This window comes from Amia ocellicauda, chromosome 22, assembly GCF_036373705.1.
Source record: "Amia ocellicauda isolate fAmiCal2 chromosome 22, fAmiCal2.hap1, whole genome shotgun sequence".
In the NCBI taxonomy this organism is placed as follows: domain Eukaryota; kingdom Metazoa; phylum Chordata; class Actinopteri; order Amiiformes; family Amiidae; genus Amia; species Amia ocellicauda.
In genome coordinates this window covers 2,699,479-2,804,321 of record NC_089871.1, presented here as the reverse complement: position 1 = coordinate 2,804,321, position 104,843 = coordinate 2,699,479, and the positions used below count along the sequence as shown (strand labels likewise).

The 104,843-nt window shown below is 44.5% G+C and overlaps 2 protein-coding genes and 1 long non-coding RNA gene across 4 annotated transcripts; all 3 read left to right on the top strand.

The window, feature by feature from the left end:
• Nucleotides 1–41,554: 41,554 nt before the first annotated feature.
• LOC136717948 (uncharacterized) lies at nucleotides 41,555–56,740 on the top strand. The gene is made up of 4 exons (XR_010805247.1): nucleotides 41,555–41,711; nucleotides 48,193–48,246; nucleotides 52,649–52,755; nucleotides 56,209–56,740. It is a non-coding gene; the product is annotated as an uncharacterized LOC136717948 (long non-coding RNA).
• A 562-nt stretch (nucleotides 56,741–57,302) lies between these two features.
• tada2a (transcriptional adaptor 2A) lies at nucleotides 57,303–67,828 on the top strand. Of its 2 annotated transcripts, none has more exons than XM_066695606.1 (15): nucleotides 57,303–57,404; nucleotides 58,294–58,400; nucleotides 58,598–58,657; nucleotides 58,798–58,889; nucleotides 59,076–59,233; nucleotides 59,696–59,784; nucleotides 60,052–60,124; nucleotides 60,317–60,380; nucleotides 60,934–60,977; nucleotides 63,638–63,748; nucleotides 64,258–64,329; nucleotides 64,713–64,845; nucleotides 65,350–65,393; nucleotides 66,085–66,164; nucleotides 67,017–67,828. In XM_066695606.1, exons 1-15 carry the CDS (start codon nucleotides 57,380–57,382, stop codon nucleotides 67,200–67,202), a joined length of 1,338 nt encoding a protein of 445 aa, XP_066551703.1. In that variant the 5' UTR covers nucleotides 57,303–57,379; the 3' UTR covers nucleotides 67,203–67,828. The 2 variants fall into 2 exon arrangements, with proteins under 2 accessions (XP_066551703.1, XP_066551702.1); XM_066695605.1 differs by lacking the exon at nucleotides 57,303–57,404 and adding an exon at nucleotides 57,490–57,662.
• A 17,310-nt stretch (nucleotides 67,829–85,138) lies between these two features.
• Nucleotides 85,139–97,910, top strand: dusp14 (dual specificity phosphatase 14). The gene is made up of 2 exons (XM_066695895.1): nucleotides 85,139–85,474; nucleotides 96,806–97,910. The coding sequence occupies exon 2, from the start codon at nucleotides 96,955–96,957 to the stop codon at nucleotides 97,588–97,590; it is 636 nt and encodes a 211-aa protein (XP_066551992.1). The 5' UTR covers nucleotides 85,139–85,474; nucleotides 96,806–96,954; the 3' UTR covers nucleotides 97,591–97,910.
• The last annotated feature ends 6,933 nt before the right edge of the window (nucleotides 97,911–104,843 follow it).

The window sequence follows — 104,843 nt, the reverse complement described above, 5'->3', positions numbered from 1 at the left end:
TAGCGTTTTCTGCAAGCAGCGCATTTCTCTATTTAATAACCGCAGCCAGCGATTTCATAAAAAGCTTTGTGGTTATCGGCGCAGATTTTCACATTTACAAGAACCCTGACATCCAAATTCAGTCACTGTTCAGAAAAATCTAAACGGAAGAAAAAAAACTAAACAAAGCACACTGGAAAGCAGTTCACAAGCAAAACCACATCAGTGTTGGCTGTGTTGCATGTGGGGCCCCTTTCATATGATACCATTGAACCTCGGCATTAATTGGGCGCAGTCTTTACTAATTTAATTTTGTCCATAACGTCAATCTTTCTGACTGAATGATTTTCTAGGAAGAGATCTGAGAACGTCGAAGAAAGCCATCTGTGTTTATGTCTGCATGCATTCGAGACAAATGTCTTGTCAGTCACTTGCCCGTGGACAGTGTGCGGTCGCAAATGTTTACCAATCCCAGTAAAACAATGGTTGGTAAACTTTTATGCCAAATCAAAAGCTAAGAGTTGTTTTGTTGCCTTATTGTGCATTATTTTTCTGGTTTCCATTTAAATGCAGTTTTTCCCAAACACACACACACACACACACACACACTGGGAAAGTAGAATTGACCCCAACCCTGTCCCCAGTGCCATGATTGTCATAAAGCTAGGACAACCTGGAAATTTGATTGACTAAGAACTCCCTGAAGTAACAGAATGGCGTCTTTTTGTGCCGGTTCTGTCTTGTTCTGTTGCTCGTAATTGGCTCCCTCCCCGTGTGTAATTGACATTTGGTTAACAAGCAGTTTTATTTTAATGAATATATTAGCCGAGGTCCTCTTTGTGTAATCCATCGGTGTACTGCGGCCCAATGCCATCATGTATGATGCATTTCAGAAAGGCTCCCATTAATTTCTGGCAGTGTGTGAGTAATTGAATTTGATGGGGAAGTAAAACAATGGCCCTTATTGCATTATCCTATCCCCCTGGAACAAAAATGGACCCTGTGATGCTCCACTAATTGGACATGTAAATCAAAGCTGTTCCGCATCAGGAGGGTCAGAATTAATGTGTTGTTTAAACAGAAGAATACGCCTGCAATTAGCAAGTGTTGACAGACCCTCACGCCTTCCGCTCTGGAGGTAAATGTGTGTCCTAATGGAGATGAGTCTGGGCTCATGCTGATATCTTTATTACTGCTCCTTTTATCTTTTTGTAAAGGTTTTTGAACCTGGAATGCTCCCTTCTAAATAACTTTAATTATACTGAAAGTGGGTGTGAATAATAGTCGCTTGTTGAGCTGTTCTTAGTCCTCGTCTCATTCATTTAGAACACCTCTGGGATGACCCAGAGTGGAGATCCGGAAAAGACAGCAGAGCCCAACGTCTCTCACTGCCCTGGATACTGCACTGCAAGGAGGAGTGGCCCATGAATAGGATTGGAGCTGTCAGTAAGACCAAGTTAAGATGCCTATGCTGATAAACCACCAGGAGCATGATGTCAGAACATCACACAAGACACTCTCCCTTCTCCCTTTATCACAGCATGCCAGAGTTCACACTGAGCTGTGCACAGCGCGCACTCTGACAGCCTGATATGACAGGGATGAAAGCAAATGTTTCTGACCCACGGTGTGGCAAATAACACCGCTTTGTATGGAAGAGTGGGGAGGTTTTGAACCCTGAGCCCGGGTATAACAGCTTCTCTTAAACAGAAAGAGCGTGAACAGAACTAGCATGAAGAGCGCTGGGTCGCGCACACAGACGGTGCACATCTGGAGTGAGGGCTGCTCTTTGGGCTGAGGCGCCAGAGGAGAGCTCAAAGCCAGGACCACAGAGCCACACAGCCACATGACAGACGAGAGCACAGAGAGGGCTGGAGCGCTGGAGCTCCTGTCACACAGATGCACACACACAGGGCTTTAAACTGCCTTGGAGAGCAGGGCTGCGCTGTGGGCCTCATGCTGGCTCAGTGTTGCCACACAACATGAGGAGACACTGGATGAAATCAATGCCTGCAGCTTCACCTCATCTGGTGCCTGAGTTAGATATGGGTCATTTCCAGTCTGAGTTCTTGTCCCGCAGTTCTCCACTGGGGTTTTAGTTGCATTGGGGTTTCTTTGGTTGTCTCTTGATGAGAAACCCTCTTCCTGGCCCATTTGACACACTATTTATAGTCTTTATTTTTGCCAGATTTGTGTGAAAAGCTATTTAAAGTAAATTGGATAAAAAATCCAAACTTCAACTACGGTGCAGCTTGACACTGGTTCCAGTCTGTGTCGTCTCATATGACTGGGAGGCAGCACAGAAGCGGCTGAGCATTGCCAGAGTCAGTTGGGCCGGAGTCGGCCAGGGTTACCCCGTCTCGCCACCCAACAGAAACTTCTGCGTCTCTCCAGGAGTCTGTGAGCCTTGCAGTGTTGTCAGCGAGAGCTCAGTTAGTCTTCTTAACATTGTAATAGATCTGCTGTTTGCGCTGTGAGACTCCAAAGTGTACAAAATAAATGACTCGACAGTGCATGTTTCAGAGTGTGTGTGTGTATGTATGTGTCTGCTCTGTCTTTCCTGCTTTGGTGCAGGAATCGTAGCAGTGAGTAGAGTTCAAATTAACCATTTGTGATTCCAAATGCGAAGAGTTACAAAAAAAACTAAAAAACCCTGCAGATTCCAGAAGTAATTTCCCACCACAAATTTAAATGTAAGTGTTAAGTATATGCCTTCAGTGAAGCAAAGGATTGAATCGGGGGAGAAATTCTGATTTTTTGAACTTGTGTCAGCCCATATAATAACCTTAAAGACAGAGAAAAGCTTAATCGGTTTCATCCTTCCTTCGTTAGACAGACAGACTTGCTTCTTAAGTCTTTACAAGCCTTATAATTTGGTCTTTTTTATTTTTTATAACATGGACATCAAATCTGGGCTGGCTGGCTGCTTCTAATTAAGATGAATGCCATGTGCTTCTTATCTCCTAGCCTTCTGACTTCTGAACCTCAGAGTGTGCGTCTTAGTTGGGGGTGTGTACCAGTAATGTGCTTTATTGCTGCTGAGTGACAGCCAGAAACCTTCTTCCGTTAATCTTGGAACTGTAATTACCTCTGATTCGTCACAGTGTCGAAGAAAAAAGAAGAGGGAAAAAAAAAGATCTTCAGCAATTACTGCAATATAGGAGGACTGTGACTGATAAATAAGCCAGCAAGTAGACTTGTGAATAGAAGAGATTTAAAGTTGATGGTACTTGGAGGTCTTTGACCCATGTTTGCATTAATCTTCCACTTGGAAAATTTGCCAGTGTGTCTGTGTGTAGTATAGGAGGATAGTGTGAAAGAAAGCACAGTCAAATCTTACAAACAACGGGGTTATAAGATATTTTGCTGCAACCACTGGCAGACCACAGTTGAAACAAGGGGCTTTCGGGAGCCTTGAGACTGGAGAGAGATGCAACTGTAGGGAAAAGTTTTCAAGCAAGTACTGCATTTCTAAAAAAGAAATGTAGTGCTCTGCTGTTTAAGCAACGTGCCTGTCAGTTTTATTTTAATTCACCTCCTGGCAAGTTTTGAAACTTTTAAAGATGTCAACAAGCTGTTGTGCACTGCGGTTGTGAATGAATCTTTTCTCTGGCAGCTGGAAGTGATTCCAGTCAAATGGACAGTGGCCTTCAGGACGTATCCTCAGCACCAATGGAAGCTGACATCCTGAAAGACAGTGTACCTGAAGTCATAATGTATGTTAAAAATATATGAAAGAGTTCAGTATGTTGTTAGGAAGTCCACAATGCAAAATCACTTAAAAAGGATTGTAGCAACAGGCAATTATGTTAAAACACAGTGGGCCTCCATCTCTGGTCCTAGAGAGCCCCAGTCCAGCAGGCTTTTTGTAGGCCACCCTGACCAATTGATAAAGACTTGAAAATAATTAATTCCAATCATCTTGATCAATTCAGCCGTTTAGAGATCTTTGGGAACTGAGACCCGAATAGAACTGCAACCCCTCCAGGAGCTGAGTACACTTCACTGAACAAGTGGCTCTCCTTAATAACTCTGTAATTTACAACTGAAACAGCAAGTGATACAGCTGACTGGATTTATGGCTCTCCAGAAATAGGGTGACCATCTCTTTCCTGTTACCTAGACCAGCAGGTCTCAATGAAGTCTCCTAGATTGTGTGCCAGTTGACTTCTCAGTTCCACTAAAATGGCTTAATCCCTTCTTTCTGTCAGCGGTGAAATCGTCAGAGATTGTTGAAGTTCAGGACAGCTCAGCCAATGATAAACTCTTGCTAACTCCCATCTCTTTATCCCACTCAAACACTAGCTTGTCAAGCTCCTAATCTGCGTATCTCTGTAAAGCCCACCTCTGGCACTGGACTCTGCATCGGTGGATTGTCCATCTCCATTGTCCTCTTTATCATTTGGCCAACTTGACGCTGTTGTTAATCAATCCACGGCGGAGTAGCGTTTTCGGCATATGGCATCCATTATTCTGACAGCGTTTACACATTTACAGCCCCGTAAAACTACGCTGAGTTATGCAAATAGCAGGGCTAGATTTATGCCTTTCTATCTGTAGGGCCTTTGTTCCATCCTTGAAACGGCGGGTAAATCGCATCTGTACCGTCGCAGAACAAGCGGCAGCAAAGCCACGGTTGTTACTGTACAGCAATAGCGAGGAATTAAGATCAAAGCGCCGGGAATGGCGAATTAGGAAATTAAAAGCGGGCCTTAAAGCAAGGGAAATGAAGAGGAATTTGAGGTCAGCTGTGAACAGCTACACGCAGGGCAGGGGAATACATTAAAAGTGGTCAAATGAAGTTCTTTGACTCCGATTGTAGAGCTCTGATTTGTTGTGTTCTAGTTTGTTTTCATCCCTCTGTCTTATTTCAAATGTTTTTGTTTTTTTTCATTGGCAATCCTGATCCGCCGCAGCTCGTCGCTTCAGCCCAGAGGCAGGAGAGATGTATGCTGGTAATATATGTCCTCTGAAGCATCCGTTTCTTCTCACAGTGCCAGTCCCACAGCGCAAATCACAGTCGCTGTTGTGCGGCAATCCAAGAAAGTCCTGCCCCACTTGAGCCCAGCCAGCCCTGGCAGCACCTGTCTCATTGTCCGCTGCCTTGTGGGCATTCCTGCTCACAGTGGGCTACAACACAAACCAGACTGGGGTCTCTCTTCTATCAGATCCAAGCTACATTTTGACTGGTTGAGCCTCAGGGGAACCCTCACATGATTAATACCCTCCTCAGTAGAGTAAACATTCCTATTGTCAGTTTTAAAGTTTTATGGGCCTTATGATTGACTTCATCTGAACTCCACAGGACCCATCTGAAGAGTTATTTTGACCTATTTGATCCCATTGATCGAGCAGTTCCCTTGATTAGACCTTCCTTTGCTGTTTTCAACTTGGTTGAGGTTCATCTTTGGCAGTTTACCATTGGATTTGTGCACATTTTACATGGTTTTATTGTGGTTTTACGTTACAGTGGTTTCTGTGGTTTTACCACCCCTTCACTGTGCCTTACTAGACTAGGAATACTATGATCCTCTACTAAATTTACCAGGGTGAACATGCACAACGATATAGGTATATTATAGTAAATTAATGAATAGGATAAATACTGTGTATGACTGCTGCTTTATTTTCCTTTGTTCTGCAATGCTTGTTAAGGGTAGGTTAGTTGCATAGACATCTGAGTTAATGAAGATCAAAATTTATATTGAACTACTACAATAAATAAAATTTAACAAGAAAGGGAGAATCACGCGTCTTCTCAACCTTAAGTAAGGAGATTAGTTTTCTACACTAACAATAACACCTAGGTTTAAATTAAATAGCAGCCCAGGCTTTGACAGATTAAAACCCTTATACTAGGTCTGCAAAAAAAAAAAAAAAAGGCAATTTATTGGGCTTTCACATTTAATTCTTCCTAAACCTGTGTAAAATTAGGTTTGGTGATCGTCTCGTTAGGTAAGATAAGGTGATCATTCAGAGTTGGATTACAAGGTCACGTAAAGTTTGCAACATCTCCTGAAGGAAAGTGTAATGCTGGCATCAGACAACAGTGTTCATCGCTCTGCGCCTGCATGGTGCACGTGCCCACAGCGATCGATGGAGAGCAAGAGCAACAGAGCAGGGAGACGGAGTGAGCGAGCGCTGAGGACAAGGAGAATTCCCAGAATAGCCCATTTAAAACAGACGACAGTAGGAAAACGCACAACATTTTAACTTCCTCCACAGAACATGTGCTAGGGTACAGTTTTCCTGTTTGTTATTCTTTTAGGTATATCATACACTCTTAAAAATGCTTTGTGGGAGTGACTCAACTAGTAAACACTTCTGCTTGGAATCCCCTGGTTCTAATCTGCGCTGTGTCATAGCCACCTGTGAGTGAACTTCTCCATCTAGGCCGTGTGTCATTCCCAGGGTTGGGTGGGCTCCCCTCGGCCAGCCCCCTATATCCTACTCGGTGCTTGTGCGCTCTGCTGGGTTGCCAGTGAGAGCTGCGTCAGTCCTCCATAGTGTGCAAGGAAGAGGATGGCAGGACAGCGCATGTTCTGGAGAACGCCTTTCTGTGTGTGTGTGTTCACTATCTACATCTCTCCAGTGTTAGTAGAGGGGTTGTAGCACTGATACATTTTGCAGATCCAGTGTGTGTGTTTCTGCCTCTGTACTGTTTGCTGCGCTAGACAAATCCCTGTTTCACCCAGTCGTGTTAGTGCTGCACACACAGAGGCGCAGACCAACCACGAGCTCCACTAACAGCAGGTTGCGTTTCACCCGTCTTTTTCCCAAACCAGCCACACATTCCATTCTACTTGAGAGAACCCATTCAGCCCGGGCCACATTTTTCCCCCCATTCAAACATTAACCAAAGTAAACGGCTTTATAATATTGACTCAGGCTTGGGCTGTGGAGGTGCTTTGAAGGACACTCAGGCTTTGACCTCCCCGTCCTGCCATACACCAGCTGGGGGGGGACTGATAGAGCTGATTCAATTAACCTCTCACTGGCAGGGACTGTCCTCGTCTCTGACATTGACAGATGCTGGGCTTCTCCTTGCCTTTGCTCCGAGCAGCTGCACCGCTCCCCGAAACAGCCCATTGGCGCTATTGTTTTACCAGTACGGCTTGTGATCTCAGCCACTCTAGCAGACTTGAAGGTCTTTGGAAGTCTAAACTGCCCAGATTAATTTTATTCTGAATCATATTTAGTATCCTGATTTAGAGTGGATTTTAACATGGAGGTGAATGTTCCTCTTTAACACCCGCCTTACCAAGCATAAGTATCGCCAACAAACGCTCTTTCCCAGCATTCAGTGCTTCACATCCTTCCAGCAGTCCAAATACCATCTTTGCAGCAGCTTTTTGGCTCCTTCCACCCAGTTGTTTACTACTCTGATCAAGTCTCCTTGCTCAGTCATCCAGTTTGGAGAGAGAGCCTGATCTAGGCAGACCATGCTCCAATATATTCAAGACCTTGATATTTTTTTATAGCCATCCCCGATCTGTGTGTGATCTGTGAGTTCTTTTGAAAGCTTCTTGGTGCTCATGGTTGAGTCTTTTCTTTGAAATGTGCTACCCTGCAGAGGGAACCTACAGGAACTGCCAAATTTATCCTGAAATCATGTGAATCACTAACACGGGTGGAGGCCACTTAATTTGGTGTGTGATTTTGAAGGCGCGATGGCTTACACCTGAGCTAATTTAGGATTGCTATTACAAAGGGGGTGGTCACAGTTTTTATTTTTAACACATTTTCTACACATTTATAGAATATTTTTTCCACTTGGAAGTTGGGGAGGTAGGAAGTATAGATAAATGAAAAAAACTCTTCTAATACATTTTAATTCCAAGCTATAAGGCAACAAACGATGGGGTAGACTTTCTTTCGACAATATTATGTAGGTGGTCATAATGTTATGGCTGATTGGTGTATATTTATGTGTGCTGTACTGCTGTAGAAGGCAGAGAGGTATGAAGAAATGCAATAGCTGATATATATTTGTTTTTTCAGGTGTTTGAGGATTATGTGATGCCATACTGTTCCAAGCGGGGATGTTGAGTTTCCACTGGATCGTCTCCGGACGAGCCTCTGCACACGTTTCCTCTGGGCATCTCGGTAAGAGTCGCTGCAGGTGTACCCACACTGGAGAGAACGGCGGGCTGGTGGGGGGCGGAGGGGGGGTAATTGCGGGAAAGCTGTGCCAACGGTGTCTTCAACAAAAGAGAGTGTGAAAAAGACGAGAGAAACGAGAGCTCGGAGCATGAAGGAGACTGACAGGGCGTGTAATTATACCAGCGCGCGACTGGAGACCAAAATGCTATAATTAAGATAAAAATACTGCAACAGTTTTGTTGTTTACTTTCGTCACCACGGTTCTAAAAAGGCTCCTTTCTGCTGTCACTGGGATTATTTCTGTATCTTGCTCTGTGTTCACTTCCTCCTCCTCGCAACGCCTGACCTCGCTGTCTTCAGGCACTTGAAGCTACAATTATGGACGTGTTACAAATGGCTTAAAATAGATAATGATGTATAATCTTATGCTGGTCTGATAGTTAACTGAGAATGTATATAATAACATAAGACCTTAGGAAGACTTCGGCATGGGAAGATGGTATTTAGTCCTATTTGCTTTGTCAGAAGCGGAATGTGTTGCATATTTTTCCTACATTGATGCATATTTTATATATGTATCTATATATGTGCTTTTCTTTATTTTTTTCTTTACTTGTTCGTTTTAATGGCTGCCAACTATAACAATTAGCACAGTGTGAAGGTTAAATAACGAAGAGGGCTTTAACAAACATGTAGAATACACTACAGCATAATTACATATTTTATACAGTCCCTTTTATTGAAATCCTATGTAGCTGTTACAAAAGGTAATGGAGATTGAGGTATTGCCAGTATAATTGTCCCACTGCAGAAATGTAACTATCTTGTATGTGTGACATGCTTTTCATTATGTAGGGCACCATATATGATGTCACAACCTGTGTCAGCATGTTTAATAGTGTAGATCTAAAGTTACCTTTCTGCAATGCAGGGACACATTTTATAGCATCAAACTGTCACTCAGTGCTTCACATAATAGTTTAACAGTGGGATTTACTTTAAAGGGGGATATGGCATAAAATTACCCAGGCAGATTTTTTTGTTGGCTGTCAGTGTTAAAAGTAATGGCTTTCCGCATCTGTTTTACGAGTTGGTTTTGTGCTAGCCATAAAAAAAAATTAAGAGTCTGAAAAGCAGAAAAATGATATCTGTAGATTATGACATGCTATAAACCAAAAACTGCCTCTTTTTTTAACATAAATCATTTAAAAAAACATTAAGCCACCACCATGCAAGATAGGAGCTGTGGTGTTGCATACACAATGAGCTTTTTTCTTTTGCAGTTTGTCAGCGAGGGATTGATTTGTAGAATCAGAATGGCTTATTAAGCAAGAAGCGAAATACGGTTTCAATTTTTTGCAGATTTATTTGCTCTGAAAGCTACAGGAGTCATTGTGTAGTACTGCAGAGCATTCCTCTCCCCTGCTCCTCCTCTCTCTCTCTCTCTCTGTCTGCTGTCATGACATGAAAAATGTCACAGAAAAAGGAAATATGGTTTGTGAAATTCTGAAAAACATTTGCATATCATCCCTGTTATTTACTTCAGATTGCAATCTGTTCCCCTCTGTGCCCCGTTCCCTGAGCAGGTTATCATAGTACAAACTGCATGGTAATTTCTCACTTTCTCCCTAATTTCACTTGATGTTTTACTTCCAATGTACTTTGTCTCCTCAGGTTTTTTTCACATTTTGCAGCATGTTACTGAACAAGATTAAGATAATACCATGAGAGGAATTATTTATAGAGCATCATACGGTACATACGAATGGGGTAACACGCCGTGGGAAACACAATCCACGAAAGGTACATTAGTGGAAAGTAGTGGAAAAACCTAGGAAGTGTTCAGTGATTGTGATAAGGCTTCAGTCTAATTTTTATGGTATAGCTGCAGTTAGAAAAACAGTACTTTGCATGGTAGCACAATTTGCACTATAAGTCTCAGTAAACATATTATTCCCTCACAGTATTCACCAGCATTTCAGTATTGGTATGAATTTGTTTGACTGAATTTGTTGTAGACAAACCATATGCCGTCACAAGGTCTCCTCAAAGCAGCATTTTGAATTCAGCCTGATATTGATCAGAGATTCTTCCATATAGTTACATTTTTTAAAGAAGTATTCAATGACATCCGAGTTTATTAATTCTGGGCAGAGTATGTGTATTGAGACAGGCTCAGGTTAAGCTGATTATGAGAATAAAAGAGAGGAATAAGGTCTGTGGGTGTTTACATGAATGAGGCCTGAAGGCCACCAAGCAATTCATATGAATATTAATTGGAATGAAGCCCAGTTCACATAAATAAATAAGGATCAGGATTAGAGGCAGCGCGAGGATTGATAGGGAGATTTAAAGCTATGAATAGACCCTCTGTAATGAGGACTCAAAGGTGCTTTTACAAAAGCGCCACATGAAGTTTGATTATGTTACTTATTATAGGCCTAACAAATCAATTAACAGGTTTGCTAATTGTAATTATTATTAATTTAGCTTAAATGTGTATTTTGTCTCGTTAGAAAATACACATTCAGGTGATGTTTTTTTGCACTGCATAAATAAATCGGCCTTGTTTAATAGTAAGACAGTATTCAATGACTGTACACAGCTGCTCTCTGCAGGAGTGTTTTTCAATCTCTGAAGTAGACGCTGGGATGATTGACAGCTGTGGCTGAGACAGACAGTGCTATTCCCTAGTAGGGAAATTAAGTAATCTGGCTGAAATATAATTAAAGTTGTCCCTACGGGTTGTATTTTGCAGTAACCACTGTATGATTTACTTCAGCAGAAGTGATCTGGCACAAGTGATGCAGTTCTGTGTTAGGTATTTTTAACGGTTCTTCTGGATGAAGTCAGGGGTTCTGGGGTTCAGGGGTTAAAGTGTATGTCAGATGGCTGGATTCTTAAAGCAGCACCAATTCCCATTGCCTTCTCAAGAGTTTAAACCCACAGGATATATTAGAATAGCGGTCCCCAATCCTGCTCTTGAATGTGCCACAGTTCTGCAAGGTTTCATACCCTCTTTCAAACCCCCTGCATCCTCAGAACTGGGAAGAGAAGTCGAATCGGTTCTGTTTAGACAATAATGAGTTAAAGTAAGGTAGCTAAATGCTTAGGGGGAATGAAAACCTGGTGAAACTGTAGCCCTTCCAGGTTTGAAATCAAGAAACTTAAACCTTTTACTGTATAAAAAAGTACACTTTATTAAACTAATAGCGAAATAAATGCTTCTATTTCTCAGACACCTGGAGCTACACATACCCAAACAATGTCTCCTAACTTTAAGATGCGTAACCACCCACCTCTGTCAGACATCACATAGTCTGACATTCTTAATAAGAAAAAATATTAGTGCCTTGTTATTTTCCTTATTATTTCCGCTTCGTCTCGCGAAACCACAGGCCTGGAGCCTTGACAGGACTGCTTTCTGAGCTTGCTCTTTGGCTTTTTTGTTAATTTTATGGACAGGTCTACTGAGAGAAAGAAAAGCAACAATAAACAAAAGGAAAACAAGTCCTGGCCGTTTCCTGCACGGCAGAACAGGAAAGCCCTGGCCTGTCATCAGGTGATTTTTTAAATTGTCCTCCTTTATTAAAAAAACCTGTTTAATCACATATGTATTTATATATGCATTATACTCTTTGTTGATATCCAGACTCCCTCCTGCACCCTCTCTGATGTGCTGATTCGCAGCGGCAGGTGTGTTATTCAAGAGACTCGGCTTCAGCAACAGGAGGGAAGCTGTGAATATGAGATCTGTCAGACAGCAGTGCGTGTGTCATAGATCTGCTTTTTTCCGAATACTGCTCTCTCCGTTAATCCGTCAGAGTCCTTTATTTTTGTCAGTGGTGTGATTCTGTTAATTTATCTCACTTCGGTTCACATTTAAAACATCTAATCGGTGTTTGACTTGTATTTGCGGCAGTACACTCTACACTAGTTACACTACTGGCGCTGTTGGGAATGCCAGGTTGTGGATGTAATTTCATTTGTGGTGAATTTAATATCACATTGCCTCTTATGTATGTATTGCAATAATGAGCGTATCTTATGGATATCAATCAGAACATGTGATTTTAATAGAAACCCATTCAAAATCCATGCAAAATCATTGCAATTTGGTGAAGATTTGCTCTTGATCTGTTTAAGGTCAGGCTGCCATTATGTTTTCTGGGGCAAGGTAGCATGTATATGTGTACACTGTTTGTAAATCTATTTATATATAGGGGCTGCTGACCCAGTGCTGTAGAGACCATGTGACGCTGTGACCCCCACAGTTCTGCTCACAGATACAGAGAGGATGGGCAGCACCATACCCCTTGCTAAGAGCAAATAGACCGATTTGGCTCTGGAATGGATAAAATGGTCAAATGAAGCAGAAAAAACAACAGCTACAACAGAGACAGAAACGGTTTCATTCTTAATGGGCAACTGTTTTCTTTTGACAATGCCAGACTCAGGTTCATGGATGTACATTATGGCATGCAGCCAGTTCATCCGAGGAGCCATCGTCTTGTTCCTCTCGCTCAGCTCCTGTAAAACATACAGCAGGGATGCAGCGCAGCGTGTCTCACCGAGAGAATGATTTTGACAGAACAAAACAGTAAAACAAGAAAGGGAAAGAAGCCAGCCGTACACTGCACACATGAGAGTTCGAGAGGATTTTAGGCAGGCGTGAGAGATGCCTTTCGGTTGGGGGGTCAGCATTGAGAGCAGAATAATTTATTTCCCAGGCTGTGTTTGATTGCTGTTCTGCTGGGGCCCAGGGGTACACTGCAGCGCCTCTGGGTTCCTGCAGGAGGCTCGGTGTAGGGGGATAAAATACGAGGAAGTTCAGGGAAAATGAGGGGAGAGCGGGGCTTGCTTTGAGCACCACAGGGCAGGTGGTGGTGGTGGTGGTGGTGGGGGGGGAGCTGAGTCAGTGCAATCAATGTGCTCTTCTCTCGTCCGCTCTATAACCCTTGGGGGGTCGTCCACAACTTGGTGAATGCACTATAGCAGGCATGAACACAGGAAGCTGTCCTTTCCAGCACTGTAGTTAAGTTTGGCTGTGTTCAGATGCAGGATCCGTGCAAACAGAAAGGTCAATCTCTATTCTCTAAGTCGAAGAGAGCTATACTAACCTGATTCTTCTTCCCCTGTGCTTCCCCTGTCTCCCTTTCTGCCTCTCCTCTCTCCCCCGCTGGTAATTGTGCTTCTCTCCTGACTCCTGCATCTAGAAGTGGTTTTGCGAAGAATTCAAATAAAACATCTGTTTGTTGTTTGGACTGTGTGTGTGTGTTTTTGCAGGGAGTGGCAGTGTATCCAAATATAACCATTTCTTCCATGCTTTTTTGAAAAACATGAAATAAATTCATAAAGGCAAGACAGCATCCGACCAGGCAGGGATTTCCTAATGAAATTCATTACTAAGCTTAGCGCCCTTTAACAGTAGGCATAAAAGCAGAAGCAATTACATTATAATGACCTTTCCTCTGTCTATAAATCCCGGAGATCTGAAGGCAGTGGAGGCAGTTCAGACTGATAGACCCCCCGGTCCCAAGGTCGCAGCCTGTTCCCGTGAGGTCTACGGTGATGCTGGCAATGAAGATGGATGTGCCTGGAAAGCTGACCACTAACCCTGTGCGTCCACACTGTCAGCGGTCACACTCCGCACAACGGCCCAGGTGACATGCCGGCGTGGTGAGGGCTTGGATATCGTCGTCCCCTGTTTGCTAGGCTCAAGCAGCTCCTTCATTCCTCGCTGGATATGGGAGGGGGGGTGACAATCGATACAGGTCTGTGGTCAAGGGGGAGTGATGTGGCATGGTCTGCCCAGCCCCTGCTGAAATGGATTGGATTTAATGGAGGCATCGCTGTGCTTTGTAAAGATCCCAACTGTTTAGTGCAGGGAAATGCTGAACAGAAAGCTGTGCACAGATTGCAAAAGCATGCATATACGTGTGCATAGTCCAACCACTGCAACTGTGATTTGGATGGGGGCGGGGGGGGGGGGGGGGCTTAAATTCTGCTGGACATTGTCAGTCAGCTTCACCCCCTCCCCTCAGTAGTACTTGAAGCTACAGACCTGATTGTCTTTGATCCTGTTTAATTAAATTACCTGCTTTCTCCTAATCCTCCTTTTACAGCCTAGGAATCGATCTTGGCTTGCATTATGTCTCTAAGAACAGTGTGCACAGCTTCAGGACTCGGTGTCCTTACAAACCAGGTTCGCTGTTTGCCCAGATTCTGTACATCTGTAAGTCTCTTAGTTTATTTCCTTTTTAAGCCCAAGAATTAAAAAAAAAAAAAAACTTCTTCTTATCTTGGCTTTTAATCAATAGTGACTTAAAATTGCTTTAAATTAAATGTTTTTATTGTTCTGTCTGTGTTATGCAGTGCATTATGATTGCCTTAAAAGCATATTATAAATGAAAGTTGCTAAATGTAGCAATTGCGTATGACAGTCTGTGTTTTTGAACTTGCAGAGCTGCGCAAAGCAATTATTTGATCAATCGCCTCTTTCTGGGAGCGATTCCCACTTAAAACTAAAGAATAGCTGCCTAAAATTGTACCAGTTAATTATGGCTTTTTGCAGAAAGAAATGAAAGGCAATGATTTACCTGGCCAAGGAGGAAATACATTATTCTTCATGCGTACCATCGGGCTTATTTATATTTTATTTGTTGGCCCTAATCAAAGGAAAGACTGTTTTCTAGTTTTTTTAATTAAGCTAGCAATTCCCTTGATTGCATAATTGGAATAAGCTGACAAGTAATGCAAGGGGAAAATCAATGCATCAAATCAATCAGATCAATAGTTCTTAACACCTCAAGATGAAGTAGTCATGCAAGATGGAAAACAGGAGACACTTCTTCACACAAAGAGTTGTCACAATCTGAACAAACTCCCCAGCGATGTGGTTGAACATTTGGGAACATTTAAAAATACACTGGATAGTATCCTTGGATCACTTAGTTATTAATGGACACCAAACGAGCACGATGGGTCGAATGGCCTCCTCTCGACTGGACACTTTTCTTAACTAAATCCTCATAATCACATATAGCTGCTCCTAATATTTTGCTCCAGCAGATTGACGGAGAGTAGAAATACGTGTGGTTATATTATAAGTATCAGTACCACAGTGGGGTCATGGAAATGTGAATATGCAGATTTTGAAACTTGAACCAATACAGCACTGGGTTGCCTTTTCATCTCCTGGGAAATCTCAACACTCGCAAAGTCTGTCAGGGAGCAATTGATAACAATAAACCACGTTTCATGTGGCAACTGGAAACCGGAGCTGTGGTAACCCTAGATGATAATAACAGGACCATAGGCGAATCGATTTCAAGGTGCAGATGGATAAAGCGTTCCCTCGGCACCACGAATAAACGTCCGTTTCCTCCTTGTGGGTGTGGCCTACTGTGACCCTTGACACTTTCAGGACGTATTTCCTGGGAGGCTGTCACCTCCTCCCCCAGGGACCCTGCTGCTCAGTACAAGCCTTTGGGAAGATAAACGACTCTGAGAGGAAGGATGCTTTTGTGGTTTTAGACTGCAGTCTCTCACGGTTGTAGACAGAGATTAGTCGATGGTTTTTAATGAAGCCTGTGGAAGTGGTTCCAGAAAGTTACTTGCCTCGCTTCCCTCTGCTGGTAATGGATTATATGAGAGGTTATGTACTATGATGTATTATGTAGAAATTGTGTTTGTGTAAGGGAACTATGACTGCTAGTATATACTGTGATATTTTGGACAAATGCTTATTGTGGGAATGTACTGGATTTTACAGCTCGTCTGCCAGCAAGATATGGAGGTATAGCACAGCAGTCCAAGCAGACGATTGCTGCAAAGACAATTTAATGTCATCCTCCGCTCTCTGAAGGGAGTCCACATTTCGCATGCCCACACTTAGCTTATTTTATGCAAACGGCAACCAAGCTCTGTACCATAGAGCACCTCTGGGATGAAACGGGTCGCAGGAACTGGGACACAGGAGGGATGGCACCATATTCCCCCAGCTGTCCTGTCTAATGCTGTCTGCACCCAATTAACAACCCCTCCAACAGCTGGTTTCCATATTTTTGTCTTTTGTCCCGAAACATTGATGTAACATAGTGTCGTTTTGGCAGCAACAGCAAGTACAAACCAAAGGAGGGTTGTGGTATGTTAAATGCACAGATGTTTGCTGTTCTGAAAGGCATGGACAAAAAAATAAAGCCCACTGAAATGGAGCCTCCACTGTGTGTCTAGAGGTGAAGCGGAGACACTGAAGAGCGCATAGCAGCCACGGGGCTTGGGTCAGAGAACCATGTGCAGTACTGGACTGCATTGTGTATGTTGCTGTGTTGTGTTGGGAGCCTTTATAAACTTGTTTGAAAACATGCCTAAAGACTAAAAGCAAAACAACACCAAAGCCTTGTGAATAAGAAACTAAATCCCAATGACTCGCACACAAGACTATGCAGGGTTTCCTTCAGCCCTGATCTTGGCACTAGCCCAATCGAACTTTTGCCTTAAATTATTCAGTCCCCATTATGATTTATTGATTTATCTTCCAATTCTGAACTCACGGTGCTGTGGGAATGCTATCAAAGATGTAGTCGGCAAACCTACAGGCTTCTGGGAGTGACAACCGATTTAAGGTGCATTGGTGCTTCCCCAGGTAATACAGAGAATCGGTCTCGATTGACTTCTCTTGTTCTGGTGAAATCTATGATGCTGTAATTTGACAGAGGAACGATAATCCTGATCTGTGAATTACACTCTTAATTCAGACTGAGGGTAGTGGGTTACAGGTACAATGCTGGGCAGGTGTGCGTGTTTGGGTGAGGCAGGTGAGTCACTCCCAGAATCACACAGGCATGCCAGGAATGCGTCATGTGAAGCACTGACACTGGACTTGCAAAAGAAACAGCATTTCTAGCAAACACGTGTTCGAAAGAGCTGTGGAAGCTTATCATAAGCAAATGCTACAATGTTACCATAACAGACGCTGTTTATATTGTTTTGTGTGTGACCACTTGATGGATGAAATGACTTGACTGTGGCTACTAAGCATTAAGCACGTGGAATCAATAAACCGAAGATGCAGTCTTCTTGATCTTGATTTTTGTAGTTCCACTGGTTTCCTTTCCAGATAGACTTTTTTTGGCACTTTATATACCTGCTGTATAACTCATAAACCCCACACAGTGAATCAACCTGCTTTGCCATGGATTCTTATTCATTCTCATGTATATATATATCTGTGACTATCGCAATGATCATTTTGCCGTGCTGTGTGTTCTTTACAAATCTGTGTAGCTCTTAACAGCTATGAACACTTGGCCCTGTTTGCTGCGTTGCACTGCTGTGAGTCACTGAGGAAAGTGTGTCATTTATTCTCAAGTTGCGTGTTCCTCGCCTGCTTGAGTTAAAAAGCTTTTGATTGATTGCTGGCTGGATGGGTAGAGAAGGGGGAGGTTGCTCCCTATTGACTATGTGCAGAGACGCATCAGGGGCAAAAGTGACTGCGGTTTATGTTTTTGTCTTGCTGCCACAGTGCCAAAGCAGGTTTGCCAAACCTCACAAGACTCTTAACACATTGGGTCGCTGTTGTCTGCAGTGCACGCAGGCAGTGAAGGGGAGTGAAAAGCAATGGAGGTGTGAACTGTAGCTGTTGCCGCCTGTTGCTTTGTTTCGCCGAGCTTATGTGATGGGGAAATTCCACCTTTGGTCCTCCATGTTTTAATTTGCCTTCCACAAATAAAATCAACTTACCTTTTATGTACCGAAGCATTCACACCCTTCATTTGAAAACATCCTTATGAAGTGAATCATACTGGAATCAATGTTTGTGAAACTATTCTGGATTATCAGTGAGAGTGTTTTTCATTGTTTGCTGAATGCTGCTTCAGCCCCAGAGGAAACGGTAAAGGTTGCAGCGGATCAAACCGAGTTAAGACGAGGGGTGTGGCGGCCACGTGCAAGTCAGTGCTGTAGCAGTCAGATATTCCCACAACCCCTGTGTGTCAAAAGATATGATTAATAAAGAGTTAATTAACGTTTGATGAACAGTAACAGAATCACTGAAGAGCATTTTCTCGGACGACGAGGTAAGAATATTTCAAGTCTATCTGTAGATTCCAGCTTGCACTTGTAATGCAGGCGGACTGTCAATGAGCTTACAGGTACAACTCTCTCTCTTTCACCCCCTCGCTCTCTCTCGCTCTGTCTCAGCCCTGTGTCTCCCGCATGCGATCACAGTTAGGGCTCTATTCTGTGAGCGGAGTCTGCCGAAGCCCGACAGCACTCATTCATTTATTAATGATTCGAGAACAAGTAATAAATGAATCTGAAAAAAAAAGAAACACTTATGTAGAAATAATGAAGTCATTATGGCATTACGGTCTGGACATGCTAAATGAATTTGTCTTGTGTGAAGTAGTGCCATTTAAATTAAAATATTACAGAAAAAAAAATTTGATGTGTTCAAAATGATTTAAAAGCCAGAGTTACTGAGTTTCATAATCCATCAGGAAGGAATCACAGTTGTCTTAAGGCACTTAACACTGGGGACACTTCTGTTTAACACTTCACAAAGTGCTTGAGCCGATTCGAGTGCTCTGCATGGCACTGTGTGGGAAATGAAATATGCCAGGGAGAATGCATCACCAAAGGCAAGGGTCTTTTCTAATGTGTGCTGTACAGTGGGGTGGATTTTACCAGATGGATTTTTTTTTTTCATATCTCTTATGCCATCAGCAAGGAGCACTTAATAATTGAAGAGGGAGGGAGTGGAGAGGAGAGGGGAGGGGTGTCTTTGGGACAGAATTAGACTTAAAAGCACTAGGGTGAGCTGTCTTCTCATGAATAAAAGACAGCACCATCAAAAGCCAAAACGAGCCTATTCCTTAATTATCTACAGGCGCTGCAGCCGCGCTGTGATGTTTGCACAGTAGGAGCCTTCAATTGCCCCGTGTCAGTGGAGGGGCTTGACTTTTGGGCTTGTGAAGAAATGCAAAAATGTCCAGATCCTTTTCTGCCTCAGTTCAGGGCCTGCATCCCAGCGGGCATCTGGTCCTCTGGCCAAGCTTCAGCAGTTTTCAGGACTTTGATTTAACATCTCGGCAAACTTTTACATCTCTCTGTATTCGTATGTATTTCCTTTAATTTACGTGCTTTGTTTTAAGGTCTGAAATGGCAGGGGTGTGTAAAAGCCTCATAGCACTAGTGGTTTTATACTTTGTAGATTAATGAACACCACATACATACATTATATATGCGCTGTAATTGGACAGGTTATTATAGAACAGATCCAATGAAATGAAGGGTGCCTCAGTTAACACCTTGTTTTGCTGATTAACACTATTACCTTAATAGTACTGTAATAAGCTTATGCGCAGTTTGATTTTTATCTCATTTCTGGATTAAGAATTAAAACGTGTCTGACGTCTGAAGACGTTGCACAGCTCAGGCACCGGAGATTATCGGGACTGAATTGAAGAAAGGTCAATTGAGTTCTGTTTCAAGCACTGTACCTCCTTTTGCTGAATTTATTCTCTTAAGTTGTGATCTATATACTGTTTATTTTTTACTGTTTTTTGCTGAGCATGTTGACTACAACTGCACAAGTTTGATACTGCATTTTCAGTAGGATTTTGTGTGTGTGTGTGTGTGTGGGGGGGGGGGGGTGCTCAATAAGGTTCATCAGTTCTTTACAGACTTCTGGACTCCAGTAGACAGTATAGTGGTGGGAGCTAATGCCTTTGTTTACTTGCTTCCTGCCTGGTGCATTAAAGTGCATTTGCATTTCTGTACAGCCGTCCCAGCTTTGTTGACTCCGAGACACGGCTTGGTGCGTTTCAGTATTAAAGCCCATTAGCCAGAGGAACAGCACAGCCAGCGATTTGCTCTTAAAATGCAGCCTGAGCAACCGCCAGCATGCTTGGCACCCACACAGCCCTGCCTGACTGTACTTTACAATAAAGCCTCGTCTTTCCAAGCCAGTATAATGAGTCAATGAAAACTAAAAGCTGGATGCAATAACAGTCAGCTCCAGGCTGCTGCAGATCTTGCATCATCATGACATCCTCTCTGTCGATGCTAGGTACTGAATGCTCTTGGCTTTAAAAGGATCACAGTCCTGACACACAGCTGACACACTGACAGACCACCCGCTAGCTCCCCCTCTACCCCCCCAACAATCCCCACCACACAGCCTGGTACCAGCTGGTTGCTATTCATTCTCAACAGCACCCCTCCCTCTGTGAGAAGATAGTCTTTACCAGTATTATGTTTCCACACAGGTCAGTTCTCATTGTACAAGCCAAAACACGGTGGCAAAGAGACATAGGCCATCCGAGTCCCATTGCCACTATACCTGCCTCACTTGTCGGTCGTAGACAAACTCTCTGTTAACCTCGTAAATGTGTGCCAGATTTCAGCGGACTTTGCAGGTTGAAGCTGATGTACCGTAAACGTCTTTGGCTCCTGAGCCGAGTTGTCGTGCCAAAGAGCAGGAGACTGGACTGGTTTTTGAGCACACTGTAGTGTCAGGACCCTTCTCTTTGTAAGAGCATTTTTCAAACAAGTCACTCGAATTGAAGGTAGAGTGTAAATACCCCACCAGGGTTGGTGTTCTGAGGTACGCAGCAGACACACTGTGACTAATGAAATGAAATGTGCTATTTTTGGAATTCATACCTTTCAAATAAGATAATAACATTAGTTTTGTTTAAGCCCCCACTTGTGAATGGCTTTCTCAGTCCGGTTGAGAGGTGGAGACTTATCGCTTTCATGTGACCACTCTGTATTTTTCTGGATACGGTTTGATTGGCTACAAAACAATCTGTGACTTGTAATGAACATGTTTGAATGATCAACTTAGGAGAGACAGGTCTGCTTGTTTAGAAAGACTACTATATTCCCAATATAATTTTTAACTAATATAGAAAAACAGTGTGCTGAACTATAATAAGCACACTAACCCTGTCCCACCTCAGAGCCAAACCTGGCCTTAGTCCTAGCCAAGCTCTCACCTTATAAACCATATCTAATCTTAACCCCCAAACTAAATATAGAATCAGTACAGATCCTCTCAGTGGTGAGAACTAAAAGGCCTCTCAATATGCTGAGGTAAGAATTTATAATTTTTAATGTTTGAACAACTTATGTGTGCTCCCCAGACTTGGAGGAAGCGACAGAGCCCAATTTTCAGGTGATGGATGATTGAGAGCATAATGGTGTTCTTGAACAATGCATCCAGCCTTCCTGGCCTTCCTAATGGGCTTAGACATCTTTGTCCCTGAGCAGTATACTGAGGGAGATTCCCTTACAGAAAAGGTATCGGTAACTGTCTAGTCCTGGAAGGGACAGTTAAGCAACACACAGCTCCCAAGGAAAATACACCACCGGCTCCAGTAAGTCTTACTAATGTCCTCTAATGATGATGAGTTTAGGAAGTGTGTAAGTTGAGCACATAAAGGGTGGGGGGTGCAGGTAGTGATGATGGGAGATGGGGAAATCTTCTATGAGTGACAGAAAGTGTCTGAGACATGGTCACCTGATCCCAGTGGAAGCTAAGCAACATGTGTGGCCACCTTTTTTCTTTTACATTATTTTACAATGCGTTGACAGCATCCCCCAGAGTCTACGAATTAATCTTGCCCCAGTGCCATCTTGTTCTGCATTCACTTTCTTGTAATGTTGTCACAGCGTCCTTTGGTTAGCTGTGAAGACACGTTTTCTAGAATTGCAGATCTTTCCTGCCCTCTTATCGATGAGGCAGCTATGAATTAAAACTACTGGGAGAATGGGGAGCCAAGGCCTTGGCGGACACCAGGCCTTCAGCACTTGTTGGGGTTTATTTGACATGGGAGTCTGGGAAGCAAACTCACAACCTGGCTCCAGTGCTGACTCGGGGGTCTACTGCCTGCTCCAGTTGCAGCCCACCTGCTGCAGAGGAAGACTGACATCGATACTGTGCCATGGGTGGTCTTGTCATGCATTTTCAAATGGCTGAGAGGAGAGAATACCCATGTTCCCCCATGCTCACCTTGTTTTGGGGGGCTGCCTAAATGGCTGCTAAAGAAGACTTAAAGGAAAGGGATACCCACATCAATCCTTGTATGCACCCCCCAAAAAACAATTATGTGAAATTACCTTTCTGTGTGTAATTTAAATATTTTAATTGGATTTTGTGTAATACTTTCCCCAAAGAATAGTCCAGAAAATCATGAATCTTCCAGAGAAAGTTGGCATCATTTCTAGTGCATTGCAGTTGTTATTGGTGTGCCAGAGCAGCGGAGGAAAAGGCAAAAGCAGTGTTTTGTAATATGTGAAGCGAGCCTGGGGCCGAAACAAGGCAAGCATGAAATCAGACGTTTTGTCGCTTCAGTTTGCACGGTGCTGAGGAAAAGAAGCCGAACCGGTTTCACAGCAGTGGAATGAATTCCTGAACAGACTCCTCTACCCTCTGCTTCAAACGGCCGCGATGGGGCACGCTGTGTCCCCAGTGCAGTGTGGCGTTGGCCTATTTTTGCATAGAAATGGTTCTTCTAATTCGTGTCCACAGGTCAGATTTGTGTCACACCACTCTTTCTGTTTAACACGCATTAAATCCCTGCTCATTTCCATTTGGTTCCTGTCAATATTACTAACACCCTTATCCAGGGTGACTTTCAATTGTTACATTATAGTTTGCCTTGTTAATTCGTGTACTGCAATTCATTTTTTCCACTCTTTTTAAATGTCACTTTCTAAGCATGAGTTGCAAATATATTTGTCACACATAATGGGAAAGAAACGAGTTCTGTATACAGTAGGTGTAGCATGGATTAGAGTTTTTGTTGTTGCAAATTAAACTTTTTTGGCAGCTGTTATTGCATTACATTAGTGTTGTGGCAACATCCCAATGGATAAGGGCGTCTGCTAATAAATACATAATAATTAAAATAATAAAGACAACGATAAAGCTCTCATATTGTACAGTCTAGTGGCATGTGGGAGAGCTTTGTAAAGAGTTTTAAACTCAACTGTTTGGCTCCCTCTGCCTACAGCCTATGGAGCTGTCAGTCTTAGTCCGGCCTCGCAAAACACTTTTCGTTTGATGTGATTGCCAGGAAGGTTAGAGGACTCCACTGAAGCCGAGACGTGTGTTCAAACACCTGTCTGCTTTACAGAACGTCCTGATCTTTTTAAACCAGGTTCAACTGCACCACACCAGGCCATGCCTCACCTGAACGTGTTGCTGCCTCGAGTTTCCACAAGTGCCCAGATCGCACACAGGTACTTTAATTCACTGTGGCAAAGCGCTCTCTCACAGGCGCTCAGTGTATAAAGGTTAATGAAGTCTGGGCTTGTCCCAGAGGGCTGATTTCTACCACTCTGTTTAATTTGCTGCCTGTGCCGTTCCCTCCGGCCCTGTGTTTCTTGGCCGCCTGTGAGGGTTGCCGTCGATTCTGCTGTGTGCACTCGCTGAGAGACATCGATCGCTGGGGTGGGCTGCCGGCTTTCTGTCTCGATCGCGATCCTTTACTGTGATTATTAAGTAAAGGCCCATACGTGCTAAACCAAGTATTGGCATATCTGTGACTCAGGAAATATGTTTTTTTGTTGTTGTTGTTTGTTTTTTGTCCAGCCAAACCGGCTGAAGTCTTGTCAAGCACTATCCTTCTTAACAAGCTGCACAGGTATGATCGGGGCTCTCTAAATACAGCACCTTTTCTCCCATGTCTATTTATAGGCCACTGAGGTCTGCACGATATGCTAGAAAGGCAGTTGAAACTTATTTTTAAGGATTTCGGCTCTACTAATGAGATTGCTGGGGGGGCAAGTTCCCTCGTCACCTAATTATTTGTGCATTTTAATTGCGAGCTCGCTGCGTTCAGAAGCTGGGAGTGTTTTAGCCAATTTATTTGATTTTCAGTACAACAAGCACGCGGACCTTGCAAGCGGTACAGTGTGATTTATTTGCAGCAACCAGAGTTATGAATCATAATGGGTCCCAGTGCTGATGGATCGTTCCCTAGGGGCAGTGGAGGGGGTTTGGCTTTTCAATCCACCCTTAGCCCAGGCTTCCCCGCTCGGCGTTAGGCCGTTAAAATCCCATTGCGCTCTGATTTCTCGCCTTCTCATGGCCCCAGTGTCCTTAATAAGTCATATGAAGGCTCCAGCATGCCCGATAAGGGAGAGAGAGAGAGAGAGAGAGAGAGAGAGAGAGTGGGAGATGGTGGATGGTGGATGGAGCAACTATGGTTTCAAACTTTGGCATGATCTGAACTCAGCCAGGTTCTGCTTTGGGATTTAGAATAATCTCCCCAATTGTGATTATGATGCTGTTACTGTTGATTTATATTATTATAGATTTGGCTGATACTTTATGTCAGCCAAATAGCAGATAAAACCTGAGTACGGTTAGCGTAACTACAGTGACATCATGGTTTTGTTTGAGGAAGTTGCTTTCCTTGGCGTGACCTCTGTTAACGCTTTGCTTGTCTCTTAACGAGCCCCCTGCAAAAAAAGAAAATAAATAAATCCTCCCCTTGCCTGTCTTGTGATTTATCACGCTCATGCTGTATCAGGGACATCCAATTCATTCTGAACGAGAGCGATCTGACAGGTGGCCGGGGACACGTTTGTAATTTCCCTCCTGGCCAGCGCACTATTAACCTTCAGCTCAAATATATAGGAGGCTGCCTTGTGTTTATGGGCAGCCTTGAGGGAGGGCGGATTTGCATGCCTCACAACATTAATAACACAGAGAAGCAACTCTGATCACAGCGGGGTGTAGGAGCCGGGCTAGTGCTCTATCCAGAGACTTGACTCGAATCGGCGGAGATGCACAACATCGCTGCAGAAACCGAAAGGAATAGGTGAAGTGGTAACAGACTCTCAATGGAGGACAGAACCTGGCGATCAGAGAGCTGTAACTTAACAGTTTATTTTATTTTTGTCAAACTTTCAATTCCACTGCACTGTCCATGGCCCTCTGCAGCTTCTTGCCTCCCTTCATTGAGTGTTAATGCCTCATTCAAGTTGCCCGCTTCCCTCTAATAGAGATAAATAGCTGCCCGGCAGACTCCACGGTGACAACTAGCCTACCGCCCCCCTGACAGATTATTAAAGCCACTCCGAGACAGAAAGAAAAAAAAAATCACCCGCCAGAGAAACACAGATGCCTAACAGAGAGACGGTTCCTAAACGTGACAGTGTGAAGGAAAACATAACAGAGGGAGAGAGAGAGAGAGAGAGAGAGAGAGAGAGAGAAGGACGAGGAGGCGGGTATCTGATCCTCTGGAGCTTATTAGACTTCCCTAATGTCAGCTGTCCTGTACTAACACACTACTGAAGAGGAGATTAGTATAGAGACAACAGGTTCTGGCACACTTCTAGTGGGGATAATGTTTAATTAAAAAAGTAATAATTCTAATAACAGCACTCTCATTTTCTTTATGATGTGTCATTATCATTCTGTCTCACTTGTTTGCTTTGTCTCGTTCTGGACATAGAGTGGTTACTAGTGTTAATATTGATCATCGGTGCTATCTGTAATTACATTTTCTTTCAAAGGGGTCGTTTTCTCCATTACTACCGGAGACTAAATCCAATTAAATATACTGAGTGTCTCGGTCTTGCTACTCTTTCTACCCATTATTGTGCCTCAGACTGTCTCAGGGGACTGATCAATAGACATTTCAGTGGTGTCTATATTCTTATATTTTTGCTCAGTAAAAGGTATTTTCCTGATGCGTCCAGTTCCTTAAAACACCTGATGTATGTAAGTCAATGTCACCAAAAATCTTTTCACACTAAGAGTGCAGAGTAGCCAACATGCTATAGACACTGACCACTGAGAAACTTGACGATCCTCAGTGTGCAGTTCTGTGGGTAAGTGACTTCATATGTAGTGTATTGACCTCCTGTTAAGGTAATTTGTGCAGCACAAGATCAAGGGGAATCTAATATAAGGGCAATCTGTTATTTTATGCACCTTGGCCAAATGATGTGCCTTGATGTGAGATGTCAGTTACCGTTTCATTGTACGCACCCCTACATCAGATTTTCTGTCTTGCTTCAACTGTTTTAAATTGCGCTGAGGCATTAAGCCTTCCCGAGATAAGAGATATCGCTGATCTCTCTGGAAAGCAATGGTTTTCTAACTGACACACAGTCTGTCTAATCTTTGATAGAATCACTGCATCAAGGCATAGGACTCTGGCTCTTGGAATCAAGGATGTCCACACTAGCAGGGAGACTTGACAAAATATTACTTATGAACAAAGCTCTGAGTACTGTATAGAGCGAATATATGTACAGTGTAGTACAGTGCAGTGCAGGGAAAGCTGTTCAGTTTTACATCACCACCCACTGGTTGAAGAAGCAAGTGTTGCTCTGTGTGTGCTATTGAAAAACAAGACATTTGTGCTATTTAATTCCAGCATACTGTGTGTTTGAGTAATGCACCTGCCCCTGCTGATAATTCATATCCTGACCAGTTTTCACATTTCTACATTCTAAGGCCAATGGTATCACTCAGGGTTAGTTGTGTCTGTCTGTCTATCTGCCTGTCTGCTGTCAGCTGACAGAGAAGGGTCTTTCCTGCAAACCTTTATGTAACAGAAGCTCCTGTAGTGTTTCTCCAGTTGCTACACAAGAGACAGACAGACAGATATAGACAGCAGCATTGAGGCAACACCCCCTGCACCCTACTGCACCAATGCAGGTGGCCATGTTGAAAGTGAGTGCACTACACACAACTTAACACATTGTGAATTAGGATGTGATCAGTTACAAGACAAATAACAGAGATTGGAATATTCCTTAATCAGCTGAAACACAAGATATTTAACATTATCTTTAGAAAACTTACATACATACAGGAATTGTATTTGAATCGGAGCCACTACTAGAAAACTTGCATTCGGATTAAACCAAACTCCCTCTTCTGGAAACCTGCACCTTTTTTCAGATTTTGGCTGCTGTGTCCTAAAATTTACCTAATCTACCCCAACTACCATATCCAGTCTTCCTATAATGCTAATTTATTCAAAAGTTAATTAATTGTTATTTAATCAGGACGGGTGGGAACCCTGCCAACCGTCGGTACTGAGAGAGAAAAGGAATCGCTGGCCTTAATGAGCTGCCTGGTTCAGAGAGATAAGCTGTCGCAGTCCCCTTAATAAACAGTCTGCAATGTGCTGATGAGCCTGGGGAGGCCTCAGTCAGTCAGTCAACCTGCCAGCTGACTCCCATCTTACACCTCTGTGACAGGGAGCACCTGTAATGTGGCACTGTCCTGCGGCAGTATTAAATACCAAAGGCAGAAGCCTCATAATGCAGCTGGGGAACAAAATGGCACCAGAAAACTTTGTGTAAATAACTAGTTAACGAGGCCTTTTATCAAGTTCTCCCGGGTTGCTCTCCTTGTTTTAGGTTTCACATAAAGAGTATGAGCCCCCCCTCGCGCACATGCATTCTGCCTTTGACTTGTGTATGTATATATAGAAATTTTATTTATATTTATTTTAATGAACATATTGGTGATGTATATTTTTTCTCTTATTGGCTAAATCGCAGATCCAGTGAGGAGAGGGGAAATGTACTCACAAGCCATTACATGCATGTAGGTTCTAATAAACACACGCACAGTGACGTATTCACACTTGATAGTCAATTAATTGACTGTTTGCCAACCTTGGGGCGAGAAAAGAAATGTGTGCCAGTACTGCTGTAAACAAGGCTGTACTTATCCCTCATTTCATCAAAAGAGAAGTATTCTTTCACATTCCCCCTATTTCCTATTCCCTGTGCCTTAATGTATTGAGTGTGTTTATCCCGCGGGCATTCCACTTGTGAAGAAAATACAGGTTGGATACCTCTTACTGCTGCTCTCTCGATATCCTGTTCCTTTTTGAAACTGAGGATTAGCATTTTATTACATTCCCGGCAAATGCTGGATCCCTGTACTGGGAGCTAGCAGACCTACAAAGCCTTGCTGTGTTTTAAAAATGCCTGCAAGAAGAATTGCCCAGCTTTCCCACAATGCTTCAGTGGAATACATATCAGTCACTTGCCTGACTACATGGAAATCATTACCCAGGTATTGGTGTGTGAGTTGTTGTTCTCTAGAGAGCTTGTAAACCTTTGCCTAACACTTGCCTACGGGCTGTCCGTGTTTCTGTCTTCTGTGTGCTTGGCTTGGTGTGTGTGAAGATCTGCAGGGAAACAGACACCAATTATGTCCAGTTTACAAACTGCGGCTTTGAATCAATCCATCGCTTCCCTGTCACAAGCAGAGAAGATGTTTATTCTTTGTAATATGTGTTCCTTGAGGGCTTGACCGCAGCAAGAAAAAAGAAATGCAGGAATTGCTAATTAAGAGTGTCAAGAGCTTGGTTGTGCTTTTTTTTTCTCTTCCTCCAGACAGATACAAAGACCCATCGTGATGCACAGTGTATGAAATCTGCATAGCGTGCACCCCTGCTTCTAATGCGCTGTCTGGTGGGACGTGATAAGACTGGGTACAAATTGGTCAGGAGAGGTTCTCGCTCAGCTAGCAGGCAGAAATGCACAAGGGGTATGAAGACCCCCCCAACACACACACACACACACACCCCTGCCCACCCCCAGTCCCCTCTCTATCTAGGCCCCACTCCTTCAGATTGGAAATCATGTCTCTGACGGCATGATGTGAAAGGTTTCCACAGATTCTTACTGCTAATTCTAACAGACAGGAAGGAAAAATATCTAATTTAGCTTATAAAGATGGGTGGAAAGGGTCTTGAACCAGCAACTCCCTGAGAAAAATATTTGTTCTTGCGTTGGCCTTTCGTTGGCCTCCTCTTCCAGCCGTAGGGATCTAGTGTTAACTCTGCAGAAGTACATTTACAGAAGAGATTTAATAGACCTCCAGTGGTACTGTAATAATTAGCACCACTTTGTTACACTGTGCTCTCATGGCTTTTGAAAACCAGCTCTACTCTACCATACCAAGCAAAGTAAATAGGCTTTTTTTTTTCTCCCTTCCTGTTTAATTTCCCCCCCAGTGTCAATTTAACTGCTTAGTGACCCAGGTCAAACACAGTCAGAATTGATTTAGGGAGCCCTGATCCCGCTGTCCTTGCCCACAACAAAGCTGCATTGCAGTGCCAGGTTAAACTAACTGCTCAGCCCACTTAGGGCCTTCTCCACAGTTCAGACAGGGTTACCAGGGACATGTGCTGGGTGTGGGCTGAATCGCACAGCCTTGTTTATCCTAACAGGCATTGACTGCTTTTTATTAAGTATGTGTGGCCTTGAGCTGAACCTCACTGGCAAAGGTATTAAATGGCTTTCTGTTACAACAGGATGTATGGACGTGAAATATTATTATGTTAGTTTTATTATTAGTTAGTATTTTTACAAAATAAGCAAAAAGTAACTGAACTGGGCAGTATTTCCAGGTGCACAGCACACTGATATATGGCATGATGGTGCCACTGGAGTGCTAACCAAATGTCTCTTGGCAGACACCATTAAAATTAAGCCATGGTCACTTTTCCGGTGAAGATCACTTGATTCTGATTAGCCGTCAGAGTGTGTGGGTCTCAGAGGTGAATCTCAGAGGTGGAAATCCTTTCCCTTCCTTTGCAGGGCTTGATATTCAACTACTGCTGAAAAAACACAAGGGAGAAACTTAAATACCACTTTCAGGCAGTGTTTGTAGTCAAGTATCTCAAGAGAAATCTCTTTCCAAGTTGATCCTTTGACATGTCGTTTCTTAAGCATCATCAGTGCTTCATATTAAGTCTTCCTTCATTCTTTCAACACCTTTTGACAGGAGTAAACTTTTAGTATATCAGTGCAGATATGCAGAGACTCCACTGCAGATGTTAAGCGATAGCAGAGTTGGTCTCAGCGAGAGGGAGAGGAGGTTTCGACAGCGAGAAGGAGAGTAACACAGTGCAGCAGACACTGCCTCATCTGTAACCCAATGACTCTTACATTGTTGTGCTGTCAGGGAGATTTTTCTTTTTCCTCTGCATATTTCAGAGCTGGATGTGTTTTTCGTTCTTTTCTTTTTTCTCTTTTGAACTCGTGCTGATTTGTTCAGTCCGCAGCAGGAGAATAACGAAAACAATTTTGTAACGGAGGGCTGTGTTGATATTTTACACCGTTGGGGCCGAGTCAAGCAGGGAACGGCACAGTAGGAACAAAAACACCGATTCTAAATCTGATCTCTCTACACAGCACTGATACCAGCCTGGTCCAGACCTCTCACTTGTGCACCTGTACCCATATCTGTCACCCATGTGTCGATTTTACCCATCTACCTTTTTTTGCCCTTAATTTCTGAATGATCAATTTGCTGCCTTTTGGGGACTCCCAAAGATGGCTTATTATTATATATTCATAGAACAGACACCCTCCAGCATTTAGAGTTAACAGTCCCACCTTAAGTGAGCTTTATTAAACAGTCCGGTACTGTCTGTATAAGGAGCCCCAATGACTGTTAACATACTGTTAATTGCTTACTGTGGCTTCTGTGTCCTGTCTCTGGCAAACTAGCTTTATCAATCTGCACAACTACCAGCTGCCTCAACCATTGACTGCCATTTTTCCCACCCCACATTGTTTGAGTCCAGGTTTTCACCACATGTTGCAGCTAATGAACTTTCCCTGTTTCCCCTCTGGCATTCCCCATTCCAGACATTATGAGGGTCCCCTCAGATGAAGTCTGCAGAACCCACTTGTAAATCTGTCGCCCGGTTAAGTAGTTTCCTCAGGTCAGGCGAGGGGACACACACAGAGGGTGAGGTGACTATGGATCTCAACAGGCTTGGTTTGATGCACGCTCTGCAGTTTTATTTTTATTTTTTCTCCTCTGTTTTGCTGTGCCAGGCCACTGCACTCCTCTAACATGTGCAGCTGGTCACAAAACAGGCAGAGGTCACAACCCTCCCACCCCAGGAGGGTCACGGCAGCTTCCTGTGTCCTTGGGAGGGCAGGCTGAATTCCACTCTTTCCTCCCAGTTTGGATCTCTCGTGTTCCTGACCGAGACGCGGTTGGCCGGTTTATTTTTAGATGGCACATTTTCCCTGAGCATGCATGAATGGCTACTAAGCTCCCGAACGCACATGGCACATCTCCGCTGAACCCCAGCTGAGGTACACCTCTTTTCATTTCACAAGATGAGGCAGCTTCGACTTCAAGGCTGCAGCGTTCTCGTTAAAATCCTGTCCAATGCGGTGTCGATCACCTGGGTCAGTAGGGTCAGTGCCACTAACGACAACTCAGATTGTCCTGTGCTGGGCTTCATGGCACCCTTGAAATGGGGTCACTTATGCTTGTTTTGTCTTAATCATAACATTAATTGAGCTATTCACTTGATTAGATCTTTATGAACTGTGGTAAAAAAAAAATAATAATAATAATTTACCAAGTTTTGCGTAAGAGAGGCTTGGAAACTGGGGGAGGCAGTGCTGCTCACTGAGCTGTGATAGAAGGGGTTTAAATCACAAAACCGCAACCACACACTCGCACAACATGGCCGGGGGGAGAGAGAACTGGGAAGGGTGGGGTGATGGGAGTTAGGTGCTGTGACAGCCGCTCTCCTGATCCCCTCTGACAGTGTTGTTGCACAGCCGCTCTGCTGTGAGAGACACAGCGCGGTTCACACGGGTATCTCTTTGTCCCTGTGCAGCGCTGTCCTGGGGGGTAGGGGGGGCAAGTCACTGGATTTCCTTTTGCCAGTGGCACATACCTTGCATTGCTTTTCGCTCTCTCTTTCTCATACTCAAACACACAAATGCTGTCTCTTTCTCTCACACTCCCTCTCTCTGTTTTATGGGACAACAAAAAAGTGACCTAAAAAACTAACCAATGGGCTCCTGAATAGGAAAACCTTTTAGTGTGTGGATGTCTACCAGAACATACCGTCTATTCCTCATACGTGCTGTCGCTGACTGTCTATCTGTCGGTCTCGGTCACATTTGACATTTTATTGTATGTTCTAGAGCTGCATCTGGAAGCACTTGGCAATGCCTGGCCTTTTCAACAGAGCATAGAGCGAGACATAATCTTCAGACTGGTTTTCACAGCAGGGTGATTAAAAAGGCTGATTGAAGGTAGAGGGCCTATATCCCATTTATTTTCAGGCCTCGAGAGAAATGGTGAGTGTGTCCGCTGAATAGAGCAATTAAACCAATGTTGAGCTCTGAAGGAATGAAAGCCGGAGGACTGTGTGGCTCCAGGAATTGAGTTGGACTCCCTTGAGCTACAGAATGGAAAGACCCCCCAAATGAATGTGTCACTTTCTTTTTAGATCCTGTGGTCAAAGGGGACCTTGGCTTTCTCAAAAAATAGTTGCGTGGGAAACGCACATTCCACACTGTCCTTTCTCACACACACACACACACACACACACACACACACACACACACACACACACACACACACACACACACACACACACACACACACAAACAAACAAACACACACACACACACACACATTATCACTGATGTAGCTGGTTTCTTCCTCAGCCTGAGGGGAGTTTCAGGGCATGAGTTCATACTTCTGATGGGAAAATCTCTCCATGCAAATTCAGCTAAAAAAAGGCTTTTGTTACAGAAGCCCCAGTTTTTATTGCACCGTTATATCTCAAAGGCTGGCGAGGTGCAAAGCAGGGGGAGGGGGTGGCGGAGTGCTGTGTGTGTGCGTGTGTGCGTGCGCAAACACTTTTGATTTCCCTCGATTTCAGTTACTGCGGGGGTGGAGGTGAGCAGTGCACAGTGGTGGGGATCACAACCGTGCGTTTGATCTGTAAAAGCAGTATTTCTGGGATTAAAAAAATAAAAAAGTATTTATAGATGTTAACCTTGAAAAGCATTTTTCTCAGATAGTCTACCCGGGGGGTAATTGAAGTAAGTGACCTCTGTCCTTAACCAAGGCATTAATTAACTTTCTGTATTTGGTGGGAGGGTTGGTTGGTGGTGTGGTACCCTCATCCCATGAGTCTGGGCAGACAGTGAAAGGCTGGGCATTACAACACTGAAAGGAGACATCAGGGGGGTTTGTCTCTCCTGCTGAGCTGTTTCCTAAGCGTAACTGAGAAAATGCAGAGACGACACATTTTCTCGCTGAAATATAATGCGGAAAGATTAGCTGCTGTTTATTTACTGTTGAAGCGAGCTGTGTGCAGAAGCAGGCTTTGATCCCTGCCTTCGTATGGTGTCAGAGTGCACTCTCTGCATAGCTCAGTGTGAACTCTGCCGTACTATGATAACGGGAGAAGGGAAAGTCTGTTCTGCGATGCTGTAACTTCATTCTCCTGGTGCTTTATCGGCACAGTCATCTTAACTAAAGTCACAGGCATCTCAGTCTATGGAGAATCTGTTTTTTTTCCAGGAATTCACAGTTTAATACCAACCATATTGGGGCAGCAGCCAACACAGAACAGTATGCAACGTATGACGTGTGTAGGCCAACTCTTAACCGTTAAATCATTGTTGCAGTCCTCTTGACATGGACAAATAGTGTTCCATTGCTCCCAATGGCAGCTGCAAGTCCAGTCTCTTCCAGGTTTGCTACTCTAGGAGCTCCCACGGCTGTTCCATGGGACTGAGGTAGGGACTCTGAGCCATGAAATGTGTTTGATGCCATTTTCCATGAACTCATTGCCTTTTCACTCCTGGTTTTGTGTTGGTATGCAGTGTACCCACCTCTTAATACATATCTATGCTGACAGTACAGCTGTTATACTCAATATCCTAATATGGTGCCCTTCACTAAAAAAAAACACCCTGAGCATAGAAGCCAACACTTTAATTTTATTTTGGGTTGTGAATTGGATCCCAGTTCTTCCCTGCTCTGATCTATCCTCTCTGTGGCAATCCCTCCCTCCATCTATCAGCCTAGTGCTATTAATCACCCCCCACCGCCCATCCCCTGCCCTCGGACTCTCAGCCCTGCAGCCTGTGGGCACACACACCACACATGCTAAATGACCCAGGTAATACAGTATTAGTATTCCTACACTAACGCACTGCAGGCTACCAGAGATTAATGGGGGAACGGAGCGTTTTTCCTCTGTGCCACCACTGAGCTCTCATGCGTCTGCCACTCTCTATGCTGATCATTATTACTTTCCTTTCTTTTAATGAAAGATGGATTTTTATCATCTGTCACGAGACGGTTCTCCCACTGTGACATATTCAGAGTGTTTCAACTGATTCAGTTTTTCTAAAAGAGCTGAAGAAGAATGTTCTCGGAGTGCTGCTCTTAGTAATTTCTTTAATTCCTCTTGCAGCTGAAGCATTATCCTCAGTGTGGTAAACAGAGTGGTTGAGTGGGAGCCACGGCTGGGTAGATAGGCTCTTGCAAATCACCTCCACAGTCATTAGTTGTTTCATAGCGTGCGCATTCCCTACGATACAGTAAAAGTCTGTGCCTCAGGCAGCTCGTCTTGAAGGGCAGAGTCAGTCGCACTGAAATTGGTTAAAAAATGTCTTGTAACACTGAGCAGGAATTGAACTCGGGTCTCATTACATTGAAGCCATTAGCACAGAATCGAACACACACGTACACTCCCACACATACAGAATTTTAAGAAATAGCAAATAGCAAAGATCTTCAGAATACATATGAAGTTCTCACAATATTAAGTCGTCTTCAACAATCAATTAGCTGGCAGACAGGAAAATTTTAGTTTCCCACGCCCTGTATATTCCTGTAAATTGAGTACAGGAATCAGAACAGCACAGCCATTGTGCCATTCCTGATATCAATATTGTGAGTTAAACCAGTTACCAATGACCTTTTGGCTTCAGAGTTACTATCCGTTCATTCTTTGGTAGTGAAGATGGTGTATCACTTCTAACATCAATATTTTCTTCTGAGTGCACAGTGTAATTATAGCAGGCTTTATTTGCCATCTAAATTACAGGGAAAGCAGTGGACTGCATTGCAAATTGTAAAATAAATAAAGGAAATAAGTAAATAACAGTCTCAGAGGCAGGGAATGTTCCCAGCCGTGATTATAGGTCTGAGATGTTTTGTATTCTGGGGGAGCTCAGTAAACTGCAGCGCACGAGAAATGAATTGGGTCATTTCCTTGCCTCTGCTTTAATTGTGAATCGACTCGCCCCACGATTGGGAAGTGTTGCCTGCCCACTTGACAGCCTTAACTGATTTACTGCTCTTAACCCTTTCTTTCACAATTTTCCCAGTCACAGACAGGAGTAATCTGTTATTATAGGCCTGTGTTTATATACTACTTTAAAGTGACTTGTTTTTTTTTTGTGGTTAATACTGGGTAAGAATCCCTGTTTTAAGATAGTGTTTTGTTATTGATTTGTGTCTCATTTGCATTCAAACATACACCAAAACTATTTAAACGTGGACCCAGTCAAAACCACCTGAAATAGCACCATTACAGTCTTGACTTCTTTATAAGGTGAACAGATCCCCTGTGAGATGCCCATTGCAGATTTACCTTACTAGTTTGCATCATAACTCCCACTCAGTACCACAATGTGGATAGATGTTCCTGACCGATTGAAATGTGTAAGGCTGATTTCCACAGCACTAGTACACAGACAAGCACCTACCATTCTTTGTCCAGAGGGCCGCTTTGTGTTCTTGCAGGTCTCCAGGCTCCCCCGTTGTCCTGCGGATTGCTCTAAGAATGAGCATCAAACGGTTGGACACTTAAAATGTCATTACGAAAAGCTCATGAAACCAAGCGGCACTAAACATGTGCACATGGACAAAAGAGGGAATTAAAGCACGATTCTCCTCTTATATTAGTGTCATTATGGCTTTATCCCATGTTTTCAGACCTAATTACGGTACTGTGGAAGCAGGTGCTGTTCAAAGCACGTCAGACTTAAGTTTCCCCTCAGAGATGGGGCTTTACTCAGAGCAGCGTTGCCAACCCACCTGGACAAGAAAGGCAAGGACTGGCCTATCTAACACCGTTACAATCCAGCCTTCCCATCTAAATCGGTCACTTAAAGCACAGCATTTGTCATCACTGAAACTCTCCCGAGTGAGCAGCCTTAAAGGGTATTATGGAGAAAGTGACCGGGCTACTCCGCTGGGAGGCAGAGCTGTGCAGTGTAGTGTGGCAAATGAAGCTTAATCCATTGCTGTCCAGAGGTGTCCCACACGCAATACCCTCCATCCCCCTGGGCTGAGAGAGCTCATTAACAAGCAGCTCAGTGTTAATTAGACCTGGCGAGGCAGATAGAAGCAGGTAGCTTAATTAACTTGAACGAAGTCCAGCCTTTAATTGGCGCTTATACAACTACTTCATATTAGCTAAATAGGACAGGTGATATAACCTGTGTTAGTCACTTAAAAGTATAGGTGCTTTATAGCATATAGAACTTCAGAGCAAATAGATAGATTGATAGATGGGTGTATGAAAGATAGATAGATGGATGGATAGGGACAAAAATACAACTTTTTTAAGTTAATTGTTTCATATGTTTTCTATGAAGCTACCAGCATTAATAGAGTGTGTCTGTGCTCTTTGCCTCTCCATTGCTTTCTATAGAGTGGTGGTTTGAAGTTTAATCCAGTTACCTGGAATCTTAACCCATTTGTCTTTAGGCTGGATCAGTTTCCAACCAATTCTGAAAATACATAATTGATAAGCAACCACCGTTAAATGAACAAATGTGTGTTGAGACAATCAGACATGGGACGGGGAGATTTAACAGTGAATTAGCTTCTCACTCGGTCTCTCTGATGGGGGGGCAACTGGACCTCGACTGGAGACTTCGACTGGAGATACCGGCTCACTTATTTTTTTCGATCAGGCCTCCAGGCGACGCCGCTGCAGGTCAGTGTGAGTTCATGTTTGTTGACCAGTTCACTCAACTCTTCCAGTGACAGATGCTCACTGTCCAGTTTCAACACAAAGGAAACAAAATGGTGATGTAACGTTGCTGTAATGAACATCACGTCCAGATTCTTACGTCATTTAAAACAAAAAACCTCTGGCTTGCCAGTGGATTTCATTTCCTCTGACTTGTTAACGTGAGACACCATGAACTGGTCTTAATCTGGCCCTTGGTAGTACAGTAATTATAGTTTAGCGTGACGTGTTCTACAGCTGAATTACTCGGCACGGACAAAAGATAAGAGGATGATTTTTTAGGTCGTACAGCTATCCATGTTTCCTGGCTCGCAGACCTTCCTATATAATTCATACTGGCCCTTAATGGGAATTGGCAGAGAGGGATAACAGAGGGAGCATGGATGACAATCTGTCAGTTTTGGCCAGAGCCAGGCTCCTGGGAGTATTTTTTCACTGGTGCTGTTGTGTCACAACCCATTAACTGCTGACCCTACAAAAGTAAAACACACAGTCTTTATGTAATAAACGGAAACCAAACAGAGCTTAATAGACTTTTTTCTCTCTCTTCCCCCAAAAGATGTAGCTCAGAGAATGAGTAATATCCGCTGTGAAGATGATTTTCTTTTTTCTTTCGGTAATCATGGGAATTTAGTGTGCATCTGGGTGGGAGTCGGGGATTGTGTGTCTGTGATTGTACGCAGCGAGGGAGTGATAACTCTCCGAAATTCATACATTTATTATATTATTACCCAGAGGCAAACAACATAATTGTGGGAGAAATGGAGAAAGATATGTGGCCGCAGTCTGCTTGTGGCCGAGACTGTGAGCAAACACAAACCTAAGGTGGTGTGTCAGTGATGTACCAGTTAGCATCCCTCCCCGCCTGCCACTGCCTTTCTCTGTGTCCACTGTCGATGATCTTGGCAGGTTTATTTGTCTCTGCAATGGAAACAAACACCCCTATCAGACTCGAATCAGCCACTAGTCATTAGCAAGTATCACATTCATTCAACGGATGCCATTTAAATTTAAAGACGATACGACAGATGTACCTTGCCTTTCTCTTCGGTGCCTCCACTCAGCAGGTATCAGTTCACCTTAGGCCATATCAGAAACGTTGAACATCCCTGCAAATAACGATATATTATTTTAATGAGGGCAACCCAACTTAAACTGGGGGAGCTGTGTTTTAAATGAGCACGGGTTCATTTCAGGATTTGAGAAAAAAAAAAAGCAGTCGTTCGCTTTATGAAATTCTGGCTGTGAATAGTGGCTGTGAAATTCTCCCCTCCTACTTTTAAAACTCAATTAAGTGGTGCGAGTCTCTATTTCTTGCCCAGTAATTGAATGACACTGCTGCTGTGGCTGACGGAGGCTGCCTGTTCTCAGTTGAGTGTGGAAGCTGTGAATTCGCTGTTTTTGCTGAAATGACAGTAAGACTCAGAGGGTGACAAAAGAAAGAGCCCAGCGATGCAGCAGGAGCAACTCACCGCCTCTGTAAATGTTTGACGGAGCAAATCCACAAGGTGATCATATGGGATTGATATTTTGGAGGGGCAGGATAAGAAGTTGATTGCAAAAGTGTTTTTTAAAGCCAACAGAATGAGTAATCTTCATCATTTTAAATCAGCAGGCTGGGGATGACGTGTTTTCTATAAACTTATATTTTGCTTTTTGTGAATCACATTGAAAGTTTGGTGATTTTTTTTTTCCGCATCTTGGAACGTAGGCCTACACCATATGAAAACTTAGACTGACTGTCCAATCAGAAATCAGAGACACAGCACTTGATGCCAGGCACTACATTTGGTGAGAAATTCCCTGCCAAACGAACAGACATCATTTCCAAATTGTTTTCAATGGGTGTTTGGGGACAAAATGTTTCTGATTTGGTCCAGATAATAATATTGGAAGAATTAGTAGGGGCTTGAAAAAAATCAAAGCAAATTTTGCAAAATGTGCAGAGCGATCTAACGAAGCAGATCTATATTGAGCAAAATATTAAAGACAGAAAACCCACCACAATTGAAAGAAATCCCTGAAGAATCGTATATGATTTTTTTTTTAATATAACATCTCTCTCCAAACAGAAATATTACATCCACTGCTGCAATTTTAAAAGAGGGGGGAAGAGAAAGCCCTGCACATTACATTACAGCTTGCTTTCCATTTTAATTATTTTTTCCAGCCCTGGTGAATGAGATGGGGTTTGTGCATTGTGGCAGCTGCCTCCACCCCCCTTTTAAAACATCCCTCCTTTCCCACCCCCACCATCTTCTCTTTTCCTCTTTTCCAGTGCTCTCCTGGGTGTCTCTCCCCCATTCAGTGGAGTTTAACCCTGTCTTGCTCTCAATAGCTCTGGGGCTGCCAGTTCAGACGGCTGTATCAGGCAGCAGCTGGGAGAGTAGTCCATTGTTGGCAGACATGGAGCCTGGCACACTTACGGATAACCCCCCCTGCGGTTGATCAGAGAGACAGGGCTGTTTCGGGGTCTGTCGTCTGCGTCTTTCGTCTGCTCCCTAAAGGCAAACCCTGGCAATATTTCACGCTCTTTAATTGAGTGGGGATGAAAATGTCACGTGTTCTCATTGCATACGGCTCTCGGTCACTTCAGTTAATCCGCACTTTCCCTGACAGCAGCGGACCGTTCTGTATCCAGTATCATACACACGTGCGTCTTCGAATAATAACGCCATGTGGAAAGAGACTCATATTTCTGAGTTGTCTTTCAGATGGATCGGGAATGGGGGCTTGCACAGCCCAAAGGCATGGAAGGCATTTTGAGGTTTTATTACGAGGGTTTCATATGTGTCCATTCCATGCAAGTCTTCATTGCTTTGGTAGGAGAAATGAAAGAAAGAATACAGCAATTCAGTGGGATACGAACCCGGGGAATCCCATAGATTCGTATCCAAAAGCAAATGTGTGGTATAGGAATGTGGTGGATAAACATAATTTCAGCAATTAGCTCATGGTGTCATTAAATTTATGTTGTTTGCAACATTATCAATTGTGACTTTCTCCTCACCACGATGACAGATTTGGTGTTGCAACCCAGAGCAAGCTGCCCAGTCCAGTGATATGAAAGAGCTCCATATTTGAGTCACTCTGGCAGCTGCCCCAGCCCTCATTAAATCACTTGCAATCAAGCACACTGTCCCACAGGGCGAGTCAGCGGGGCCTCTCAAGGGAGCAGTTCCCGGTCTCCGTCCCGAGCCCTTGCTGCTGCCCCTGGGGGGTGTTAGGGCTGCTCTCTCCGGGCCTAATCCGCTGCCTCCCTTTGTCTCCCTCACAAGCTGACAGCCAGCAGCCATACCGCACCAACCTTGTGGGGGTTACCTCCCGCTAATGAAGCGAATTCGCCTCGCATTAACCTCACGCCATCGAGCACGTCCGAGGTGCACACAGTCGTCCTCCATGACACAGTGTGCATATGGATACCTGCAAGCTTGTAGTAAAATAAATAATTCAGCCATTTTAGTGCAGAGGGGGGACAAAAACAGATTGCTTGTTAACAGATTGCTTGGCTTTGTATCTTTTGTTTGGGCCCTGTTTTGTGATTAAAAATAAAAAATAAACATGGATTTTATTTCATTTGTGAATAGTGTAACAGTTAGATTGGTGGGTTGTTGTTTTGTTATATCAGAATGCATTTATTTATTTTTAAGATGGTGGTTTTTGCTCTGGATTTTAATAAAAAGGAAATGAAGCGTGTTTGTGGAAATTGTATTGATTCATGTAGAAAAAAGGAAGCATTTGCATATTTTCTCAGTTGACTCATGAAAGCAAGTGCACTTACTGACGTATCGAACAGAGCACATGTCAGAAATGATGAGCTGCAGTACTTCCTTATAAATGGGCAACTCCATTTCTCTTTGTTCGTTTTTGTTTCGATAAATGATCAAGCACATACACACCCATACTGTTACATGTCCATGATAGTCATATTTTCTACTAGATATCTGTATGAAAAACTCCAGGTATTGTTCTGCTTATTGCTGTATTTGAACACTAATATTAGAACTGTAAATTCATTTTGTGAGATAACACTTAACCTCAATACAAAGAGATTAATAGATAGAATCTGTGTATATTCCTCTGTGGTACAACTTGGAGGTGAATTCCCAGTCCAGTAGTACAATTTATCTTTGTAATGTATCTGCGGGTTGTGTTTTGTCTCAGGTATTAGTGTGTGTGCATACTTGGTGTCTCCCATATCTCCATGGAATTATATCTCCCCCTGTTGGCTATTGTGGGAAATACAGCCCAGCCATGAAATAAATAATTGTAATATGAAGTATGTTGGAAAGTGTCAGTGTGCACAGTTTCACTCACTATTCTTTAGGCTTGGCAAAACATATTTAACTCAAGTGTTACTAAATTCCTTCTTTGGCAAAACATTTTCAGGTTGATTTAGTGTTGTTTTGTTTGTTTTATTTTTTATCTATTCCTGTCTAAATAACATTTTTACCCCAGAACGTCATGTCATCAGACTTTTAAACAGTCACTGTTGGGAGCATTGCTTATGTACTATTATTTAGGGAAGATGGGAAATAGAGTGTATCTTTTATAAACAAATATCTGCAAATGAACAGAATGGAATGGAAATGTTGATTACGTATATTTTTGTCTTCCTAGATACTGAGGAATGCATCACATCATCATATTTATAGTTCCACATCCTCATTCTGGGGTCTTAATATTGCACTCCTGTTCAGTCTGCAGGCAGATTCTTCCTCAGTTTTCAGTGGATTAGTACACAAGAACAGCAAAATGAAGAAACACTTGACGTCCACAGACTGACGGAAACAATTGTATGTAAGTGAAATAAAAGTCTACATGGTCTTTAAATATTCCTGTGATATATTGCTGTGTATTTAATTAGGAAACATTGAAATTTAAGCTTGGTTTGCATTAATATGTTTTATTAAGGTAACAAAAATGTATATCAGTATACAGTGGCTCTCAAACGTATTGCACATTTTTCTAAATGAATTACAAATTCAAAACATAAAATAATTGAATGCATAAGTAATCACCCCCTTTGCTATGACACACCTGATTGAGCTGTGGAGAAGGCAATTGTCTTTAGAAGTCATGTAATTAGTTGAATGGAGTCCAGCTCTGTGCAATTAAGATGTGTCACACGATTTCAGGTTAAATATACCCGTCTCTGGGAGGTTCCGCAGTTGGTTAATACAATTCCTGACAAAAAGTACATCAGATCCGGAATAAGGTTCTTCAAAAGCACCAATCAGGTAGGATATAAGAACATTTCCAAGGCATTGAATATCCACAGTAAAGTCCATTTTTAAGAAATGGAGAGAATATGGCACAACTGCCTAGATCAGGCCGTCCTCAAAAACTGAGAATCCGGGTGAGAAGGGCACTAGTCAGGGAGGCCACCAAGAGGCCTATGGCAATGCTAGAGGAGTTATAGACTTGCACGGCTGAGCGGGGAGACACTGTGCAGACTGCAACAATAGTCTGGGTGCTTCACAAAAGTGGCCTATATGGGAGAGAAGAAAACTCACCTCAAAAGTCGTCTAGAGTTTGCCAGAAGGCATGTGGGAGACTCTGAGACCAAGTGGAGGAAGATTCTCTGGTCTGATGAGACCGAAATAGAGCTTTTTGGCCTCAACGCTAAGCGCTACATTTGGCGCAAGCCTAACACCGCACATCATCCCGAGAACACCATCCCTACCGTTAAGCATGGTGGTGGCAGCATCATGCTATGGGGATGCTTCTCTGGACAATGACCACAAACATACAGCAAAAGCCACACTGGAGTAGCTTAAAAAAAAAAGGTCAATGGCCTGGAGTGGCCCAGTCAAAGCCTGGTCCTCAATCCAATTGAGAAAATGTGGAAAGAGTTTAAAATTGCTGTTCACTAAAGGTCCCCATCCAACTTGATGGAGCATGAGCAATTTTGCAAAGAAGAATTGTCAAAAACTGCTGTGTCCAGGTGTGCAAAGCTGGTAGAGACTTATCCACATAGACTCATGGCTGTACTTGCTGCCAAAGGTGCCTCTACCAAATATTGACTGAAGGGGGTGATTACTTAATTTAGAACAATTGCAGATTATATTTTTCACTTTGACATTATGGACATTTTCTGTGTTGATCAGTGGCAAACACTCCTGATTAAATCAATTCTGATTTAATGTTGTAACACAATGAAATGTGGAAAAGTCCAAGGGGGGTGAACACTTTTGAGATCCACTGTATATTGTAACATGGCCCGGGGTCGAGTGATAGAGGCGCGATATATTTCAGCCTGCATCTTTCACTTCCTCACTGTCAGGACTGCAGATCAAGTAAAGGACTACAAACTCCGGAGGAGGGACACACAGTGGGGAAACGGGTATATCACCAGTCCAATGATATAAATACCTGCCAGCTTCACCTCTAGGCATCTCAGTACCGAACCACGAGAAAGGACAAGGGATAGAGACAAAAATAGTAGAAAATGTTTTTTGAGAAGAATTTTACCGACCTACGAACCCTGCTTTGGATCTGAACATTAATTTGGGCACTGATCCCCACTTGTATGAGAAACCTGCTCCCGGAGAATCACTAATAGCCAACTGTTGACCACAAGATCACCTTTGCCGTTTGTACTGTTGTTCACATTAGCAATCAGCCAGCCATCATAGCTGTGGGAAAACACTCAAGCTTAGCTATTTGTCCATCAAAGAGCTAGTAGTCATTTTCCCTGATACATTTTATTTGACAGGTCGATATTCTTTGATAAAGCTCTCTAGTTTCAGTCTTAAGCCGTGAAAATTACCTTTGCATACACACACATACATACACTCACCTAAAGGATTATTAGGAACACCATACTAATACTGTGTTTGACCCCCTTTCGCCTTCAGAACTGCCTTAATTCTACGTGGCATTGATTCAACAAGGTGCTGAAAGCATTCTTTAGAAATGTTGGCCCATATTGATAGGATAGCATCTTGCAGTTGATGGAGATTTGTGGGATGCACATCCAGGGCACGAAGCTCCCGTTCCACCACATCCCAAAGATGCTCTATTGGGTTGAGATCTGGTGACTGTGGGGGCCAGTTTAGTACAGTGAACTCATTGTCATGTTCAAGAAACCAATTTGAAATGATTCGACCTTTGTGACATGGTCCTGCTGGAAGTAGCCATCAGAGGATGGGTACATGGTGGTCATAAAGGGATGGACATGGTCAGAAACAATGCTCAGGTAGGCCGTGGCATTTAAACGATGCCCAATTGGCACTAAGGGGCCTAAAGTGTGCCAAGAAAACATCCCCCACACCATTACACCACCACCACCAGCCTGCACAGTGGTAACAAGGCATGATGGATCCATGTTCTCATTCCGTTTACACCAAATTCTGACTCTACCATCTGAATGTCTCAACAGAAATCGAGACTCATCAGACAAGGCAACATTTTTCCAGTCTTCAACTGTCCAATTTTGGTGAGCTTGTGCAAATTGTAGCCTCTTTTTCCTATTTGTAGTGGAGATGAGTGGTACCCGGTGGGGTCTTCTGCTGTTGTAGCCCATCCGCCTCAAGGTTGTACGTGTTGTGGCTTCACAAATGCTTTGCTGCATACCTCGGTTGTAACGAGTGGTTATTTCAGTCAAAGTTGCTCTTCTATCAGCTTGAATCAGTCGGCCCATTCTCCTCTGACCTCTAGCATCAACAAGGCATTTTCGCCCACAGGACTGCCGCATACTGGATGTTTTTCCCTTTTCACACCATTCTTTGTAAACCCTAGAAATGGTTGTGCGTGAAAATCCCAGTAACTGAGCAGATTGTGAAATACTCAGACCGGCCCGTCTGGCACCAACAACCATGCCACGCTCAAAATTGCTTAAATCACCTTTCTTTCCCATTCAGACATTCAGTTTGGAGTTCAGGAGATTGTCTTGACCAGGACCACACCCCTAAATGCATTGAAGCAACTGCCATGTGATTGGTTGGTTAGATAATTGCATTAATGAGAAATTGAACAGGTGTTCCTAATATTCCTTTAGGTGAGTGTATGTATATGCAGTGCCTTACAAATTAATTCAGACCCCTAACCAATTTCCTCATATTGTTGAATTACATATGGTACATTGAAATTTTGTTCTGTTTGATATTTTATTTTAAAACACTGAAACTCAACATCTATTATTGTAAGGTGACATTGGTTTTATCTTTGTAAGAAAAAATTCAAACTGAAATATGTTGCTTGCATAAGCAAAAGTATTCATCCCATGTGATGTGAAAGCTCCCAGTTTACACAGATGAAAGAAATTGCCCTAACGAGGACAAAATTACCTGATCGTTGGCCTCCACCTGTGAGCCATTAAAGTTTGTCGTTACATTGTCTGGATTAAAACCCTGCTATTGAAGGGTCATTGGTCATGCTGTGACTCTGAAGGAAAATGAAGACCAAAGAGCATTCTACAGAATTTAAATAAATACAAATGCATAGATAAGGATAAAGGATACTATCCATGTGTTTGGATATCCCAGGGATCAGGAAGTGGAAGCTGCATCTCACCACCCAGGTACTGCCAAGAAAAGGCCGTCCCTCAAAACCCAGCACTCAAACAAGAAGGAGACTTGTGAGAGAAGCCACAGAGGCCAACAATCACTCTGAAGGAGCTACAGAGTTCGGTGTCTGGGAGTGGAGCAGTGGTGCACCTGTCAGACTTATCAAGAGCTCTGCATAGCCCTGTCCTGTATGGTAGGGTGGCAAGAAAGAAGCCTTTACTCAAAAAGTACCATCTGAAAGCACGTCTGGAGTTCGCCAGAAAGCATGAGAGCTGCGATGCGGGAAAAGGTTTTATGATCTGATGAGACCAAGATAGAGCTTTTTGACCAAAACTCAAAGCGCTATGTGTGGTGCATACCTAACACTGCCCACGCCTCAAGACACACCATCCCTACAGTAAAGTATGGTGGTGGCAGCATCATGCAGTGGGGATGCTTCTCATCAGCATGGACTGGGCATCTTGTTACAATTGAAGGATGGATGGATGGAGCAAAATACAGGGAAATACAGCAAGAGAACCTTCTTCAGTCTGCTAAAAAAGGTTTGGGAGGAAATATACTTTTCAGCAGGACAATGATCTCAAGCACAAGGCCAAACCAACAATGTAGTGGCTGAAGAACAAACATGTGAGTATCCTACATTGGCCCAGTCAAAGTCTCAATCCTGTTGAGAATCTTTGGCACTATTTGAAAATTGTGGTCCACAAGTGATGTCCAAACAACCTGGAGCAAATCTGCCAAGAAGAATCAGACAGAATCCCTCTGACACTGTGTGCAAAGCTGGTACAGTGAGGGGAAAAAGTTTTTGATCCCCTGCTGATTTTGTACGTTTGCCCACTGACAAAGAAATGATCAGTCTATAATTTTAATGGTAGGTGTATTTTAACAGTGAGAGACAGAATAACAGCAACAAAATCCAGAAAAACGCATTTCAAAAAAGTTATACATTGATTTGCATGTTAATGAGGGAAATAAGTATTTGACCCCTTCGACTTAGTACTTGGTGGCAAAACCCTTGTTGGCAATCACAGAGGTCAGACGTTTCTTGTAGTTGGCCACCAGGTTTGCACACATCTCGGGAGGGATTTTGTCCCACTCCTCTTTGCAGATCCTCTCCAAGTCATTAAGGTTTCGAGGCTGACGTTTGGCAACTCGAACCTTCAGCTCCCTCCACAGATTTTCTATGGGATTAAGGTCTGGAGACTGGCTAGGCCACTCCAGGACCTTAATGTGCTTCTTCTTGAGCCACTCCTTTGTTGCCTTGGCTGTGTGTTTTGGGTCATTGTCATGCTGGAATACCCATCCACGACCCATTTTCAATGCCCTGGCTGAGGGAAGGAGGTTCTCACCCAAGATTTGACGGTACATGGCCCCGTCCATCGTCCCTTTGATGCGGTGCAGTTGTCCTGTCCCCTTAGCAGAAAACACCCCCAAAGCATAATGTTTCCACCTCCATGTTTGACGGTGGGGATGGTGTTCTTGGGGTCATAGGCAGCATTCCTCCTCCTCCAAACACAGCGAGTTGAGTTGATGCCAAAGAGCTCGATTTTGGTCTCATCTGACCACAACACTTTCACCCAGTTCTCCTCAGAATCATTCAGATGTTCATTGGCAAACTTCAGAAGGGCCTGTACATGTGCTTTCTTGAGCAGGGGGACCTTGCGGGCGCTGCAGGATTTCAGTCCTTCACGGCGTAGTGTGTTACCAATTGTTTTCTTGGTGACTATGGTCCCAGCTGCCTTGAGATCATTAACAAGATCCTCCCGTGTAGTTCTGGGCTGATTCCTCACCGTTCTCATGATCATTGAAACTCCACGAGGTGAGATCTTGCATGGAGCCCCAGACCGAGGGAGACTGACAGTTATTTTGTGTTTCTTCCATTTGCGAATAATCGCACCAACTGTTGTCACCTTCTCACCAAGCTGCTTGGCGATGGTCTTGTAGCCCATTCCAGCCTTGTGTAGGTCTACAATCTTGTCCCTGACATCCTTGGACAGCTCTTTGGTCTTGGCCATGGTGGAGAGTTTGGAATCTGATTGATTGATTGCTTCTGTGGACAGGTGTCTTTTATACAGGTAACGAGCTGAGATTAGGAGCACTCCCTTTAAGAGAGAGCTCCTAATCTCAGCTCGTTACCTGTATAAAAGACAGCTGGGAGCCAGAAATCTTGCTGATTGATAGGGGATCAAATACTTATTTCACTCATTAACATGCAAATCAATTTATAACTTTTTTGAAATGCGTTTTTCTGGATTTTTGTTGCTGTTATTCTGTCTCTCACTGCTAAAATACACCTACCATTAAAATTATAGACTGATCATTTCTTTGTCAGTGGGCAAACGTACAAAATCAGCAGGGGATCAAATACTTTTTTTCCTCACTGTACATGCCTTCACCAAAATACTTTTTTCTTACAAATATTTCCCAACATAAAACCAGTGTCACTTTACAATAATTGATTTTGAGTTTCAGTATTTTAAAATAAGATGTCAAACAGAACTAAACTGCAATGTGCCAACTGTAATTCAATAATGAGAGAATTGATCAGGGGTCTGAATACACTTCCAAGGCACTGTATGATATCCCACATTGTAAAAGGAACGGAAATGTTGGTTATGAAATATATTTTTGGCTCCTATAGTAACTGAATATGGAAGTTTTCCACAGCTGTAGATCACCACATCATCAGATTTATAGCTCCCGTCATTCTGGGTGAGCCCACATTTGTTTATAATTTGACTGACTCTCGCTTCCTGATATTTCTTTTTCAGGGGGAACTCAGAGGAAAAGCAAGGAGATTAAATCCATAATTATACGAATTATTGGTGAGTAGAAACAGTTTTCCTTTACAAGTAACATCTAACAATGTCAAACTTCTTTCCATTTTTTAACTATATAAAAAAAAGGTGGAACCAGTGTTTTTTTTTAACCGAAGGGGATGTGCAATGTTATTGGCCTTCCAAGTTCAGAAAATTCCAGAAGCAGTCCTTTCAGGATTGTGCCTTCGTTTGATTACAGCCGAGTAACAACATTTGACATGATTCTTAACGCCAGAAAATAGATCGTTGGTTTCATCTGTAAAACCTCATTTGGATGACTTTTTGCAAAGGATTCATACTACATGTTTCACGTGTCAACGTTGCTTAATTAAAAAAACAAAAAATATTGACCGTCTGACAGGAAGTAGCAAGTTGCCGTGCTTTCACATGTGAGAGTCATCATGACGGTCCCATTTATCGATGAAGGAACAGCAGAGGTGGGAGATTTTTGATGAATTTTGGGGTTCATTGGATTAACATCTTGAGAACAAGTTCCCTAAAGCTTCAGTTGTGAGGTTTTCTTACAGTCTAACGTATTATGTAGTCTCACCAGTGTGGTTTATCTAAACTGTTATTTAAGCGTGTTTGGATCTGTGTTACCATGTTTCACTGTAGTGTTGTGGATTTTGTGGTGTCTGTGGAAGAATTTGCTTAATACATGTGAATCATTTACTCTTCCAGCAGAGCACATGTTGTGGGGCTTGAGAAAAATGAGTTTTGGAGATTGCGTACAATTACATACTTTCTAGATGCATTGGCAAGTTTTTATTCCAGATTCTTGAAACACATTTTTTAATCGCGCATTCCAAAGCCAGCAGAAAGCGTGAACTAAATTATAATATTCCAATTTAAATTGTTATTTTTAGCTAACCAAATAGCATTGTAATGTGAACTTTGAATAATATGATGTGGTAACACCAAGTTGTAGACCCCAGGGGGTGTTGTCAAAACATGGTAAAGTAATTTTATAAAATTACATTTATTAAACTACATTCCAGAGAAACAGTATTAATAAACAGGATTATTAGGAACACCTGTTCAATTTCTCATTAATGCAATTATCTAACCAACCAATCACATGGCAGTTGCTTCAATGCATTTAGGGGTGTGGTCCTGGTCAAGACAATCTCCTGAACTCCAAACTGAATGTCTGAATGGGAAAGAAAGGTGATTTAAGCAATTTTGAGCGTGGCATGGTTGTTGGTGCCAGACGGGCCGGTCTGAGTATTTCACAATCTGCTCAGTTACTGGGATTTTCACGCACAACCATTTCTAGGGTTTACAAAGAATGATGTGAAAAGGGAAAAACATCCAGTATGCGGCAGTCCTGTGGGCGAAAATGCCTCGTTGATGCTAGAGGTCAGAGGAGAATGGGCCGACTGATTCAAGCTGATAGAAGAGCAACTTTGACTGAAATAACCACTCGTTACAACCAAGGTATGCAGCAAACGATTTGTGAAGCCACAACACGTACAACCTTGAGGCGGATGGGCTACAACAGCAGAAGACCCCACCGGGTACCACTCATCTCCACTACAAATAGGAAAAAGAGGCTACAATTTGCACAAGCTCACCAAAATTGGACAGTTGAAGACTGGAAAAATGTTGCCTGGTCTGATGAGTCTCGATTTCTGTTGAGACATTCATATGGTAGAGTCAGAATTTGGCGTAAACAGAATGAGAACATGGATCCATCATGCCTTGTTACCACTGTGCAGGCTGGTGGTGGTGGTGTAATGGTGTGGGGGATGTTTTCTTGGCACACTTTAGGCCCCTTAGTGCCAATTGGGCATCGTTTAAATGCCACGGCCTACCTGAGCATTGTTTCTGACCATGTCCATCCCTTTATGACCAGCATGTACCCATCCTCTGATGGCTACTTCCAGCAGGATAATGCACCATGTCACAAAGGTCGAATCATTTCTAATTGGTTTCTTGAACATGACAATGAGTTCACTGTACTAAACTGGCCCCCACAGTCACCAGATCTCAACCCAATAGAGCATCTTTGGGATGTGGTGGAACGGGAGCTTCGTGCCCTGGATGTGCATCCCACAAATCTCCATCAACTGCAAGATGCTATCCTATCAATATGGGCCAACATTTCTAAAGAATGCTTTCAGCACCTTGTTGAATCAATGCCACGTAGAATTAAGGCAGTTCTGAAGGCGAAAGGGGGTCAAACACAGTATTAGTATGGTGTTCCTAATAATCCTTTAGGTGAGTGTATGTATGTGTGTGTATGCAAAGGTAATTTTGACTGGGCCACTCCAGGCCATTGACCTTTTTTTTTAAGCTACTCCAGTGTGGCTTTTGCTGTATGTTTGTGGTCATTGTCCAGAGAAGCATCCCCATAGCATGATGCTGCCACCACCGTGCTTAACGGTAGGGATGGTGTTCTCGGGATGATGTGCGGTGTTAGGCTTGCGCCAAATGTAGCGCTTAGCGCTGAGGCCAAAAAGCTCTATTTCGGTCTCATCAGACCAGAGAATCTTCCTCCACTTGGTCTCAGAGTCTCCCACATGCCTTCTGGCAAACTCTAGACGACTTTTGAGGTGAGTTTTCTTCTCTCCCATATAGGCCACTTTTGTGAAGCACCCAGACTATTGTTGCAGTCTGCACAGTGTCTCCCCGCTCAGCCGTGCAAGTCTATAACTCCTCTAGCATTGCCATAGGCCTCTTGGTGGCCTCCCTGACTAGTGCCCTTCTCACCCGGATTCTCAGTTTTTGAGGACGGCCTGATCTAGGCAGTTGTGCCATATTCTCTCCATTTCTTAAAAATGGACTTTACTGTGGATATTCAATGCCTTGGAAATGTTCTTATATCCTACCTGATTGGTGCTTTTGATGAACCTTATTCCGGATCTGATGTACTTTTTGTCAGGAATTGTATTAACCAACTGCGGAACCTCCCAGAGACGGGTATATTTAACCTGAAATCGTGTGACACATCTTAATTGCACAGAGCTGGACTCCATTCAACTAATTACATGACTTCTAAAGACAATTGCCTTCACCACAGCTCAATCAGGTGTGTCATAGCAAAGGGGGTGATTACTTATGCATTCAATTATTTTATGTTTTGAATTTGTAATTCATTTAGAAAAATGTGCAATACGTTTGAGAGCCACTGTATACTGATATACATTTTTGTTACCTTAATAACACATATTAATGCAAACCAAGCTTAAATTTCAATGTTTCCTAATTAAATACACAGCAATATATCACAGGAATATTTAAAGACCATGTAGACTTTTATTTCACTTACATACAATTGTTTCCGTCAGTCTGTGGACGTCAAGTGTTTCTTCATTTTGCTGTTCTTGTGTACTAATCCACTGAAAACTGAGGAAGAATCTGCCTGCAGACTGAACAGGAGTGCAATATTAAGACCCCAGAATGAGGATGTGGAACTATAAATATGATGATGTGATGCATTCCTCAGTATCTAGGAAGACAAAAATATACGTAATCAACATTTCCATTCCATTCTGTTCATTTGCAGATATTTGTTTATAAAAGATACACTCTATTTCCCATCTTCCCTAAATAATAGTACATAAGCAATGCTCCCAACAGTGACTGTTTAAAAGTCTGATGACATGACGTTCTGGGGTAAAAATGTTATTTAGACAGGAATAGATAAAAAATAAAACAAACAAAACAACACTAAATCAACCTGAAAATGTTTTGCCAAAGAAGGAATTTAGTAACACTTGAGTTAAATATGTTTTGCCAAGCCTAAAGAATAGTGAGTGAAACTGTGCACACTGACACTTTCCAACATACTTCATATTACAATTATTTATTTCATGGCTGGGCTGTATTTCCCACAATAGCCAACAGGGGGAGATATAATTCCATGGAGATATGGGAGACACCAAGTATGCACACACACTAATACCTGAGACAAAACACAACCCGCAGATACATTACAAAGATAAATTGTACTACTGGACTGGGAATTCACCTCCAAGTTGTACCACAGAGGAATATACACAGATTCTATCTATTAATCTCTTTGTATTGAGGTTAAGTGTTATCTCACAAAATGAATTTACAGTTCTAATATTAGTGTTCAAATACAGCAATAAGCAGAACAATACCTGGAGTTTTTCATACAGATATCTAGTAGAAAATATGACTATCACGAAAGGGGGTCAAACACAGTATTAGTATGGTGTTCCTAATAATCCTTTAGGTGAGTGTATATATATATATATATATATATATATATATATATATATATATATATATATATTTTTTTTTTTTTTTTTTTATATATTTATTTATTTATTTATTTATTTTAACTGACTAAATGGTTCAAATCCATAATCGAAAAATGTTACAAGTCAGGCTTTGTATAAAGAAACCAATAATAATACAAATATACTCCATCCTGCAGGTACCAGTGCCTTGTGTTGATGATCCATATGGCATTAACGATGTGGTGCTTTACGGTGATGTCTCCGTGCCAGTGAAGGACATTTACCCAGAACAACTAGAATATGTGTGAGTGTTCGTTCTTCGTCTGTCGCATTGTCTGGAGCTCCGACAGCCCAACATATGTATCTGTCATTCAGCTTGAAAGCTGAATATAAAATTAATTGAATATACCGGGCAGAATAATGCCCCCTTTTGAACATTTGCCCTCCCTCAACTCAGTCAAAAAATCTCTATGAATGTAATGTAATTTATAACCATTGTATAATAATGTATGAGGAGCAAAGATTAGAAATATATTTACAGTAAAAAAAACATGTTTATTTTAGTAAAATATAACAATCAACAACCCCTCTTCCCGTCTAACAATGTCCAAGATCTGCTGTAATGGCCTGCAGTTGTTGATCTATGTTGTGTTTTCCTGCTAGTTAAACACAACAAAACTATCTATTAAAATCAAATACAGTGAGGGAAAAAAAGTATTTGATCCCCTGCTGATTTTGTACGTTTGCCCACTGACAAAGAAATGATCAGTCTATAATTTTAATGGTAGGTGTATTTTAACAGTGAGAGACAACAAAATCCAGAAAAACGCATTTCAAAAAAGTTATAAATTGATTTGCATGTTAATGAGTGAAATAAGTATTTGATCCCCTATCAATCAGCAAGATTTCTGGCTCCCAGGTGTCTTTTATACAGGTAACGAGCTGAGACTCTCTTAAAGGGAGCGCTCCTAATCTCAGCTCGTTACCTGTATAAAAGACACCTGTCCACAGAAGCAATCAATCAATCAGATTCCAAACTCTCCACCATGGCCAAGACCAAAGAGCTGTCCAAGGATGTCAGGGACAAGATTGTAGACCTACACAAGGCTGGAATGGGCTACAAGACCATCGCCAAGAAGCTGGGTGAGAAGGTGACAACAGTTGGTGCGATTATTCGCAAATGGAAGAAACACAAAATAACTGTCAGTCTCCCTCGGTCTGGGGCTCCATGCAAGATCTCACCTCGTGGAGTTTCAATGATCATGAGAACGGTGAGGAATCAGCCCAGAACTACATGGGAGGATCTTGTTAATGATCTCAAGGCAGCTGGGACCACAGTCACCAAGAAAACAATTGGTAACACACTACGCCGTGAAGGACTGAAATCCTGCAGCGCCCGCAAGGTCCCCCTGCTCAAGAAAGCACATGTACAGGCCCGTCTGAAGTTTGCCAATGAACAACTGAATGATTCAGAGGAGAACTGGGTGAAAGTGTTGTGGTCAGATGAGACCAAAATCGAGCTCTTTGGCATCAACTCAACTCGCCGTGTTTGGAGGAGGAGGAATGCTGCCTATGACCCCAAGAACACCATCCCCACCGTCAAACATGGAGGTGGAAACATTATGCTTTGGGGGTGTTTTTCTGCTAAGGGGACAGGACAACTGCACCGCATCAAAGGGAGGATGGACGGGGCCATGTACCGTCAGATCTTGAGTGAGAACCTCCTTCCCTCAGCCAGGGCATTGAAAATGGGTCGTGGATGGGTATTCCAGCATGACAATGACCCAAAACACACAGCCAAGGCAACAAAGGAGTGGCTCAAGAAGAAGCACATTAAGGTCCTGGAGTGGCCTAGCCAGTCTCCAGACCTTAATCCCATAGAAAATCTGTGGAGGGAGCTGAAGGTTCGAGTTGCCTTACGTCAGCCTCGAAACCTTAATGACTTGGAGAGGATCTGCAAAGAGGAGTGGGACAAAATCCCTCCTGAGATGTGTGCAAACCTGGTGGCCAACTACAAGAAACGTCTGACCTCTGTGATTGCCAACAAGGGTTTTGCCACCAAGTACTAAGTCAAAGGGGTCAAATACTTATTTCCCTCATTAACATGCAAATCAATGTATAACTTTTTTGAAATGCGTTTTTCTGGATTTTTTTGTTGTTATTCTGTCTCTCACTGTTAAAATACACCTACCATTAAAATTATAGACTGATCATTTCTTTGTCAGTGGGCAAACGTACAAAATCAGCAGGGGATCAAATACTTTTTTCCCCCATTGTATACATTGTGTGAAACTTTCACCACTGGCATTTAAGTGTCCTGAAACATTGTTGGTAACTGAAGATTTTTAAATACTGGTGACTTTCAATTTGGCACTGTCATACGATGCCACCTTTCCAACAAGACAGCTCGTCAAATTTCTGCCCTGCTAGAGCTGCCCCGGTCAACTGTAAGTGCTGTTATTGTGGAAACGTCTAGGAGCAACAACAGCTCAGCCACAAAGTGGTCGGCCACACAAGCTCACAGAACGGGACCCCTGATTTCTGAAGCACATAGTGCGTAAAAATCATCTGTCCTCGGTTGCAACAATCACTATCAAGTTCCAAACTGCCTCTAGAAGCAACGTCAGCAAAAGAAGTGTTAATCGGGAGATTCATGAAATGGGTTTGTGTGGCCGAGCAGCTACACACATGCTTAAGATCACCGTGCGCGATGCCAAGCCTTGGCTGGAGTGGTGGAAAGCTCGCCACCATTGGACCCTGGAGCTGTGGAAACACGTTCTCTGGAGTGATGGATCACGCCTCACCATCTGACAGTCCAACGGACGAATCTGGGTTTGGAGGATGCCAGGAGAACGCTACCTGCCCGAATGCATAGTGCCAACTGTAAAGTTTGGAAGAGGAAGAATGATGGTCTGGGGCTGTTTTTATTGGTTTGTGCTCAGACCCCTTAGTTCCACTGAAGGGAAATCTTAACCCTACAGCATACAATTACATTGTAGATGATTTTGTGCTTCCAAATTCGTGGCAATGGTTTGGGGAGGCCCTCTCCTGTTTCAGCAGGACAATGCCCCCGTGCACAAAGCAAGGTCCATACAGAAATGGTCTGTTGAGATCGATGTAGAAGAACTTGACTGGCCTGCACAGAGCCCTGACCTCAACCCCATCGAACACCTTTGGGATGAATTGGAACGCTGACTGTGAGCCAGACCTGATCACCCAACTTCAGTGCCTGACCTCACTGATGCTCTTGTGGCTGAATGGAAGCAGTTCCCCGCAACAATGTTCCAGCATCTAGTGGACAACCTTCCCAGGAGAGTGGAGGCTGTAATAGCAGCAAAAGGGGGACCAATGCCATATTAATGCCCAATGTTTAGAATGAGATGTTTGACGAGCAGGTGTCCACATACTTCTTGCCATGTAGTGTATCAGTGTATTAGCTCAATAGTTCAATTACAGTCCAAAACTAAACATAATGCCCTTCAGTTAAACTAGATCTGATGTTCGCATCTAAGTGATAGAATTGAATCCTATGAATTGACGACCTGGTGAACTGGCCTTTCACTAATATGACCCACAGGCAATCAGTGAGCCACAGGAGAGACTAATGCACAGCTAGCACTTAGCACTCACTTTCTGTATCAGGAGTGACAAATAAGATTCACAGTCTTTTGCTTACAATCAGTTAGCCAGCTAGGTAGAAGGTGGGAGTATTTTGCCAGTGCTGACACAAAATATTTTAATTGTTTTTGCCTTTCAGAGCGGAGCTGCAGGCTGAAGATGAAGTGTGAGTGGACAGGAGCAAAATATGCAAAAGAAAAGTATAATAATAGGATTGTGTCAGTCTGGACTGTCAGTTGGGGTGGAGCCCCTCACCTTGCTCACCTACCTAATGCCAGAATCAACCAATCAGGGGCTGAAGACCCTGTAGGTATTAGGGGAGGTGTTCTCACCTAAAGAACACCTGATTTGATCTGATCTGTTCCAAGAAGCATCATTTGTATTTAGGAACTGTGTTCTCTTTGATGGGTTATGACTGATTGCATTCAATACCTGAGTGTGCGTGTGAGTGTTAGCTGTCGCAGTGAGTGGAGTCAATCAACCACCAGGACGGTATAAAGGAAGATTTGTTTGTTACACAATGTTATGTAAATATGTATCAATGGAAAGTGTAATATAAGAAATGTTAAATGAAGTTCCTATTTTAAATTAAGTTTGTTTTGTTGTTGTAAGATTAGTGGTTTGACTTTTTTGAACACACATATGAGTCTTTAAGCTACTAAGATGTAAAGATGTGTATTATTATTATTTTTTTAATAAAAAGTATTTCTATGAATTCCACTGTTGTTTGTTTGTATGTTTTGTGTGGATGATTCAGTAGCAGCACACTTTGAAGACATCTTCTGTTATCATGGATAAATAAGGGGCACTGCCTTTACTCATTCGGTTGCATCTTCTGTAACCCACTACACACTGTGTAAATGTGCACTAAAGCCTTACAGTTCTGTGCAGTTTGAGAACGGAATAAAAGTGTTGAATGTGAGTCAACAAAATAGCGACTATGATGTTATACAGCACTGCCAATAATTAAATACATATCTAAAGTAATTGTAAAGACAATTAAACAGACAGCACAAAGAAATAAACCATTCACAAATAACCTCAAACAAGCCTTCCAATTGTCCTGAATGTATATTATGTATACAAGATGAACAATAGCATCTACACAATCCTTGCAAATGATTATTTCCTAACATAAAAGGTTGCATGTTGTGGTAGTGATGCCCGTGTTTGCTAGGTGGCGCTGTGGCACCAGACTCCCGTGTTGATTGCTCTGGTCTGCTGCGGCTCCACTCGATTGCTTTTCCTGGGAGGATTCACAGGAAGCGCTGCAGCACATTGTGAAGATAAAACATCAGTTTTGCGGCAGGATGGATCGATTAGCTCCTTTTGGAAGTAAGTTTACATGTTTCAATGTCCGCAGATCGCTCCCTGAGCTTCTCTGCACAAAACCCACTGCAGGAGTTACTTGGGTGCAGTTTGTGCATCGATCCTGTGCATGGCTCTGGAAACGCAGTGGTCGCTTTTATTGTCAGCAGTGGCGTCTCCCTTTAATTGTCACCATGAGCTGAGCAGAAACAGACGACACCCGTGACGCTTCTGTAGTGCTGGTCTGTTCCAAAGCGATGGGCAGATGCATGCAGCTCAATGTGTGTGAGTTTAGTGCAACCGATTCATGTGTTTGTCTTGTATTGCGACGTCACCGCGTTTATTGAGACTTCAGTACATATGGCTCGTTTGGTGTCTAGTTAATATTCTTTAAACCAGATTTTGTAAGAACCTACAAACTATTTAATTGTAATGCACATTGGGTTACTATTACTTAACAGGTCCCCAAATGTCACTCAGGCTTTCTTTTTAAAACCCCACAGTGGCAGGTGGTTGTGGGTGGTGCCACCCTGCAAATGACTACCATGCCTTTGTTGCAACCCAAGAAACAGAGTCCCCTCAGCCTTGGCACTGAGAGCCTTGTCTGAGAGTCATCCGGAGTCCAAGAGCACTGTTGGTTGCACTGTGCAAGAGCTATGAGCTGTTTTGTCTTTCCTGTTATTTTATGATACAGAGCTTATGGTGACCGTCCTCATCAATCAATTAGTCAGTCAAAACAGGAAATGCTTCCATGGCTTGTCCTGTTTTGATTGACTAATTGATTGATTAAGCTGATGGTTCACTTTAGACACCTATCATGTCTCCAATCCCCCGAAGCGATTGGGGCTGGGTAGCTAGCTCGGGCAGGATATTTTTTTCTAACCACCACTAACACTCATTCTCTGACTCCTTCCAGATGATCCGTTTGACAAGCCGCCATGCCGGGGCTGCTCCTCCTACCTCACCGAGCCCTACATCAAGTGTGCCGAGTGCGGCCCCACTCCCTTCATGCTGTGCCTGCAGGTCTGTGCCTATAGTCACTCCACACTGCCGGCACGCAGCCTGAGCCTACGCATCAGTGCTGAAAACTCAACCGTATGAAATGCTCTTTATGGGCTCGGAAGCGGTGCACATTTTATCAGTCTCCACCCAGAGACAACTGAATGGGGGTTTTGCCATGTTAGCACTCAAGTGTGATGTCTGTCATTACCTTTTTGCAGTGTTTCACCAGAGGGTTCGAATACAAGAAACACCAGAGTGACCATAAGTACGAGATCATGGTAAGAAACCATCCTCTTCGGTTTGAGGGCTCCATCTCTTTTCTGATTCCTGTGCCCCAAACTCCCCCATCGGCTTTTACACGAGATCTGACGTGATGGCCGGCCACCTGATGGTACCGTCTTCCTCTCCTCTCTGGCAGACCTCTGACTTCCCCGTGCTGGACCCTGGCTGGACAGCACTGGAAGAGATGGCCCTGCTGGAGGCAGTGATGGACTGTGGCTTTGGGAACTGGTGAGCAGCTACACGAACCGCCCTGTCAACATCTGTTCTGCCCACAGCTGGAGGCAGTCAAAAGTGTGTGCATGTGTGAGAGACGTCACCGAGCACCAGTGGTTGTATCAGTATGGAGTTGGACAAACGTATGAGGCTAAGGACTAGATTCAGTTGTGTTTTCCGCCCTCTCCTGTTCTCCTGCAGGCAAGACGTAGCCAATCAGATGCGCACCAAGAGCAAGGAGGAGTGTGAGAGCCACTATATGAAGCACTTCATCAACAACCCCCTGTTCTCCTCCACACTGCTCAGCCTCCGACAGATGGAGGAGGCCCGCACCGCCGACACCGCCATCCCCTTCAGATGTGAGCAGCCGACACACACCTGCCCGCAAGCGGATACGGATTCATGTGTCCGCTGGCAAGGACGCTGCATACAATACTGTAACCCCTTCAGCCACTGTGTGCACAATTTTGATCACCACTTCTATCAGGGGAAAAAGCGATCGTTATGTCTGAAGGGGATATTCTCAACGTTGCACCACTGCCGTTACATAAACACAGAGTGTAACATCATATTAATATGAAAGAAGCGCACAAAAACACTAGAGACCATCTACAAATGCAGTCTTCAGTCCACATTACATTCATCCAGTGAGCTTTACGTGACTTGTGTGTAACGAGCTTCGCTATGCAAAGGCTTGTCGTGGTAAAATCAAAACCACAGACGGGTTCCAAAATAATTAAAATGACATCATAATAGAATAGAGTGATATAGTGATTTATCTTGCTTTACACCTGTCTCTCTGTCCTCCTGCCCTCCATCAGCCACAGACGACCCCCCCAGACCCACGTTTGACTCGCTGCTCTCCAGAGACATGGCGGGGTACATGCCGGCCAGAGCGGACTTTGTGGAGGTGTGATTGAGTGGGAGGGGGTGGGTGGTAAGGGTTCCACATTTGGCTCAGTTCAGTTCAGGTGATTCCCTTCTTGTTTGCTCAGTTCGCCTGTTCCTGCATTGCTGGGCTGAGGTGTGTGTGTGTGTCACTGCTACCCCGGGGACCTCTGTGTTCACAGCTCTTATTACAATGTTGAGAAATCAATTCAGAGCTTAAATAAACCGTCTGTGATTTTCGATCTTACACTCTTTCTTTTTAATTATTTTCTGTCCTTGCTCTTGACAGGAGTTTGACAACTATGCAGAATGGGACCTGCGAGACATTGATTTTGTGGACGATGACTCCGATATTCTGCACGGTGAGGAAGGTTTCAATGTAAAGCATGGAACTACATACATACACACGGCCGTGACTGTCCCCAGTTGTTCGTTCTGTTAGCTGATGCCTTTATCTAGGCAGGACCAACAGGGATTGCAGTACAAATGCATTGTATTTAATTGAGTTTTATAGTGAATATGGTTGATGTAAAATTATGTTGTCCCCCCCCCAGCCCTGAAGATTGCAGTGGTTGACATTTACCACTCCAGACTAAAGGAACGACAGCGCAGGAAAAAGTGAGTCCCTTTCCATCTGCACTTGGCTCTCAGGTTGCTTGTAGTGCATGAGTTACACTGACAGGGGGCGCTAGAGCACCAGGCTGCGGGCCGCCTGGGTGAGGAATGGTGCCGGAAGAAGGCGGCGGATTTGGGGAACAGATCGGGGCAGAAACACTCAGAGATTAGTCAAGGCATCAAAGGGATGCGCCAACCTCCCTCATCAGCGTGTGAGCTGAACACGCCACCAGCAACAGCGTTAAACCCAACTCCCTCCTTTTTCCACGGCTGCTTCCCGTTTAATTCCCCCGCTGTGAGATTGCCCATTTCTGCCAGAGCTTTGAATATCTGCAGAACGTGTCTGTCAGGTAACCTGGCATGGGGTCGGATTGTCAGTATGTCTAACCGCCGTTGTGTATCAACTCTTGGTCATTGAAATGTATCTGTGATGCGACCGTAATGATCATAAAAGCCACAACGGGGGAAATCGTGAATTAATAGATGCAATGAATAGTGATCCGAGAGTAATTTTACTACTGTCTGTTTTCTCCTCTCTCTCTTTCTCATTTCCCAGGATAATTCGTGACCATGGCTTAATCAATTTGAGAAAGTTTCAAAGTAAGTTCCTCTGTGTGATCTCAAAGGTCTATCTCAACCAATAAATATTAACACTAACCAGTGTATATACTTAGCTAGTATTAGGATATCACTTTCCAGATGTCTGAAGCAGCCTTATCCAGTAAACTGCTTGGCTCTCGTACAAACTGATGTCATGGATTGCAAAGGCAGGTGGCCGTGTCTGAAGTGACATCACTTCTCCAAACCTGGGACATCTGTACAGTTGAGCTCCAAAACGGATGACACATAATCCTAATATTAATATGGCAATAGAGAGCTTACAGTTTTAATTAAATACCACTCAGTATACCTTTAACTTTGGATTTGGATATACATAAAGTGGGTTCTTGCGCTGACATCTGCATCAGTTATATAAGTGCACTGCCACCACCATTGTTGCGATCAGAAACTCGGTGCACATGGCCGGGCTTTTTTTGTTAGTGTCTTCAAGTGTAGATGTCTTAAAAAATTAACCAACCCCAGACACGTGGGCTTTGATTAAATCCTGGAGCAGATCCACGTGGGACAGGTTGGGAGACTTTTCATGTTGTGCTCGCCTAACCTATTTTGGTGCTCCAGATACACTCACACTGTCATCTGGGTTTGTATCTTAGGGAAAAGCTAAAGAGATGTTACTTATACGACTGCAGGGATTTAATTTGATTATTTATCTTTTTAATGTGTCACAGTCCTAACAAATGGTAGTGCTAGAGCAGTCTCGGCTTAGAAGTGGCCTGACAGCGGCTGAAACAATGAATATGTGCAGTTGTATGATTATTGATATTTAGCAGATGCTTTTATCCAGTTTGACACTGAGGGTGAAATGTATTTCGGTAACTACTGCACAGTCACTGATACTGCCTCCAGCCAGCCAGGGTCTGAACTGGTAAAAGGCCTTGATCCCAACTGTCCTGACAGGGCAGTTCTCCAGCAATTACGTATTTGCTGACAGCTATGCAGGCGTACGATCGCAATCGCCAAAACTGGGCACTGCTGACCCAATCCATTAGAATGTGATTTGTCGGTGTGCCAATGAAAGTGAATCACAGCTTGATATATTTACTTCAGAATGGCTTGCAGAATATATATATACAGTGCCTATAGAAAGTCTATGCCCCCTAGAACTGTTTTCACCTTTTGTTGCGTCAGCGCCTCAGAGATTCAAGCATTTCAATTAGGATTTTTTCCACATATCTGTCCTTAGCCACTGAAGGCTGTCCAGCTGAAAGGTGAAGCTTCAGCTTTCTTACAGAGGGCAGTAGGTTTTCCTTTTGCTCCATTTATGTAAGTGCCCCAGTCCCTGCCAGATGAGAAACTGCACTGTGGTCACCATGCTTCACAGTAGGGATGGTAGTTTTGTTAGACCACAAAACGCTTTGCCACATGGCTACAGAATCTGAGCGTTCAGGTGGGCTTTCTTGAGGAATGGCTTCCTTCTTGCCACCCTACCATACAGATTTGTGGAGTGCTTGGGATATTGTTGTCACATAAAAGCCTCTAGCTCTTGCAAAGTAGCCCCTGGCCTCTTGGTAGCCTCTTGGTGGAAGGGGGTATAGACTTTCTACACACCCCTTTTTTGTTTTGCTTTTCTAATTTCAAACCATGGCGCTGTGAAATCTCATCTGCTCTCCTCCTCCTCCCGGTTCTGCCCAGGCTGTAGTGAGACGTGTATCTCTCTTTCACCTGTGTGGATACAGAGACACTGAGGCTTATGATATGATAATCTTTTCCTTGGCCGTTGTTTCTGGCCTCTTCGGTGTCTGTTTACTGAAATAGGAAAACGGCAAAGATCAGAAGAGGGCCTCGGCTCTGTAGCCCAGTTGCCATGGAAACTGCGCTCCGTGAGAGAGGGTGTTCGGGGGGGGGGGCGGTGAGGGAAGAAGCCTTTTAGGAGCACGAATACCGCGAGACACTCTTACAAACAGTGTACGTGTCTCCGTGGTGTGAGTCTCGCAGCCCCTCTCCCTCCAGATGTGTTATTAGCAACTTTCTCTTCTAAAGTAAGCTGCCAGTAACCCTGCAGCTCCCAGCCGAGCCGCGTTAACCTCCTCACGTTAACCGTGCCTGCTGTTGGAACCCCATCGGCCCAATCGCACGGCCGCTTTATGGGAAACTTAAAATGCATCGTTGAGGCGTCGGCTGCCACCACAGGAAAAAAAAAAAAAAAACACGCTGATGGATGGTGTCGGTATGCCATGCTTTGTCCATAAGGGATAAACAGAGAAAGCTGGTGAATCAGTGAAAACACACTGGTTTCGAGAGCAGTTTCTTCAGAGATGCTGGATTATACCCACTGACTCAGTACATCCAGTCTGTTGTGGATGTTAACCCATTTCTGCCGTACTGACACCATATCCATGACTGTCTTATCCACTTTAAGGAGTAGATTTAGCCAAAAGATCAAACAGTGTCTTCACACAAATGTTGTAATTACAGAGAATGTATATGATCTGAGACCTGTGATGTCTGGTATAATTTCTTACAGATTATATAGGGGGAATCAGGCACCGTTTTATTATTTTATGACCTGTGGAGCCAGTATGAATCGCATTAACAGGAAGATGAGGTTGATGCGTAGCGCTTTACATTCCTCCCCGCTGTGTGATGCCAGTGTCGGCCGTGTGTGTGTGTGTGTGTGTGTGTGTGTGTGTGTGTTGCAGTCCTGGAGAGACGCTACCCCAAAGAGGTGCAGGACCTGTACGATGCCATGCGCCGCTTCGCCAGGGTCTCGGGCCCCATCGAGCACGACAAGTTCATCGAAAGCCATGCTTGTAAGTGTCTCCCCACCCCCACCCCCCACAACTCGCCAACCCTGGCTTTCTTCCCCATCATCCCCATCCTGAAGGGATTAGGATAAGCCGTGTCCTGTATTTTGATCTCCTGACGCTCTGTGGAGATCACGCGGGGATGAAAAGTTCATGTTTCCGTACCTTCAGGGATTGCAGCTCCTGGTTTTGAGGATTGGGGGAGTGTCTCAAGCCTGGGTGTCTATTTCAGTAAAGGGCTTTTGAGCTTTGCCACATGTTCAAAATGAGGTCTGTACATTGCCAACTTGAGAGATGGACCCTAGCTACTAATGTGTTTTGGTGAAATTAGCTGTACATAGAGACCACAGGGGAATTATAAGCAGGGATACAGTGAGTGACTCCCTTTAGTCCCATTATCTCCAAGTCCTGCACTGACAGCTTTTCTCATAAGAGAAGGAGGCGGGCAGGGCAGGGCAGGGCAGTTCCACCTGTACTCCGTGTCTCTGACTTCCTGTGCTTTTCTTGTCCTCCAGTGGAGTTCGAGCTGCGGAGGGAGATCCGGAGGCTGCAGGAGTACAGGAGAGCGGGGATCCAGTCTTTCTGCAGTGAGTCACTCGCACATTGGCCTCCATTTCAGTTGTTCATGATATCTAGTGTGCGTCAGAGAGAGTGTACAAATATATAACAAAACATGTTCCAGTGCGCTCTTTTCTATTGCATCCATACTATAACCTTGAAGTTGGTGTGGCCTACACACAGTCTTCTGTTTCCCCCTGATAGATACAGTAATAATAATGAATGGAGACTGAATGTCTTGGAGCAGTCTGTTGACTTCTGCTGTTTCTCACTGTGTGTTTCTGTGGGAGTGCCTGTTTTGGTCCATCTGTATTGTGGGTGGGTGTCTGTCTGACTATCTTGTGATTCTGTGCCTTTGATTCCCTGTGTCAATGTAAAACTCTGTCTATGTGTCCGTGTCTGTGTGTGTCAGGTGCCCGGGTCTACGAGCGGGTGAAGCGTGTGAGGGAGGAGGAGCGCAGGAAGAGGACCATGCTGTCTGACGTGCTGCAGTACATCCAGGACAGCCAGGCCTGCCAGCAGTGGCTGCACAAGCAGGCTGCCATGTGAGACTCCCTCCCCCACCTTACTGTATTGACATGTGCCAGGGCTCCCAAACCCTGATCCCCGAATAGCCACCATCCAGCAGGTCTTATATAGCGTCCTCGAGTCAGGGATTTCGAACGATGCCTTGTATTACACTTCTAATCTGGAAATTGTGAAGACAGGAATGAAAGTGATGGTGACATGACCTACGTGTCTGAAGAAACACAAGCATGTATGGCACTATATCTCTGTGCTCGGCAATCAAATCGTACTGTTTTTCAATCAACAATGTCCTTTTTAATTGGGTTGTTACTGTACTATTTATTATTTTGGCCCCCACTTTCTTCTCAAGCATCACCTTAGAAAAACTGACACTACTGGTAGAGTTTGAGCAGTAGTTAAGATCCATGCTTCTGGTTCTGCGCCGACACGTTGTTCCCTTCAGACTCCCCCAGGTGCGCACAGTCGGTGTGTGAGGGATGTGTCGTCTGTCCCTGTGTGACGTCATGTTGTCTGTTTTGCAGTGACGCCGGCCTCAATCCCGTGGTTTCCACCATCACTACCTCAGGTGAGGGGCGACTGAGCACGGGCCCTTGGCACCACGTCACTCTCTCCTCCACGTTGTGCCTCGCGGTGCAGTTTTTCTGTGTTTGTTTTTGTGTTTGCTTTTCTAAATCTATTGGCATGGCCTCAGCAGAAGGAATGCATCATCATCAAACACTTGATAAGCAAAGACTGCTGTGCCGTCTCCCCTCCCTCTCTCTTCGTTTCTCTCTTTCAATGTGTTTTCTGCCTCCTATTTTGAAAGCTCCCTTCTGCCTGGGTGAACTGTTTCCAAGTCCAGCCCGTTATCACGCTTCTCTCCTTAAATTCGTTGCGTTTGCTCTGTTTCCGTCAGCTTTCACACGCTTTTTAAGCTCTTTAGCAGCGTTGACGTTCATCTGCAGTGTTTTTGTTTCCTCTGTGAAGCCTTTCTATTTGCACTTCTCATGATTTATGTATTTGTTTAAGTTATGATCAGTCAATTACTTTTAGATGCCGTCCAGTTTTCCCCCAGCGGAGAGTTGTGAGGGTCTGTTAGTGCCAGCCCAGAGGTCTGCAGTCTGACTTCACTGCTTGAACCTTTTGGCATCCCCTCGGATTCATTTAGCTTTGCCGCTTACTGCAATCACCTATACCTTCAAATTTTCAAATTTCAGATGATAAATTTGCACCTTCGCTGGTGGATGTGTGACAGTTGTGTTGTCTCTCCTCTGCAGCAACAGGAAGGAGAAGCGCTCCCCCTCTGAACCTGACCGGCCTTCCAGGAACTGACAAACTCAACGACAAGGAGAAAGAGGTATTGTACTGTGTTGCCTGCGTCTCTGTAGAGCAGGGCTGTCCGAATCCAGTCTGTTGGGACGCAGTGATTTACCTTGATTGGTCTAATAGTTGTCTAATCTCTCTAATCCTGCGAACGACCGATTTGATTCAGTGTACAGCAACCTGTAAAACATGCATACATTTTTAAATCTTTCAAATCACAAAGGTGGGACATTTTCTTAGTCCGGAAGGGGATGGCCTCTAGTTTTCAGTGTGTTGTGACTCTCAGCCAGGGGACGCAGTGTAGCGCTGTGGTTTTAATGGCAGTAAGATTTCACTGTGACAAGGGTAGCCCTGTGGCAATATTCCCCTGCTTACCAGGAGAACAGAGAGCAGGGCGGGCCGCAGCAGTGTGAAGTGCTGTAAACCCCTCTGTGATTTGCTCTAGACGCCCGAGAGCTCCCATTAAGTCCAGAATCCACATCGGCTTCCTCATGTTGCGCCCCCGAGCGAGAGATCTGTCAAACGCAGCCGCGAGTGCAAGAAGCCAGGATGATTTCTGTTTCTCTCGCCTGTTTTGGGGGAAGAGATGATGAAAGGCTTAATTTTTGCTGGCTGTCGCTGTTCCGCTTCTCCTTCCCCTGCTGCCCCGTGGAGCAGAGCAGAGCGCTGGAGACCTGACGTCAGACGTGACAGTCGAGCAGCGTGTTTGTTTCACACAGAGATGCATTAACCTGAGTTGCTCCCTCCCGCTCCCCACACACACACTCACACCCACGCATTGTTCAGCAAGCGTTCCCTTCACTCAGGAAGAGCGGGCCAAGATTTCAGACCTGTGTGTGTGTGTGGCGTGTGACGGGGCGCGGGTCCTCTGTTGTCTCTGTCCCAGCTGTGCCAGGTGGTGCGCCTGGTGCCGGGGGCCTACCTGGAGTACAAGGCGGCCCTGGTGAACGAGTGCCGGCGGCAGGGCGGGTTGAGACTGGCGCAGGCCCGGGCGCTCATCAAGATCGACGTGAACAAGACGCGCAAGATCTACGACTTCCTCATCAAGGAGGGCTACATCAACAAAGCCTAGGGGTTCTGGATAGCACCGACCCCCCCCACAACCCCAACTCCTCCTGCAGTGCCAAGGGAAGGCAGACCCGACAGCGAGGAATCTGTTGGCTCCCTCTCATCGTCGGTCTGAACGGGCTGCTCTGTTGTGACGCTGAAGAAGTGCACTGTGGGTAGACTGAGGATGCTGAGGCTCTGTTCCTGGGGACCGCTCCCAGACCAGGCCTGGCTATGAACCCAGTTCCTTTTGTGGTGTTTTTACTCCTGTTGTTTTTTTTGTTTTGTGTGTGTGTGTGTGTTTTTGTTGTGTTTTTAAGTCTTGGTTTGCCTTATCGCTACTGACATTAAATCCAAACTGACATGGAACTGAAATAAAGTTTCTCGTGTAATGAGGCTTTTGCCTCTGAGCCCCAGCTGTCCTCAGTCTTATCGAAGGGCTGAAGCTGTGGATGTCTGGTTTGTGCTCACTGTCTGCCCTTGCGTTTCAGTTTGATATGCCTGGCCGATACAGTCCTGGATTAGCCGGGGGGGGGGGGGAGTAAGGAGAGGTGGGAGTGAATCCAGTAACGAAACAAAACATTAATGTATTTATTGTACATTCTCTCATGTCTGTTTTGTGCTGTAATAAATCTGTGATATTGGAAACAATTACTGCTTCTGTTTTTGTTTGGTATATGAATTCTTGATTCATGCATTGATTTGTAGCGAGTCTCTTCTCGCCTGTACAGGTACAATTCTTAAGCCAGTTGCTTTGCAATCAGCGGTTGCATTTACCATTTTGTGAGGCTTTTTCACTTATTTAGGCTTTCTGTTTTAAAACCCTGCACAGCTCTCCTTGTGAGATGGAGACCGTGGTGCTTTTCTCCCCTCCCTCTGAAGCGTGTCCACTTTGCAGCTCAGTCGCAGCTCCCGAAGGAGTTCATTAATATCAGTAATGGGAGGCGTTGCTGTTGGGGAGGATCGATTGGGTGTCTGGGCCAGGGTGCGATTGCCGTCGCTGTCCCTGCTGTGCAGCTAATGAATAGGTGTCTGTGTCTGGTGGCGGTCGATGAGCTGCGACTGAGGGATGGAGGGACTGGCCTGGTCCCAGCAGTGCCCTGATCCTTACTGGAGGCGTGGGCTCCTCCGTTTGGGTTTCCCAGTGTGCTCGTCTCTCGTCATCCCCAGGTAAATCTCTCACCATTCAAAATCGGTTTGTTGCTCACATGCACCAACCATTTCCTTTCCCCTGTAAAAGAGATGGAGGTTAGTTTGTTCCCTGGCTACCTTAGACTGCCTTTGAAGGATAGAGTTGTCCACGAAAATACTTGGCTATCTGTTAGAGTTGTTTCAACCTGATCTGTGGGGGAAAAGAGACTAATTATGATTATTAATGCCCTCGCTAACACTGACTCATGTGAGAGATAACAGCCTGAAGAGAAATTGCAGTCCAACTCGGGGGGACGTGACTAGAGTTGTGCGAGGATTGTGTATAATAGAAATATGGGCTGCCGAGACGTGTCTCTTCAGGCTGCGCTGGACTGACATGGCAATTAGGCTCCTGGTTATTGTTTGTGTTGAATAGTCATGCTGTGTAATTAAAGCTGTGCTGTATTGTCTCAGGTTTAAAAAGTCGCTGCATTTATAATTTTGTTGGCTTTTATGGCATGGAGATCCAAGAGCAGACCCAGGATGAAGGAAGTCGGCTCAGATCTGGTGAGCATCACGTCTGGGGAACGATCTGTCAAGAATCTGAATGGTTTTTTTGGGGGGGGAGATTTGTCATTTTACTTTCATTGCATTTGTTGAGTCTCAGAGTAAAAATCAATCATTACATTTACAAAACAATCACCACCCAGATACAGTTTGTCTGTAAGGGATACATTTCTCCAGCTTGGCAATGCGGGGTTTGAATCAGCAGTGTTGATAAATGTTTTTTCTGTTTGTTTTGTCTGAATAATTTTTCCAAAGCAACTGACAAGGAACTGTGAAACACAACAAAACAAACCCAAAGTGACCCAGTGCTATGGTTACAGATGATTGAGTGCTGTAACAGAAATGTGCGATACAATGCTCTGAATTCGGCAGGGAAAACACAAGACGGCAATCTAACGAGTGAGATATAGCGATGTAGTGGACCTAACGGGTAAAATTAAAACGTTTATAGCGTGATTCATGGTTCTTTCTTTCTAAAAAGAAGTGTCACTCTGAGACTGCTTTTATTTTTTCCGATATGCTGTCATTCGAACGGAAACTAAACTCGGAGATGGAAAGGGCTATTTTTATTTTGAATCTGAAAATCACTGCTACCTAACTTTCATAATAACAGACTCAAGCCAATTACCACTTCTTTTTTTAATGCAACATGAAAGAGCTTAACTGAGATCTGAGTGTCTTTGCGCATAATACACGTCAAGCACTCTTCCCAGGGATTTGACGGTGAGGATTTTTTTTCTCCTCTTCTCCTCCTGTTTCCTGTGTTGCCAGAGTGATCCTGACGTTTGTGCGCGCTGGTTGAGTAATGCCAACTCCAGCTATTTTTACCCGTGGAGCTGAAATCCCATGCTTTAACACGCTTTCAGGGGGAAACGCGTGACATCCGTGGCAGGCGTTAACTGCGTGAGTGGTCGCCCCGCAAGCCCTGGATTGGCAGCCAGGGGGATGGAGTTTAAAGAGGGAATGAGAAAGCCGGGGCTGTAAATCATGATGGGCGGAGCCTGAGAGGTGAGCTCACCACCGTTGCGCTCATCTGTGCGTTGTGCCGCCGCTCCCCGGCCAAGATCGATCCCAGTGATTTCATTAAACAAGGCTTTGCGCCAGCTTGCCCACAGATCTTAGTCCTCACAAGAGAGTATGAGCTTAGTCTTTTTTCTTTGGTTGCTATGTTTTTTTTCCCCAAAGCCAGGAGAGAATACAGGGATTATTTTTTCCCCTTATCCATGTACATAATTTTGATCTCAGGCATTTTCAAAGTGTGGTCGTCAGTAGTGTGAGGTTCACAATTCTGCAGGGAAAGGAAACCTACACGGAGTGATAAAGACCGTGAAACATAGATGCCCCTCGCCAGTCCAGTGGATAAGAGTGTGTGGGCTGTTGCATTAAAACGAATTTCCCATTTGTTTTTCACGAAAGATCACAAAAGGGAAATTGGATGGCGTTGAATTCCTTTGCACAGTTCGTCTTGTGTTTAAGGCTGTTAAGCAGTTAAGAGCTCAATACACTGCTGTGCTGAACCCCCCTGTGCTCCATCCTTCAGAAGTGCGGGCTGCTGTCAGTGACTCTGAAACAGCAGTTGTTGATGCTGTTTCTCCCCCTCGTCTCTCCTGGTTAAAGCATCTACCCAGAGACCTAGTTATTTTTACAATATGACAGCACTGCCTCCCACAGTACTTTCTCATTTCAATGCATCTATTTTTTGGTCTGTCTGCAGATGTACTTCTCTGCGGAAGCAACAAAATCCAATCCAGGGGTCTCCCACCCCAGGCCTTATGAGCTTACAGGGTGTTCTAGATTCGAGCCCAGCCGATATCTCGATCACACAGCTGGCACCAGTGAAGGGCTCAGTGTCAGTCGACACAGACGCAGACCTCAGCCAGTGTAGACACCTTTGGATCGGGGCTGGACACCACTACTCTGACAGCACAGGTCCATAACCCTGCCTCTCTTGGCCTGGGTGTTTCTTCCTTGCTGGTGTTACTTTGCAAAGGAAGTGCGGAGGAGGAAGAGGGTGGAGGAGGATGGGTCCCGGGGGGGCGGTTAGGGCGCTGTTGGAGCTGTCTTGTAGCCCCCTCTCTTCCTCCCCAGCCCCATCTGTGAGCCCCCCATGGTGCGCCGGTGCCGTCCCTCAGCCGTGCGGCAGCGAGGAAGACATCTCTGTAGGAACCTGGCGCTGACAGGCACCCGATTGCTCTGCCTTGCTGATATGTGAGTGATGCACATATGGCTTTTGCTGAAAGGATGTAGAGGGAGGTTGAAGACACTGATATAGGAGATTCGCTATCAAAGTTTTACTTTTTTTTTATCAAGGAGGGGAAGCAGAGGATGGGATTGAGGGGAATACACCAGTAGAGGTGCAATGCTTTAACACATAAAGTGTTCACTGCATCAGGTCGGCACTTGTCTGCTTTGTGTTTTATATGAATTGTTCTACTGCAGTTTTGCACTGCTTGTGTAAACTGTAAGTCACCCTGGATAAGGATGTCTGCCAAGAAATTAATATAATTATAATAATAATACAGGATCTGGAACTTTTTTCCCCAAGCCTAGCAATCAGGTACCACTGATCCATATCAAATCTTTCAAATTCAAATTCGCCAAAGTGTTGTAATTTAGCACCTAACGTGTTGCAATCCACAAGCAATTAATCTTCTTCACTGCTTTTATGTAATCAGACTTGTTCACTGCCTGTTATCACACATAGGAAAAAAAAAAAGAAAATCAAACACATATATGCTGTTAATTAAATGTGTGTGTGTATATATATATATAATATATATATAATTTTGCTGATGTCAGTTGAATTTTTTGTAAAAATGAAATGTGCTTTCTATATGAATGCACTTTGCATTGGCACTTCTGAGTTCGTTAACTACAAGTCAATAGGGCCAGTAACAGTTATTTTCATTAACATTATTAACTGGCTTGAGCAACTCCAACACAACATATTTCTCGTGACTGGAACTGCAAGGATAGATATGTACTTATGAATTGACATTGCAGTTGTGTTTCAGCTCTTAGGACATTAATGGGGATGACTGCTCTATGATCAAAGTACATATCTGCCTGGGTAGTTTACTTAATGCCAGCAGATGTGATTTGCTTAAGATGCTTTTAATATGAAACCTGCTGTAATTGCCATTCAACAGAGCGATACTGAAATGCTAATCAAAGTTGTGAGTTCTGAGAACGAGTTGCACATGATTAATAGCCACGACTGATCTGTAAACGATTGGTTATCTGCATTACCTGCCATGCATCATGTTTTAAGAAAATGACAGTCACAGAGGTGTTTCAGGGTAGTAGTAATTGAAGTTGGACATCTGCATTCCTTTATCTTACAATTCAAAATGTCATTGACCACAAAGGAAGGCTGTTTATTTAAATTTGTTTCCACTTTTGTACATTTAATGTAGCTAGAGTGAAAGAGGGTCTCACAGGGCCGTTGTGTTGTCTTCTGATTTTGCTCATCTTTCCAAAGAACTCCCCTGTGGGTGACTGAAGTTAAATGCTTGGCGATTTGCTCCCTCAACGGCTGCATTTCTCCTGAAGATGTTTGGATGGCGGGCAGTGCCTCACACACGTGTGCACAGATGGACACGGCCCCCTGCACGTGCACACAGACGTGCTCTACAGTGGCGGGGCTGCCTGCTGTCTGAGCGCCAGTGCGGCCCCGCTTGCCAGTTTGCCTTGAGAGAAGTGTCTTTATTCCTGTGATTTTTCTCACTTCTCCCACTCATAGGCTGCTCTCCGTTCCTCTCGCTATCTCATTCTCTTGCTCGTTTGCTCTCTCTCTCTCTCTTTCTCTCTGGCAGCCTGTCTCAGTGAGGTGAGGCTAATTCGGAATAAGCTCTTTTGAAGTGTGGAAGGGGCGTGAGAGAGAGAAGTGTGTTATTTGTATCCAAGTAAGTCCTGTGTTCTGTTAACCTCTACTTGGTCTTTCTGGAAAAACTCCACTGTGCAAACAGCAGAGCTAGAGCACAGCAGGGAGAACTGAGGAGGGTTGACCCTGATCATAGCCACTCACTCTTAGCAGTGTTCTCCAACCCATGGTCCTGCAGATCTCCACTGTAGTTACTTTTAGAGGTGTCCTTGAGTTGCCAGTTTCTAAAGATTGGCAACACACCAATTAAGAAAGCAAAGTCAACTTTTTTGATGAAGGGGACTCTGATCTTTGATCCTAGAAGGGGATTTGCATGTTTTTCTGAATTATCTGCAAATGAAGAGAAACACATGATTCATTGTGACATGGGGAACCAAAGGAAGGGACTCTGGGAAGGGAGAACTTGTCATGGATTCGTTCACCAAAGTGACAGGTCTGCGAAGCAACTAGGTAGTTACCCCTGACCTGTTTGCTCTTCCAGACGTCACTTGTCTGATTTAAGAGAAGGCACCTGGTGGCATGTTAGAGCACATTTCCCAGGCCGAGTCCAGGAGCAGCAAACAAACAGGGACGCTCTGCAACGTGACACATTCCTGGGGTATTGCAGACAGAAAGCGTAATGCGATCTGCACAGGCAATAATGCAAACTGATAGTAACAGTGGGCTCTTAGGAACAGGCCGTCTCTCCTTGATTAACAGTGGCAATCCGTGCTGCCCTGGAGCCGCGGCTCTGCAGTGTGGAGGACTCAACGCACGGAGGGACAGGGAGACCTTTGCATTTATATGTTTCCTTGGATATGATTTTGGAGATTTTGGGATACTACGGTAAATTGGTTTTGCTCATCTTTGCATTGAAGTGAAGCACTTAAATCCGGCCTTATCCTGCCGTAGCACTGCTAATCCCAATTGCTGACGCCCATGCATTTTGAATTCGTCCAAATCCCCCGAGTGACTTGTGTGGCTTTTTCTCCTTCTGTACCAATGCAAGAGAAAATACGTAGCAGTGTGTGAGTTATGCGACATGGAAAAGAAACGTTGCCCTGGTAAACTGGCATAATAGGAACTATTTTTGTAGAGAGGCCAGAATGTGCTGTGCTCTATATTGATTGGAAAAGGGGTGCTTTGAAATGAGGGGAATTTGCTGAGGCCAGCGAATGAATGAATGAACACAGCCTTGACTTCTCTCTCTCTCTCTCTCCCCCTCTCCCTCTGTATGTCCAGCCTCCTCTCCATCCTCCGTCTCTCGGCACGGCCTTGTATGTCGATCCTTCCTGTGGCTCACGCAACCCCCCCTTCTGGCTCCAGGGTTTTCATTGCCCAGGCAATAATTAACACCAAGGTGAGCCGCGTTTGTCCTGTTGTCAACACAGTGGGTTCCTGTAGCAACCCGGTCTCTGGCAGTCGGGAGCGAAGAGTGCTGGGAAAGGGGGAGGAGGAGCTTTTTAAGTAGCGCCTGTGGGCTGAGGATCACAAACAGACACTCTCAGTTTCATAGCTGTACAATCATGCTAGCACACACACATACACACTGAAATATCTTCTAAATGTTTTTTATTTAGGTTTTTATTCATGAACTCAATTTACCCACTGTGTCACCAACAGAAGACAGTTACCTCTCAAAGTAATTAAGGCTGCATCCTGATACCATTACTCAATTTAGATTGATAGATCCAGCCGGTGAGTGGAGCTACTGCAGGCACTCCGCTCCGCTCCTCTCTCTCTCTCTCTCTCTCTCTGTCTCTGTGCCCCTCAGGCTGTGGCAGCTGAGACATACTGGGGGCTGTGTGTCCCTCCCCCTGGAGGACTGACAGTTTTTCTTTTATATCAGTGTTTTCAAAGATTGGGTGAGCATTCATTATTTTCTTAACGAATGTGCCCCTTATTTGGGCATATTTACTGCAGTGGAGGAGGAAGTACATCTCTGTGTCCACCTCTCCTGTCTCTCAGTGACCACCCTGTCCTCTCTGTGTCCACCTCTCCTGTTTCTCAGTGACCACAGCGCCGCTCCTCTCTGTGTCCTCTCTGTGTCTTTGTCTCCACTCTTATAAATTGGGGTGATCAGCCCCTGGTTCCAGATGTCAGGGAAGTGACCAGTACCGAGGACCATGTTGATCAATGGAAGCACAGCCTCCTGCCGTGCCTGGAGCTTTTCAGATAGTTCGTGTAGGGTGATTGTGTTTTGATTATTTTTAATTGATTGATCGAGTAATTTTTGTTTTTCCCTGGTTTCAATTTGTTCGAGTGTCAGTTCATTTTGTTGGATATCTTTATAAAGGTTTATAAATGGTTCCATTTTGGATTGTCAAAGGGGTTTGCTGCCTGACAGTGAATGCACTAATGAAGGAGGGGTCCGTGTCAGTGAGGGCAAAGTCAACTACACTGGTCCCAAGAGCTGAGCAACACGTGAATCTCCCTAAAGAGTCCCCTCTGATCCTGCCATTAAGGATGTACAGGCCCAAGGCTTGGCAGAGATGCACTAACTCTCTCCCGTTCTTGTTCACCACCCCGTCGGGGTCGTTCCTCTGGGTTGTGGTGGGGATGAGGCACAGAGGGGCCTGGCCGAACACATGGCTGTTTCCCTGTGTGCAGTCGGGCTCGGTGCCTGTCCGGGCATTGAAATCCCCACAGAGCAGCACATTCCCCTGGGCCTGGAAATGGCCGATCTCTGTGTGGAGGGTGTTCAAAAACTCCTCATTATAATATGAGGGTGTACGCTGCAAACAGGTATATACGGTTCTCACTGGGCTATTTCCTTCTTCATTTGAAGCCATGTGTGTGTTGGACCCTGTTTGACTGGGCTGATGTGGTTGGCCAGGTCCTCTCTGTACTACACTATGATCCCCCAGAGTCCCTGCCGCGCCGCACTGTGGTCAGTTTAGTTAAGAGCACAATGACCTCCCTGTAGCCCAGGGGGCAGTGTGTGGGCACCTCTGCACGGCACCATGCTGTCCTTAATTCTGTTAATGAATTCAGGGTCTGTGCTCTTCAGCCCGAAAGCCGAGGATGTCAGGCCCTGAATGTTCCAGCAGGTGACTGTAAATGAAATGATTTATCAACAACACAACTTTAAATTTAAGGTTTCATTTAAACTAGAATTTCAAATATTGTAATTATTAGTTTTCTGTAAAGATATTTATTTTTAGTTTTTTACAAGTGGGATTGTCCTTCCCTACCCGAGTGCTCTGGCTCAGCTCAGCAGTCTGGAGCAGAGGAGGCTGAGCAGCTGCTTGAGCTCCCCCAGCTCAGTGGGGGCTGCAGGGGCAGGCAGGGCCAGGGCTGCGGCATAGCTGAGCGGCTTCTGATGGGCGCTGGGGCTGGCGCTCTTGGGGCGGGTGGGAGTCTGGTGCCGGGGGGCTGTATGCTGCGCTGGCCTCTGGGCTGGTTGGGCTCTCTCTCTATCCTCTCCTCTCTTCTCTCTATCTCCACTCCTTTCTCTCTGTCTCTCGTGTAGATATTTTTCCTGCTCTCCTGGTTGGGACTATGTTAGGAATCTCACATTGTGTATTTAATCTTCTTATTTTGTGACCAGCTACAGACTAGCTTTCCACTACTTCGCTATCTTGGCTCTCCCCTCTACAACCCATCAGGAACCCCCCCAAGACTGATGTATTAAACAAACTACCACTTTCCCTTTACATAAAATATACAAGCAAATTAAATGCATGTAGTGTATACTAATAAAACACATTGCTGCTATGCAATATTCTAAAATAAATGATCTGCTATACATAAGTAAAAACTATATACAACATTCAAATGATTGCTTGGTAGACACCAGCAGCCATTTCAACAGTCTTCAAACACAGATGTAGGCAGTTTCCCAAATTGAATGAAAAGAGGGGACCACCAATCACCACTAATTAACCAATAATACATCAACTGAAGAGCATGATAGGGACTTTGTGTAGCAGGACCCTCCCATAACCACACGCAGTGTCCTGGCACTCCTGTTGCATACGGCGTATTCCTACGCCAATATGTAAGAGGAACTAGTCCCCAACTGGACTAATCACTACGGTTTGCCCTACAAACTGCAGTACCAGAAGAAGGCCTGACACGCTACAGTCATATAGTAAATGGTTCAGTGCCCATCAGCATCATAATTTAACCTTACAGATTGTTGAAAAAAAAAAATTACAATTCGTGGATCGACTATTTTAATGTATGTATGAACTTCCAATAGAAATGGCTTTACAAATGTCACTATTTCGAACTGCATGTTTGATCAATCAATTTCAGGAAAAGCTGTAAACAAGGAATTGTTGCAAAATAATTCTTAAACAGTTAAAAATAGCAACACTATTAAGGCGAACTAAATCCTAATATTGCCACAAGTATAAAGAATGAGTGAGGAGAAGATCCACCTTAAGTAAAGCAAAGGAACACCGATTATTATTCCACGTCTCTTCACACAAATGAACAACAGTGCGCATCTACTGGACCTGCGGGTTTAAGGGTTCGTCTCTGCTGTGGGCAACAAATCCCCCATGACAGTATTAATTGCACGTCTCAACTCCTGTTACTGTGATTGGACCGTTGAATGTTAGATTCAATAAAGTGCAATTGCTTGCATGCGTGTTAGTTGATGGTTGTGTGTTGTGTAGCAGGAGTGCGATGCTCTTCCATCTCAGGTGCTGCACATACTGTTATTATGACACAGAACAAAACAGCTTTTGCCATTTTCTGAAAAAGTATTATGTATTTAAGGAATATACACTACCGGTCAAACGTTTTAGAACACCCCCACCCTATTTTTCCAGTTTTTATCGAAATTTAAGTCCAGTGAATAACCTGAAATGGTACAAAGTTAAGTGGTAAACTGCCAGTTTAGGTTACCAAAAACAGAAAAATAATGTCCATTTCAGAGTTATACAGTGTGTTACTACACCCTCTTAAGCAGTATTTGGCAGTGTGACACTCAGCTCCTGTGCATAGAAGTGACACTGTATTCCTACAATGCGCAAATCGTTTGAAAGCTTATTCTCTTGGTTCCCAGCATGTTTCATTCTCAAACACATCCGATTTACAGTTTCCGTGTTGCCCACCGTCATTCAGAGCCCGGGGGGGAAACGCGCAATCTGCTCCGGGGGGGGGTCTCATACAGACGGTCACAGATCACTCAGTTTCGATCAGATTTGTTTGCAAATACGCTTGTTTTGTTCAGAACAACCTAGCGATTATTCCAGTATATAGTATTTCATGTTCTATCAAACACAGAGAAAGGGTTACATTTTGCTAAACAAAACGATTCCATGATTTATTTTTTATCTCCAGTTTTTTATTTGTTCTATGCTTTGAGACATTGAACTGCATACATTAAAACAAAAAAACTGGAAAAATGGAGGTGTTCTAAAACTTTTGACCGGTAGTGTATGTGTGCATCTACCATCATTGCATTATTATTTTATCTTTTGTGCATTTTGGATTTTGACATCCTGTATAGCCTAGTTTATATATGTCTACATGTAGTCTGTACATTATAACACGCTCCCCAGCACAGCTCTTACATGTGTTCTCTTTCCAAAATATACCAGCGCGTATCCCCAGCCTGCTCCTCTGTACAATAAGACATTACATGACCCACAATACAAAGACCCTCACAATTCTTACATTTGCAAGTTATCCCTTTTTTCCACCCTAAAAACAGCAATTCCTTAAAATGCATGTACACAATCGGCGCAATGATACTCAGCTCAGCAGGACCAATCGTGCCGTTTCTGGAGACTAATATTGATTTATTTATTACATATGGAGAAGTCAGTAGAGGCATGACGTGTTTGGATGCTGAAACAACAATAACGACTTTGTGCTGCCCATTCTTTGTGGAGATTTCACCAAATGGAAATCAAACCGTAAAAGGTTCTTTGGTGTCTCGGTCCCTTCTGTGTAACTGTCTTTGAAGTTTTTTTGGTTCCTCCTGCAGCCTGAGAAAGACAGGCCGTTGTGTAGCAGCGCAAAACAGGCAAATCAGTTGAGCCTGTGACAAGGCCCTGTGTCTTGTGGTTTGTGTTCCAACTCTTGTTGTTCTTGAGCTTTACGGCTATGGAAAGAGAGAGGAATATACAATACCTTATGTGATGGCTTATATACAAGGCATGTGTTGGGAGTCAGAGAGTGGAAAAAAGTGACAACATTTAGAAAGCAAAATGGAAGTTTTGCAAATGGATGTACTTCTTTAAATCCCCCCCAAGAGACATAGACAAAAATGAATGTGGTAAAAAATTATTTGGTACTAACAGGATTTAATAAAGACGAGTAATAAATCCAGGGAATGTTCCTGTAGTCTTCATCTTGCACTAGGTGGAAGCAACGGAAAGTGTATTGTAATGCTTTTCCTTCTGAGTTGGATTGTTTTTTGTGCCCATTACAGGTTTTTACTATTGATCTGTTCATCTTGAGTTTCTCCCACGCGAGTTGGAGACACTTTTCTGTGTTGTCTTTCCTCCGGGTTTAAACCCCTCTTTTTGGAAAATGTAGTTTGTGCACAGATGCTTTCTTTTTGATTCTGTATTTATATTTCAGTGTAATGTCCAGATGCCATCTCAGTGGGGGCTGATTTCGAGGTCAAGGACGGTTACGGTCCTTTTTCCTGCCACTCGGAAAATCCTGATCATTCCCGGTGACACAAACAGATGCGCCCACGCTGCCTGGGAGGGAGAGGCCACTGGCTGATGTCAGAGCAAGCATTCTGGGAGCGGTAAGGCTTTTCTCGGCCCCTTAACAATCCCCAGTGCCCAGTCTGAGCTTCTATTTATACGTCACTGTTTAGCCATGGGATTCAAAAATGGGTTAGCGGGCAGGTTTGAAATTCTCAGCGGATGTTCTAATTAGCTTTTGGCCCCGATGCTTGAGTGAGACATTTTAATAAATGAACTGGGCGACTATGTGTTTATGTGGAAAAACATGCAAGCGGTCAAGTCTGGCTGAGTCATCTGTGTCAGGCAAGGATGTTGCAAACAAAAGTTATTAGTGTCCTGAGGGGCCCAAGCAGAAAAGGGTCCTGTTCGGAGCGCTGTAGTCCAGGCGGTGGTGGGTCCACTCTGGGCGGTGTCACTGTTCTTGGGATCTGGTGGGCTTGGGACACTTTGTCCCACACTTTGTCCCACACCGGTGACCCCTGTGTCTTACCGGACACCTATTCCAAGATTCCAAGTTCTATTGGGTGGGTAAGAAGAAAAACTCTCCCTCCCATCCACTTTAAATCGTGAAATCGTTAGACTTGGTAACCCGTGCTGTGATGAGATGTAAGTAAATAAAGCTTTGTGATGGTAATCTCATGAATCAGGCTGTGTTAGAGCTCGATTCACAGCTGGTGCCAACAGGACTAGGCCACTGCTGTATAATCAGACACAGCGAGGGGGTGGCGATGTCTTAAGGGCATGTTATTTTGAAGAAGGAAGTAATACATAAGGATAATGATATGTAAATATGGAACTGGTCAGTGGAGAGCCCGTAGCTTCTGTCCAAAGCCAAAGCCTGCTCTTGGAATGGAGCGGACGCCTCCAGATCTCAGCCCAAAGCGAGAGAGAGGAAAAAAAATTAATAATCAACGAGCATGTATTGATTGATATACAGCCTCGGCCCCCTGAGATCACTTGAAATGCAGCTGGGTATTGAAACTCAGCACAGGTCCACTGTAGATGAGCCATTCATTATCCCAGGGCTGGGATCAGTATCTCCTGACAGCCCAGCTCAGGATCCCCACACACACCCCCAAGCCACTGCATTTGCATTCCCGTCAGAGTGGCGATGATCGTTGCTTAGCCATCTGTGTCAGCGTACAAGTTCCGGCTGCTGTTGTATCCATATTAAACGCCACTGTCTCAGCAGAGTGGCACTGACTCAGCTGGCATTTTACCCTGATTCGGTCTGGTCCCTCCTGCCTCCAGCTCGCTCGCTCTCTGTCTCTCCCCGACAATCAGTGCTCAGGCATTAGCGTCAGCATTAGCCCTGGCATGGCTGCGTTCGATGTATACATCTGCTGTTTATTTAGGAGGCACAGGGAGCCAGCTGCGAGTTAACCGCGAAGCATAGCGCGTCCCCTCAGGTATTAAACAGTGAAACATTGCATTTGCCACAGCAGGCTGGTGTGTGCAGGGCACCGTGCGGCATATATAGTAAAACAATCGTTTCCTCCCAGAGCTAGATCAGTCACCATTCAAGAGCTGTTGCGCAATTCGCCTAGGTATACGATTAGTTTCCATCCCCGATTCAGGCAAAACCGATGTCTGGTGTCCTGATTGCTGGAGAAGCATGAATTGATCTGTGAACACCTGGGCAGGTGTACTGGCTGTTTGTTTTAGTCTGTCCTTGAGGTCTTGAATGAGCTCCAGCTTTGTCAACAACTCTCAGTAGGTTACCTATTAAGGTAAGGCAGGTGTGGACACAGGTGGGAGTGAAAGTGAATCAAAGCCTCCTATTAAAAGCATGTTTGACCTTGCTGGGGTCCAGTTGTCAGACACTTGAAGACATAGAAACAAACAAGGGGAGTTTCAAACCTCAGTGCTACAATTAAGAATGGTGTGACAATAGCTGAATGAAAGGGTTCGAGAAGAATAATGAGACGTGATTTGTGCCAGAATGTAAACACAAAGTATTGAGTAAGTGATGCGTTACACACAGCGAGTAAATATGCAGGTGGTGACTGAATATTACTGACAGGCTGTAAATTAGGCTTCACTCAAACACAGGCCACATAACAAATGGCAAAATTACTCCGTGCTGCAGTGCAGAGGTAAATGCATGTCCACTCTCTTGCTTTGGCAGTGATCTGTAGAAGGCAAACGTGAGAGACATTATACAGAAGATCAGTGTTAGCTAAGCAGTGGGCAGAGCTCTTGGGACAAATTGAGATACTGTTACAGCTGAAGGAGACGGAGGTTTAACCCCATCGCAGCCCGGCCAAATTCAGGTCTGTGGATGGAGTGGCGTGGAGTGTAGCAGGCGAGCGGCTGCACCAAAGAGAGCCACGCATCCCAATCTCTGCAGTGCTGGGTGGCTTTTGTTCAAATCAATGGGTGTCAGCTTCCATTCAGCGGGATGTAAAGAATCCAGGCAGGCTAAAATTAGAAATTTTTCACATTTCACATTTTCAGCTAATTGGCTTGGATCCTTTCATTCTTCCTTCCTTCCTTTCCCCCCCACCTCTCTCCGTACTGCATGTATACCAAGACATCTCTAAACGGTATAATATGACTACTGCCGTCATCCCTGGAGATTAGCTGCAATATATAAAATGCTCCATTGTATGCCAGGATAGTGTTATTGTTCTGGTAGATGTACAGGGTCTGCAGTATCGATTGCAGTCATTGCTGGCACTAACACAGTTTTCCAGGGTGTCACAATAGGGACATGGAATGAATGCCAGTGCCTGAGTCGGCTGCCTTTCTAAAATGTGTCCAGTTACGTGACCATCCTCGCTGAATGTGCCCGGCTTGTGTTGTATGTGTTTGTCTAGTCTGTGGTTTGTGTTCTCTGCATCTAACCATGACCCCATTTCCCTGTGTTTTCACTCCACTGCTCTCTGCTCACCCCAATAGTGTACCACCGTGTGTCCTTGTATAACAGCAGAGCACCAGTGTGTGTAGTTGGTGCTCTGAATGAGCCCTTTCTCATGCAGGTGCTTTCGCTGCTGTAGGACTGACTTCCGAGGTTCGAAGCATCATGTTTCTGCCAACAGATCAGTGGCGTCCCCCGCAGCAGGACCTGGAGCTGGCACAGATGGTCCCAAGCAGCCCTGTAATTACTCCAGGCCCCAGAGCTGTGTTCAGGTGAGTTAAATCTCAGTGTCTAGTCAGGGAACAACAGGACATTGATTGTGAAGTTGGCTGTCTAGAAATTGGCTCGAGAGTTGCATTTCTCATTTTCCAAAGTTTGCCATGTGTTGTGTGTTGTTTTTGTGCATTGTAACTCTTGAAAGCAGTGTGGGCTTGATGTGCATTAATCTATTTCTACTTGTATCCTCATAAATATTATGCCCACATATACATGCGTGCAGAGAGCAGGTTAATGTTTCTCAGTGACAGTATTTCCAAGAATATAATCAAACGCAACTTTGATTGTGTTCAATTGCAGTTGACTTCCACTAATTACACTCTACGAGAATTGCAAAAGTGGGGGAGAATCTCTTTATATAATATTTTTGAAAAGGCAACTGTCAGCTGAATACATGGAGCTGTATGTGTGAGGATTTCAAACTCCAAAATATTAGTATCTTTGTTAATACTCACTCTTGTTGCAGGGTAATAGAGGGGCCAAGCCATACTGTGAATTAGGTGTATATATATATTTATTTTCCTACATTTGCTTAGCCCAAAAGAAGACCTCTTCCAGGATTCCCAGTGTCTGTGCTCAAGTGATGCTCCATTGATTGTTGTTATAAATGTCTAAATGAGGCAAAAATGAATGTTGAAACCTCTGGCTGTTTGACAAAGTGGTTTGACCTTTAGCTGTGAAAGTCTGTGAAGTGAGTGTTTTAACCCAGGTCAGTCAGAGCGCTCTGGTGGATTGGCTGTTCTCTGGCAGTGCTGGAGGATATTGTGCAGTGGTGGGCTTTGGGGGTGTTTGCCTCCTGCTCATGCATCCTCACGGTGTGATGGACAGGGGCCATGTGTGACCAGGGAAGACTGGGGAGTGTACTGGATGTAATGAGCATGTAGTAGATGGTGATATTCTTATTTAGTAGTAAGTAGTAATCTGCACCCTGCCCCATCCTTGGAGGAAGACCGATGGACGTAAATGCAAAGACAGACACCTCAACTCCTGCCGGAAGCAGCCTCCACAGCGACCATCTCCAACCCTACCCACAGACTGCCAGAAACACAGGAACCAATGAACTCTCCCATAGACCCCCCTGTGCACAAAGAAAGCCTCCACAAGCCTGCAGAGTACAACACAGTAAGTCCAATTTCCTCACAATTTATGGCTTTTCTGGAATCGCCGACACACCCCTTCCTCCCGCCCCCCCGCAGCTGGCAGCGACTCCACGTTGGCTCTACAGACGACCACTTTCAAAGTAACCCCCTCAGTTTTATACTCCTCACACAACCTACGCTTGAAACAGAGCTGGACTCTAGGGATTACAACAGGCCTTCTCCCATCACCCAACAGGCCCACACAGCTTGCCTTCTCCTTATAGGCTACCTGTTGGAAAATGCAAAGCCCTCCTCCGCACCTTAGCAGCACCACGGTTTTAACCTCCCCCTCCTCCCCTCTCTCTTTTCTTCAGAAACGCATGTATAAATACCTTTAACAAAAAAGGCACAGCAGGCGCTGGAATCCTTTCTCCTACACACCCACTCGTGTTACACGCCGCCCGCTTGGAGATGCTATTTTGGGCACTACTTCGCTCCTCTACCCCCCCCCCCACACACTCTCCTCCTCACTTACTCTCTGCCGGTTTTCAGGCTTTCCAGCACTCAAGCCTACATGGCGACCACCCAGGGGGATTATATGTACAACGGGGCACCTAGGCTTGTTGGGGAGGGGGGTGGGCAGCAGAAAACCTCCACCACTCTTACTCCTCTGTAGCTATAATTGCTCTCAATTTATTATACCCTCTCTGTGAGCTCCCCAACGCCATACCCGCTTCACATGGCACACACTGATTGCTTATCATCACATCAGGCCCTTTGTGTGTACAATCACTACAACCCTGTGGAAACACCTCTGACAATGCACCTATTGTACACTGACACACATGCAACACAAATCACACACTCGTTAGCCTGCACTTCCATCTTTACAGGGTCAGTGATAACGCAGTGGCTACTTTCTCTTACACTCACAGGGAACAGACCAGGTGCAATTGCTGTATGTGGCACTGGGTGTCCTTCATGTCACCTGACTCACATCATTCTCAATAACACATCCCATCTGCTCCATAAAATAAAGGACTCTGCATTGCAGCCTCCGCCTCCAGTTCACTGTAACTTGTAATACTGTCGCTCACAAACACTACCTACAAATAATCAATAATGATCTAAATCAACAAGTAACCACATTTCTAGTGCACTGTTGAAAATGATAGGGACCCTTTATCAATAAGCTACATGCTTTCAAGACAATCATTTGCTATGGGCTCCCTTTTGGATTTCCACCACTCTGACCCTCAATCCAGTTGTTCTTCATAGGTTTACACAAAAGGAGACACACAAGCAACCTCGACAAGTGTCATTCCCATCCCAGACACTGGCGTGGCAGTCTCCTGTACAGAGAGGTCGCCTTGTGCGCCTTGCTGCGTGCGTAACGCCTGGGCGTCTCGCCAAACCCGCTGCCGCCGCAGCCCCGGGAGAGCCTCCCCGCTCCTCCCCGCTCCTCCCCGCTCCGGAGGGCTCAGGACAAGGCGCCCCTGGCCGCTCTTGGTGTAGAGCATCTCCTGTGCTGGCGTGCGCTCCGTGCGTGGCGAGAGGGAGGCGCTTGCTGTCTCACTCGGCGCACAGCGCGGCTGCGATCGCTCACTCCCTCCGCCTCTCCAGCGGCTCCGGCAGCCACGGCGCTTCAGCGATTGCGTTCCCTGTTCCCGTGCCGAGGGCTGCTTATTTCCGTACTTAGGGACACTTTCTGGAGCTGGTGGTGCTCGCCTGCCTGCTCTGTACCGCCGCACGGATGTCATTGCGCGACTGATGCACTTTGGCGCCGCGGACTCGCTCGCCTGCCCGCCCTGCTCTCCAGTGAAGCCCCGCCGCTGCTGTTGCTTCCTTCGGACGAGCCCCGAGGTAAGTGGCATCTGCCGGTCAGACGTGCTTTTGCATGTAAAGCTTGACCATTACCGGCCTGACCAGCAAGGTCATCATCTTCAGACCTTGCCTAGCAATTTGCACGACCACGGTGACCGTGCTGGAAGTTTCATGCACTCCTGGACTCTCTCCGAGTGCCGCCGTGTCATTGCAGGGGCTGCCCCTGTGCTCAGACTGTTGCTCCCCGTGTCCAGGTTGCCACTTTGCTCGGGCACTGTGCTCTGCTGCACTGAGGGCGCACCGTGAAAAGGCGCTATATCAAATCATTACTATAGGCTACAAAAACACGGATTGATGCGCGGTGCCCGTACAAACAGCGTGCATTTCTGCTCTGTACCCACTGTATAAACTTATTGCTAATAATCATACTACAGTATTATGGCTGTAATGCCATTTGATATTGTAATTGTAATTTACCACACTTTACAACAAGTGAAAACGTGTATTGTTGCGGATATATAGGATTTTGGTTTGGGTATTTATACGGTGTAAGGTGTATTCATACTCTTGGGTGAGTTTGCACGGAATCAGTTGGCACTATTCAACTTGGGTACTCGCTTGTATAGTAGTTTGCAGTTCAGGGGCTGGTACGCTGCTGTATTGCACATGTAGTGCTCCGCCATCACTTCATTCAGTATTAATGGCTTTATTAAGGGCACGTCGGCAACAAAGTTTAAAAGCAAGAGCGGCAGCGGCAACAGTAGCAGGCCATCATTTCCAAATCATTGATACAAAAACCTAATGCCTACTCCGCCACTGCACCATGCTGAGTGCGCACAGTGTAGGTGCCAGTCCGCGCCCGGGTACAGGGGGTCTGCAGGACACTTTACACTACAGCACCGGGGGCATCATCGCATGAGTAGGGCACGGGTACCGATCAGCAGCATCAGACTTCTCAGCCTGCCTTATTCGGTCCATAGGTGTGCCTACTGATACAGTGGTATCTACTGAGGCACCTCTCCTTATGGGATGTTCTTGCTGACCATACCATTGTGGTTTTAAACCTCTCCGCTTTACAGCTGTCTGCATGGTCCTGTTGGCCTCACCTTGAATCCACCTTATACATTTTTAAACCACTGCCTATACAAGAGATCCTGCGATACAACTTACTGGAAGGCTGCCTTGACATCCATCTTAAAACCGCTGTACAAAACCAATATTCGCTGCCTGACGGAGTCTTCATGCAGCATGCTCAGGGCTCTCTGTCTCAACCACTCTGAAATACTGTGCAATCCGTTTTATTACTTTAACTCACAGGTGCAGATTAGCTGGTTCAGACGTGGAGATTTTACCAATTTCAAATATAAGTCATCAGTGCTATAAATAAATGCAGCCCAATGCAGTGCTTAAAAAGACCTGTTATAATATACCACAGAAAGAACAACCACACAGTGCCTGTCAATACGGGCTCTTTATCCAGTGCACAGCAGGTGTGATCGGAAACGATGTACATTTTTCACAGAGATAGTGAGAGTCTGTACACTCCCTAAAGTGCCCACTGATTATATAGGAACCCCATGTGTTGGTGAATAGAAGGAGATGAGGAAGGAAGAACCATTTACTTGCATTCAAATGACTTCAATATGAGCCATTGTGGTGTTCAAACCTAAAACACACAGAGGTATTAAAGCCACATCTCTGCTTTGCCCCTAAACACATTTTTATCAGCACTACTGCAAACTGCCCACTATTTGCTATATTTTACCTGTATTTAATGTGTTGGTTATTGGGGAAAACAATATTATCCATATACTGCATAATGTCACATTGTTTTTAAATTACTTCAATGACAGCCACCTTGGATAGAGATGTTGGGTAATAGACACTAACTTCACACAGATTTAGAAAATATGCCAGTTTTTTACCCCCCCCAACAAACAGCTGAACAGATATACCTGTCAAGTGCAGATGTTGCTTCTGTACAAGGACATGCCTGACTGTCACTCATCCTGATGAGTTGGGAGACATCCACAGAATGACAGCCTGTACAGAAATGCCAAACAATTAGTATACCGTCTCTAAACGAATAAAGAGGGATCGGGGCGTTCTTGTTTTAGTTATGTGCAATAAAAAGCAGTCCATAATCATTTACCACGGATACACCCTCTGAAAGGTGTCAAGTAGGGAATAGAAGTAGTATCTGTGTCTGTTTAGCCTTGTTGATGATGATGTGTGTGCTTAGTATTCAGAATAAAGCCTGCAGTTTGAACTCTTTTAAGTCTACTACATTTGTTTTTTCAAATGTAAATCATTTGGGGTGGGGGGGGGCTTTTCCCAAAAATGTGTTAGAATACGCACAGTCAGTGTGTCACATTAACTGACGCACATACGTATCGCATCACATATTAGCAAACCAACTTAGATAAAGCAGTAACCAGTAATGAACTACACTACAGATGTCACGTAAGGCTCGTTTTTTGTTGAAGGCCTCTAGCATGTTTTGGGACATTTGGGACAACACCGGACTGCCAGGGTTGATGGACATGTATAGTCAAACAGAGAGGGAAAAAAATAAAAAATAAACATGTCACAAAGCTCGGAGTGGAATACAGAGGTTAGAGAAAAAACATGCTAGAAAAAAGCCCTGACCTCTGACCTCAGTCCGGATGGAACACCTCAGGCATGGAGCGCAAAGCCAATCAGAAACAGGCTGCTGAGGCGAGCGTCTCTCGCTGCATTAGAAGCTGCACTGCAGGGAGGAACGGCACAGTGTCTGTCTCTGGCAAAGTGTCAAACGGATTGCAGCACCTAATAAGGCCCAGTTTGGGCTCAGACCTTATTAAAGCCATTGTGACCAGCTGTCTTTAGGATGTGGCCTGCTGTCCCGCTGCTCTGGTTATCTTAGTGTGAAGGTGATGCACTGCTACACTGCTGTCTATCTCTAGTGGAGGAGAGTAGTGCCTCAGCCCTCTCCCACGGACACGATTGCTATTATTTGCTCTTACAGTTAATCGTGTTATTGTTTTTTAGGTTTCTTACAGCATTAGATCATCTTATCCTTACCCCTGCCTGCTGTGCCATCAAAACTGGCTCTGCTTACCCTAAGCGCTTTAATGATTTAATTTGCAGCACGCAATTCAGCACTTTCCTCACCACCTCACAATGTGCATTCTGGGCTTTGATTCAAGTGCAGCTTTTCGAATCGGTCAAATGCAGAACACCTCCAGGAACAGCGGTCTGAACCATTTCCAATTGAGCACGTAAGCAGATCTGTGAAGTAACTGAGACCATAAGCTGCAGTTATAGCACTGATCTACAGCAGAGTATAGGCTATGGCACAGCACAGCATTGGGCAAGCCTCCCTCTGCCTTTCTCGCAATGACAATATTTTATTTTAGATAGTATTACACTGCCAGAGCTGATGCAACTGCCTGCTGAGGGCCATGTACATATATAAATATATCAACATACCAGTGCGCAAAGCCATATCCTTTCCAACGTCCACTGTGTAGAACACCTCGGGGATGACCTCGACCAGCTCACCAGGAAGGCATGCCACAGAACACCTTTTCTCGCTGGGCTAGGCTGATTGGAGAAATGGCGCAGTATTAATTATCAGAAAGATGGCAGCACTCATTAAAGCCAACAGTAGACAAACACTGGACAGTTTCTCACACTGTCCGTAACGTAATCCGTCATTGTCTCAACCTGGTCCACTGAAAGTGTCAGAGCAGGGAGGCGAGAAATCCCCCCCATGGGAACTGGGGAGTCTTACACAATCAAAACTCAAAGAGTGGCTTAAAAAGTACAATTGACCAAAGGATGCACATGGATAACTGGAGCCTGATTAAAACACACCGCTTTAAAATAGCACAGCGTTTTCAGTCGCTCTAAAGAAACTAAACTAGGGATAGCGGAGGAACCACAGATGGCATTAACACCGCTCTCTGCCACACGTCTGCTGAGCTTGACGTCACGCAGTATTGCGGAGTCGTTAATGACTGTAAATGAAGCTTCCTGCCGCCTGCATCGCCGGGCTGAGGAGCACAAGCCTGTCAGCGCGCTGTGCCTTTGCTACAGACAGCAGATAGAGTCCGGACATCTCCCAGAGGAGGTGTCGGATACAGTGATTGTCATTGATTTGGTTCCAATTGTCATCATGACGGGACCTAGCGAGGGAGGGGATCGGAGAGCAGGCCGGGGAGTGTGAAAGGTGACGGTGGAAATGCTGAATGTGATCGGTCCCGAGCTACATTTGAGGGTTGTGCCGAGAACATGCTAGGGATTTGCATTTAGATGCATCATTGATGCAGCCACAGGGCGCACAGACCGGGCGGCAGTAGCTACAGCGAGGGTGTTTGAGTGGATGCAGAAAGACTCTGTACTCCACCCTGTGCCCGGAGGAGCCCTGCGTCTTCTTGTTGTTCAGACTTGACATTACCTTTTAATTATTTACAGGTGTTAAATAGCTGAAATTGTTCAGTTGATGATTTCCTTAGAAGTCTCAAACATGGTATAGCTCCACAGTATCTGGTTGACATTTGATCTGCCTCACGTGCTCTTCGTACATTGTGTACTCTGAGCTCCCATGCATCCCTAATGCGAAATTAAGATCGGTGGGTGATTTGGCTCCTCCTAGACGTATTAGAAACCCTGCTATAATGAACACTTTGAAATCTGGTTTAATTATTCAGAACAGCAATTTACCGAGCTTTCTTTGCCTTGGGATTTGTAATTTATTTTTTCCCCCCACAAGTATTGTTTTAGCCACCTGTAAAGTGCTCTGGGAACATGTTTTAAGGGCGTTATATAAAATAAATGTAATTTGAAGTCAAAAAGAGGAGTTTGTGTGTGTGTGTGTGGAGGGTTTCTTTTATCGGTACATAGACTCACGGCTGAGCCTCCGCCAGTATTCTGGATCGGTTCCTCGTCCAGGGAAGTGCTATCGATGAGTGGGCTGTGACTGGCTGGTCACAGGCGAGGCATCGATCGGGAAATGCAACAGGGGCTTCAAACGGCAGAAAACGCTGCCTGTTATTGCAGCCCTCATTTGTTGCCCGTCCGATTGATCGCAACAGGGCTTGGTTTGTGTGTGTGAGAGAGAGAGAGCCTATTACAGTGACTGACGGAGCACAGATCCACATAAAGTAAAGGACACTGGTTTTGGTGGCTTTGTGCGTTTGCTGCTCGTTCTGACTGCATTCTCCACATGATGGTAAAATCACAAGAAAAACCAAAGCTGAACTCATAGATGGTCACCAAGCCTTGGACGCTGTACATTACTGAAAGTATACATTAAATCAAGCAGTAAGAAGTGCTAACTTGTCACCTGACCTTTGCACACGCTCAGTCTGTCTGTACCACACCAGACTACAGTGCCTTAGGGGTGAGCAGCAGACGGAGCCATTACACCATTTATTTTATTTTTTTATTTTAATACGGACAGCCAGTTTTCCTTGCAAGAATATGACAAATCAGGCAACATGGGAGATTCATTTGATTGCATATTATTATTATTGTTATTATTCAGATTGTGAATAATTATATAATTTGCGCCGACTTTCACACCATGCTGTGTCCACTGATTGTTTTGAGCTTTTCCTAATGTGACAAAACCTGCCCATACAGTCTTAAAGGAGCAATCTCAAACGTTTATGAGGCACAAACTTCACTGAGTTGTTTATTTTATTAGGGGGGTGATAATTAGATTGTTGGTTTATGACTTTTGGGCTGTTTGAGGTGAAAAACAAAAAAAAGTGTGTTTTTGTATCTTTTGTCAAATCACAGCAAGCTGCATGAAATCTGGACCTGACTGAAGAAAAAATTAAATAAATTAAACGACTTTGCAAGATCAAGCCATCATTTTTTCAGTTCCGTATAAACTTGACCATAGCCGACTGGATTTGAGAAGGTTGGCCCCGATATACACCCCGATCACGTTTCATTTTTCTCAATGGCTCTGCTGTGCGAGGTTGAAATGCCTTTTCTACAGCATCACAAAGAAATCGGGAGGTTACCATAGCTAGCTAGCAGAGTCTCATTTGGGGCTTTGAGACTGTAGGGGTGGATAGAGAGCGAGAGTGTGAGAGGGAAAGAAAGAAAAAGAGAGAGAGGGAGGGCCAAGCAGCCAGTGTCTAGTAGAAGAAAGCCTCTCTGCTTCTCCATGGAAACCAGGAATGCAGACACGTGTTTGCTCCTTGAAACAAACGCAGAAGTCCAGAAACAGTCTGCACCCACACTCCTCCCCCCAGTGGAAGAAACACCGCTTCCTTCTCTTCCGCTGGCCATACCTCCCCCCTCAGAACAGTCCGAGTAATGCCAGATTTGAGGCGCTTGGGGCTGTAGTACAAATAAACCGATGAAGCGAAAAAGTACTCGTATCTTGTATATGTTATGTCAGCTTCATGAGATTGAATATCCAGCAGCAGGTGAGGGTGTATATACAACATTGTGCGGTGTTGTAAAGCACCGAATGGCTCAAATTGCAAATGCAACGCGAGTCGTCCATGACAATAGAAAGTAATAACCACATCATCATAGCCCTGCAGTAGGATCTGCACTGATTCCAGCACAATTGACTGTCTGGATGGCTGGAATCGCAAATGAAAGGATTCGATTTGTTTGGCAGCAAAACGTATCCTAGAAAAAACGTATTATGTTCATGTAGCGTAAACAACCGAACCCTGGCCTGCTGCTGTACCGGCTACAGCTACTTCTGCTGTGCTTGGATAGCCCTGTCACTTTAAGTACCGTGTGTCTCTTCGGTCATGAGGAAGTGGGTGAAGAGTTGGCATGTTTATTTTTATAGTGCCCTCCCAATGCTGATCTGCATTTCAGCACTTAAGGAATGCGTAGTGCGCAGGCCCGGCTCGGATCCGATCACCTTTGAGACGGGGAGGGACGAGGGAGCATCTTGGGTTCCCGGTGCGGCAGGGAGACGATCTGCCTGGTGTTGTGACACTCTGCCGTCCTGACACACTGTCTGCGGCTGGCTGTGCTTTGCCATCGGGGTGGGAAGCAATCCCACTGGAATCTGCTAAGGGAGAGGGAGAGGGAGAGAGAGAGAGAGAGGATATGTGAGGAATGTCTGCTTCCCAAAGTGTTGACAGGACCGAGATACATCCATGAGTAATGAATAAGAAAAAACACACACACATCCTTCACACAGCTGAGCCGACTGTAAAGACAGAAGCTGCTGACACAGAGAATTATTAGTGTTGTTATTTTCATTATCATAACTGAATATTTAAAAAACAACAGTATCATTTATAAATTATAATATGTGAGGAAGATCTTTTCATGACAGACAGCAGTACATTATACACTCTAAAAAGCATTGTTTGGATTACATGAGAGGGATTTGTTTTAAATCATAATAATCACTTGTAATTTGTTTAATTTTGTATTTCATCTCTTTTCCTTTTAAGTTTACATTATTAGTATTATTATTTATGATTAAATTGTTATTATCATCATTTGGCTGATTGATTATCTTATATCCAAAAGCACAAATGCATTAGACACTCACAAGGCATTGTAAAAATGTCGGTAGTGCAACACCTGTATTGCTAGGGTTATTTAACAGAGCCTACACTTACGATATGAGTTTGTTTTGAGTGATCATTTCACAGCGAGGCTTCTGAGACACTGAAGGAGTGGGAGAAGTCTGCATACATTGTCCACCATCAATTAAATACATTAATAATCAGACTGGAGAGGAGTACAGGCACAGCTGTATTAAAACAGCACAGCACTGGTTTAAAACAGGCCGATCCCAGGGTCCTGACAATAGGACTGCTGATAACGGCTCCAGCGGGGAGAGAGACTGGGCCGGGATCCAGCCGGGCTGCAGCCGTGGCACATGTGTCCGCCTCTGTGTTAACCGTGTCCAAGTCACTTCAGACGGTGCGATTAGGATCGCCTCTCTTTACTTAGCAGGCGAAGTCAGGGCCGAGAGCCAGCAGCGCATTAACGACTCGACAGTGTCCCCCCGAGAGATGGCCAAGACAGGGACCTGGTAGGAGATTGAGGGGGGGCGGGGGGGTACAGGTGCTCTCTGCCTGCTGTCAACAAGCAGATCCAATTAAATATTGTAGTTACTGAGGCTGGTTAACTAGGCTGGGAGAGAGTGGTGTGCGGGAAGTGCCAGGAGGGATGGCGGATTTTGATTTTTTTGCTTGAGCGATATACATACACGCACTGACACACACAGACACATACCCCGCCTCTAGGCTGCTGAAAGCCAGTCGAGGCCAGACTCCCTGCTGAAAGCCGGCAGAGTGCAGGACTTAGATGTGTGTTTTTTTTTTGCCATCGGCATCAAAGCTTGAGGAACAGCGGTGGCTGGCTGGCACAGGCCCTGACACTGGCCCCCGCGCTGCAGGAGGGAACTCGTCCCCCTAACCACACGGAGCTCCTGCCTGCCAGCTGTTGGCAAAACACATCAGCCGGGCAGATGATCAATAGTAAGGGGTTGTGTGCACACGCTCACTCTCACTTTCACTGACACACACACACACACACAAGCCCAAACAGGCCCGGCTCTCTGATCTCGTGCCGTGAGGGAGCACAGTTCCCGGGCCGCTGCCTGCCATCATTTCTCACAGGGTGCATCAGTCAGGCAGAGATTTGTTGCCTGTCGATCTCGTTCCTGCTTAAAATGCCCAGCATGCAAGAGCCTACTTTAATAACCTTTGGATTGAAATCTGAGAAATGAATTTCCACAATCAGGTTTGACTGATGCTACCAGCAGAGTGACGGAGGCATCGGCCCTCTTGTCCATTGAGGGACACGTTCACTTTGTGTTGGGCCGTGTCTGTTCAGAGTGGGCCTGAAAAAAGGCATCCCCCAGATAAATAAAGGCCTGAGAAAAATTAAAAACAACAATTATTACCCCCAGTTCGCCCCTTATTTACATGACACTATTACAATTCCCACTGTACTCTCAGGGCCTCGTAGCATTAATTGTTAGTGTCATGCGGACTGCTAAGTCAGGTGTCCAAGTCTTGGTCTTGGCCATATGGCTAATGGAATGTAATTGAGGCAGCCTGGAGTTACAGCAGGAGTCGAGTGCGCCGGCGTTTGCTCAAACGTGCTGCTGCCACCTGCCAACATGTCACCACTGTGTTGCTAATGGACACAATGAGACGATTACAAGGGGGCTTGAGTAACAACTGTGTTAGTCTTCACTGGGTGCCTTTTGACACAGGACAGGACTGCCTCTAAGCTTAAAACATGAACGTTTACACCTGGCTAAATTACCGTGCAGAGCAGTTAAAATACAGAAGAGAAAAGGGCTTACACTGATGTTGCCAAGTTGTGTATTTGTTGTCGTCGTTTAAAGCTATTACAGTCAAAGTCCCAGTTAATCATGGCTTAATGAATCGTAAACCACACAGACTGCCTGGTATGTTGTACGCCAATCAAATCTGGAACGCTCGCTCGATCCCGTTCCCAATTAGCAGAAATATATTAAAGCCTAAGGAATGCAGGCTTTTGAGATGGTTTTCAATGTGATTGCACCGGGATTAGTACGAGTTGGTTAGTGCAGTGTGCGCTGTAGCCTTAAGGGGGAATTCTGCTTTATTTAGCCCAACAAGGCCGTCTCCTCCCTCAGACCTAAAGGCAGGTTCTCTGGGTTTTCGGCTCTGCCGTTACATGACCCTGGAATCTGCCGTTGTTCACACTGGCACACAGGAGCGGTAGAGCTACTCACACCGACAACACAGCGAAGATCGTTCGTGCCTGAAAGTACAGCAATCGCTATACAGCCATACGGGAGCCACTGCTGTCTGGACTATAGGGCCCAGCCTGCACTTTGAGTGGGGGGGTACCAGTTTTTTATTTTATTTTTTAATGTTTTCAAAAGGGAGGGTTGTTTTTTCTTTTTTTGCACGTTTGTTTACTTAATATGCATCGTGACGCACATTCCAGTTTTCCGCCAGTGGCCTCTGGGACTCCACGGATCTGACAGCGCCTCCATTTGCACAGCAGTTAATGCCAGTTTTCAGGCAGGATCTTAATCAGTCACACTGCAGATTAATGAGGTTTGGTCTCAGAGGAGCCCACACAGAAAAGAAACAAGAAAAGAAAGAAAATTACTACTAAACTACTAGAGGCTCTCTGAACATCAGACTGCAAGCTTCCGCAAAAACCGTCCCTCGGAGAAACACTCGCAACAGCTCTGGGTAATGCAATCTAATACACATCAACTCTGCATAATAAACGTCCCTAAATCCAAAACAGGATGACCAACCTCTACCTGAACACACAGCTCATCTCCAGCTGAACACCGCAGCCCTCTCTGCCGGTGAGATTTTCCACACCGCCTGGTACAGTTCAGCCTCTCCATTTAAAATCTGTCAATTGACACACAAGGGCTGCATGACTCACCTCAGCACTATAATATGTGCTTGCAGACATGGATTACTTGTGATGTCTTTGCTCCAAACCAGCACTGAATTGCAGAGAATGTTTTTTGTTTTCATAGAGGGATAAAGCTGCAACGATCAGTGGTACTACAGTGGGGTGGTGGGTGGCAGGGAATCAGCATTTCTGCCTCCATTAAGACATTTCAGTTACCCTAACCAATGATATCCTTTACAATCAATTATTACCCCATTGTTATTACAAGGGTCATAATAATATGTTTAACCTGCATACTATTAGAGCACAAAGGAGTTGACCAGGGTATATTAGGGACGTAGATAACCCTGAAATGCAACTGTTAATATTTGAACCTGTCAATAGGGCCATTTCCTGTTCAAAGACCATAAACACAGTGTGACAGAGTTGTCAGTCGTCTTCCCTGCGTTCCCCTCTCTGGTGAGCGCTGTGCTATATCAGTGTTTAATAACCTGTCTTGCGCACATCAGAAACAGGAACAAGAAAACAATTTTGGTTTTTATCAATATTTGCACAAGCTTGCCGCCGTTTGAGATTTCTCTAAAGCATCTGTTTCCCCCAGTCTCGGGACGGCGATGTGTCTTTATTTGCCGATCGTGAAAGGCTAGTGGGTTGAGGGCAGGCTGAGGAGGCTGCTATTACTTGTCACTATTATTGATGACAGATGACCCCCCCAGCTGCCCCCTACTGTATTATATTAATACTCCCAAGCTTTAAATAAACAGCGGCTCAGACAAGATCTTAAGATTCTGTATCAATATTGACACTGCGGCTTATGAGCAACGTGCCACCATAGCAGAGCGCCTTGCTGCCTTGGAATAGTTCTGGGGAGGAGAGAGCGTAACGAGACTTTGAACCCGTGATTTAGGATGACCAATGACTGGGGGCCCTGGGGGAGCAGGGCTGTAAGCACTGCAGCTGTATCAGGTTTCATAACTAACCTTTTCCTTCTTTCTCATCTCCTAGGTGGCTCTGTGGACAGTCCCCACGTACCGTTCTGTCCATCTGAGCGTGGCCATGGAAGCTGTGTGCTGAAAGACAAGCCCAGCCCCCCACCGGTCTCTTCCATCTACATCACTCTCTCTCTTCCTTGTTGACTCACTCTCTCGCTCTCAATGAGTTCCCGGAGTCAAGGCTTCTTCCACCACCACCACCACCACCACCACCACCGCAGCTCAGTGGTGCCCACCGCCGTACCCAGGCTGGTGCCCGAGACGGGAGTGCTGGGGGGCATCGCCCAGATCACACCTTCCCTGTTCCTGAGCCGGGGCAACGTGGCGTCCAACCGCAGTCTGCTCCTGTCTAAAGGCATCACCTGTGTGGTCAACGCCACCATCGAGCTGCCCAACTTCAACTGGCCCCACGTGGAGTACGTCAAGGTGCCCCTGGCTGACATGCCCCACTCACCCATCTCCTTGTACTTCGACAGCGTGGCCGACAAGATCCACAGTGTGGGCCGCAAGCGGGGGGCGGTGCTGGTGCACTGCGCCGCGGGGGTGAGCCGGTCCGCCTCCCTGTGCCTGGCCTACCTGATGAAGTACCATCGCGTCTCCCTGGCCGAGGCCCACGCCTGGGTCAAGGCCCGCAGACCCGTCATCCGCCCCAACGCCGGCTTCTGGAGGCAGTTGATCGAATACGAGAGGAAGCTCTTCGGCAGGAACTCCGTCAAAATGGTGCAGACGCCCTACGGGGTCATCCCGGACGTCTACGAGAGGGAACGCAGGAACCTGGCTCCCTACTGGGGCATATAGGCAAGGAGAAATTGAAGAGTAGCAGATCGGGCAGAGGAAAGAGGATGAGAAGGGGCGGGGGGATATAAGGGGTTCGTTTTAATCTTTGGTCATTTTGCAATGCCTAAACCCCCCCACCTCCACCTCGGTCCGAACCCTGCCCACTCCCCCAAGCCTGGCCAGAGCTTGTCAACTCCGTTCTCAGAATCTGTCTGTGAGTGCCTGTCTGTTTGAAGTTTAGTCCGTTAAAACTGGATCATTGCATCTGGAGGGAGTTGAACCCGCTGATTAAAGAAATTAAATAAATTCTGGTTTCTTTTTTTTTTTTTTTTTTAAACGCACAGCACAAACTGGCTGCTACTGTTGCACTGTATCGTACCGTATCGTCCGTAAACTGTCCGTCTTTTACTCAAATATTTTGGAGCAATAGATTCCGCCCCCTCGGCTGAAATATCCCCGAGAAGGGGGGTGCGAGTACCACGCCGTCAATCTGCCGCCAATCAGAAGATCAGGTTTTTTTTCCCCAGAGTAATAATAAAAACAAAAGACTCAGATCTGCTGGCTCCAGTAGAGTCGGAGATTTAAAGTAGCATCTGGAGAATGCGTGTGCAGAGACATCTCTACTGCTGGTCACGTGACTCTTACAATTCTCTTTTCCTGGACTTCACCTCTATGTCATGTTACAGCAATGGGGGGGCGCTATGAGTGTTTCACGGTGCCGTTTTACAAGACAACTCTACGCCCTCTCTCTAAGGCGGGTGAGACAGCAAGAAGGAAGGGAGTCGCTCTGAAATGTGGCGCAGCAGCCTCTTTTGAGTTGTAAAGTAGCATTTAAGAAGAATAAACTAATAAATAAAGAATAATAAAACTGTAACGGGGAACTGTAATTTTTAAATAAAAGAACAGAAATGTAACTGGTGCACCTTAACATCTGTCATCTTTAAGTCAGTATGTGTAACTGTGGGATGTAAAATTAATTTTGATGACTGCCGTTTAGGTGGGTAAGCTGAAAGCCTAGGTCAGACTGTACCGTTTCCAAGTGGATGTGATTATGCCTCCGAGTTACAGAACGCTGCGTTGTTTCTCTGGACTCTGTTGGCAGAGTTAGGTTGACAAAGGCTGCAGTGAGGTCACAGTCTCGCTCACTCTTAACGCAAAGAACAATCGGGCCTAGAAAAAATATAATCACCTACACATAAAAATAATGAGTACACATTAATAAAGGAGGGGCAGGAGGGTGGGGGCAGTATATTTCAGAGGGATTAAGACATTCAGAGTTTGCCAAAATCTCTTCTGTTTGTTTGTTTTTTGCTTCAACTGAACTTTTGATTGCTTAGACTTGATTGCTTAAACCATTTGCTGAATTAGACCATTCCCATCTGTTTCCAGCACTTTTGGACTGGACTGGAGTTTAACTGGAGTCTTAACCCCAACTAGATCTCTCCTCACAAACGAGCGGGTCCAGGGCCAGGACAAGACAAAAGTATTTGTTAAAAACAGGACTGGGCGTGCTGGATACAGTGATTGCCACCTGTGTTTGTACACCGTTAATGAGTAACTTAAGGGGGAGAAAAACTATTATTAAACAGGTTGCGGACACACTGTACAGAGATGTGTTCCTGGCGATATCCCTAAAGCCAAGCACTTCCTGAGAGCAGAAAACAGTGCAAGGAGGGATTGAATAAAGCAAATATTCCAGTGAAGTTCACAGCCAGATTGAGGAATGAGGAGATCAGTCAGAACGATTTTCTCCTTCTCTCTGAACTCAAAATAAAGACGCCCCTCTGATGCTTTGTCTAGGAGTCTTCAATCGATGGACTTAAAATCTCATTCACCTTAATGAATTAAGCCAAGTCTGTAATTGAGTGCTGGGTTGGAGTGAAAACCTTCTGCACCCCCACCCCCCCCCACCCTTTCCCATTGTAAAGCCATACATCCAGGAAATTCACAGTGTCGTTTGCAGTGGCAAGGCAGTATTTTGTGATAAGCAGTGGGTATACTCGATATGGCAGCTCTTTTTTGTTCTGCCCACTAAGGAGAAAATCTGGTCTGGGGACGATCCTGACTACCATTCGAGGGCTGCTTCCTTTGTCTAACTGTAAGACAAAACCGAAAATCAACCTGATCCTTGAGCGCTGTACACCCGCCAGACTCGGTGGTGAGAATCCACTCCTGCAACTCTATGTGTTGGGGTTTTACAACAAACTCAAATAAAAAAAATTAAAAACTCAAAACATGACACCTATTTATTTACTTATCCGTCTATCTATCTGTTGCGTAAAAAGGTAATTACCTGAAAAGCATTGTGCTGCTTAATTGCGAATGCTGGCCGTTATTTGAGGCAAGTGAAAGCTAAACGTCTGCATTGAATGCACCAGCTAGAGGTTAAGTCTTTTTACATTAAGGTTAAGTGTCCATTACAGTTCAGCTTCTCGATATAAGGTATAGAATGTTCTTCGGGAATGCTATTAATAGTGATGATGATAATAGCTGCAATGTTTTTATTATATTTAATTTAATTAAATACTTTATTGACTGCCCCAAGAGTGACTAGACTAAGCAGGTCTCTCCCAGAGCGGGCTGCAGTGATTGTGTCAGGTTTGGGAAGTTATAGTCAGGGGAGCAGGATGTTTGAAGTAACTAATGGATACTAAGTGACTGTGACTCATATCAATGCCTAATCGCCACAGATAAAGATAACTATTGGATCACCACTGAGAATCTCTCTGTTGCTGCCAATGTGCCAGCTCAGAGAAAAATGGCACTGATGCCGTAAGGTCTTCAGCTATTCAAACAGGAGTTACTTCATATACACATTTAGCAGAGAAACAGCTGAAGACCAAGTGGGTAGCAATAGGAGAAATGAACATGGCAGAGGTTGGGACAGAAAGACTAAAGCGATGGAGTTGGCAGAACCCAACCTCTTGCCCTTAAGCTGTGCCAGTGAAGCAATGACTGATCATACTCGTTTATGATTATGATGATTATGATTAATTTGTGGCTGATTTTAGAAAACAGCTGGTCTCCACGGTGCAGAAATCCAGCAGGAGTTTGATATATGCTGCCCACCCTGATGACTGATTAATGACTCAAATACTGACCACTTGATTGATGTAGGGAGCCAGTGGTCCTCCACAGTCCTCCTGGCCTCTGTATGCGCTGGCCGCTGGGGTCCTACAGAGACCCCTCCATTCTGTGAAAGAAGAGAGAAAAAACAATCCGAATAGCACTGCACTCACACTGCAGTGGTTTATGCACGGCGGCAAGAGGACAGAATAATAAAGTGTAAATTGCCAGCCAAGTAATCCTTTCTTCGGCAGTATCTGTCAGTCTTGGTCGCGATCGCAGCCATGATGGAGAGAGCAGATGGTGGCTATAAACAGCCCTGCTCTCAATCTGAAGCGTTTCCTTTGCTATTACACGTCCTGAGATGGCTCTGAAAGGGAGGACTAAAAGGGGAATTAGGAACTCAATTGGATTATAAAACCAAAGACTGAATTGGAGCAGCACTCCCAGAACGTGTAATACAGCATCAATCAGGCCAGAAGCTATATCTATAAGTTTCTAAAAGAGTGAAGATTGTCATTATATATAAAAATGTATATAAAATAAGGACAATTCAGAATTAAATACCAATTGGAATGCAGACACTTTCGTATATAGTCCATGACAGTTTTAATATATATGCAGACCAGCAGTGTGTATACAATGACACATCTCCCTATTAACTGTAAGAAAAGAGAACATATTCTGTCTTAATGAACTGTAACCCCCCCCACCGCTGATATAATCATCTTAAAAGCTTGTTTTGCGTGGAACTGTAATCGGCCCTGCTGAAGCCGCAGATATGGCCGCACTTGATAAGTGACTGAGACTATCTGTTCATCACCAGCCCGTCTCCTTCCAGAATACATAATGAATTAATGAAGTTGGTAATTTATTCCCTTTCATACCAGCCAAGTCTTCGCAGTGATGGGATCAATGTTGGCAATTTGCAAGAGCTTAATGGAGTCTTGTCCTTGTTCAAAAATGAAAAGGAAACAAAGTTAACCAAGGCTTCATATAAATAACTGAAATGTACATTGCATCAGCTCGGAGGTTTTGATGGCCAACAACAAAAAAAAGCTCCAGGTTTTTGCTTTTTCTTTGTTTAGTTTGCACATGTACTGTTACAGGAATATACTTACCATGCAAGTAGTATTCACATCTTCTTTGTAATGCTGGGGACCAAAAGGATAGATGGGAACCCAATTTGACACATTCAATAAATAATTAACGCAGGACAATACAAAATAGAAGACGCATTTACTTAGTTTTTTTAATTTTTATTATCATCATCATTATAATTGGATTATCTTAAATAACACCTTCCTCAAAGACACCACAAGATAGATTTCATACAGTTGCCCAACACAGAGTCTGATATGGAGTTCTTTTGTACATTCGGTTAGGCAGCGCTGACAGACAGAGAGAAGGACAAGGAGGGGAGAAAAACAAAAACAAAAACTGTTGATTAGCAACCCAGACCAGTCCCTACAGCAGTGCTTAGCTGCAGATGGTGTGTGAGAGAGAGGGCCAAATTAACTGTGGGAAGCAGACAGTCCTGCCGTGTCTGATAATGGGTCACACCAGTGCTCTCCCCCCCTCCACTGGTCAACCTTCACCTGCTCTCAGAGACCTGTGGAGTGAGGGTTCACCACAGCCCTGGTTTCGCACACGGACGGACTGTGGGTTTCAGCTACTGACAGGGAGCAGTTTTAAGTTGTCACATTGATCCGCTGTGGATTTTGGTGCATCTCTGGGCCGATGGGAAGTCTATTCTCTGCCGAGCGCCAAATCAGTAGGCTTACTCGCTGAAGCCGATTGCCACCAATTCTGGGCCTCCACCCATCTTTGGAGGTGACCCCTTATACCAAGAAAGAAATTCTGCTGCTGCTTTCTGAGAAGGCAGACCAATGAAAAATAGTTTTCTGCCATAAAGAAACAACAATATACAGTGCAGGCATCACAAATACAGAAAAAACACAATTACCCCAAAAACATTTCCCTTGTGTCAAGACACTGTTGGTGAGACGTATTGTATTGTGATGTATTTCTAAAGATTATTATTTTTTTCAGTTAAATGAAGAACGTGAAGATAATGTATATTTATGGAAAGTGAAAGCAAAGGGACGTTGATTATACATTTTCAAGCTCTGTACGGTTATTTGTGGCATAAATACATCCAGTACAGCATCACACAGTCCACTACAGACAACATAACACAACAGTGGGACAAAGTGCATCATGACACACTGCGGCCATCATCAGACATAACTTCTCTATGAGGAACTAAAAGGTCATACCACTATGCAATATTTTTACATAGCAAAGGAATATGCACACTTTATGGTTGCCTATACATCTGTAGTCAACAGTATTCATACCCTTCATTTCACACAGTGCTATTAAGGTCTTTTTAAGAGCCTTCAAAAAACCAAAATTGACACCTCTCAGATTTCAGGTCAGTCTACTGGAATCTGTCATTCTCTCTAGGTGCTGCTGAACAAACCTGGAAGGGCTGAAGTACACTTCAATCAGCAGTTTTGATTGAAATCAACAAATAATTTCAATCATTCCAAACAAGGGGTGTGAACACTTTTGACTACAACGATCTATAGGACAGTATCTATGATCAAAACCTCTCCTTCACACAGAGCTCATGTCCTTCTGTTTCCTAGACAAAATAACCCAGTCTAAAAAGAAAAGCCAGAGAAGACTAGTCCTATTGACAATCGTGTCTTGTCCTAGAGATCTCTTGCTTCCACCAGCAGTGGTTCAGGGCTGTTATTAGATTTCCAAACATATTTAATCGATTTCCAGGAAGTGGCTAAAAGCACCGTTACGGAGTCATCTTTCCTTGACCTATATCCTGTGCTAACCTCAAAATGTCGATACAGATGTCATCCAAAGTCCTCTACACCATTATCCAATTCAAGAGATGGATTAATCAGCCCCGCGAGAAGAACGAGGCCCGGAGTTCTGTGCCGACTGTGGTTTCTGGCTTTATTTACTGTCCCGAAGCAATAAAAAAAAAAAACTAATTAAAACTGTAATTCCCACTCAATTGCTTAATCGGAGAGACCTGATGAGAATACACAGGGAGATCAATGCCTGGGGAGAAGCTGTCCGTCTACTGGCAAAGTAAATCCAAGTAATTGAATAATAAGGAGACGAAGAATCATCATCATGCTGTACTTTTCTCCCATCATCATCATCATCATCATCACTCTTTCTCTCAATGACCCTATAGTCAGTGCTCTAAAAGGACCGATTTAGTCTACCCATGTACATTTTCCTCTGCATTACAACGACCCGGACAGGCGGAGGGCGTTAAACAGCCGTGTTATTCTACAGAGCCACACAACTCGGCGCACGGGCACCTCCTGTTCGACATACAAGACAACACCGATGTTCAGCAGAGCACAGGGTGTCTAGACAAAACCGGAGCACGGGGTGAGCGAACACAAGGCTCAACGAGATCAGGAACAGGGAGCTGCGGACCCGTGCAACGTCCACAACAACAGAAGCGGCTCGGACGATAAGAGGTGTCGAGATGCCATCTGAAGAGTTCATGTAATAAGCAATTGGAAGATACACACATACAGATATATACACAAGAGCATGCTTCCCATTCATTCATTTACGGTTTACAATCTCAAGGGAGTTTGTCTGAATTGGAGATATATTTCCAGGCTTTGTACAGCTATGAAACATGCGTATTTAAAAAAAAAAAAAAAAACGCATTGTAAAAGGCATCACATTGAAAGCACCAGGACAAGAATATTCAGCAATGTAAGGAATGTCTACAATAATAATTATAATAATAATCTTCATGGAAGAAAAGGACCAAGAGCAACACTCTCTGGAATGATCAATCCTCACACACGCACACAGAAACCAAATGCAAGAGAAAATAAAAAGGAAGCGAAGACGCACTTTGTATGACAATAATCTCAACGGCCAGCGAAAAGTACAGTAACCTTGGTAACCGTCACCAAGGGCAGCCGCGCCGTTAGCAATGAATATTAACGCCGATTCGGAGCCGAGCACGGCAAGCGGCTGCACGCGCGAGAGTAACCGGAGCTGCAGCGGGGCCACAGAGGTGAGCGGCCCACAGCAGGGACACGGGACAGCGCTCCGACACCGGAGGAAAAGTACAGGGCGATCCGAACAGGTGTTAACACTGAAGCTGCCAGGGAGGGCCTCGTTAACCACACCGCATCGTCGGCACT

Coding starts and splice junctions, on each gene's coding strand:
- tada2a (XM_066695605.1), top strand. CDS start 57,635: ATGGGCAGATGCATGCAGCTCAATGTGT. Junction 64,330..64,712: donor GGGGATCCAGTCTTTCTGCA/GTGAGTCACTCG, acceptor TGTGTGTGTCAG/GTGCCCGGGTCTACGAGCGG. Junction 66,165..67,016: donor TCAACGACAAGGAGAAAGAG/GTATTGTACTGT, acceptor TCTCTGTCCCAG/CTGTGCCAGGTGGTGCGCCT.
- dusp14 (XM_066695895.1), top strand. CDS start 96,955: ATGAGTTCCCGGAGTCAAGGCTTCTTCCACCACCACCACCACCACCAC.